Below are 141843 nucleotides of genomic sequence, written 5' to 3' on the forward strand. Positions count from 1 at the left end.
TCAGACAATTGATTAAATCTGACATTTACTCAGAAATGAAGTAAAATGTCAGCCTGATGGCCTGGGTATATGTGGGAGGGAGAGTAGCTCAATGGTTATACAAGTGAGTGGCGAGCCAGGACTCCTGGGTTTCATGTCGGGCTCTGCCCCAGTTGGACTGCGTGACCTTAGATGACCATTTACCCAGTCCATGTCACCTCCATTAACTCTCAGCATTGGCATGTCCTTGGCTGCTGGAGTATGAATCAGCGAATAAAGATGTGGGAGGAGGCATGCGAGGAGCATCTCATACATGCCATGGTATTGTTTTAGAAGAGTTAAGCTTGGGGTTGACGATGAAGACACTATTTGCCATAAAATAACTGGAGATAAGGATGGCCCTTCTGCCCTGGTAGCCAGGTGTGACCACTGCTCTTGGCTCTGGATGTTCCCACGACCTGGTTCCCCAATGTGTTGTGAATATTTAGTTAATATTTAGAAAGCTCTGCAAGACTCTTGAATTCAGTGGGCCCTATAAACACTCTCTGTTTAACAGACCCGTCGTTCTGGCACGTTCAGCTGCTAAGATGTAGTTTACGGAGGACGTACTATGGTGTAGTATATTGCCAGTGGCTTTGATAATGCCACAGAAGAGAGACGCTCGCTGATAGAAAAGCCACCTAAGGAAATAGCTCTGTCTTCAGTGGGGAACGCCAGTCTTAGGTCACAAAGTACTTGGGCACGTTTCACTGTGGCTCCGCTCCTGGGCCTCCAGCTCAGCACGTGCACCATGTTGAGTCCGAAGACGTGATCTTTGCATTTCCTTCCTTGCTGCATTGCAAAGCACTGTGCTCCCATTCAACTCCAGGGCACGATCCCTTCTCTCTTTTTAAAATGATGGCCTTCCAACAGCTCTCTTCGCTCATGGCAGCCCTCCTGGTCCCAAGAGTGCTCAGATCCAAATAGTTTGGGACCTTTAATTGTTGCGTTTCCAGTGCTTAATTTCCCTGCATGGCCCCGGGAGCAGTTTTATTTAGCAAAGACAAGCCTCTTCTCTTGCTACCCACTATCCAGGGTGCCAAGTTTTTTCGGACGCCCTGTACTGTAGAGAGGCTAGGACACAGTGCCTGGGTGTCTGCATACGAATGAGAGTGGGAGGGGAGGTGAATAGGCAGGTTTTACCGTATTTGTCATAAATCGCCAATCCAAAGCTGTGTTTCATGAGCAGGAGGTCTGGCTCATGGCTGTGGGTCCGTGCCCTTCTGTCCTCCGCCGTACTCGCAAGGAAGCTTTGACTGATGTTCCTCCTCCAGTGACTAGCTCTGAAGGTGTGGTGGGATTTTGACTCCACTGTCTCTTGGCTTTCTTGTTTTCTGTGTAGGTAGGAAGTGAGCTGGGGGTGGCAGAAGTTTGACAGTGGGCGCGTCTACAAGAGAGGCTATTAGTGCAGTCGCCTAATTCTACTGTGCGTTAGCGTCACATAAAAAACACTGTGCCAGCACGACAGTGCAGTAGCATCGATTATGGTGCATTAAGCTACTATCTGTTATAACAGGTGCTAAACTTAATGCACAATAATTATGGCACATTAATGCATGTGTAGACATGCCCAGTGAGCACCTGTACTTAGTGCAAGATATTTCTGCGAGATATTACTCGCTCAAATAAGGACTCCTCATGCACAGAAGGCCCTATGGGATCGAGCCTGTATAATGGAAACACATTTGGCTTCATTGTGAAGTGAAATTTAAAAAGGAAAGGGAATAAATTCTCAGCCTCAGAAAGGCTGGACTGATTTCAAAGGTAGATATTAGCTGAGCTGATGTCAGCTAGCAAGATTTTGAAGCTATTTTTCCCCCCCGTTAACCTAGATCATGGGCTTGTACCTAAAGAATAAAACATAAGATAGCGAATCTTCAGGCGTGCAAGGCACCCACATCTCCCACTGAACTTGGTGGGGGCTGAAGCTGGCCAGTCCTCCTGAGAAGCAGGTCAGAAGACCTTACGTATCGTATTAGGACACGCAAAAATCTGATTCTCATCTCTCATTCTTCTGGTGAATACTTTTCTCCCAAAACTTAATTCAACAGGCAGAAAGAAGTAGGATCTCTGCATTCATTAGTAAGGTATGAATTTGGGATGGCTGAATGTGAATAATTTCAATTTCTCCTGCATGTCAAATAATTACATTAGTATTAAACCACTTTGTTTTATTGCTGTAGAGAGCATGTGCTAAAGATCCCCTAGGGAGTTATCAGCAATGAATGATGGGGTGGGCAGCATGCATTTATCACTGTCATATACTGGAGACTTTCTTTTCCAGACCTCTTCTGTGATTTGTGGACAAGAAGGCTATAGGGCGAGTGTAAGAAATTTAATAGCTGTTTTTGGTTTAAGAAGCAATCAGCTAAAATTTTAGTGATGTTGCCAAAGCAAAAAAAAGCAAAAAGACCCCCCCCCCCCCCCCAAATCCAGCTTTCTCTTGTGACTGAGTTCACATCAGTCATTTTAATTTAACTTATATAACCATGTTTGTACTTGCAATCACATTGGTAGATGTCATGTAATCTCCATTTATTTTTCTTAGCTTTGGTGCTGGTGGCTTTTATTTTATTATTTGTTTTAATCTCTAGTCTTTCATATGTTTGAACCTCGAGCATCTATGGGTAGATTCTCTGAAATGCTTTAATCCTAATTAGAAGTGCTAAGAAATGTGTTTTTTAAAGAGCTAGTGCAGCTCTGCCTTTTTCCGTGGGGTTGTCTTTGACGACGTTTAGTTTCATCTTGCTGAACTAATCGTTCCTTGCGAGATATTAGAGCAGAACGGTTTTGGGACACGATGTTTAGCGCGCTGCAATTAAGCAGAAGGTTGTTTGTGGCGTAAGGAAATAATTCGTGTGACTTTAGAAAGAAGTCGAACTCCAGGGAATAATCTAGGACAAACTAGCGTCTCTGGGAGGCGGGATGTGGAGATGACAGTCTTCAAATTTGGGGCTTGACCATGCAAAGCCTGTTATCGAGTGGGTAAGCCTTAATGGGCCCATGGAAGAGCTGGCGAGTGGGCTGCTGGGACCCCGGGGCAGACTGCCCTGAGCCAACCCAGGTACGGTTCATTTTCATCAACGGCAGTGCCTGCGTCAGTCGCTGGGATGTCTGCCAGAGTAATTCCTCAGGACCCGGCTGTGCGAGCCTCGCGCAGTTTCAGCCTGAGCAAACTGGAGTCTTCTTAATCCACTCTCTGCTCCCCTGCACCCACTTCCACAATGCCCGGTCGAGTGGCTGGGTTGCCCTTGTTGTGATTTCCTTCCTCTTGGGGGCGGTGGTATTTTTTTTTCTGGCTTTCCTTTGACCATGAGCCACATCCCACAGGCTTCCCTCGCTGTCTCGCTGCAGCAAGGACTCTCGTGTTGGATGCTCCGTGAAGTCCTTGGCAGGGCAGTTCCTGGTCCTAATAGCTAAGTGATGCTATTTGCATAATTTAATATGAAATGGCTTTGGGTTGTTTGCTAGCAGGGCAGGGTTAGGGTTTTGTTTCAGGTCTGGGTTGCAGTCGCATCACGGGTAGAGAGACACCGAGCCAACTTCCGAGCGAAATCTCGTGCCGTAAAGTCCGTGGAGCGACAGGGGATTTATACTGCGGTGACTCGGGAGTCGCCCCGTCGACCTCCGTGGAGCAACCCTCCATTTATGCTGGTTCAGAACTTGGCCTTCTCCATCTAAGGCTTATTTCCTCCTCAACACTTTGATTATATTAATAAATGACTAATTGATCTATTAATGGGGGTTCTTTGCCAGTGCTAACTCCTTGAGTTCCCAAGAGAATATTAATGGCATTTCGAGGGGCAGAAATAGCTTTGAGTCAGGAGTATTGCACATGCTGCATTTCTGTTTTAATTTGCCAGGAGGGCCATACTCTTAACAGAAAACATTATGAGGCCTCACTCAGCATTATGCTATCGGGCTATGCTCAATTGCTCATATGGCTTAGGCTATGCCAAGGATGAAAGCATTTTATCATTACTGTTGACTGGTTTTATACTAGCTCTAACTACTCATATTCCAGGAACGAAGGCAACCCAGAGAAAGGAAATGTTTGACTCATAGAGCAACCTGTAGGATCACTTGTTCTTTGAGGTCTATGGTAGAAAATGGTAATTTCCTAAACATTTTGGGTCTAAACCGTTGGGTAGCTGAGTCCAGCTCTGAACTTTGCCCCTTCCCAAACCTGGAGCTCAGTCGCGCACCGGAATATAATTACTGCCTGAAAATGACAGCGTCGGCAAATGTAAAAATAAACGGGAGAGGAAATAAATAAATAACCCCCTGCTTTGATCTGCGGCGTGAAACGACAGGCTGCCAAAATGTATTTGCGATTCAACAGAAATCAAGCAGGCGGTTTTTTTTTCCCCTCTCATTTTTAGCCCGGCCTAAGCTTCCTGAGGCAATGCAAATGCTAGGTATTTAAAACACATAATTGTAGGTAGGCTTTCATTCTTTGAAAGGTGGCTTTGAAATCAGATTTCCAAATCTCTGTATGCAATTTTGATTTTATAAATCTCCCAGGGGGTTGTCAAGATATATCAACTATAAAATATATAAGCTATTGTACTAGCCCCTCCAATTTTCTTTAACTAAATAAAACATGGATTTTGAGCCAGGACAAAATAAAATATTGATTGAGCTTGTATTATGAAGCCGTCAAGATTAACCTTGAATTTCGGAATAATTTCCTTGTTAAAAATGTAAGGGAGCAGAGCAGTCCATTTTCTAGCTCTCCCTCCCTCTCCCTCGCTCATATTTCAAAGCTTATTTAAAGAAAGGGAGAGAACTAAAAGAAGAAAAGTAACCTTAATATAATTTTAACTGGGTGAAAAATCTCGCATATTCTTCTTGGAATGGAACTGTAGAAACAGACGCTTTCTTTTCTTCTCGCCTCCCAGAAATTATGCCAGCGTAGCTCCCTTATTATGTCTTAATGAAAATGTTAGTGAATAGGCACGATGGGTTTCTTCCCTGGGACCAGTAGTTCTCAACCTTTTTAGGCTTACGGCACTAGTCAGTGGATTGGAGGCACCCTTAGATAGACTAGAGCCACCCCTTGGAGAATACCTGCTCTTAGTTTGCCCCGTTTTTGGACTACAGAAAAATAAGAGTTTTTCTTCTGTTGCAAAGAGTTCAGAAAGAGCGCAACAGGGCAGCACGCTCCTACCGCTGTGCATTCCCATGTGAAAACTCTGGGTTTATCTTGTGACTCATGTTTGCACACCTAACCATGCTACCGTTGTGTGGCACCCTTGAAAGGCTTTCGAGGCACCCCCGGCTGTCACAGCACCTCGGTTGAGAATCGCTGCGTTAGAGGATGTTTATCCTCGAGCTCCCGGCGGGTACATGCTTGACTGGTGGGTACACGCCGTGACTATTTATTTTAATTTTTCTGTGAGTTTCTTTTGCCAGTTTGTGGCACTGTAGTGTTTGCCTTCTGCAGATCAACCGGGGAATTTTGGAGGATATTTGCAGAAGGGGAATTCAAAGGGCCAGACAACAGACAAGGCAAATGCATCAAGATAGCAGGGGTTTGAAGAAGACGTTATACTCATCCCACAGGGAGGTGTGGTTCCCCTAGTTGCACTTGTCGCACGCCCTTGCCTCTTGTCTGCAGCTTTGCACTTGCTCTGCCCGGGTGCTCAAACCCGCGTGCAGTACAAGCGGGCTTTGCAGCGCCTTGTGTGTTCCCAGCATCCAGTGCACTGCTGGCCTGCCAGCTCTTGCAAGCATCCCCATTTATCTTCTGCCCCTTTTTGTTAGCCAGGGTCCAAAAGCCAGAGCAAGTCCGTGCCTCTGTCTCCCGGCCAGGAAGCTGAAGAATGTGATCTGAAAGTGGAGGCATTTGGCTCCTTCTCATAAATCACCTTTGAGAAGAAATGAATGGGAAAGGTTTGGACGATCTGATAGGGGAGGATGGGGAGCAACCTGACAATCGGAAACCGCAGGCACTTTTCCTTGGCCTTTAAAACAACAGTTCTGATCACCTTCAAACCAGGGCTATGTAGAAGTCTCCCCGGGCGCGTGCAGTAGCGCTGTCTCGAGGCGTGCTGCTTAAATGCCCTGTGAAGGCATTCACCGCAGGAAAGCAAGCTTAAAATGTACAGTGCTTCATTGCTCTGCCTCTGCTATCTGGTGATGGGTTGTGCTCTTGAGAGCAGGCCATTTATTTCCCTGCAAGCACCTGCTGAGTAAGGGTCACGCTGTCCAAGTCTCCCTCAGGACTGCCCCCCTAGCTCCCTACAGACGTGGGCTTCCCCATCCCTCACTGTGCCTCAGAGACTGCAGTGCCGCTGGCCTGGCTGCCTTCATCTCGTTTTAAGAGAAAAACCAGGGCTAGGTCACATAGCATCTCTCACCTTCCTTTCCCCCTACCTTATTTTATTAACTTTCCCTTCTGCTGCTCATCAAAGCCCTGGATGGATACGTCCTTAACCACAGAGAAACTTTCTCTCAAAGTGCTTTCTTTGTTGAGGGAGGGAAGGTCTGAGAGCTTTCAGGCTTCTCCTGCCAATAGCTCGCGGTGCGTGCTAGCTCACCTGGTAAAAGATGATTCAGTAACAGTTGGTAGGAAATGCCTTAGAAACGTAGTGATCTGTGCATCTCTGCCTCTGCAGTACTGTGTTTGGCAGCATCCTGCCTGCTAATTAGGGGCCTGAGTGATTCAAGAAGGGAATTGAGAGTGTAATGCTCATCACTCTCCTACTCCAGGGGCTGATGAGGCTGCCTCCCCTTTTCTTCCTTCATCATCCCTAAACTTTCTTAGAGGCAAGCAGCATCCTCCCAGAGTCACAGAGCATGGGGGCATTCTCTATCTCAAGGAGGTTCATGAAGTTGCCCTCGAGCTCCCACCCTATTTATCGCTCTATGAATGACAGGAGTGGCAGGACCGGGAGCCAGCAATGCCCAATGTGTGCTAAGTTATGCTGCTGGAATTGAAAAGAGGCAGTTTACACTCCTTTAATGCTGTGTATAACTCAAAGCATCGGAGGCTTTGGGGTTGGGAAAGGCCTATTAAATCATCTGGTTCATCTGCCAGCCTGGTTGTGCTTCTACAAGTATTTTATTGAGTTTAGTATGAAACGCATCTAGAGCCAGGGCTTTGGCCCTTGGGAGACTATTTCATACCTTGAGAACTCTTGGCCAGATTTCTCCCTCACCATGTTCTCCTAATTGAACCCCCTCTCCGTCCATACATTTGCAAGCTGCTGCCCTGCCCTCCCTTAGTTCTGCTGGCCTAATGCTTTTAATCTCTCCTCTGGTCCTGCTGCCCTATAAACTTCTTTGCTGCTGCCCTATAAACTCACACTGGTTTGTCACCATCTTTCTGGCAGCACGGCCTGAGACATCTATGGGACAAGGGAATTAACTCACTAAGAGGGGCATAGATGTTCTTTTGCTGGAGGTTTTCAGGCTGAGACTAGGAAAGCATCTGCTGGAGATGGTTAAAGAATAATCTATCTTGCATCTAGTGCAGGATTGGGGAGATCCCTCCTGATGTCCTTCCAACCCTGCAATCCTATGTTTCCAGCTGTGGTTGGACCAGGCGAACCTTCATCGCGCTCTGCAGTTGTGCCACATCAGTGATCGTCATCGGAGGTTCTCTCTGGCATCTCCATTCGTGGAGAACGTCTTTGAACCCTTCCAGTTTTCATTTGGATCAAGCCACAGACATTTTAGTGGTGATGGTCCTGTTTCAACCATCCGGCTGTGCTGGTTTCAAAAGCAATCAGGCTCTGCATGTGGGTCTGTTCCCTGAAGGCCTGTACAGCACCAAAATCAACCTGTGTCCTACTTGCTTCTGTGTGAGCACATTCCTCAGCATCTTGCCCGGGACTGAAACAAAGCTCCCACCTGACAGGATCGCTGTGAGTGTTTCCAGGTGATGCTCATTGCCATCTCAAGAGGCAGAAGGTTTTTCTCAAACTGGGCAGCCACAACAGCGCCTTGGGGATGCTGCCTAACAGGACTCTGAAAGAAATACCAGGTCTGATACAGGAACAGCCCATAGCAAAACCTGAGGGCTTTGCTGACTTGTTTAAATTCACATTGCTTCTGTTTCCTTTGAGGTAGGTTAGAAAATGTGTTTGGAGGCTTGGGCTGTAGAGGTCTGGAGTCGCCAGTCTAGGGGTGATGGGTAGCTGCATACATTGGGTCCTGTGCAGCAATGCAGCCGTGTCTGGGGTAGCTTCCACGTCAAACTAAGAATCTGGCCAGAAATCTGTGTGTGGTTAAAGCGCTGTAACAAGGAAACCTATTGAGGTGAAACACCTGCTTTCCAAGGGTGGCTGGGGGCAGCGATACACAGCTGCAATGTTATGATCCTGATACAGTGAATTAGAAGCAGCTGTAGTAGTAGTAAAAAAAGCCGAGGGAGAGAGAGGAGATGAGACAACTCTGGGGTTTCTTCTGCACCTGGCTGCAGTTCGGTTGACATTTTCAGATCGGGGAGTCCGGCATCTCTAAGTACTTTTGAGGATCCTGGGGCCCGAGTGAGTTAAGAGCCAGGTTTCTAAGTCAGTGGGGGTTGGACTTCTGTGCGTCTAAGGTTGGCCGTATGCTCCTGAGTGTGTCTGTGCTCGGAGCTCCTCCGTGGTGGTTGCTGAACCCCTCTTTCTACCCACAGACCTGAACTGCCTCTCCCTGGAGACGGGTGGCTTGGGATGACTGCTGGCAGCTGACACAAGGGGTACTTAGGCACCCCAGCATCTTCTGCCAGCTGCACCCTTCCTCCAGCAGCTGGTGCCTTGCCAGGCAGTGCACTCTGTAGGGATCTGGGGGGGCAGGGGGTGCAGGGCAGCTGCCAGCAAGGACCACCAGGCCCTGGGCAAAATGCGATAGGAAGTCCTAACATTACACAGGTGCTTTTGGAGACGGCCACCTGGATCCCAGGGCACTACTCTAGCTGGGGTAGAGTAGAGCAAGCCCTCAGACCAGGCTCTCACTGGGGTCATAAGGACATGAGACTTGTCATTGACCGGGTAAGACAAGGTCCATCTTGCCCAGTCTCCTGTGTCACACGGTGGCAGACAGCGGATGCTGAAGGAGAGAGAACTGGGTATAACTAGGGGTTTTTCCACTATTCCTCTCTCACTTGCAGCCTCCAGGTCTAGGAAATCTGATTCAGAGGCCATGCCCCTCACTTCGTAGCTCAGTAGCAACGGAGGCCCCAAGAACGTGCCCCATCCCTTTGTGCATCTGGCCGAGCGCTCAGCTCCCGCCACATCTGGTGGCAACAAGCCCTACCCATTAATGACATATCGGGTGACAAAGAACGTCCTCGTGCTCTTTGTAAACTGGCTGTCTGCTCGTTTCCTGTTGGAACCCTTTATTCTTGTCCCATGAGAAAGTCAATAATACATCCCGATTGACTTTCTCAACCCCTCTGTCCCCCCTCAGGCGTCTCTTTCCTAAACTGAACAGGCCGGGCCTCTTTAGTCTCTTCTTGCATGGACACCCCTTCATGCTGCGGATCGCCACCTGGACCTTCTCTAGCTGGACCAGAGCTGTGGGCTTTCCGTCCCTGGAGGTGTTCAAGAGGTCGGGGCACAGCCGTGCCTATGCTTTGCTGTGAGATGCCCCAGGCTCTGGGCTTTGCTGCTTGCCCCTGCTACACGGGTCGGGGGGTTTCGCACCTGCTTCAGAGGCATCCAACGCAGCTGCGGGGACCAAAGCTGGAGGGTCCTGCCCCTCTGCTCAGGGTCAGAGCAACACCAGATTTGGGGTCAGGAAGGAACTTTTGCCCCTGGTCGGATGGGTGCGGACCGAGGAGGGGGGCTCGTCTTCCTCTGTAGCCTGGGCTGTCCCTGTGCCCGCCTGGGTGCCAGGCCTGGGGGGGGTTCCCCCAGCTGAGATGCCCCCGTGCCTGGGCGGGTTTGGGGAGGGCTGATCCTGCCCCAGGACTGGCTGGCACCTCTGCTCCAGGAGCCCACCCCAGAGCCAGCAGCCTCCCCAGCGCGGGGGTGTCCCCGCCTCCCCAGCGCGGGGCCGGGCGAGGCGGAGCCGGCTGCGGGCGCAGGGCGGGGAGCTCCGGCTCCGGCTCCGCTCCGGATCGCGGCTGCTGCTGCCGCTGCTGCACGAGCCGGCGCCGCTCCGCACGGACCATGCAGCCCTGAGCCCCCGGGCCCGGTAAGCCGCGGGTCCCCGCATTGCACCGGGCTCCAGCGCTGCAAGGCAGCGTCCCGGGACCCCCACGGGGGGCGGAGGTCCTTGCGTGCATTGCACCGCGTTGGGAAGGCAGGGACGCTGCGGGCGGGAGGGGCTGGGGTGGGCCCTTGGTCCCCCCCCAGGATGGCACTTGGGGCCCAGCAGCACCCCCTGCATGCCCGTTTTGCCCCCCTGCTTGCCAGGCTCTGGCTGTCCCCGGGAGCCGAGGGGGCATCGCGCTCCCTGCCATTTGCTGCCTGGCTGCTCTGGCTTTCGAGGGGCCAGAGTCTGTGCCACGGCGCGGCGGCTGCAGAGCCGGGGATGGAGAGCATGAAACCGTAGAAACCGCCGGCAGACAATAAAGTTGGGGATTGGTATATGGAGGGTGGCAGGCGGGAGCAGGGTTTCCTGGCACCTCCCGACAAGCGAGCGCCCCGGGGATGGGTTTCCCCCGCGGTTCGGGGAGCAGCCGGGGTCCGGGAGGGGAGCGCTGCGGAGGGAGCCACTAGCCCTCCTGTTAACGACCGGGTCCAAACGGACTGCGTTTCAGCCCGCTGATGGCACGGAGCATACGGATTTAACTTGCCTGTGAATTTTTCCTGCCGCTGTCATATTGCATCTAAGTTGCTTAACTACAGTCTGGGGGTTCATAGATTCATAGATGATAGGGTTGGAAGGGACCTCAATAGATGTGTTAGTCCCTGTCTTCTGAGTGCTGTGGCCTTGCAGGGCTCGGGGTGCCAAGTCACGGCAGCATAGCGAGGGGAACCTGATTAAATAGATGCCCCCCCCCCCCGGTATTCCTCAAAACCTGCCAGATTTCCTTTTCTTACCTTCCTCTCCCCATGCCAGCTGCAAATTCACAGAGCAGGCAGCATTTCCCCTATCAGGGCTGCTCGCTGCAAACCCAGCCTGCCTGCAAGCCCTTTGAAAACACTTGAAAGTTGGGGGCAATGCAGATCCCTGGGTGAGCGGAGAGCTCACCGGCCTGACGGCGTGTGCTGCAGCAGGGCTTCAGAGTCCCTGCTCCCTCATAGCCTCCTGGGCAGCAAAAGGATTTAACTTGGTTCGATTGTGTGATTGCTGTGGCCCCTTTGCCACTTTCCCTGCATGGACCACGTCCTGCTAAGGGGCATGTTTTTAAAAGAAGCCACTCAGGATCAGTCTGATAACTCCTGGGGGCAGCGCGCAGCCTTCTCGGTGGTAAAATGAGTGGGACATAGCAATGCTGCTCTTTGTCGTAGTGGAACCAGGTGATTTTAAAATAGGAGCCTCGCTGTCTTTCTGCTCAGTGCCCTTTTTACGGGTCTTCCCCTCCAGCAGGCACGCAGTCCTTCTGGCAGTATTGAAGTCCCTAAATTGTAGGCACCGGATAGCTGCGTTTCTGTTCTTTCTTCACTTGCCACTTCAAATGCTCTGAACCCAGTGACTGCACAGAAAGCTGCTCTGCCGTGAACTTTGCCAGTGCGGCATAGAAACGGAGGGCCGTGCCTCGGCCAGATGCGTTTTTCCCTTCTTGCGGGGCTGAGCGGAGCGGGCGGCGGGGGGAGAAGCGGTTCAGAACTAGGAGGAGCATTAGCCATAGCGGATACAAAGATGATAACAGATGAACAATTTGTTATAATGACTTGTGCCAAAGGCTGGTGCTGCAGCTTGTCTGAAAATAAATCTTGTTAGTGTTGGGCTTCTGGGGTGTAGTTGATGTTCATCTGCTGTTAGGGACAGGTCCAGCCATTCAGCTGTTGCTGTAAGGGCTGACTCATGAGGTCTCTAGTCTGTTCTTCCTCAGGGAACAGGATGGACTAAAAACAACCTACTGGCCTTAAGGCTGGGCCGTAAATGATGACTTAGGAATGGTTAAAACGGCCCCTGCACCCCAAATAGTGCTAGCTCAGTGTAGAAACACCTGGGGTGTCTGCACTGCTGCTCAGAGGCCACCTCAACTAGCTTCAGCCATGTGAGCTGCCCTTTCCCCATCTACCTTTTGCCTTGTAGCCTGTGTCCCCATCGTGCCCTGCTTGAGAAAGAAGAAGCACAAAGACGTAGCCCTGATTGCTCTGCGGGGGCCCTTCTAGGAAGGGGGGTCTCCTCGTCTGGGCTTGCCTCCACTTACAGGTGGTAGAGAGGGGAGCAGCTGGAAGTCAGGGGCAGGGTGTCGTGGGCTTGGTGCTGGTGGTCTTCTCGGGTCATGGCTTGCTTGGGCAAGCTGCAGAAAGAGGAGGGCAAGGGGACGAGCAGGGCAGGGGCATTGCTTTCAGACCCTGAAGAGCTCCTAGAGTTGGGCTGCGAGTGGAGCTTTGAGGCTTACGGCGTAGGCACGACCTCTAACCAACAGTGTAGACTGCCACGATAACCCTCCCCTGAACTGTCCTCATCATGGGTCTGCTCTCGGCTGCCATGCACCTGGCCCCTCTGCAAATAAGATGCTGTTCCAGTAGCAGCCCGTTGTCTTTCCAGCGTTGTCCGCATCTTCCACAGCGGCGATGCTTGAGGCTCTGGCGATGATGGGTGTCTGGACGCTGCCCCTTCCCTGTCGCCTGTCCCAATGAGTAATGCTTGCAGTTATTATCTTGGGAGTGCTTTGCTGTCCTGCGTCTGACATGGCCTTGCTAGACAGGGCGCTGACACCTCTGTGCTCGTCCCCCTTGTAAGAGCCTCCCGGGCTCTGAGGGGCAGGATGGGGGCAGCTTGCAGCAGCATAGCCTGCCCTGGGGCTGAACAGAAAGCTTTGAACCCCAGGCCAGGACCTGGCATTTTGCAGGTGCGTGACATTCACTCGAGAGTAAAGAAACCACCGTATCGGGCACTGGCACAAATCAATGGTCTGTCATGTGGCAGCAGGCTGGTTGTCAGACACCTGGCTTCCATTTTCCAGCCTCAAGCATCTCCTATTCCAGAGCATCTGGGCTCAGACAAAGAGGTTTTGGCTTGACTTCCTGCAAAAAACATGGTATGAGGCAATTAGCGCCTCGTGGGACCTCATTCCACGAGCCGTGACGCTCTGAGCATCCTCAACCCCTTGACTGCGGCGGGAGTTGAAAGTGCTCAACACGATGATGGCTTTGATTTGTCTCTCTCGTACCTGTGAAGCATCCTCCGTGTGCATGTGGGCACGCTGCACGGGCCGTGCCCATGGCAAAGCCTGTTCTGAATTAATTTTGCCTGCCTTATCAGGAGCAGACCAGTCTGGACGCCAATAATATCCCACACTTTGTACCTCGTTTATCCTGATTTTTTTTTTCTTTTGCTCTCTTTTGTGATGTCTTTTACAATTCACCAGCTGTACAAAAAGAGAGGCATGCTGAATTTAGGGGTGTGGAAAATGTCCATTCCCTTTTTTTTAATGGAGTATCATTCATTTTAATTTAGCCTGGGATTTGAGCGGCGCTCTGCTAGATCTGCTGTCAGATCTGAGCAAATATTTGGATCTGTGAGTGTCGCTGTGTGCGGGGCCCAGAGTAAATTTAGATTCTTTCTGATTATTAAAATAAGCAGGATGAAAGAAATTGCACATCTCGACAAGTTGGGTAGGAGAGGAAGGGGAGAATCGACTGGGAATATAATTAGGCTTGAACTGAAGTTTCTTTTGGAGCTTAATGGTCTGAGGAGCTGCCTTGGTCAGGGAACCGAGCACTTCTTCCCTCGCTTGTCCCATCTAAATGGGGCGGCTGTTGTGGGTCCTGGCTCCCCACCAGCTTCGGTCATAAAGGCACTGAGAATGAAATGCAAAATCTGTCACTTTGGGTCCTCAGTCTGAATGTGATGCAAATCGGTGAGCAATGTTTTGGCAGTTGATGAGTGACTTCACTCTCTTCCTTTTAGACCAGCATCCGTCTCATGAAAACAACCATCCTAATGGTTGCTAATTGGCAGTAGTAATTAAATAATCACTGTGGGCGATCTCAGCACAGTTCCAGATCTGAGCTGGAAGGGGGACTGAATGAGGTCTCATCCCTAGAGGCCGGACTTCCAGCTCCATCTCCATCTCTGCCTTGGTTTCATAGTCACAGTAATGAAGATGTTAGTGTCGGGATGTTGATGGAGGCTAGGATGAGGGGGGAGAGAAACCTATTTTACCCAACCCTCTTGTGCCCATGGACTGCACTATTAATGAATGATGATGACTGCGAAAAGCAGGGCAAACATGTTCAAAAACCTTTTTCCTTTTGGTTTTTAAGTGTTTTCTCAAAGGTTTTTGCACAGCTTTATGAGAGGACGAACAGAGATCCCATCCCAGCCAGCATCCTTTCACCCCGCTTCACTGCCGGCACAAACCCTCAGCTTCTTTCGGGGCCCACGCTCTAGTAAGTCCTTGCTTGATGGAGTTTCCCCCCCCCACCCTGAGTCTGATGGGCTTGGCATCAGTCCAGCCAAGGATATTCTCCAAACAAAGATTTTGCTATAACTTTTGTGGGCCTGCAAACCTCGATGAACTTTAAAGCAGATCTCAGCTTTACTGGTCGCTGGATAAGGTGATCAGCCTTGTCTTACTGCCTTTTTGGATGCCGGCCTCAATGGCCAGTCATTGCACCATCAGACTGACTGTTATGTTGGCCTTGATGATATTTCTGACTTGGTTTTAATACCTGGTGCACAACAGCCCCTGAGTCCCTCCAAGGCACTCCACGCTTTTCTCTCTCTCCCCTCCTTTTTTCTCTGTAGCCCACATAATTTTCCCGGTGAGTGGCCCTGGGCCCAAAGGTAGTTTCCACCTTTCTATCTAGCCCCAGACATAGCTCTTGTCATCATCATGTCTGAGAGCACTTTCCTCTGCAGCCGTGCATTTTGTGGGTCATGCCAAGGGATCCATTTTTAAATGAGTTCCTCTAATTGCACTTACGAGGGGGTAGAGCTACCAGCTTTGAATGTGCCTTTACCTGATCTGGGCTGGGGAACACAGACACGCCCAAACCTCGCGTCCCTTCACATTTTCACTCTGCGCAAATCCAGTGGAAACCCGATTATGGAGGTTTTATGTTGCTGGGTTTGTTTTTTTTTTTTTATTGTTGTTATATATAGTTTTATTTTTAATAAACAAAACCAGCAGTGCCAATTAATTTTCACAGCTCCAGTCTGGTGCGAGGTGCTCGCGGAGCGACTCTGCTCCCCCCCATGGTAATTCTTGCTTTAGCGCATCTGCAGGAGTTAGCATCCCGAGATGTGCATTGTAGCAGTGCAGCGAACTGTTGCTAAGCAGCACTTTAGAGCCGGCATTGTCACAACAGCTTTTATATAAGTAATTGTAATGCTGCCATCAGATTTAATAATATAATGTAGGCTTAAATTACACTCTGATGTTGGCTGGTTAGAGACTCCAAGATCTAGCAATCACAGCGAAGTCCTAGGAAGCCACGGCAGATTTTATTATTTTGTTTTGTTTCCACCCCCCGGCAATTAATCAATAGGAGCAAATCCACACGACGGCATTATAATGATGTTTGGTTTGTGAAGGAGTTCCTTGCAAAATGTCACCGCATCGCTGAAACGCAGTTGACTGGGCACCACCGCTCAGCTGCCTTTGTTACCTTTGTGTCTGGAGAATGACGGGAAACTTTGAATTAAAGGGGAAAAAAAGGGAAGAAAGACATGTAGCATGTTACGTGCGTTGAGTTCAGGGCTGACAGGATGACATCCAGGGTACAAAAGGGGGAGGCTTTCAAAGGGGAAGTTTCCAATTTGCTGTGGCTCTGACTTGGGTTTTGCTTGTGTCAACGTTATTCCCGTGGAGCTGCTCCGGGACAAATAAGTGCAAGGCGGTTTCCAATGGAGCTTGCTCCTGTTTTTTGCCAGTGCCACCGAGTCGGTCTCTTGCCTTTGCATAATTACCTGTGTCTGTTAGTGGTAGCAGGGTCCGTGAGTGCCCAGCAAGCAACACACAGCTACAACCTAAACCCCTGCAGCAAGCAAAGAGCACTTGAGCCGCTCTTTAAAGGCCTTTCTGCAGACCCCGGGATGCTGCATCGGGGTGAGAGCTGACACGCAGCGAGAGAGCATGCTGGGCAGGTATGTGCTGAGCTGCAAGGCAAAGCACACCCTTGGCTTGATGTGCTGGGTGTGTTCCCTGCGGATCTGGATAGGGAGAAGGAGATCACTTAAGGAGACAGGGAGCGAACTTGAGTAGCGGTTGCAGGAGATCGGCTTATTTAATCGAAAGCTGGGCTTTTATAAAAGTGCTTTGTGAGCAGCGCTGGATTCGCGGCCCTGTGGCTGGACTAGGGAAGGGCGCTGGGCAGCGTTTCAGAGATTTTCAGCAAGAGTAGCTATGAAATTAGTTGGCCTGTTATTTAACCAAAGTGCAATAACTTAGCCATCCTTCAGGCTTGGAGAATTGATCCAGGCTGGCCGGGCTGTGGGTTTTTAGCCAATGCTCTATCCAGGTGCTAGTCTTCAGCAGCCTGGAGAAGTAGCTGGCTTTGTATATCAATGGACAGAGCCCTCTGGCTTTCAGGGGTCCTGAGGATGGTGATTAGTAATGGTCGTTTGCATTTTTCTACTGCCTGGTACCCACGAATGAGAATTAACTGCAGAGCGTCCCATGAAATAGGTGAGGAAACCTGAGCCATGGTAGACAGACACCGTTTCCCAAAACAGCCACTGGTGTAGGATGCCTGGGTTTCTGGGTTCCAGTCTTGAGAGACTGCCACCCAGTTTGCAGACTGGGCAGCTGAAATCGAGGGCTGCTTCGGAGAGTTGTAGCCAAAGTAACATGCAAGAAGCCAGGGGCACTGGTGGGCCCAGAGCTGTGGTCCTGCGATGCCCAACCCTTCTCTTCTGCTACTGGATCATCCTTCATCCTTTGTGTGGGCATGGGTATGTGTGCATGTGCAAACAAATGGCTTGCAGAGATCCCGCGGGGCATCCCCACACCCCTGTTTCTGGTAAGGCCAGCCCTATCTTTGGGTTGTTAGCATCTGTCTTTGGGGAACAGGCCCAGTGCGATGAGGTCCCGATACACGCTGAAGGTTGCTTGGCACTCTGGTAATATAAATAATGATTTTTCGAAGGACTGAGGTTTCAGCCAAGAGTGCAGCCAAAAGAACAGCTCTCTGTAATGGCTTTGTGGGGCTGGGTCATTTGAAGCCAATGGTCTGTAACACAGCATCCCTGGATGGGTTGTTGGCAGAGCGGGTTGCACTCGAGACCTCTCCTGGATCTGAAAGTGTGAGCCTTTGCAGTCTGAGCGAGAAGATCCATCCCTCTTAGTTCAAAGGCTGGCAGCCACACAAATCTCTCTCTCCGTGACTACCCAGGAGGGAGGGCCAGCCTGAAGTAGCATGGGTTACAGGTGGCCAATCCTTTCTCATAATGTACCTTCTTGCTTGCGCAGGGCATGACTCAAAACCCCCTGGACATAGTCCAGGTGACTTCATGGGCATTGGATCCAGCCACGCTAATGCACCATGCGTTATGGATCATTTTAGATACCCAGAGTTTGAAGTAATGAGCCAGGCCAGGTGGGAAGGCATTGGAAACCCTTGTGAACACAACAGGGCTTCTGTTTCAGCATTGAAGGATCATTCAACCCCTCACCAAGCATATGGCCAAGATGGAGCTCATGTCCTGGAAGACGTAGCAAACAATGACGGGGCTGGTCGCAGTCTAGGGTTTTGATGGCAATGGCATGGGAACTCCCTGACCTCAGTAGCCCCAGTTTGCTTTTACGGTCTATTTTAGTATGTCATCTGCAGCATGCTGCCTACTGTCACGCAGGCAGGAAATGCTGCCGCTGCTTTGATTTACTTATGTGTTTTAGGAGAATGCAATTAGAAGCAGATTGCGACAGTGAAATGCAATAATGGGAAAGCTAGCAAAGAAGGAGGAATACTCAAGGAGCTTCTGAAATGCCTCCTGGAAGCACCTTGCCAGCAGCTCAAGCAAGGGGGCACTGGCCAGTAGTGCGTGACTCGCACTAATGAGCACGAACAGACCTTGCTCTTAATCCCGTTTTATTCTTTTCCATGACAGGGGTGGACTGGGCACCAACATTGAGTAAAAAGGACTCCAGTTCACCCAGATTTGCAAATCTCAGTCAAATGACTCTTGTGCGTATTTGAAGTAGGCGAGGCACAGGCAGGCAGCACACCCCGTCCATCAACCCCTGACCGGACCGGTCTTCTAGGCACTGCCCCTTATCCCCAGATGGGCAGTTTTCAGGGTCCCACTCACTGGTGCACCCTTGGTCTCTTTGCAGAGCCACCCAAACAGGCTGGCAGCGGGTGACTTTTTCTCGGTGGGCAGAGAAAGGTCCTTATCTGCTGGGAGCTGGGCTGAGCCCTCCACACTCATTTCACCTTCCCCGCTCTAGTCCTCCTTAACACCGCACTGGAGTTTCCCCTTTGTCAGCCTTAAAGGGATTTTTGCCATTTGCGAGATGCTTCACAGCGCCTGTTCTTTTGGATCAGTTTTCATTACTGGTGACGTGTCGGGCGCGTTCCAGGAAAAAGAGAAATTGCATTGTCCAAATGGTTTTATTTCTTACACAGCTGGCTGTCTGAGGCCACCTGTAGCTGCCCCTGAAAACACATCTTGCCTTTTAATTGAGAATTTCCCCACTGCTGCAAAGACGAAGCTTCTGCAACAGATGCTGCGGGTTGGCTCTGCCTGATGGCAGTCAGCGTGACTCAGTTGAGTTGCGTTTGGTCTCTGCCCTCTGAATTCAGGAGCTAAGCTGATTTGCACTGTTTGAGGGTCTGGATGTATGTAAATATATGTTTTAAGAGAAGCCTTGAATATAGCTATGATCCAAAAAGCCAGCCTATTCAATTATACAAAACTTTCTTTGAGCTGAGATAAAGCACAAGTGCTTTTGGCCAACTGTTTATTTGAGAAGGTGACCATGGGAAGGAAAATGGGAGTTAGAATAGGATGTTCTTACTGACAAAACTGGAAGGGCACCATGGGGACGCTGGATGTTTTGCCAGCCCGCAGAGTCTTCCTTGGGTCTGTTACTCAGTGGGCGCATCTACACATTCATTAATGCACAGTAGTTACTGCACATTTCCTTCAGTACTTGCTTAATGAAGTACTGACTAAATGCACAGTAACTACAGTGTTATTAGGCAACTGCTCACTAAGCGTCTTGTGTAGATGCGCCCCGTTTGTGGAATCAGGACTCACGCTAGAGGTGTTATCTACCACGAGTCCTGATTCCTTTTGCCTTTAGACCAATACAGCTATAACCTGGATACCTGCCCCAGTTTGTGGCTAATTCATACAACTCAGCTCCTGGAGGGCTGTCGGATAATTGGCTTTAGGGTTGAGTAGCAGGTGCTTACCCTTTTTAGGGTCTACATGAAACTTGTTCAAGTTCCTAAATCACCTCTTACGTAAGAGAAGCCTTTTGTGTCCCAGGAAAGCTCAAGGGTTTTCTTGTTACGTTTCTGTGTTTCTGCCCCATGGCTCCACTCAAAATCTAGGCTGATAGAGAGTGGTTCTTCTACATCAGATCTTGTAAGCATGAATGTAGCTCCTGTATCAGGTACCCTACCTATAGATTGGGGTCACAGACACAAAGAGAGTTGTATCATGTAACGTGCATGCCCCAGGGGAGCCATTTCTGCCCTGCAGACTTGTCAGGAGGGGAGCAGATCCTTCCCTGAAATGTATATTGATTTCGAAATGGCTGACTGTAATTGCAACTTTTACTTGCACATGAAGAAGAAGAAGTGGGCAGACTGTGTGCGGCATCCTTTGGCTCGCCGCCAGGTCAAATATGACGGATGGGTTGGGTCCAGCATCTGTGACCTAAACACCCGCTACCTGTGGTGGCTCAGATGTTGTGGAGCTTGGATCCAGGGCACTTCTGGACCTGCTCGTTTTTGGGTAATACTGCAGTGGAGGTGCTAGAAGGGTCTGCTCAGCCAGAGCCCCCCTTCCTGTCCTGTTACGGCTCACCTCCCCGATGGCTCGTCCTGCCTCCCTCTTGTAAGGAAGACAGTGCCATTATGCTATGCACTCTGCATTTCAGCATGTTTTTAATTGAGGGATCGGAGTTAGATAGAGAAATAACACAGCTTAATTAAAGCAGGATGCCGAACTGATAGGATTTAACCTGATCTCTTAAAGAGATTTGTAGATAGACTTGCAAGACTATGGTGTGTCTACTTGCTGATTGGGAGATATATCTTTGGAAACCAGTTCAGGAGCTCTCCGACCAGATAAGAACATGGTGGCGTGCACGTTTTGGAGCGTGACATGGAGATAGCTTTCCTGATCCTGCTGCAGTGTATTTGGGTAGAGACGTGCTCCGGCGTGTGGGGTATCATTGTGGCCTGCTCTGTTGCGAGTGGCTTCTGGGCTTTTTTAGAGTGCTTTTAATTTGTTTGGCAGCCACGTTGAGGGAAAAGCTGTTGGGTTAGGGTGGCAGCTTTGGATGTGTGGAGCCATCCAGTAATGTATTGGCTGTCACCCAAAAAGTAAGCAAAACTGGCGGCTGGCACGAATTTTCGGTATTGAGTCTGCAGAGAGCTCGGGGAGGGGATGGATGTATTAATCTTGAAGCCCCGTTCTTGCCCACTTCCGCCAGCATTATACGGCTGGGGGATGGAGATGAACCTAGGAACAGCAACCTTAGTTCAGCTTTTAAAATATTCTCAGCTTCCTACAAGCTGGTGTCCCGAGCTGCTCAAGTTTGCAAACTTTCTTTGCCAAGGGCAGGAGCATTTGGCTCAGAAGTCTTCCTTGCACTTCAGTTCATTTGCTTCTACGGTGGTCATTTAAAAATGAAATCTGCCACGGATGTAATGTTATCAAGTGTGTGCGGATGAATGAATGGAGAGACTTTGAAACCTGCTCTTTGAAACCAGGTTAATCACATCAGGCGTTGTCAGTCTAAAAAATTACCTCATCACTGGCACTGGCAGGTGGTGTAGGAGCAGCAGACTTATTCAATATTTAAGAAAGCTGCATTGCAGAGCTGGGAAGGCTAGGGAAATAGGTTGCCTGTGTCAGTATTTTAGCTGTTGGAGAAGATCTCTGCATACAGTGCGAAGTGCAAAATGTAGAGTTCTCTGCAAGAGCTCGGCTGTTGCATCGAGGCTCTTCCGAATACTGGGTCTTCTCCTTTTTTTCCTTCTGCCACGTTAGATTTCCAGGCAGCTTGTCACTGTTGCTGGTTTGCTAATCCCTTCACAAGCCTCTCCAGGAGGAAGCTTGCTTGATGCCGGTGCAAAAGGTGCATGGGATGCATTTGAGGTTGACACTGGCCTTCCCAAGATCAGCAACGGCTTGCGTCTTTTGGAGACAGCCGTCCAATTCTTCCATGTGCGACAGTTATTCCTAATTCTGGAAGGGCAAGGGTTACAATCGGTGCCTACCCAAATCCCAGGGGGTGATTAATATAATCCACCCACCTGTTAGCTCAGGAGGAAGCAGAGGGGTCTCAATGGGGGAAACGATTCACTTGATTTTTTCCCCCGGTGCCGGTACAGGCGGTCTGGGCTCCCATCCCACACAGCCAGAAAGTTTACTTTTGATGCGTTCCCGTTGTTGGGAGCAGGATGGCATGGCTGGAAGTGCTGTTGGCATGCCTGGAGCTGCCTCCAACCTGAAGCAAGGTCCTTCCTGCCCCGGGGGACTGACGGGGTCTGAGGTTGCGTGAGCGGCCTGGTAAAACTCCCGAAGGCAGGGTCCTTTCCTTTGCCGTCACAAACCAACTGAGGGCTGGATTTGCAGCTGGCCGAGCTCCAGGGATGTCAATAGAGAGGGCTTGTTTGCCTCTGCTGAGGTTGAGCTGGGACCGAAGGAAGCAGAAGGACAAACACTGTTTAGCTTTCCTACTCTTCCCTCTGAAATCCCCCCCCCCGTAAGCCTGAATTCAAGCCAGGGGAACGTGGCTTGGACGTGGACATCCTGGCTTGCGTTTGCCAGCAGCCAGCCCCCTGGTTTTTGGGAGAGGCTGGGTATGGGAGGTGACCCCAAGTGTGTCACCGAGAGCAGGTGTCTCGCTGCGAGCAGACCCCGCCACCCTTGCGGCTTCCCTCGTTAGCAGTCTCCTCGGGGAGAGGGGGGGTCTCAATTAGAGGAGCGGATGTGGAGCCTGGGAAGGCTTCCGGATCTGGCCCAGCGAGGAGCACGCATCGAGGTGTTTCGGATGAAGGGGTGTGGGGGGTCGGACTGGAGTTGCGCTCGCTGTCCCCGTGCTCAGCGCGTGTGCTAATGCTGTACGGGTCGGTCGGGATGGGACTAGCACTCCCCTTTGCCATGCTTGACTTCACGGGACGCAGCGCCGGACAGCTTCATGCTGCGCCGTTCCTTCCTTGGGCAGCCCCAGGCTCCCAGTCCCAAATGGAGCGGGGCAGGAGTGTAGAAGAGGGGGCTGCCAGAGCCCCTGTACCCTGGGCCAGGAGAGCAGGGCTCAAAAGACCATGACAGCCCCCCTCACTCCTACCCCACAGCCTCTTCCCAGCAAAGGAAGGCTTAGGTGGAAGGTGCGTTTCCCAGTTGGAGACATGACCCCGGCACAAGGTCCAGAAACCAGGAGCAGGGCAGGTTGGCAAGGAGCCTGGCAATGAGCTGAGAAGGTGGCAAGATGCAGAGGAAAAGACTCGTGGAGCAGAGGAGACATGAGGTGAGGCAGGGGCCACCAGTAGGCAGGAGTAGGCCATGGGAGGGGCGTCTCTGGTGAGCCCTAAAGCAGCATTTCGGGGTGCCCCAAGATAGTCCTGCCCCACTTCGGGCTATTTCTCTGCCTCCAACCACATCCACATGCTCTCCGAGGAGGGGAGGGCCCACGGGGGTTTGCTGCTCCCAGTTGCATCCTGTAACTGGTGTGGAGATGCTCCCTGATTTCTCAGTGGGTGCAACCCAGTGAAGGCCTGTTACAGGCCCATTGCCTGGCGTGGCATCGACCTTGGAAATAACCACCGGCCCATGCTGGGAGGGATTTCTGCTCCATTCGGCAGATGGGAGCCCGGTGAAGTCAGCGCTGAGCCTAGTGAAGGCTGAGGCAGGTTTTGTCCCTTGAGATAGGGCCTCCAGTAATACGGCGGTGCAAAAACACCTCTTTGCTTTAAACCAAGGGGCGAGAGCGGTGGTGTGGCGGGAGCAGGCCAGCTTCTGGCTCTGAGACGGCCCTTTGGGTTTTTCTCCATGGGAGCTTGAGTAGACAAAAATCAAAGGGATACACCTCTGTCCCCTGTCAGGAAACCTCTTCTTCTCAGGGAGGTTTAGGTTGGATGTTAGGAAGACCTTTCTCACTAAATGCTGGAACGGGCTACCCAGAGAGGTGGTCGAGTCTCCATCCTTGGAGGTTTTAAGACCCAAGCATACAAAGTCTTGGCCGGGATGATGGAGTTGGGGCTGGTCCTGCTTTGAGCAGGGGGGTTGGACTAGATGTGACCTCCCGAGGTCTCTTCCAACCTGAATTTTCTGTGATTTTATGACCTGCATTAGTGCTGCAGAAAACCAAGGTGAGCGGACCAGGCTACACCTTGCCAGGGGACTCACCTTTGGACTACAGCCCTTTCCAGAAGCAGATAAAGGTCCTTGGGTATGGAAGCAGCTGTGCTTTCTGAAACGCTTTGCAGCGTGCTGTGAGAGAGGCTCTGCTGCTTTTGCTTCAGCGCCAGCCTCTGCAAAGCAGAGCGGCGAGGCTCATCACGCAGGGCAGCAAAATGTCAGGAAAGACACCAAACGCCGGAGAAATAGCTGAGGTGTTTGGGTTGATATTCTCTGCCCTCCAGCTTTATAGCTTTCCTATGTGTATCATGGTAGCTCCTACTAACCGGTCCTCCTGGCTTGGACGTTAAGAGCTTGTCAGCAGCAGCATCCCCCAGGATTTGAAGCCAGGCAACAGGTATTATAGAGCTTGGTGAAAAGGCAGAATAGCTCATATAGGGCTTTTGTCGCCTTTCTTTGCCTTTGATGAATGCATTAGCAGGTTCCTGGGCTGTCACACAGCTGGAACAATGTGATAATTGTCTTGTGGCTCCGTCTCAGGCCAGGAGCTGAGACTTCAGTTCTATTTACGGCTCCGCTGCAGCCGGGCTAGGTAACTTCAGCCTTAGTTTTTCCATTTGTAAAATGGACATAATGATGGTTTTCACAGTCATGGTGGGAAAGTCGTCGCCTCCCCAGTTCCCAGGCAGCAGAGGCCCAGATATTTCCTGTCATGGCAGAGGGAAGATTGCACTTCCTGGGTGGCCCAAGCAGGCTTTTTCTGGTGCCCCTTATGTTCGGGGGCTGAAATGAGACTAAACGTCTTCACGTTTACAGGCAAGGTCCTTTGGGTAAATCCGATATCTTTTATTAGACCGACTCAAATAGCTGGAAAAACTCTTCGTAGCAAGCTTTCGGGCACAAGCACCCTTCGTCAGGTTGAGGAAGTGTCGGAGTGCTTTGAGATCCTTGGCCAAAAGGTGGTGTAAGAAGTGCAAAGCGCATGGAGGCCGGCGCAGCAAAGCAAGAGGCTCCAGTAAAGAACGGGAAGAATGAGGTTGTCACAATGGTGCCGGACACCTAATACAGAAAATTAAGCTTTTTAATGACTCCAGTTCTGGATGAACAGCTCCGTCCTCACGGCCTGTCATAAATCACCGGCCTCTGTTACAGAGGCCAGAAATAAAGGCGTCAGCAGGGTGGGGAGAGGCGAATCTTTAAAGTATCTGAGGTCCAAGTTTGAGCTGTTACTTGGCGCGACTGGAAGAGTTTGTGCCTGGTCGTTCCAGCGCCTTTTGTGACCTCCTTGGGTCCCAGACCTTGGCTAGAAATGAGGCTGAAACTTCCCATTAAAAAACACTCCAACCTGAAAGCTTGCTTAATTGAGCATCAAACAACTGCTCCTCCTTTTGGCTGGGATCAGAGGCTAGAGGAGCCGAGCTACGGGGCGATGCTGGTAGGCTAGCAGACAGCAGGCGGACCTGGAGACCTCTCCCACATGTGCTGTGGACCCGCTGGGTGACGTTGGGTTTCAGCATCACCGGCTGTCACAAGTTCACGAGGAAACAGGGCCAAGGGTGTGGACAGGTGTCACGGCTCTGTGGGTAATGAAGGCCACCGTTACGAGCTGTTAGGATGCTACTCTTCCTTCTGCACGCTCCTATAGCGGTATCGGTGGAGCAGAACGGTTGTAACTTCAGCCCTGTTTCATCCAGATTTAAAGCTAGAGTGATTTAGCTCCCTCGTGCTGCTACCGGAGCATGCGGCGGTCACCGTAACATCGCAGCAGCCGATGTCGAAAGTTGTCTGTCGCAGCCTAAGGGCTACGCTGCGTTCCCTAATCCAACCCGACTGCCTCTGCAACACGCCGGCGGGGAGCAGCCTTCGCTGCCGTCCAGGAAGGTCTGTATCCAGTTTAGATTCAACGGTTGGGAGGATGCAAACAAAACCCGTGCAGAAGACTTGCTCTGGCTTCAGTTTGGATGGCAGGGGGTCTCTGGATGGGTGTGTGAGGCCACATCACCATGCTGTGATGCGGTGAACGTGTTGGGTTGGACATCTGCAGCGTTGTGTGTCTGGTGGGTTGTGCGACAAGTCCTTTTTCCTCCACTACCTTCCCTCCAAGCAGCTTCAAGCACACGTCACAGTCTGGTAAATTCAGCCGCCCAGTTCCCTGAGACCCGATTATTCTCATTTCCCTTATGTCGAAGGGTAGGACTGGCCGAAGCGGGTGCCCAACAGGCCACGTGACTTTCTGTGGCCTTCGGGGAGATGTTTATAAATGCTAAGAGAGGAGGTGGCCTCTTTTCAGCTCCGTCTTGGATTAAAGCACTTCAACTTGTCATCTAAATATTTCATACGCCCCATTGATCGAGACCTGAAATCTGCTTGGCTGGGTTTTCTTGCTTAAGAGCAAAGGCTTTGAAAAAAAATCCTGTTCCCAAAAGCTGCCGTTCCTTTTCTTTGCCCTGTGCTAAAATTGCACAATTGGGCATTAGAGTAAGCAAGAGTGGATGCTGGAAGTAATGCAGCAGAGGTCTTTACAATCTATTATTTATAGGCACAGAGAAAGGCCTGTGTACTCCATCAGGAACGGTGGCGGGGTTGTTTCTGTGCTTGCAGCCCTGGGAAGAGTCATTGGCTGGAACAACTCTAGCGGAAAGTTTTAGTAGGAGAAGGGAATTTTCCTTTTTCTTGGCGGAAAGGTTCCCGGACGGAGCCGTGGAGTGGACTTGGCTTCAGCTCCCTGCCAAACGACAGGCTTCCTGCCTGATGCCGGACAAGACGCTTTGCTTTTCTGTGCCTCGGTTTCTGTTTGCAAAATGGCACCAATAGCACTTCCCTCCTTGTGGGGAGAGAACTACCGGCGTTGGCTTTTGTGGACAAATTGGAGAGAGTCCAGTGGTGGGCAGCAAAAATAGTTAGGGGGCTGGGACACATGACTGGTGGAGAGAGACCGAGGGAACTGGGCTTATTAAGTCTGGAGAAGAGAAGACCGAGCGGGGATTTGATAGCAGCCTTCACCTCCCTGCAGGGTGGATCCAAAGAGGATGGAGCTGGACTGTTGTCAGCCCGTCCTTGGCCACCCGTGTAGGATGCTGCCTCATCCTTTTGATCCGGTTGGTGATGGACAGAACAAGGAGCAACGGTCTCAAGCTGCAGCAAGGGAAGCTGAGGTTGGATATTAGGAAAAACTTTCTCACTAGGAGGGTGGTGAAGCACTGGAACAGGTTACCCAGAGCAGTGGTGACTTGTCCATCTTTGTAGGGTTTTAAGACCTGGGTAGACAAAGCCCTGGCTGAGATGATGTAGTTGGGGCTGGTCCTGCCTTGAGCAGGGGTTGGACTAGATGTCACCTCTTGAGGTCCCTTCCAGCCCTCATTTTCTGTGATCCTATGATCCTAAGAAGGTAAAGTGTTACAACCATCACAGATCCACTGCAGACTTGTATTTACTTTGATTGTTAATAGCCTGGAGCAAGGACTGCTTTGTTATAGATGTGTAGCACCAAGAGCCTCAGGGCTCGGCGATGGCTTCTAGCCCTACTGCAGTACAAATATCAATAAATAATAATAATACTTAATACTGGGGAGGAATTTGTCGCCACGCCGCAGATCGCAATGGCAGCGAAGGTGCCATTAAATACATTTGTTTCACGCAGCTGACCTAGTCAGTCGCGTGCTGCTGTTCGGGCGAAAAGGATCACTGTACGCAAATAGCGGGGCATTAATTATCTGGATGAGAGCTCTTTGTGTTGAATAGATGTATCTGTATGTTCACAACTGGCGGTTGCTTTAACGAAAGAAAATGCCCAGATCTCCGACCACGTCTACAGAGAGGGCTACTAGCTCCCGATGAAAGGGGACCTTTGTTGTGGATTAGGATAAAATGCCGTTTTGGTTTGGGTTGTTTTTTTTTCCTTTTAACTTCCTCAGTCTGAAAAGTTGCCGTTTCTCTCGGCTCAGACGTTCCAGGTGCAGAGGCGATGCTGACCGCTGTATTTCTAGCGCTCCCTGCCTGGGTCTTGCATAGCAGCTTCCTGGGCAGACAACTTCTAATTTTTCCAGTAGCAAAACTTTCCTTCCTGAAAAAAGCCAAGGGTAAAGGTCTCAAGCCTGGGAACCAGCTGGAGCACCCCTGTGGGATTCGTTTTCTACACAATCGGAGCACTGTAATACTCCTGTTTTAGTTCTGGGGCCTGCATTTTCCTCTCCTCTGCCAGAACTGGATCAGGCCATTAAAGGAGCACTGGGGTTTAAATGCTGTCCTCTTTTCCTTGAGACCCAGTGCAATACGACCATGCTTAGCCAAGCAGGGAGAAGGACCTCCAGACCCGGTCACTCACCTGTCTCCAACTCAGACACAATTAGCAGCTCCTCGCCCTCCGCACGCGGTGTCTGTTAGCTGGAGGGACGCGGACATTCAACACCTGAGTCTGCCCCCGTGGAGCCCGGCCCAGACTGCGAGCAGGTCTGCGTACGGGATCGGGGAGCGCAATTGCCGGGGAAGTTGTAGAAACTCGTTGTCTCCCCAAACCAGGCTATTGGGGGTCACGGGCATCTCAGCATTGAACATCTGCGCTCTCATTTAACACGGGAAAAGCTCCGTGTTCTCCTTAACGAGGCCCCTTAGTCACGCAGGATGGAGACCGCATCCGGTTTGTTTCTTAGGGGCCATCCGTTTGCAATGCCCGTCTCACACTGCAGTCGTTTTTGGGGGGTAGCGTTCAGCAGCTGGCTTCGCTCGCACACTGGTGGCTTCATCCGGAGCGGTCTCGGTCCCTCCCCGCAAAATCGGTGCGACTCCTCGCTGGATTCAGGCCGTGTCTGGACTGTTCTGACTCATGAAGCCCAGCATCCTTGTACCTACCCAGACTGAACTGGCTGGGAAGGGATGGCGTAATTGCTTGGTTCCCTTCTCTGATGGGAATCGGGGGCTCGTGCTGTCAGGAGGGCAGTCTGCAGCCGTTAATGCTGTCATAAACAATCCATGCTGAGGGCGAGAGATTGCTGGCTTGACTGACACCGCCGGCAAGCTGTCCCGCTTCGGCTGAAGTGGGTTTGATCGACTCAACTGGGGGGGAAAAGCAACCAAATAACAATAATAATAAAAAAAGAAATACCCAAGCCACTCCCCATAAGTGAACAACTCCTGGCTTTGGAAAGATTTGGTTTGAAAAGGCAGGATGCATGTGGGACACAAGCTGATTTAATTTTCCTAGCAGTAGAAGCATAAACACACCCAGGATAAATTGCCTTCTCTCTCACAAATACGTAGCAGGACTCAGAGAGGCCAAGACTTATAACATTACGCCTTTGGGGGTTAGCCAGGAGATACTCCGGGAGAGCATTTTAGCAGCAAAGGTTACAGTGGTCAGAGAAGAAGCTGTTTTCTAAACTTCTGCAAGCCCAATAAAAAGCACTTTGGCCTGGACTCTGGCCCCTTTCCTGTAACTTGCAGTAAAATCTGTGTTCCTGTTTGCGACACCTGTTACCTTGTCTTTTTTCATTTTGTTTTATCCTTGATTTGGTGCAGTAGAGCCTGGCCCAGGAAGTATCTGTATGAAATGAGGATGAGATGTTGCTGACCGTTAACTAGCTGGGATGTGGGCTTATAAACTCTTTGCCCAGTGGAATAGTTTTTCTTCATCATCACTGAGGTCTGGAGGCCTGAGTGAAACCCTTTTTGCATGTGAAGGATGAGGCCAGATCCTTTCACAGGTGGCAAGGCTTTGACAGCCTCATGCAGCGTCCCCATCGCAAAGCAAAGCCATTCAGCCTGAAGCCAGGGCATGTTAGCGGGGTTGGATGATGCTGTTTCCTATTATGGAGGGGGTTCCTTGCTGCCCCCTGTTTCCGTGAATCCCTCTGTCCTACCCAGCCAGCTTTTTGATGCTATCGTCAAAGGGGCCACCTGCCATCGCAGCCGCTCCTGCCTGAGTCTGCACCATAGCATGCGGGTTATAAAAATGCTTCTGCCCCACTGCAGTGCTGCACCGCCCGGGAAAAGGCCAGGCGCAGGGTCCCCGGGGTGGGAAGAGAGCTGACTCTCTTGGACAACCCACCCATCCTAAAGGAAGGCAACAAACCAACTCAGGGGTGATGGGATCTACCAGGACTCTGCCCTCCTGTTCATTTTAATCATATTTTCCCCTGTGCAGTCGCCAGCAGGTGAATATCGTAGTTCTTATCGAGATGAGGTGCGAGTCCGTCCATTACATCATCTTGGCACCAGTTGGGTGGCCAGAGCCAAGGCTTCATATTCCCAAATAACCGAGCGAGATTTCCATCACGCTTGGCAGCTCGGTTGAGAGTGAGGACCAAAAGGGCTTAGCAAAGAATCCAGCAGAGAGGCTTTCGTGCAGGCATTGTCAGTGGGTAGAAAGCAAAAGCTCTTTCCCCACCCACTACCCGCATCTCTATAAAACGCACATAGGCTTCTGCGCACAGAGACGGCATTTCCGGTTCCCGTCGGCTTAGTGAGTGCTTGGCTTTAATTTGGAAAATTAAATCGACAACCCCTGCTCTGTGCAGCACGCGGCTGCTAACCAGCCGCTCGCCGCTTGCCGTAGCACGAAGGGAAGGACACGGAGTCTCTCGTGCCGGAGGGCTGGCAGCTGCCGGGCTGGCGATGGCTCCTGCTGCGGGCAACGTCCAGCTGGGATGAGCTGAGCATCACGCCTGGGCCCGGCCCCGGCCCCGACCTGCATAGGGGCCACAGTGCAGGATGCACCAGAGCAGGCCCTCGTCCCTTCTCCCCTCCACTCCTCACGCCGTTGCTGTGCGTTGGCTCTTTCCTTTGGCACATGTGACAGAGGCACTGGCTAAGCCATACGAGAGGCACTCGCCAGTCCAGCTGCCCAGTTTTTAGGGTGACAGCTTAATTTTAGGGGGAGGGCTGGATGTTTCCTTCTACCCACGTGAGCATGGTCCATTCTTGGGATTTGGATCAAGGCACGTGATGACCAGGATTTGCCTTGAAGTCCCAGCTCCTGGAGTCCTGGGGTGAAGGAGGAATATCAGAAGAGCAAAAGTCTCTGCCTCTGAAACCGCCCCCCTTGAAAACCTGACCTGCCGGTGCAGAAGAACACGAGCTATTTATTCTTTTTAAAGTCCCATGAGTGTTGAAGCTAAATTTGGGGTGGATTTGGGGTTTTCGATCCTTTGGGACAGGAATGCCTGTCCCTGCTGCCATCTCTCCATGCCTGGCTGCTGTGTGACGAGCTGCAGGACCCTCAGCTGTTAGGGACCCTCTCCACACTGCACTGGATGGTTATGCTGGTGCCTTCCTCCCCGTGCGGCTGGAGTCACAGCTCTTGATCTCTCTCTCGATCCCAGCAGTAGCATGCTGCATACGTCATCCCGCGTGCCCCGGACTGTGGGGGTTAACCAGCCGCGGCAAGCATCGCCGCTCTGGGCGCTGCAGGAGACGAGGTCTTCCCGGGCCCTGCGGGGGCTCCAGAACAGGAAGCGGAGGTCTGATGAGGCTAATGCATTTGCAATGCTGATATTAGTTTATCCTGGCAATTCCTGCCAGGCTGGATTTGCCTCGTTTAGCTCCTTGTGGGGCTGCCGTGGTTGCCTGGGAACAACCGCGGGCACCAATAAAGAAGCAGAATCCCACGAGGGAGGAATTTGTAATGGGCTCCACGGCTGGATCCTCGCTGCCCTGCTCCCATTCAGGCTCCAGCCTCCCAGGTGCTGCTTGGTGAACGCTGCCAAGCGGGCAGCTCGGCATCCGGGTCGATGGGGCGGGCCGGGCTGTGGACAGGGTGAAGTCACTTCCCCCTTCACTGGAGCAGAGCAGAGCTGGTGGCAACTCTGCGAGCTCTTGCCGTGTCCCTATTGGGGTGTTTGCAAAGCTCCAGCTTCAGGAGTCATGTGAATACTCCTGAATCTCAGCTTGCCTGAAAGGGGACGGATAAAGGTCTCTTTCCCTCCTGGCTGCTGAGGGAAGCTTACAGACTAGACCCCAAGGGCCAGTATGGACATGCAAGCAGATGATTCCTCAATAATCTCTTTTCCTTTTCCTTTCGAAGCCAGTCTCAAGAGGTTTGGGGGCAGATTCTTGCATTCTGGATGCAGGGACTGGGTTGCGATTGCTCCTTGAGTGACAGCGTGCTCTCGGGTCTCTTCCTGAGGCAGCTGCATCTGGGGGACCCGGGAGAGGGCATGGATGGGAGTAGGGACAGCTTTTGCAAATGCAAAGGTACCTGCCGCATGTCTCGAGCAGCTCCCCACAAGGGCAGGCCCTTGAGTAGGCTGCCAGGGCTGTGTCTCTGCCGCAGTCACGTGTGATGGCAGCTTGGGCAGACGTGTCCGGGGCAGCTTGAGAACCAGGAGCAGTTCAGCTGCGACACCACCAGCTGCATCCTGGGCTGCCCAGACCCTGCGTCCACCCTCCGTGGCTGCAGCCTGTGTCCATCCTCCCTACTCTGCCATGAGCCAACCTATGGAGAACCGACATGGGTGTAGTCAGGCCACAGGACAGTTTTGTGGACCACCCCTGCATCCAGACCAGGTACATTCACCTTTCAGAGCTGCTATTCTTTGCAGCTATCCCCTGAACAGAGTAGGTGGAGGGCCCAGCACACGCTACAAACTGTAGTTATCTCCTTTTAGACCAGCGACAGCGGGAGGTCCAGTGACTTCCCCAAGTTACGCAGCAGGCCAGTGGGCATCGAACCCAGGTGTCCTGACTTCCCATCCAGTGTCTAGCCCGTATTACTGCACCGTTGCACTGGCTCTGATTTGGTGGGGCAAGACATTTGGCACCCCTTTCTCTGGGTGCTGATAAAGCACGGCGCGTACCAGTAATGCTAGATAAATAATGAATAAGAACTGGTCACTCCAATCATTTCCTACAGACATTGCACCGTGGAGAGTGAGCAGGGAGAGGGGAGGAATGCAGAGCATTTATTAGAGCTGTTCACTGCATAATTTACCGCTGTGAGAATTGTTTCCTTGGGCTACGATTAATGTCTGTAGCCTGCCTAGAGCGGCGTGTGTTCAGTGCGGCAGGTTCGCTCCCTGACGCTCATCTTGGAGCCTGAAGCGTTGCTTGGGCGCCGCGCCGGTGATGGCACATCAGATCCGTGCTGGGTAGCAGCCGCGGCAGGGGGCTCGTGCTGTTCGTTTAAGTGCCAGTTATGGTGACCTGGGTGATTGTGGATGGAGCTGCCTGGCTCGTTGAGGAAGTTAAATTACTTTTAATAGTTTAGCCATGATTTAGCCACGAGGGGTCAGAGGGACTTAGAGAGGCGGAGCAGGAGTGGGGTTTAGGTAGGCTGATTTGTGGTGATGGAGCTTTCTTTGTTCGTGGGCCGAAGCTGTCAGTCTCTTCCATGCTGTATCTGGTCCTTGAGCCTGGGTAGTGGTTTAATTGGGGGCTCATGGCCTGGGTCACCCCAGAAGGTATCAGAGAAACCCTTGATCCCATGGAGGCTAGCTCCATGGATGTCTTCCCAACCTTTGAACTTCCCCTGCCTCTTGGTATAAGAGCACATCAGGGGCCTTTTGGGGCATGGGTCAGATGGATAGGTGAAGGTGTAGTGGGGTCAGTGGGGTAATTGGGGGGCTGCCCCTCGACGGCCTGCATTGATGGCCCAGGCAGGAGGTCTTGACTCAAAGACTTGATGCCCGCTGTGATGTGTGTGGTGTTGAATGGCGTGGAGGATGGAGCCCAAAGGGACCAATTCTGCTCTCAGTGAGACCTGGGCCCCTCTGACGCTCAGAGATGTATGAGAGTTGGTGGGTAAAGCATTTGGCCCGCACAGCATGGACGAGCATGCAGCCACGGCGTGGCTCCACCGAGCCGGACCCGCAGGGGACATTCACACAACACGTCTGTTAAGAGACGGGACCCCGAGGCTGCTCACGGGTGGCTGATGAAGCACGTATGGCATCGACAGCATCTGCAAGGGGCAAATCCACCCCGGGGCATGGTCTCCCTGGAGCGACACCACAAGCTTCATCATGGGCTGCCCAGACCCTGTGTTGCGATGGGGACTGGGATCAAAGCCACCTGGCAGGCTGGGTCCCGGAGGAGACGAGGTGGCTGGGATTCCTCCCCAGCCCTGTAAGCATCTCTCCACATGGCTGGAGGGACGGGGTTGGAGAGATGGGGCTGGCTGGTGCCAGAAGCAATGGGCGATGCAGAGCCGAGAGGCACGTGGGGAATGCTGTTGGCACAGACGGTGTCTTCCTCGGTGAGTTGTGAGGTTTGAGATGAGATTTGCAGCCAGCGAGTGCACTGGCCCCATTCCCCCTCCCCACGCCGACGGGGGCTCTGCAGAGATTTCTATCTGCTGCAGCCGGGGGAAAGCAATTCAAATGCAGGGGCTGGGAGCTATGCAGGCATCAGCGACCGTACAGCGCGTGCAGCTGGGAAGCCGTGAGCCCAGCGCGGCGACAGCAACGGCCTTCTGAGATGTGCGGTGGGGGAGAGAGCGGTCTGACGTAACACGTCTGGAAGCAAGGCGCTATCTCGACTCCTGCTCCGAGGGTGAGTTTAGGGTCCTGAGTGCCCACAGAATATTTTCTTAAGGAAAGGAAGCGTTCGAATCCACTCTGGAGCCTTTTGGTCTCAGAATTGCAGCAAAGCAAACCCCATCAGAGAGGACTTGCTGGTTCGTTTGTTTTTTTAAATCTCCCTGAACCCCGATTCGGAGCGTCTTTCCTGCTCAGGCGCTGTGCAGACACAGCAGAGAGACTGTCCCAGCTCATAGATGCCCTTCTGGTTTTTGTTGTTGTTGTGCATCCATCACGCTCATTGTGCACCAGTCATTGCCAGGGGCAGCCTCCGCGTGTACTTTGTGGGGCAGATAGAGTTTCCTTTTAACTCGACAGGCTGCGATGAAGAAGCAGCGTTAAGAGTTGTGATTAACAGCCCAGCACTGGAGTTGACGCTTTTTCTGAAAAGCAGAAGGCAGGGTAGATTTGTACCTTATAGACTAATTAAATTGGAGATATGTATCAGAATTGCTTGATAAAAGGGGGTTTCTGTCACTGCCGACAGCTTCCCCGTGAACAGTGAAATGCAGGGCCCTCGTGTGCCCTCTCCTATGCCCACTGATCGCGGGGCACCTCCTTAATGTTATTTCCCTGCTCGCTTGCATCTACATTGTGCAAACCTGCTGAGTCAAATGCCCTCCTGTGCCAGAATCACCAGCTGGCCCGGGTTACCCGGTGGCTTTCGCTTGCCTATTGACAAAATGTCCATCAATTGGCACTTCCCCGGAGAAGGGCAATGAACCGGCAAACACTGGGATGATTTACTGGGTGTTGGTTAATCTCTACATCCTTGTATCATCTTCCTTCCTTATTTGCGAGGCTCTGTTTCACACATACACACATGTGCATGGATGCACACACGGGTGTATACACACGTGCACGTACACACGCATGCACGAGCTAGAACAATTCTGGATGTCTGATGCAGGATCTCTTGTAGGCTGATGTTGGACTGCTTTCCTTCGTTATTGCCCTGTGGCTTTCCATGGGTCGCGGGTCAGCATTTGAGCAGAATAGGTAGAGGATCTATCCTTTTATTTTCTCCCTTTATAGGCAAGCCTCTGTGAAGCTGAAATAATAAAGGATTTGCTTGCCCTAAGCTGTGTCTATTTGAGTGGTGGGGGTGCTTTGCAGCGACCTGCTTTTGTGTTACTCCAGCTCCCTAAATGGCTTGAAGAGGGGGAGCAAATCCTTGCGGAAATCAGGAATACAGATAAATTGCACAGGTACCCAGAGGTGTGTGTTGTTCCCGCTCTTGTGGAGCCCAAGTACATGTCAGGTCTGTCTGAGCCGCCTCTCTGTGTTCCCGGCCCTCTGCGCCTATCTGCACGGCGCCGGGCCATTTTCCAGGCCCGCGCTGTGGCCTTTGCACCCCACTTGAGCGGCCCTCTCGAGCGGGGTGATACCTGCAAGGCTGGTGGATGTAGCTGCAGGTGTGATTTCGACCTGCTGTGAATCAAAGTGCTCCAGAGCAGCCCAGACCTTGGGTGGCTAAATCCCAGTTGCCATTTCCAATTTGACTTTCTCAAGTTAACAGCTGTTTCCTCTGCGGTGAACCACTCACACCCTTGAGCCATCCGGCCGCCAGTCACGCCACTTCCAATAGTGCCTGTTTCCTATGAAAAGAGACGGGCTGTCCCTGACTCTAGTCTCTGAAAGGAGCTTGCAAAAAAAAAGGGGACCCAGGAACTGCTTGGGAACAAGCTCCTTAAGTGAGAATCGGAGGGCTGGGAGGGATATTGCAGGACACCTCGTCCAAGCCCTGGCACCAGTGCGGGATTGCACTCAACGAGCTGGTTTCTGGAGGATGCACACTTTTTGGTCTCGGGTGACCCAGTAGTCCAAAACAAAGGTCACGTTATTGCTGTTAGTGATAGATGTGGTTTTGTATACGGCTCGTCTCTGTGCTCATGTTATTCTGGTCCAGGCACCGGCTCTCTATTGGCACGGTAGGGTATAACCATCCCTTGGTCTCTCCCGTTGTTCCTTCTGCCAGAACAACACCATTTTTCACATGATGCCTGATTTGGCTTAATGGAGACCTGACAGTGGGCAGGTGAATATTGACCCACTGCCACTGTACGCAGGAGACTGCTGTTGATCCACATCAGCCTTGCTTTTAGCCCAGGAGGGGCACAGATTGGCACAGCAGGCCCTCCACACGGCGCTCTATTTGAGCTGGTGGGTGTCTGGAAAGAAAAGATGAATGGGAAGAGGTCATTTCAGTCGGTCTATGACTGCGTTTCCAGAGGAGCGAGTCTAGCGGTCCTGTGTCGTTACCTGAGCACGTGGCAGATTACATCGCATTATCTTCATAAGTGTTGCTTACAAGTGTTTGGCAGGGCTGTCCGCAGGGAAAGCTCAAGGAAAGAGGAAATGAATGTCGAACTTGTGAAAGCAGAAAAATTGTGAGTGTTTTTTTTAACGAGACATGCCTACTTCCTTGAAAAGGCCACGCTATTTTGGTGAACTGTTGTTTACCAGAATGCTTCGTTTCTTTTTTTTATTGTCCAAACATCGCGCTTCAACATTTTCCGAGCAGAAGACACCTATTCTGATTTTGGAGTGATCGTTTTCTTTTAAAAAAACAAAAGCCATGGTGTTTTCTAGCTAGAGAAACGACCCACCATTGAAAACAAGGATGACATATTTGGACTTGCATTGAAGTAAAACGCTTTGAACCAAAACACTTTTTGTTTCTCGGGGAAGATCGGTGTGTTTTGTTTTCATGCTTTTCTGAACAGAGAAAAAATAAGATCATGGGACCTTTTTTTTTAAACAAAATGGATAATACATTTCCTTGTGTGCTCTGGAATAGTGGGTTATATAGTGGGCACTTGGATTTGCTATTCCCCGAATACTCTTACCCACAGGTGTTTCTGTGCTGGCGTGTTTGCATGTTACCTCTGCTCTGGAGGAAATCAATATTCTGCCTCTTTCCCCTCCTTTGCTTTTTGGGGAAGAAACTTAGACCCCAATATTTTAACCCCTCTTTTTTCCTTGCCCTTTATTTAAATGAAAACGGTAACATTTTCCTTCTTGCAACCGGCTGTAGTGACAGGGCGGAAGCTACAATGCAGCGTCTTAGTTGTGCAAAACCCAGTGTCACGTACTTGTTAGAGAGGCCGTTTGAACCAAAATCTTTCTGTATGAACAGGATCTTGAGCCCCTTGTTTTTAGATCTATGGAAGAATTAGCATTGCAGGCTTCATTTCAGTACAGCTTTAAATTACATATTTGTGTGCCAAAGTGAGATTTATGGTAGATTAGAGTGACAGAAAGCACAGCAGTGCTATCTGTATGTTCAGTGGGACAATATCGTGGCTGGCATGGATTTCCTGGACTCTCTCTCAAAATATCGGTGCCTTCTTCTCGATCAGGTTATTTTGGTGGTGACTTAGTGACTCTTGTTTCTTTTTCCAGATTGCCTCGATTCAGCGATGACAGATACAGTGTTCGGCAACAGTACTGATCGGTGGATGTGTCCAAACGACAGAGCAATGTCTCTCCGAGCCAAGTAAGGGGATACTTGCCTTTTTGGGGGGTCAGTCTAGAAACGTTCATGGCTTAGAGAAACATATTGCTGAAGAAATGAATCAGAAGGATCCAATGACATGGGATTCCTGTGCTGCTTTATGGGGTATATTCTGTTTTTAGTCTGTCAAGGCAGAGCTTGTATTAAGCACATCACCCTGGCATCCTTGTGAGATTGATGGTGCCCTTCTGGATTTGCACTTTGTGAGATCAATGGTGCCCTTCTGGATTTGCACCTTGTGAGATCAATGGTGCCATTCTGGATTTGCACCTTGTGAGATCAATGGTGCCCTTCTGGATTTGCACCTTGTGAGATCGATGGTGCCCTTCTGGATTTGCACCTTGTGAGATTGATGGTGCCCTTCTGGATTTGCACCTTGTGAGATTGATGGTGCCCTTCTGGATTTGCACCTTGTGAGATTGATGGTGCCCTTCTGGATTTGCACCTTGTTAGATCAGTGGTGCCCTTCTGGATTTGCACCTTGTTAGATCAATGGTGCCCTTCTGGATTTGCACCCATACTACTAGGGTGAGAACGTGGCCCTCTCTGTGCTGAGGTGTCTGGGAAAATCTCCCTCCGTTGCTAGCAGCCTGGTTACTGGTGTTCTGGCTTTATTGAGCACCACGTTTCAATGCATCTAAACAGCTCTGAACAACATTCGTTAACTTTATTTATTAAGCTTTGGTAAATAATGCACTGATCCATTTGCTGTGGACTGAAATCCAAGTAATTTTAATTAATATGTATTTGCAATGTCTCCCGTAGAACTGTAGAAATGATTGGCTTCTCTAGTGTCTATATTTCATAGATGTTAGTGGGGCTGACTGTACTGTGTAGCAAATTCATTGATCAAAGAGTCATGCAAGAGACATCGTTGAACACACTTGATTTTTCATTTCCTCGGGGAAAAATGCTACTCTCGTTCTGTTGTCAAAAGAAAATGGTGAATGGGTTTAATCGCAGCTTTCCTCAGACTAGGATAGCCCTGATCAAAATTTCTTCCCAAAACCAACTTGGCCTGGCTAGCCAAGTTGTTTTGAAGCATTAAAAAAGTGAGTTGATAACTGAAATGCTGATTCATGCTACATTTTTCACGTTGAAAAAGTCCAGCTAGAAGAACAGCATGGATAACTTGGTAATAACTAGGGTAGATTTTGGGGGGAACTTTATCATGGAAAAGTCTTACTGCAGTCAAAAGACCAGCCTCTGCAAGGACAGAAAGGTTTGCTTAGAGACAATAATGAATAGGAAATGAAGATACTGGGAGGAACAGTCTATATCTTGCCTCTCCTTTTGGAGTTTTACTTTACTTCTCATACAGGAGGAGTCCTTTGATTGCTGTTGTTTTCTTCATGCCGTTCTAGTCCCTCCAGACCTCAGTGGGCAATCGGGACAGTGTGGCATGAGCACCTATACACCCACGTCACAAAGATTTGTCCTGACCCATAAGGATAGGCGATGAGTCCGGATCCTGCCAGCGGTTATGCACAGCTAGCATGCTGAGACCCTCTCAGACCACTTTAAAGGCAATAGGGCATAGCATGCTGCCCAAATGCAATGAATTGCAGGCCCGGGGCCTTGTCACATCACAAGAGACAAGCGGGTGATACAGTAAGCAAATAGGGAAGGCAGTGGAAAGCAAGGTAGCAGTGAACCTATTGGTCACATTAGCAGTAGGCAGTTATGTGATGTGTTTGGACCATTGAAAAGTGGGCTCTTGGGTCCCTCATTGCAATGCCCCTCCTTCCCACAGCCTTCACTCAGGCCAAAGCCTCCCACGTCTTCCTCGTGCACTTGAAATTTTGCCTGTTCCTGGAGCCGGGCGTGGCCGAGGGTTACAGTAGGGCTGGGGTGCATGGTAATGGCTGGAGATGGGGCTATGGCTCCTAATGGCCTTGACCTAAAGTCTTCCAAACCTGGGAGCTGTCTCTGGAGAGAGACAAGTTGTCCGTAACAAATCACCAACAAAACCAAAAGCCGCTGCAAGGAGCTGTTGCCATTGCTTGTCTCACCTAATCTTGACTCCTCCTTTCTCTCTCCCTCTCTCTTTGTGCCATCCTGCAGTGAAAAGGAGCAGTAAGTATCCTGCTTGCTTTTTTTAGCCTGTTGTATTTTGCTTGTTACCGGAGGCATTTTGGGGGGCTTTGGGAGGGAAGGCATTGAAAACCCACTGCAAATACTGCTCAGATGTTTTGAACAACTTGGGTATTTTCCCCACGACTTTGGCAGCCTTCCCAGATGCCTCTGCTTTGTCCTGCCATTCACCAGCTATTGAGCAGAATTGCAGACTATAATGTGCATGTCCTGCATCCCCAGATGCTTATATATTTAAGTGCTAATGACCCTATTAAAGAAGAGGTAGAGAAACGAACAGGCAGAGACGACGGAGAAAAGAGAGGCCTTCAGATGAGGCTTGCAAAGAGATGACAGGCTGGTCCTCGGGTGGGTGTCAGTTGACATAGCCTCGTGGATGCCAAGAAAGTCCTGTGTCAATGCACACCACCCGAGACAGCTGAGGAGAGAAAGATAAAGAACCTGCTCCCGATGGTGTGAGCTGCGGAGGAGCAATCGTGTGGCTGGATGGGGAACGGGCCAAGGCTGAATGAGTGGAGAGATTGATTTAAGCAGGTTTGGGGGGTTTGGTTTCCTATCCACCTCCTCCTCCTCACGAAAACTGATCTGAGCTGCTTTGACTCTGCTGCAAGAAACGCTGATTTGGAAAGGATCTCTGTCTTCTCGTGCGATTGTCTTGCCCCTTTCTGTCTGAACCCTGGGCAAGCCATTCTGACCTAGCTGAGCTCAGTCTTTTTACCTGTGCCCATGCAAGCGCACAATGCCCCTAAAGCCAGTGGGGAGATGCTGTTTTATACTGGTGAAACAGGTGAATTTGGAATGAGAAACATCATATTTATCCTTGACAAGGACTCTGATGCTTCAAGGACCAGCTGTCTCTGTTACATTGCTGATCCCTTCCAGTATAACCTCTGATTTACACACCTTTATGGGCCGATGCTGATGGTCCCCTTAGGATGGAGCTGACACCAAAAGTGGCCTGTGGCTTTTGAGGCACAATATTTCTTGCCCTTTAGTCACATAAAATGCCTCTTCTTGTACTGCACTGCCATCTTTATCGGGTGCCTGGGCTAGCATGGGGCTGGCCAGCTTGGGTCCTGGTAGGAGTCCAGTCCTGGCACTGCAGAGCTCCTTGCAGCCTGCAAAACCCTGTGCAGCAGAGCTGGTACCTGGTCACCGAGCCCAAGCGGAGATCCCTGCGGGCACAGCTAGACGGCGAGTCAGCTTAACGAGCCCGTGGGCGTGTGGACACAATTCGGCAGTCAGAGTCATGACTGCAGCCTGCGTGGTCCCTTTGCCCCTTCCTGGCTTCCCCCTCATCGCTGAGTGGGTAAGTGGAGGTGGTCAGTGTTTGCGCGTGTAACACTGCTGGTGTAAATGTAGGCCGGGGTACCAGCAGGACCCCTAGCATAGCTTTCCTTCCCAGTCAGTGTAGGAAGCATCTCCTGATGCAACAAAAGCAAAGCCACCGAAAGGACCCTTCCTTTGCTGGCAATGCATCCATACCACGCGTTTTGCTGGCACCACTCTACCCCGTAGAGATCTCAGGGGGTGGTTTCACACCCTTAGCTCTGCTGGGAAAACTTTGTAGAGAGATTTGGCCTCAGGCTCGGTGAAGGGGACCTGCGAGGCCTGTACGGAGGTAGATAACCGCCTTATCTGCGGGTAGGTGAATTTTGAGCAATGTATTAGGAGTGAGAATCAGCAGATGTCTGCCCTAGTGCGGAGGAGACAGGCAGGATTAATGGCTTTGTCTGGAGCGCTCCTGTCAGTCAGGGCCAAGACGCTGGAGGCGAGACAGGAGTTAACGAATATGAATTTTTCCTACCAAGCGCATGTTGTTTGGGAGGCTGGTAAGTTCACGCTCATTTTCCTCTAACAATGGCATTTGTAATTCTCCGTTTTTGCGGCTGCCTGGCCCTGTCGGCCCTACCGCGAGGTGGTTACATTGCTTTGATTTACCAGGTACTTGAGCAGAGAATATGCAGAGTTGGTGTAATTGAAGTCTCTCCCTGGTCCCCTCCTCACCGGCCTGATTAGTGCTCTGTTTCTCACAAGGATTTTAGCTGGTTCACCGCACATTGCTGGAAATGGGAGGGGGGTGGGGGAGATGTTTGGTGGATCACAGACTTGCACAGGCTTCGAATCTTAGAAACCAGGGTCAGATCACATCACGGTGCCCTCAGCAGGGGTCTGTTTCATTAGCAGAGAAGTTCGGTGCTATAATGATAGCGTCGCATAAGCTGAAGACTTAAAACAGAAGAGAGAGAGATGCCCGTTGGTCAGGAACGGCATGATTTCTTTCTGCCTAAGGACCGTGCCGCTGATACCGTACAGCACAAAGCTGCCGATCCCATAGGTATCGGAGGCAGAGACCGTGGTAACTCAGCAAGATCGTGGAGGGAGCGTTTGTAAAAGAAATAGCTGTTGCTCAGTTGCAAAATCCCCATGGGCCTCCACGGGCAGGGAGAGCGCATACGTGGTCTGTGCTGCTGCTAGCTCCCTGTCTGCCCTGGGCGGCTATCCCTGCAGACCGAAGGCAGCTCAGCAAGCCAAACCCATCTGCTGCGCTTTCTTGGAGCTGCACGGGGAAAGGGAGTCGTAGCAAGCGTTAAGGCTGGGGAAGGGTCTTGTCTGGGCCGCGGTGGCCAGTCAATTAGAAATGCTCGCACAGTTCAGTCCCTTTCACTTTCAAGAAGGTGGCGGCAGGTTGGCACGTGGTCCTGGTCCTCTGGGATCTAAACACCCCCGAAGCTTGGTATCCAGAGCCAGACCTGAGCCTTGTGATGCGACTCCGGTCTCTCCTGTTGTGCCGAAGCAACCCCCGCCCGGTCTGGATGCCTCCGGACTTTGATGATGTTCAGCTCAAGCTCCAGACTTGTGTGAGTCTGCTAGGACGTGGGTGAATCTCCTTTGCTGGAGGGCTTTAAAGAGCGACTTAGACAGCTATCGGTAGGAGCTGACCCTACCTTGGGGCAGGAGGATGGACGAGATGGCCTCTCAAGGTCCCTTCCATCCCTATGGTCCGTGATCCTACAAGAAGCCTATCATCCCCTAACATGGAGAAGAATAGGTAGCTTCCCCAGGCCCAGGTAGTCATTGCTGTGCTTCAGGATCCAGTCAGATCTGCTGGTGTCTGGATGGAGCTTAAGGGGTCAGCATCCGCAAATGTCTTGGGACCAACCCGGCCGAGAGACTGCCGTTTCCCCACGCCGCGTTGCCGTAGCCGCCGCGGGCCAAATAGAGTTCAGCAGAATGATTTTCTGTCCGAAAATTCAGTTTTGCTGAAACAGGAATGTTTCAAGGGAACGTAGCCAGAATGACCTGTTACAATATTTATATTTCCTTTTGACAATGCCGACCCGCTTTGATTTATTTTGCTTTGGCTCTTACAGTACAGTGCTGTAGGTTCAGGTGTAGCAGATTTAATATTTGATATCATTCTGCCATGATGAGAAATACAGGCTGTTTACCTTATCGACCCCCAATCCTTCCAGGGCTCCGAGCACTAATTCTTCTGCGGTTTTCATCCTGCTGGACATTTGGAAATGTTTGTCTTCTATTCCAGTTTGGAAGGAGTGAAAAGTCAAACCACTGGGATTTTTCCATGGCATACAAGAGCTGGCTCCTGCTTTATAGCTGTTGTCTGCAAAGGTCCCTGAACTCCCACCCGTGTTTTCCTTTCCACCGGCTGCCTGCGCTTCCCGACCCTTGGTGGGTTTAGCTTTGTCCATCACTCTGATGGCAGAAGCGCCCCGAGCCTTGCACAGACGCTGTCCCTCCTGTGTGCCTCCCTATATCCACATAGAGAGAGGGAAGCTGTAGCTCCGTGGTTTGGCAGCTAGAACCCATCGGGGAACTATTTTCCAGGCCTAATCAGCGCAGGTGCGCTCCGTACTGAACATTTGCTCCCACTTTGCTCAGTCTAGTTTTCATCCATCCCTGGGCAGACCCTGGCTGGGAGCTTCCTTTGGAGGGTTTGGGCTGCTAAGCGGTGCGTCTGGGCTTTGAGGCCAAGTAGCACATCTACTGCACCTTGCCCACCCTCCTCCACAGAGCCCCACGGGAGGATAACGGGCAGTGGATTTCCCCTCCAGCAAGGCGTTGACGAACGGGAGGCTTCTTAATGGAGTGGGGAAGATCTGCAGGCTCACATGGTGCTAGGAGCCTGCTTTGTAACCATTTTATGGATTATTCACTCTCTGTTAATCAGCGCTGTAATAGCACCATCCCTTGCAGTGACAACTTGGCAGGGGCTCCCAAAGCACGGCCTGTCGCTGCACTAATAGAACCAGGCTTTGCAATCGGGGGTTAAATCCAATGCCGGTGATAGGACACTTAGCGCAATGTTGACAGATGTTTTTCTCCTCGAGTCCCCCCTCCACTCGGTGGTTATTTATTCCGCAACGACGGGGAAGCAGATTGCATGGGAAATGGCTGGAAAGCAACTCCTGCCGGACGAGATGGCGTTGTAATGGCTTCTGATGCAATATCAGCCTGAGTGCTGGGAGCTGGAGCGCAAACCTCCTGCTTCCATCTTCCTCTCTCAAAATCCACTCGTTCCCCTAATTAGCATTTCTAGCAGGTTGTTGGCTTTTGCTCGGCTCTGCATGAATATACATGAATATGGGTAAGCTGATAGGAAGTCCAACTAAAATTACTTGGAAGCATGGGGATTTTTTTTTAAAGGGTATTTTTGAAAAGATGATACAAAAATAAGGAAAAACCCAAGTCCAGTGATATGTGCTCAAGTGAGCGGCTTTGCGTGCGGGGCTGCTGGTGGATGAGTGAAAGGACGCATTGTTCAGCTCTTCCATCTAGCAGGCAGATCCAGCGTTGGGGGCAAGAATAGCGTGGAAAATGGAGCTAGATCGTTTGTTTGCTCCACTTGGACTAATGGAAATCTGTTTGAAAAGGAAATTGCCTTCCTCCACGTGAAACAGGCCTCCTCAGTTTTTACTTAAGTCTTTTTTTTTTTTCCCCTCCGCAAGTGTTAATCTTTGCTGGTGATAAATTATATGCATGTCACCCACTCACCCTGTTATATTTACTTTTTGTGATATGCAAGCAGCACTTGAAGGACCTGCTAATGTAAAACTGTGACCTTCCGGAAACACCTTCCGGCAGCGCGTGGAAGGCAAAGGTCTATTAGCACGATGTCAGCGCAGCCTTGAAATAACTTATCGCAAAGTTTCAGTTAAGCAAATGAGGATCCCAGGTTAACGTGGCCAAGCCATTGACGTCCACCCATATCCTCTTCACATGTTTTTAAAGGAACAGCTCAGATGCAGTAGACCTCATTTCCACGAAGTCGCATGCAGGATAGTTTGGGTTTTGCCAGACCTGATGAGTCCCTTCCAAGTGGTGCCTGCCGTACCCTGCAGCTGCTGTTCGATATGGCTGTACCCTTCACCATCCTGACTCAGAATCTCAAATTGTAGGCTCAGGGCCTTTGTACATGCCACGTTTTTTGCCCTTTCTTGTGCTGCAATGGCGTGACCGTTTGCACGAGCGGGTTTTCCGGACGCTTTAAAAGTCTTTCTGGCGCATTAAAGGGGAACTTCCACAGCCATTTCGCAGATCACTGAGAGGTTGCACAATGGGACCAAAGTGAAGTTAACCCAGAATAAGTGAACCCACCATGTGCCTGGAAGGGTTTGCCATCTAGATAAAGGCTTGGTCTAACTCCAAGGGCATTTTCTTCATCTGGAAGCTATGAGGTTGCAGGGGAATGTAACCAAAATGTTTTAATTTCCCCAAATCAAGAGGAGAACGTAGCTTTCTCCTATACTTCCCATGCGCTTGCTTGAGTCATTTTCTGCCCGTACCCCTCCCTGGTCTCAGAGGCTAGACCCCCAGCCTCCCCATGCGCCGAGTGCTGTGTGACGGTAAGGAGGTACGCGTGGCTCTCTCATTCGCCCGCTGCTTTCCCGTACGCGCTCGGTGCAAACAGCAGTGTCAACAGGATTAATTTCACACATAAGGGGAAAGCAAATTGCATTCGGGCAGCAAATTGCATTCTGCAGTCTCATTCCACAGGTTCTGCAAGAATCCAGCGTCAGTCACTCAAAGAGGCTTTTATCTTCCTTGTAAAAGCCTGTATGCTAGGGGATGGGGGAGAGGATCTCATTTGTGTGGGGCAAAACTTTCTGCAGTGCCTCAGTCCTGGAAAAAGGCTCAAGATGTGAATTCTGTTCCATTCTGCGTGATTTAGACACCTGGACTATGCTGAGTCCTAGCATCTCACTTCACTCCTGTGCTGAGCGACGTGGGTACGTTGCTTTGCACCCCATTGTCATCCCATCATGCTTCGTTCAGGTAAATCCACTGCAAAATAAAAATAAAACAAACCCCGTTTTATCTCTGAAATGCCCAGGATAGCGATGGACGGGGGCTGAGAGAAAAATGTAATGTGTTTATGCAGTAGTATGGCAGGGAGGAGATGATGTAGCGACATCCCCTTCTTGTGAAGTTACTGAGCGTTTAAAGCCGAGGCGGACCACGCTTCCAGGATCTGGGTTTGGTTGGGAGAATAGTCAAGTTGCATTTATCATTTCTGAAATATTTCTCTGATCACAAGAGTAGAGGATTAGTAGGATTTGGGGATTGAATACCCCAAAGCAAAGGAGCTGACAGCTGTTACAGGTGTCTGACACCTGAAGAGGGGCTGTTGTCTGTGGTTTTCAAGCCCAGCTGCAGTCTCCTTTTCAAGGTACAGTTCCCCCTCCCCTCCCCACTAAGGCAACTCTGGTCCCCAGGACAGGAGCAATGATCTGCACAGGAGGTAAACTTTCAAAGCAGTGCTCGTGCATTTAACAGAGACTCTCCCAAGCAGTGCACCATGGTGTCTTGTGTAGGAGCTGGCTGTGCACAGAGCAAGCTTCCTTCCACCTCCTGCGAACCTGCTGGGATTTAGGGGAGGTATTTTTCGGAGGCAGCCTTTGCAGTCTTTACTCACACGACCCCCCGGTGCCCCCATTTCCAGAAGCCGCGTTTGCAGAAACCCCTGAGATTGCCTGGGGAGATGCTACCCCTGGGCATGGCCGAACCATGAGTGCATTGGGACATTTTGCAGGGGTGTTGGTTGTAGGGCACAGGCAGACAAGGGTCTTTGGGTAAATCCGATATCTTTTATTAGAGCAACTAAAATAGTTGGAAAAATACTTCTTTGCAAGCTTTTGGGTGTTTGTACCTGAAAGCTTGCAAAAAAGGTTTTTTCCGACTGTTTAAGTTGGTCTAATAAAAGGTATTGGATTTACCCAAAGACCCTTGTCTGCCGTGGGACATTTTGCGAACCTATCCCTTGCGGCACATCCATGGGATATGGAAATCCTTAGCACACTGCAGGATTGGGCTCTCTACCTGTTTAGATACTCCGGTGAACTGTCTGCATCTTTTTTCAATTCATGATGCAGATGAGTCCAAGGGGTGGGCACCAAGACTTATCTCAGCGGGGATGTATATTCGACTCAAAAGGGCACGTCCTGTGCTGTCTGCCTGACTGGATTTCAGGAGAACGGCATTATGCAGAGCTTACGGCTTGCTGTCTAATCAAGATGTGAGAGGTGTCGGAGGGGCATCGCTCTGCAATCTCGCAACGGGAAGTTTTCATTTATTTTTGGTAAAGCCGGTCACTGAACACGATTCTTCACCACCCCTCACCTCCCCCTCTTAGCTATTTCCACTAAGACTGGGGCAAAAGGAGGGGGTGCTGGAAAGCGACCCCTACACAGTAGATTTTCAGATCCCAGCAGGTTCAGTTTGCAAAGCTGATTTCATTTCCCACAGATTTCCTTGCCCTTTATGGTATGAAAGGAGAGCTGAAGGGGACATCTTGCATGGAGACCTATGGGATACCTCCTCCAAATGACACCCTGCTGTTTGTCAGCTGGGCTGCCATGACCGGGAAACTGAGCTTGGAGAAACAAAAGAGGTTTCTGGATTTTGTTTGATAGCCATTCAGTTAAAAAACGTCATAAGGAAGATGGGGGAGAGTAGGAGAAAATAATTTTGACCCTGCACCCAGTGGCATGGATTGAGCTATGAGAACAGGATGAAATTTTACCTGGCTGAGCGTTACTCCAGCTAAAGGTTTCCCCCCAAAGAAACGTGCTATAGATACTTTTAATATGCATCCATCTCCTGCTGTAATAAGGCCTCAGGCAATTAGCCATTTCAAATGAGGCATATTGCTCTGCTGGTGATGCAGGCAGATGAAAGGATGAAGCTTTTGTCTGGGCTAGGGAATGGGTTAATGGCTAGTCCTTCATTAAACGTGAATTGTGTGAAGGATCTCAGGGAGGCTGACACTGCTGGATCAGGATGGCCTCAGGTTCGTTAAAACTAATGAAATCAACTGCTTTAACCTGCCACGGTGTCTTTAGTTAGCTTCCTCTTGTGCAAACCAGCAAGAGAGTTGCGCAGAGGAGCTTTGTCTTAATAAGGGTCTATCTGTCTTTTCCTTCCCGAAGCAGAAATAGGAAATGTCAGAGGCAGGTCATTCCTTGGAGCTCTTTGGGGGGAAAAAAGAGCATGAACACTTTCCAAACTTTGACAGCTGTATAGAGCTCCTCATATTTTAGGTGCTCATAATGTGAGCAGCTAGGGTAGAAACGGGGGAGCAGAGACGGACGTGACTGGGAACATATTTGTGTGCACCAGTTTTTTTGTGCCGGCTCCATCCCGGGCCGTCTGGGCAGACAGCGCCCTTTGCAAAAGGAGACTTCTCTTTTTCCTGCAGAGTCTCCATGTGATGGTGGTCCAGACATGATTGAGGTGTCGAAAAGTAGTAGATTGCAGCGGGGAGGGAACGGGGAGAGTCTAAATGGAGGAGACGCGCTTCCCATCTTCCTCCTCGAGTGTCAACAGGCAATTTCACACCTGTTGATGCAATTTCCAGGATGGAAATAACAGCTGCTGATGGCTGATGCTGCTACTGATGATCGCTTAGATGGGGTTTAATTTGAAGCAGAAAAAATGGTGAGATGCTGCTGAAAGGTCTGTCAAAGCAGGGGTGTGAAGCGTTGCGTGTCTGAGGATGAAATAGAAACGTTAGGTGTGCAGAAACCTCAGCTGGAAGAATCTGGAAGTCCAGTTGTCATTACTCTGGCTGATTACTCAGTCCTGAAGGTGGCTTTATCACACGAACTGCAGGGTCTTTCATTGCAGCGTTCCCATAAATGGCCTCTGTATGGTTCAATAAGCGACCTGCTGAATTTAATACATGAGCGCTATGAACAAAATGATGGCAGGCCATCTTCCAATGAACTGTGTTGCCCCAACTGTCAGCGGTGTGAATTATCCGCAGCTTCCATTGACTACCCCGGAAATTCCCGGTGCTCAAGCATTGAACCTCCTTATAGAGAACAAATGTTATGCCCCCAAATGGCACGAGTATCTGAAACCCTTGAACGAGTCAACTTCCAAAGAGTCAGTGCAGCTGTGCTCCTCGTACGACGTCGAACCACAGAGAAGTCAGGCTGGAAGGGATCTCCAAAGGTCACTTAGTCTCCTAGGATCTCCCCTATTCAAGCCAAGTAGGGACTCCTTCGAAGTGCAGTTCCTTTTTATCCTCATTGATGCCCTGGCCTCTCGCATGGAAATCCACCTTTCTGGGAGCCCCAATCCAGCCCAGCGACCGCGATGTCCACAAAACGTTTTGGGTAAACCATGCTGGGCTGTGTTATTACTATGAATGATGCTACCATCTCACCTAGTAGACTTAACTGAGGAGCTGTTGTGTCAGATACACAGACGCCTTTATGTGAACAGAGCCCAGCCCTGCCTTGAAGGATATAGGGTCTGTGCATTGCATATTAGTGGTTTTTTATGTTACGGGAGGTGTTGGGATACTGGTCGAGACCCAGGACCCCAGTGCTCTAAGGAGCGCGGGGACAAACGACAAAGCCACCAGGCTCCCCGCTCCCAAGAGATCACGCTCCGAATGTCAGACAGGGCTCGACAGGTGCCCCAGACAGACAGATGAGGTGGGAGAGAGTGGGAGGACGAGGTAATGAATACAGCCGGGCAGGAGAACGGAAGTCTTTGCTTCCTCCCTGCCTACCCCATGCAGGCAGGAGTGACTTATCGGCGTCATGGCAGGGGGTGGCGCTTGACTGATTGCGATAGAAAGCTCTTGCCAGGCATGGCAACTCAGCACGTGGGTAAAGCCTATAAAAGGAGGGGGAAGAGGTAAGCAGGGATACGATGACACCAGTCTCTGCTTGCCCACTGTCTGAGCACTCTTTCGGTTGCTTCAAGGGATATCTTTCGGGTTTTTTTCTTGTGGGCCCAGCATCAGTATAACCCAACCAGCTCCGGGACCCTTCCCCCTGACTGCCCCCATCTCACCACCTTCCCATGCATTGCAGAGTCCCTGCTGGGTGGTCTGTACGCGGGAACCAGCCGGAGCGACCGCGGACGCAGGAGGAGCTGACGGATGAAGAGAAGGAGATCATCAACCGAGTGATAGCTCGAGCAGAGAAGATGGAGGAAATGGAGCAGGAGCGCATCGGGTAAGGAACCGACCTCGGGAATTGTGCTGCGAAGCATCCATCCCAGATGCTGTCACAAGCCAGTGTCTGGGTTTTGTTGGGTTTCCCTGCTGACCGGGTAAAGCAGAGCTGAGAATTAGGGAGAGGGTTTGGGAAGCTCAGCTCAGCTCTGGCTGGGAACAGGAGTTGGCTGAGGCAGAGCTGAACCAGGAAAACAGGAGTGTTATTATGCAAAAACGTTTTTCCAGCTCAGTGGCCGTCAGCACAGGAGGACGGTTGCTTTGCTGCCATAGGCAGCTTTATTAGGTGAGTCTCAAGTGGGCATGGAAAACTTCATCACAAGACGGTTGATTTCCTCCAGGGCGGCCCACGTCCTAGAATCCAATTACACAAACTAGGGCGCCTTAATCACCTAGGCTCCGGCAGACCTTGGACCTCTCATGCCGAAACAAAAAAGCCCAAATCATTTGGGCTGCAAAGTCCATTTTCACCCTTATTTGCTGGCTGGTGCTGCAGCCTGCATGAGGGTCTCCCTTGAGAGGGGAGCCCAGCTGTGCAAGCTGCTTTATTAACACATCACAAGAGACCGGACAGTGCAAATAAGGCAAGCAAAAGGGAGAAGGGGTGAGTGCAGGGAGTCGGGCCCTTTGGAAACGTGAGAAGGGAAGGAAACCTTTGCTGTAAGGCCGTTTTTGCTGAGTGGCTGCATGTGCCGTGCTTTTTTTTGTGTGTGCTGTAATAGCCTGCTGGCGCACGGCTTGTATTTTTAGCTGCCGGGAGGGACGCCTAGGTGCTGGGCTGGGAATTCTCCTTATTAAATAAGGAAACAAAATAAGGAGTGCCTTGAGTTGTGGGAAGCCAGAGCCTGCGCTTGCCTGCAGAACAGGAAGGGATGCGGGGATTCTTCCAGGAGAGGCCGGGTCAGTCTCTGAAGGATCCCCACATCCCATCCTGTGCTGTGCACATAGAGGCACTGCACGGAGATGACAGGCCACGAAGAGAGCAGCGATCACGGGCTGGACGCAGAAGGATCTGGGGTTCGGCTCCTCTGCAGCTGGGTGGCTGCGACTGCTGCAGGAGTCAAGCTCGGGTGGGGACATCCCTGCATGTGCAGAGTGTCTCTTTCACACTCAGATCCACACTTACATGACCTATGGGCCAACCTGAATCTGAACCCCCCGGGTATTGAAAACCTGGATCTGGGTAGCTGTACACATCCTCCAGCCCTGGTCCGTCAGAGATGCAGCGGGGATGGGTCTGAGGTCTGCTTGAGCTGAAGTGCTGGCTTCCTGACACGCCCAGCAGGCTGGGTTCAATTGCTGGAGCAGTGGCTGATGTGGGGTGACAGTCGTGCTTGTTCCAGAGGACACCGTCTCACTGGGGTACGTTGGCTTGTAGTGGGTGCATTGGGAAGTACAACGGTGCTCAGTCCCAACCTCCTGCTCGAGCCCCAAGCGCCGGCAAACCTTGCTGGGCTGTTCCTGACCCACGTGCGCCGGGCGGGCTCCCACAGCATCATGGTCAGACAGCGTCGCCATCAGTCTGCAATGAGACTTCCCCCGTCAGGTGCCCATGGGGCTCCTCCAGCCAGTGGCCGAGCCCTTTGGTTCTTCCCTGCCTCCAGTCCATTTAAATGGAGGTCTCGGCCTCCATTTGTGGTAGCAGCGTAACGTGACATCCCAGGCTGGGTTGTTAGCCTCCGGGTTGCAACCTCGGACCTCTGGGTTGAGAAGCTCCCTTTGCTCCCTGAGTGAAAAGCCCCAGCCCAGTTAGCTCAGCACCAGCAGCCGAATTGCAATCCTCTCTCTGGTTCGGAGGCTGGCTACCAGCTAACGTCCCACGCCGCCAAGCGGGCTGAGGGAGCCAGGTCCTGCGTGCCCCAAATCGCTCCTCTGCCGATGCTGGAGGGACCGCCTTTACCCCACCGCTGCCGAATGCTGAGTGTAGCCCCCTGGGTCTGGTCTGTGGGGTTCGGTCTTCTCTGCGGTTGGTGTCAGGGGGCTCTGAAGGAGTTGGCAGTCCTACTCCCCACCTCTGCCCCCTTTCCCTGGGCAACGGGGGGCCGGCAGCAATGCCAACAGCAGGCCCCTTGGCCCCTCTTGTGTGGTGATGCAGATGGACCCCGGCACGCAGGAGGCTGGGAGGAGTGGACATACCTGCAGGGAGTCTCTCACCCTGCTCCATGTCCAGGACCACTGTCTGTCCTGGGCCATGTCCTCCCCGTGGGGAAAGGGCAGGATATCTCCTCCATGGGCAGGTCTTTAGATCCATCCCACCCATCTTTAGACCCATCCCACTGACTAAAAAGATTTTAGAGCTCGGGTGCATAGCGAAACCAAACCGAACCTGGTCGCGCGGGCTCTGGCACCTTTGCCGGCCCACGGAAGCCACTGGTGGTGACGTCCCCCGTGCTCACGTCTGGGCATTGTGGGGGAAGAAGGGGCTCGTAGTGCTTCATCCGCTGCATTGCAAACGGCCCCCCGAGATTCATTCATCCTCACGTCTGCTCGCTAGCCCAGTCTGAGGGGAGGGAGGGAGGGAGATGGAGAACATTCGCTTGACTAATTTTCCAGCCAGCAGCTACTGCACTGCAGTCTTTCTGCGAGGAGAGAGAATGAAATAAGGCTGCAGGGGATCTTTTAAAACTGGTGCTGTTGGCCAGGAGAAACCCGCTAAATTAGGAAACAGTCTCTTCCTCACCCTGGCATTAACCCCAGTTTCAGCCTCTTGCACTCTGCACCTCGTTCCTCACCGGCCTTTGGCGCTCCGGGACGGCTCCAGCACTTTCGGACCGCAGTCTTCTGCCGGGGTGTTATCCTCGGTGCGCGAAGACCTAAATAGGCTCTGACATTGGCTGCCGTGCTCCCCAGCATGCCTTCATTAATGCCAACGAGCGCTCTGCTGCTACCGCTATTTATTCATTTCTGTTAAAAAAAGGCCATCTTTTCCATGAGCCAGTGGGCAGTATTGCTGTGTGTTGCCTTAACCTGGTGTCAAAAAAGCACAGTCTGTTTTGGTGGAAAACTTAGAAGATGCATAGATTCGTAGCTTTTCAGGCCCCAAAAAAGGGAACGTTGTGCCACCCGGGTTAACTCTCTGTGTAACACGGAGGAGACCGTGTCAACCTGTTACCCTTGTATTGAGCCCAATGACTTGCGTTTGGCTGAGCCGCAGTTTGTCCTGTCTCGTTCTGAAGACTTTAAGGGATGGCGAATCTGCAAATTTGTGCCTAATTTTAATTTTGATTTGTCTGGTTTGGACTTCCAGCTGTAGGGTGCCACCCAAAGAGCAGCCCATGAAACCGTGGGAAGTGGTCCACACTCAAACAGCCCCTTCTCCCCCTTTTGGTGGATAAAGGAGCGTGGGGGTCCGGGAGACAATTCGAGTGGTTTGTTGTTCACAAAAGTTTGGGAGCTGCTGGGGTGGAGCCTGTGCGTGCATCGCATTGCGAGGAGGGAGACGGTAGACTCAGCCCGAGCGCTGGGGCTGTATCTAGCGCGTGCGTGCGCGTGCACCATTGCCCTTTACTGGGTGGAAAGACAACTGTCCATGTACCTGGGGCAGGTGTGTCCAGCAGAGGGTTGTAATTATGGAGCAGGAAAGGGTTCCCAGCGGAGACAAGAAATCGCGGTGGAAGCGGGAATCGAATCATCTCTCCGACTGCCCGATCCTAGCACTAGAGAGCGAGACCGTCTCGTCTCGTCTCCGAGCCTGCACAGGGAGCAGGTCACTCTCATTTGTAGCCGAGCAGCGCAAAGAGCAACCTCATTTGCTTTCAGTCTCGGTGTTTGTTGCTTGCCTCGGAGAAGGTGCCCGGGAACAGCAAAATCATAATTATTTGGTATCATCCTGCTCCATCAGCAACAGCTTTCCAGAGGGGATTGCTCGCAGCCTATTTGTCTAGCAGCCTGTCTTGCTGCTTCCAGTGCAGCAGGTCATTTTATTTCAGGCAGCTACTGGGTTTTTCCCCCTCCTCTGCGGTGGGAGTCAGGCATAGCTGGACTCAGCATGATCACCTGTTTTGGAGGATGTTAAAACTCCCCCCGGGCTGTGCTCTAGGCAAGTTGCTTAGTAAACAGGTACGTTCCCCGAAAGGGCAGCTGTTTCGTAAAATACAAAAGGAGGCAAAGCAGTTCTGTCTCCCTAAAATGGAAAAGCAGATCATGGAAACCGAAAAGAAATGAATGCTGGAGCAATCGTGTCCACGGACACCGTAGCCAGGGCTGCGCGTGGCTCAGCTCCTGTTCAACTCGGGGCTGCTAATCTGAATTGCAGGGAAGTTGTAAAGATGTCAGTCGATCTCCCAACCCTACTGAAGACAGAGAGGCATCCGCGTGGGCGCGGGCGCGGGTGTACGTGTGTATGTGGGGAGGGGGAAGAAAGGATGGGAGGAAACCTGAAGTGCCGAACTCGAGAGAGCATGAAAAATGCCAAGTTTCTCATGCGGAAGAAGAAAATACACTCAAAGACCTGGCGGAGCGGGGTAGGGGCAGCCATCTGTCAGACCGGCTTGCTCTGAAGTGTGCAAAGCTGTGGATACGAGAGCCCCTTGTAGGTGGTTAGGTTTTTTTCTCTTGGCCTTGTCTAACTGGAGGATAAAAGGCTGGCTCACCCGAGAAGCCCTGCACCGTTCGCTCGTTAGCTCGCTGCAGCGTGGGGGGTTCAAAGCAGTTCAGAAACGAAACGCAGATCTGTTCGCTGGGACTGCTGGGTTTTCCTGTCCCTTCCCTGGAAATTTCTGCAGAACGCCTGGGCACGTGGGGGGCGGCAACGGGGAGACAGCTAGATCAAAGGAAAACTACACAGCAAAAGCGTACGGTCCGGTATCTAGGAGCGACGGTGTTTTCCACCTGGCTCAGCCCACGTCAGACCTTCCAGAAATTTATCTCCAAGCAATGAAATGTCTCCTCCTTTCTCTCTCACCTTACTGCATGACATTTTGCATGTGCAAGAGAGACCCTGATTTCCCCGGGTCCCTGATCTCCAAGCTCCTGGTGACCCCACAGCCCCACAAAAGAAGAACTGCTCTCTTTAATACTTAGCCCTCCATCCCCCTGCCCACCTTGTTTGCCAGCTGGATTTGCAGGTATCGAGCTAGAAGATCTCCGCCACCACAATGGTGTTGGTGGAAAGGCTGGTTTTGGGAAGCATGGCAGTGCTTATGGCTGGCCTTGGGTGCAAAGGGTGGTCTTCATAAGCTGAGCTGCACTTTTCACCTTCGCTGTCCACGTTGCTGATGTTCAGGTGTCGCGAGCTCTGCGCGGAAGTTATCGGATCATTTTTTCCCCCGTCTGTGTTGTGTCTCCCCTCTCTCTAATCGTGGCAAACTCCCTTTGGTTTCAGTAGGTCTCCAACTAGCCGGTATCCTAGAGGCTTTGAATCAACGTTTGCTCAGCGACATGTGTGCACTGTTACCTGCCCAGCAGGAAGCCTGGGAAGCGGGTCTTTCGTATACAGGAACAGGCCTCTCTGCACATGAAATAGTCGTTGCAGGCACATAAAAGTGCCGAAGCTCTAATGAAGGCATCATTGCATTGAATTGATGGACTATTGTGCCGACTTGCTGGCAAGTACACACGCTTAAATATTGAATGTGCCTTCTAGGTTCATGATCATTCAGTACTCAAGCCAAGGAAACTCTGTCGTTAACGGCTATATTTGATGAATTCGGCCTCTCCATGCATATTCTGTGAAGCGACTGTATTTTTTGGCCAACTCATTTGTATCGTATTATTCGGTAAATGGCTTCTGCAGCCATGTTGTGGCTCAGAGGTTGCTCGCCAGTTATTCAGTGGGACTTTGCTCAGAGTACTTGCTATTCAGGCTGCTTAACTGATCAACACTGATGGTGTTTTTTGCCCCGGACTGGATGATTTTCCGAGCTACAGAGTCCTTCCAAGATGGCTGCCCGAAAACTTCCAGTGGAAATGTCTTATTCATGCTGAATTTTGCAGCACTCTCCCTGCCCGCAAGTACTCTAACAGCTGAGCCCAGAGCAAATCCCAGTGATCATGCATAGCCAAGCAAATCTGAGGTGCTTGTTTCTAAAGAAAGCTGACAAACTTTTAAATTTTTTGGCAGCGTTCACCTAGCTCTGTCCATTACCGATGCAATGAATTTGTCTTCAGCATGCCGGATTTTAGGTTCAGCTTCAGTGACAACGATCCTGCTGTTGATGTCCCATATTCCTTTTACTTTGGCAAACTCAGCTGGTGTAGAAATCCTTAATTTTGTTTAGTCAGCCAAGGTAAGGCGAGTTGCTGATCCTCATTCATAAAAGAAAGCCAGAGGACGGCGTTGTCACAAAGGAAGAATAGCGCAGGCTGCTAAAATTTTAGTCACAGCTGACTGGCCTTGTATGTGCAGAGGGGATTTTGCCCATCTTTTTCTTTTATTGGCTTGCAAAGCAAGATTGGTGCGAGCTGTGCCTTCCTCCGTAGCGGGGCGCGCGGCCCTCAACCTGGGATCTTTTGAGGGTGTATTAACAAGCTTTTATAGAAGCAGGACGTGGGCTGCCGTGATCCCCCTGCTTTACCCACGGCAGGGTTGGGTGTGATGTCTTGTGTCAGGGTTGGCGGTAGACCTACAAAGAGTTTAGACGATGGATTTGTGTGGGATGGTTTGGAGAGGGATGATCCTGTCGTAGGCAGGGGTTGGACTCGATGGGACCTCTGGAGGTGCCTTCCAGCCCGACTTCTCTATGATTATGTGGTCTGTAGATGTGAGGCAGTAGAAATGTGGTTAGTGGGGACTTCCATCTCCCTGAGGATCAGCTTGCGTGCCGGGCAGCCCCTGTCCTTCGCAATGACTTTTAATACCGGAGTGATGCTTGTTTGCTATGGGCCAGCATCATCTCCGGCAAGAACAATGGCCAAAGCTTGTTAGCGTGTACCAAAATGTCAGGCCTTGGAAAGCTGTTGGAATACATTTTTGGAACGGCCCCTGAATCCCTCCTCGGAGGTCTCCGACTTGTTCAGCGGTCTCTGTCTTATTCTCCAGGTCTTTAACCATCATTAACCTATATTCCTTGTGGCTTGCAGGAAGGAGGATGCATGGCGTGATTTTTAGGTTCAGATTTAAGCTTGCATCCTCAAGGCAGACCTCTGCTGCATGTGGCTCCTTTTGCAGGACTGGGGACTTGGTGTTGTCTGCTCTCCACCGTCATCCCCATGGCTCAGCCTTATCTGAGCCTGTATTTTTTGTCCCATCTGTACTGGCCCAGCTAGGTCAGTCTGCTCAGGCTTGTGCTCTATGGGAATCCAAGATGGATAATCTTCATAGTGGCCCCTTCTAGCCTTAAAATTGTACAGTACTGTACTGTATTGTTATAGAGTAGCTCCAATAATAACCTCATTTTATAGGGGGGCTACCAAAAAAAGGATAGTAAGTTGTAATTCCTTTCACAATCCACCCTGATTTTGGGAGAAGTCTCTTGGGACACCCTTGCATTCTCTAAGCTGGAGCAAGGAGCTCCTCTTAAGCCAGTAGTTTAGAAGTTGATTTTTCTGGCCATCAAAGGAAATACCTGTCTCATTAACCAGTTCATTAAATATAGCTGAGAGTTTAAATAAAGCAAAAAAAAAAAAGGTTTCTGATGACCAGTGCCCTTCAATATGTTACAAAGGGACAGCCCCTACTACGGATCAAAGGGGAAATCATTCAAGTCAATGCATTGTAGAGCAATAATGGAGATTGTTGCTGGGCTGTAATTTAATAAACATGGAGGGTCCTAAATCTTTTCAGGGTTAGAAACCATCTCTCTCTCTCACTTCCCTGCCACGTCCCATTCTTCCTTCATTTCCCCTCCTCGCGTTCACACCTAACTTCTTGTGGATCGTTTATTTGTGAGGCTGCTTGGAGCGCGGACCCAAATCACCCTTGTGAATCAAGAGAATGGTTGTTGGCGAAAACCTCACATTGAATCCAGCTCAAACTCATCTCAGCCACAGATTATTTTTAGCACCAGATTGGATGAAGGAATCGGGAATGTGTGATCTGGATGCTTATTAGACTTGTAGGAGAGGGAATTTCTTTTGTCAGTGTCTGAGGACGCAAAGAAATTGGAAGGATAATAGGAGATGAAACATGATCTTAACAGTGGTATCCCTGGAGCTCTATCCAAGGACTTGAATTTATGAAAGGTTTTACAACTGTTGCAGATTAGGCTAAATATCAGACCCAGCTCTTAGGAAAGGGATGGGAGTTTTGCAAACCAAAAGGTCCATTGTGAGGTGGTGCAGTGGGTCAGACAAGCACGGAGCAGCAGGAAAGAGCCAGTCTTATTCATTCCTTTGCTTAGGATTTGTTATTTGTGTAGAGCTGGCCTCGTGCATGGTGGTGCACACGCCTTACGATGCATGGCACCTGCACCAGCTATCAGTCTAGGCAGACAAGCAATGTAGAGTATACTGAGTACTGTGCAAGAAAATCGAACCTTGCCTACAATAGCTGTAATGCCGTTTTTACTCCTGAGGTGGGTCACGGCCTTTCCCCCTCAGTGGGCAGTATATATTTGCCTTGGCCTAGAGATGCACAATGATTTTCATTGCCTTGCTCGTGGTCCTGAACCAGAGGAGCTCCAGGGTTGAGCCCTTGTTTTGCAAGCTCATCAGCTCTAAAATGTTGTCTTTTAGCAGCAAGCCTGGGTGCTACTCTGGCATGTGGGCGCACCCATTTCCCCTTAGGAAGGAGGTTGGGCTAGATGACCTGTGGAGGTCCCTCCCAACCCCACGTCACTTTGATTTCTATGATGATTTCCATCCCTTCCTTCCCAGTGCTCCAGGACATTGTCAGATTGGGACCGCAGCTCTAGAGTTTGAGGGGGCTACCAAGACAATAGGCCTACTAAGGCAGCGTTAGGGGTGTCCCCTCCACGCGCTGTTCTGCCTTTCCCCCATTGAGCCGTCTTGTTCAGTACTGACAAGATGCTTCCTCGGTCAGCAGACTATAAAGCCAAGAAGAGAGGTCTAGTCTGAACTCCAGGCCATGAGACCTCTTCCTCTCCTCTTCAACTGGAGCATCTTTTTGGTTTTTGTAGGAAAAAAAATTAAATGGATTAAAAAATTGGTTTTGATGGTTAATCCCCTACAGCCATTGATAAGGTGTGCCCATAGTTAATAACCTGCATATAAAAGCTTATTTCCGGTCTGAGTTTGCCTTTGTCGTTGTTCTTGCTATTCCTCTTCTTCCAGCTCCCTCTCAAGACTAAAGCAATGATCTGACTCTGTCACCAGAGTCTCCATAAGAGCGACTCCGTCACCAGCCATCTTCCTCCGGGAGGGAGGAGCTGCTTCGTCTGGCTCCTTTTTTAATTCGGATGCTTGTTGCCCGCAGTCACATGTACAAATTGCTGAAACAGATGGTGGAAACCAATGGGGATTAAGTCATTAACCTTGGTGACCAGAACCGAAGAGGCTCTTTGGGGACTGCAGTGTTGTTTCTTTCCTCTTCACTGTTTTGGCAATGTTCAAAAAAAATGGTGTGATGGAAAGAGGCAGATAGAGAGCTCGCCGTTTATGAAAGAGAGCTGGCAACTCATGTTTGGAAGGCAGCTTGCACGTACTTCATATTTTGGCAAAATCGGCACTGTTATTTAGCAGACCCGGGTGTGAGATAGGCGAGCCAACACCCCTTCAAGAGCACAAGAGCCGAGCCCTTCTCGGCAGCTCTGCGGTAACCCCCTGGCATGAGCTCCCGCTCATTTATGAACCAGGTTAGTGTCGTCTTCGCAGCGAAGAAACTTAATGGAGAAATCGGTTTGAGACGATAGTAATTAAATAAGATCGAGAGCTGCAGCTTTCCTTTAGAGTTGTAGATGTGTACCTACATGATAAAAATCACTGCTAAATTTGTATCCTGATTCTAATTACATTTTTATCTTCAGATCACATTTTAATCTTTTTTTTTTTTTTACCTTAACATTACATTACGTTTAATCTTCAAGCCTTTAATTCACATGGGCTCGTACTGGTTGTAGCAGTAACTTAATTCTGCCCCTTTTTGTGTATTACTTTAATTCCCCCCCACCTTCCCCCTAATTTAAAAAAAAAAAAATCTCTGCATAATCCCCGCACAACCACATTCCCATAAAATCTGCTGTGGTGGAAATGTAATTGCGTTTTTAAGACAGATCATACAATTCCAGCATTTTAACCCATGCAATCATGATCTTTATCTCGTGATTCAGGTCTGTTCCCCCCCCGGCCCCACCATTAATGTGGCAGGCTGCAGCAGACATACTTCTTGATGCTGTTTAAAACCCATTAGGCTTGTCTTAGTAAATTCATTTTTTTGTGGCACTACAATAAATATTTAACCGCTGAAAACTTTTGCATGCATCTTTGAATGTCAGTCCTTGTTTTGCAGGGGAGTTGGCACTTAATGAGGGTTACGCTCTATTCTCCTTGTTGAATACAGCTTGTCCTGAATAAAAAAAGCCAGAGAAAAAGCCTCTGCAGGTTTGATGCTATGGCGCTGCTCTCGTGTACCGCAGTTGGAGGCAGGAAGTATGCAGAAGGTGCGAGCACACGTGTGTAACTTCTGCTTCTGCATGCGAGTTCAGTCTGAGCATGAAGCTCCCATTGCAATGCAAGCGGGCCGTCTACCTAGGCATTTATTTCCTGGTCATCACTGCGGTATTGGGGAACAACCGAATCTATCTGGCATCTCTTTGTAACTGGGCTGTGAGCTGTTAGGCTTGATGTCAGCTCAAGAGAGTGTCAAAGGTTGGTCTGCGCGAGGTGTGGGTGCCTAAGGATGGGTGTGGGTGCCTCTTGGTAGGCTCATAACTTAGAAGACGTTAACCCAAGCTTTTACCGTAACCTTTTCAGAACGGCAGTGCTGACGGCGTAGAGGCGATAAAAGAAAAACGGTGTCAAATGCCCCCTCCTCGGCAGCGTTGGTTGTAGCCGTGCTGGTTTAAGGACATAGGCAGACATGGTTCTTTGTGATATCTTTTATTAGACCAGCTGTGAAAATATCCAGTGTGCCAAAAGAAGACACAAGCACCAGGTACTGCTGTAGTGTTTCCTACAGGCCTAACGTTCACCCCATATAAACTGAGGTTATTATTGGACTGACTCCATATTATTTAGTTGGTCTAATAAAAGATATCACGTTAACCCAAGGCACCTTGTGTTCCTCCGTGGCAGGTCATTGCTGTGCTGAGAATGGGGTCCTTAAGTTATCTCATAAATTGGAGTTACGGAGGGCGCTTGTACTGGGTCTAGATGGTCTGGAAGTGAAGACGCGTGCAGAGTCCGAGCCAGCCATCTACACAGCCCATCACAGCCTCCGAAGGGGTGTCGGTGGGGTATAGCTGAGTACAGTGCATTGTTATAGAGTCTCTCCAATAATAATCTCGCTTTATGTGGGGTGAATGTTAGGACTGTAGGGAACACTATAGCTGCCCCTGGTGCTCGTGTCTTCCTTCCACCAGTGACTAGTGCCTGACTCGTTCGTTAGGGTCTAGTTAATGCTCTTCCTATAATCATTCACCTGCAGACCTGTCCATAATGCTTCCTACCCCTTACCTACAATGACCTACATGCCGTGTAGCAGTGGTTTGATTACCGATATGCCGGCGTGTTTAACTACAGACGTTGATAGTCATAAAGTTTATTTGTTGCTTTATAAAACGAGCCCTTTAGATGCCACAGCGATGGGCTGTTTGGAAATGCGCATCATGGTAATTAAAACCCAGCCACAGCATTAGAGGTACTTAATAGGAAGAGATTAATTGAATGGCTCATTTATATAGGCAGCAAAAATCAGAAAGAGAAACAAAAGACATCTCCAGGAGAAGGGAGTGAAAGCCTTCAGGAAGTCTGAATGCTGATTCATAGCAGTGAATGTGAAGCAAAATGCCATTATCAGAGGAAGAGTGATATAGTAGCAGAGATCCCTTGCAAAGTGAAATATTTTGAAATTAAATAGCATTAGCTGAATGATATTGGCCTCAAATGTAATAGCAGATGGAAAGTGTGGAAAAAGGAAGCTAGTTTTTGACAATATAAAGCTCTTTGGCTGTTAGCAGTGAAACCAGTCAATTTGCATCAAATCTGTCTTCTTTGAAATGTATCATATATTCAGTTTCTATGGCAGAAATCTGGGCTTATTCCTGTTGGGAGACACCTGGACAATTTGATTCAGCTTCAATCAATGGCTTAGCATTGCACGAGGCTCATATTCAGCTTGTTCTCATCCCATTTATACCTGTGGTCTCTCTCTTTTCTTCTTACAGGAGTATAAGAGTGGCGTTATAGCTGCAACAGTCCAGAAATTATGCCAGGATTTCTTCTTGTCATCTGGTATCAGGTTTTGGTGTAGAAAATGGGGTGCAGCCACATCTTGGCAGAGGAGATGCTTAAGTAGAGCGCTTTCTTTTGCTTTCACGGACTGGTGTGGATGGGAGTGTCTCTGGACTGATTTGGGTGATCCTTCAGTAGAGAGGATAGCCCCATCTTTCTCATGGGGATCATATGTCCTTTTTTTATCTGTCTGTGGTACTTGCAGGGCCCTCAACAGTAGAGTATTCACGGGCCTCACGGTCCATATTGTATGTGTTCACTCAGCATCCCTCTGAAGCAGGGCAGTGCCATTACCTCCATCTTACAGGTGAAGAATGGAGCCACGCAGAAGCTATATGATTTGCCCACAGTCATGCAGAAAGTCTATGGTGGAGCCAGTTCCCTAATCACCGCGCCATCCTTTCTCTCAGGAGTGTATCAGTGCCAGGCAGATAGCTGAAAACCCAGAGCACAGATAACCCAAGCTAAAAAGAGGTCACCCCAGGCTTAAACCAATGCAAGAGAATCTGCACGCAAAATCCCACCACTCCAGTGGAATTAGTGGAGCTCGTTAAGCTGGTTTGCACTCTTATGTAGCTCTGGCCTAAAGTTGGTAGACATAATGGAGCGGGGCATGACTTGCCAGTCAACAAAGCCTTTTCCCCAGGTGTCAAAAGCAATCAAAAGCAATCTATCGCAGTTTAATTATAGCATGTCTTCCTTACAACAGCCTCACAAAGCGGAGCAATGAAAATGAGGTGTGTAAGTAAACGGAGGCAGAAGATAAGGGAAAAGCAGCACAAGGACCGGTAAGTGCCGGCATGGAGGATTTGTTGTGACAGGTCCCTCGGGCAGGCGGTGGTGCATGGGGGGGAGGCGGGCAGCCTGCGAGGCAGGGACAGCTAAGGCAAGAGCAACAGGAGGAAGGCAACGCAAAAGGGACCAAGATGGTTTAATCAAAGGGCTTCACAGGGGGTCCGCGAGGAGTGATTGTGGAGCAGATGCGAGAGTGGATTTTCTGTGTTTCCTGGAAATGCAGGTGTTAGGGACTCTCGCATGCCTCTGCAAATCATTTTTCCGCAGTGAAGGGGCAATAAAGCAGAACAGGATCTGGTTTTCTAGTGCGATGTCTTTCTTCGAGCATCTCCAAAGGGATTGAGGACTGAGATAAGGTGCGGAGCCCCCGCTGCATTAATCAAATCCGCCTGTGTTCTGGATCTGGCTGTGATTAGTTCATATTCACGCACCGTTTTGGACTTGGGATCTGTAAGTGCTGTTAGCCTGGCTGAGGATTCGGGCTGGGCCCCGGGCCTGAGTATAATTGCCTCCTTTGGAAAGCAGGGGAATAACCGTGCGCGCACAGGTGCAGGGAGAGCGTGTGGAGTTACAAACCCTGCTGCAACCTTACAGTCTATGGATAAGGAATGAGCCAAGTTTATTATACAATCAATATTGCAATAAGATGGATGCTTCTCTTCTTAAAGTCATCTCATTTGTGTCTCTCCACACGCATTATAGTTTTTACACTATAGTCTATATTCTTTGTTAAGAAGTCACCCGTGAGAAATGAAGGTTCGCAGCCAAAAAAGACATTACTTGGAATGAAAGGATTTTTGCTTTCTTTTGCAGTTTCTTTGAAGCTGCCACAATAAGGTTTGCTTGGGCATGCAGATTTTCTCCATGGAAGTGGGCCCATTTCTGAGCCTAGCTATCTTGGCATCAACAGATGCAAAAATATGTCCTTGCGCTCAGCTTTGCTATGAAAATACTGGTTTGGCCAAAGAGTTTGCTCCGAGCAAAGGCTTCTCCATTCAACCCCACAAAACAGCAGATGTGTGTTTCAGGAGGCATGGCATGGTTGTTAACTGCAGCATGCTTTCCCGGTGGGAAGTACTAGATTTAATAGAGTAGCCATGAATAAACCACACAGTTGAATGATGAAACTTAACCGCTTAAACAAAGATATATGGTCCTTATCATAATCGGCAAAATAATGCTAGGACCACACATGTTAAACACTGAGACTCCTGGATTATCTGTTGTTTTCATTCACTTGCCACAATTTCATTATGCGCTCCAGTGCCCCGCGAAGTGAGTTTACAGGGATGCTGCTGCCTGATAGGATAGAAATTGCCGTGGATAATTTCATTTAATTGAGGTAGGTTTTAGGCAGAGCCAACTTGCCGTTTCCAGAAACACAGGCAGAATAGTCTTTGATCTGAGTTGAGTAGTTAGGGCTTGATCCGGTGCCCATGGAAATTAATGACAACCTTAGCATCTTCTTCTTCCTCTGAGTTTTAAGTGTACCTGTGTGAGTTGTGCATACTGAGATGTCTGACCTGCATCCAAAGGTCAAATAGCCTCCTTATTACTTAGGAAGGAGTCCTGCATGGGTCATCTACAATATACTCACATGCTAGGTCCAGAAGGAGCACAGCTGCATTCAGTTGGTACGACAGTAATATTGGAAAACTGAACGTAGCTATGCTAATTAGCTGTGCTAAGAGGCAGAGCTAATTAGCCTGCCCGTAGTACCACGTGAAGGTGGCTACACAAACCAGAACGAGAAGCAGGGTAGACCGTTGATGTCTCTGGAGGTCTGTAGAGCATTAAGGATTGTCCTCTGGATTTTGCTCCTGAAAGGCAGGTGGTTTAATAACAGCCTCTTTAGAAATAAAGGCATGGCAGAGAAAATAGTTTGTGTGGGAAGGGCAGAGCAGGGAGTGTCAGGACCCCAGCTCCAACCAGAAAATTGTAAGCATAGAAAAAACCCGGGTGCTCAATCCAGACTCCCCGAGGTTGAGCGGGGATTCTGCCTTTGACTTCAGCGCCGCTGGGATGTTGCTCCCAGCTGTGTCTAGCACCTGAATGCGGGCCGTATTCGACTCGGTCCCAGCCCTGCATTTTGTGCCTGACTGAAGGGAAGGGAGAGGTTCCCCGCTGACCTCAGCGGGTTTCCAATCAGGCACTCGGGATCTGTAATAAAACGCGGCATATTGTCTATCTCTGGCTGCACAGTCAAGGGCTATTCCTTTTCTCAGCGTCTGTGTAAAAGAGAGACCTAGCATTTCTCTCTGCAGCACACAGAAAATGCCTGCGAGGGGTTCTTGGCTTCATGAGGTGAACAACCCATGGTGTAGGCATAACATCCAGAAGCATAGTATGCAAAGCTCTCCCCAGAGTTTGCCTAATAGCAGGGCTCTCCTGCCAGTGGCCCGTGGGCAGCATGCAGGGGGTAAAGTGCAGCCCCTGGGCTCTCCCCTGGCTGCTTCTCCCCCTACAGCTCCAGGCTGCTGCTCCCTCCAGCTTCCCCTTCCCCTTCCCAGTTGCAAGTGGTGCAACGGGGGGACATGCGGTGCGCTGCATCAGACATATCCGTGGTCCCTGCTGTTGTGGCCCTGGCCACTGAGAAGCGGGACAGGCCTGCCTGGGATGCATACTGCTTCTAAAGGATCCTCAGGTGCCGACCGTACAACTGGCTTGGATTTGAATCTGTCATAAGACGTGAAGGAAAATATCTTTTAAATGTCTTTTTTTTTTTAAATGTTTGCTCTTTTAGCTGCCTTGTCAGATTTAGGTCACGCTCCAGCCGGGCCCCGTGGGCTTGGTTGTCTCACGTCCTCTCCCCGTTTCCCCTCCTCCTTTTGAATGGGAGAAATAATGTTTTTTTGCTCCCGCTATTTGAAAGCACCGGGTTTGAAGCGGTTCCTGGCGCAGCACCCGTTCCCTTTGCAGACAGGTTGCTTCACCCTTACCGAGCGTGCAAGCTGTTTTCACGGCTGTGGTTGTTTTGGCAGTCACTAGTCGTGGCTTTTAACCCGCGCAGTTGGCAGATGTGTTTGCACAGTTGTGTTCTCCGGTGGGTCTTTTTTATTTTGCATCTCACTTGAAAAGCATCACCATTGCACTAGAGTTAAATAGCTGTGTTTTGGCTGAGGAAACGAGAGAAGAGATTGATGTATGAAATCTTGTCCCCAAAGGACACTGAGGTTTTCATCTTGCAACACTTTTAGACGCTCTTGACAGAACAACTTGCCATTAGAAAGTGGAGTTTCACTGAAATGAATCCGTTATGCGGAAATGTGCTGATGGTAGTGAATTTTTGCATCTCTCTCTTTTTTTTTTTTTGTTTGATGGGAAGAAATTGAAACATTTTGCTCTGTTGTTGGCGACAGGTTTCATTTCATGTTGATAGTATCATTCAGATTCATTGAGTTTGAGCTTTAAAATATTAAATTCAATCTATAGCTAATACGGTAGTTAATATATGTATAGTTAATAATATATTTCATTTCGATGCCAAGTTGAAATTCATTCTCCCATACGGTATTTGAATCAACTAGATTTGATTTTTATCTGGCATAATTGCATGCTGCATGATGGAAAAAGTTGGGTGCATCTGGGAACGCGGTAGCCCTGTACGCAGGGGCTTATCCAGGTTTATCGATGCTGATTAGCCGGGCTAATCGCTCTGAGCAGCGTTATTGGGTGAGTGGGCCACAAACACCCATGCGCTCTCCAGATGTTCACAATGCCACAGCTGTATTTTTCTCCAGACAGTCAGATGAAAAGATAGTGAGAGGTGACGCATTTTCTTCAGGTGTTAATTAGAAAGTAAAGAAGTAATTATCTTTTGGAGCAATTATCCTGTTGGATGGTTTTCTGTTAACCATGGACCAGCTTTGGTCTCGCTCCATGGAGGCCAGTGGAGCCTCACCAGGTTACACTGCCGTTCTCGCCACATTTGACGCTTCCCATCACGTTGTGCTAAAACTAATCGTGCTTTTCTGTTAGATTCCCTTTTCCGCAGCCCCGAGTGTCAGGGGGTGTCCTACGCCAGCAGGAGCACTGGTCGGTGCTATTCACGCCCCGTGCCGCCGCCTTTTGGGTAAGGTTGGATGCAAGTGCTCAGTCAAGCGTTTGCCAGGCAAAGGTCTTGGGGCATAAGGATGCATGCAGATATAAGCATGTTATGTCCAAGACCGTTTCTGTAAAACCCCTGCTGTCCTGGTATTTTGGGGCTGGTGAAACAGAGAACATCACCCTCACAAGGCTCATCCTTGCAGAAGCTGTGAATGCATCCGTGTTCTGGGTTTACTCTGTCCATTCCCGTCTCCTGGTGTTTCTTCTTTCTCTCGTGTCTGTTGCTTCACCCTCCTAACAGATTCCTTGTTGGATGGAGGTACGGCCTCTGGGGAGGACCCGATCTAGGAGAAGGGGCTGTGTGCCTGGCCCCTGAGCAGAGGAAAGGGGGTTTGTTGTGTTTCTGACTGATATGGCATCCCCAAAGACACAGAATAGCTTCACTCGAGGGCAGCAGTGTCTATCTGTGCTCGTTGTCCCAGGGAGCTGGGCTGGCTAATGCCGCTGTCCCAAGAGCTGGCATGCCGCGACAATGCTCTTGTGACCCTGTGTCGTGTCGATCTATGTGCAGGCGCCTGATGAACCGCTTGGAAGACATGCGCAGGAGCGTGGCGGGGGACGGGGTGAGTCGCTGCATCCTGTGCGGGGAACAGCTGGGTCTCCTGGGGTCCGCTTGCGTGGTGTGCGAAGACTGCAAGAAGGTAAGACACGTTCTAGGCAGAATTGGGGGATGTTGGGTTATACCGATGGGACAGCCTTTGGTCACCCCATGGGACCAACTCACTTAGGCTCTATTGCCCGGTATTGCCTTGCGCTAACTCTTGAGGTGGAGACTCTTAAGGGCAGTTAGGGGATTTAGACACAACCTCCTGCTAGTTTTGGCAGAGGAAGTGCATCTATCACCCTCTGCCAGCTTTGAAAATCTCAGCCTTGTCTTTAGGGCCTCAGCATTTCCATCTGCATTGGGAGGCTAATAAAATGCACCCGCCTCCACAAAGCTTTGTGAGGATTCACTAGAGCTCAGCAAGCCACTTGGAACATGATGGGTTCGGTGCAATTATTGAATCCCTAGTTAAATTGAAAGCGATGTCTCTCTTCAGTCCGACTCGTTGCGTTTCGACATAGCAGAACAAATGCTCAGCAAGCCGTCCTTCTGCTTTGCAGTCATGGTCTTGCCTTATTTCAGTCAAATAAAAATGGTAGCAACAGTCCAGGCTTAAATCTGACTTCCCCTGGATCATTTATGTTGGCACTTGGGAGGGTCCTTTTAGATCCGATTTAGGTGCAGTTTTGGGGGCGAGTGTGGGTGAGGTTTGCAGAGCTACAGCAAGAGGTAGCTATTCTGAACGACACATCCCTGGTGGTGCCTGGCTCGCTGCAGCGAGTCACCATCCTCCTATGCTGTGGGCATGTGCTCTGTTTCCTTCCCAGAACGTCTGCACCAAGTGTGGGATTGAGACGACCAACAGTCGCCCTCATTCGATTTGGCTGTGCAAGATCTGCAGCGAGCAGAGGGAGGTTAGTGATTTTTCTCCGGCTGGCGTAGCTCCTGGGTTGCTGCTGCGGCGCTTCATGCGTTATCCCCCATGGCTGGGATTCCCTGGTGCTGGGCTGCTCCACAAGTCCCAAATCAGCAGGGGCTTGAAGTCAGCGTCACTACTCTAAGCATATTTTGCCATTAGCCTGCAAGAAAGTAAGACAGGGTACTGCCGTGCTGGAGGTGGGCTCTTAAAACATTCAACCTGAGTAGATTTCCCCAGGCATCCCAGCAGGCTGCGGATAGAGGCCCTTGCCACACATTACATATATTACGCCATTCACTGGTTAATTGCGTAATACATTTAGCCCAGCCACACGTGCAAAGTAAGACTGGCCACACGTGCAAAGTAATTATCATGCAATTAAATGGTTAATCGTGCTATCATTTTTGGCCAGCCACAGGTGCAAAGTAATTATCGCTCCATAAAAATATCCATCCAGCTATAAAAAGAGCCAAACAGGCACCAAGTTAGTGCTTGAAAACGTGCAACAACTTTATAGCTGGTTTTGGTCCAGCTTCAATTTGAATATGTGGCTGGGCCCTTAGAGGTAGGGCCAACTTCTTCCCCCCAGCCATTTAATGCAGAGGGTGCACTAGGTTTTCTCGCTATCTCTCTATCCCGTATCCTGCCTTAATTCTGTGGGCAAACTCCAGTCGGAAGGGAAATTGCTGCCAGCAGACAGGACCTTCCCTGTATGAATAGGGCCAGCCTTTTTTTTTTAATGGGAAACAATTACTAGTCGCCCCCCCCCCCCTCCCCCCAAAAAAACGTAGCCTCTTTTCTTGTTATAACTGTGGAAAAAAATATCCTCCTGTCCTGGAGAAAAGTTCATAGCTGCCAGCCCCACAAATGCTCGTTTTGCCTTGGTATCATGGGTCACAATTAAATTGGTCGTTCAGAGATTTGTCCTTTCATATCAGGCTGTAGTCAAGAGCAGGGGATTATATGTGCTGTGTAGCAAGATGCTTGTTTAAAGGAAGAGCTAAGAAGGAGTCTGGCTGGACTTATGGGGAGAGTTTGGTGACATCTGGAGTAAAAGGAGCCAGTTATTTCTTGGGCAACACGTGGTGGAGGCGATGTTTCCTAGCTCACAGTGGGGTGAGGTCCTTGTGGGTGGGTTGGGTTTGGGGGCTGGAAAGGCCTGGGGGAAAGGTGCTGGCTGTGCTGAATAGTTGGAGAATGAGTTCAGAGCAAGAAGCCACGACGTGAACAGGTCGGAGAGTTACCTCCACACCAAGGCTGATTATGCACAAGCTCCACTCATTGCCGGTGGGAGCAGAAACCGGGCCCCAAGCCCGGGCGGAGAGCTGATGAATTTTTTCATAGGGATGACTGTTTGCACCCTCATTTTAGGGAGAGAAAGAAGAAAGTGCTGTCTGTGCCTCATTGCCATCTGCCCCTTCTTCCCCAGGTGTGGAAGCGCTCTGGGGCTTGGTTCTTCAAGGGCTTGCCAAAGCAGGTGCTGCCGCAGCCGATGCCCGTCAGCAAGAGCAAGCCGCCGCAAGGTCCTAGCGAGCCGGCCTCGTCTGAGCCGTCCGCTCAGGACCCGAAGCTGTACTCTCGCATGCAGAGCCGAGGTAGGGGCTGGGTTCATATCCTCCCATCTCAACTCCGGTCTCTCTAAGTTGGGAGAGTCCTGGGCTGGCACTGACAGGACACCGTGATGTTTTGTAGCATCAAGCCCTCCGTGAACAGGGCTGGCACTAAGAGCACGGGCCCGTTGCCATTGTAGGTTAAGTCTCCTTATCTGCCTGCAGCTTTTCCTTCTTTGGGGGGTGTCACAGCAGTAACCCTCTCCCCCTCGACAGCCAGCCCTTCTAGTGGGAACATCTGGGAGGCACCCAGGGAAGGTGAATTATCGTGAACAGTTTGGCCTGGCAGCAGTTACAGAAAAAGAAACCCCAGCGAAACCATCTAGACTGAGGGGATCAATGGGCTGTTGTCCCCTTCGGAGCATGCCTGCAGCAAGCCAGCTGTCTGGTGTGTGGTTTCAGGAGGCCACGCTAGGTTTTGTTCCCATTTTGGTGATGGGCTTTTCAGGAAGGATACGGGAAAGCAATTCCCTCTGCCCCCCATCGTGCATTCAAAAGCGCCGAAATCTCCCCGGGGCTGAAGATTTCTGCTGGAGTCCAGCGTGTGAAAATGAAGACCTGGGAGCGGAGACTTGTTCTGGAGCTGCAACCCCCATCGCGGGGAGGCGCAGCTAAGGGGTGACCCCTGGGGATAGGATCTCCCAGGACCTCCGCAGCACGTTTTCACTTGCTTCTTGTAGCCTGAACCCGTGGGATATTTCTTCACATAGTGGAGACAAGGTTTCACTAGTTTCCACACCTACTCTGGTCCTGGGCTAGGGGCAGAAAGCCTTGCAGACTCCCAGAACAGTAGGGTCAGCTTCTCCAACCTCAGCTCCTCTGCCCATCAAGCCCATAATGCTGCAGGATCTGTGGCATGTTGACTCCCTGCAAGCGGCAGACCATGCTGCCATACACCTGGTCCCAGAGAGTGGGACGATGGACCCTTACTCGTGTCCCAAACTGACTGAAGGAGGGGCTCCCGCAGCGCTGGGCTGGGAGGGGTGCAGTAGGGTGCCTGTCACTGATCCTGGCTGTCTCGGTAGAAATTTCCCCTCCGCTCACTGCTACTTGTTTGTGCTTCGCAGGTCCTGCAGATGCCGGGCTCCCCCCTGAGCAGGACTCCTACGGTAAGAGGGTTAACGTCATGCATTACTCCCTTTCATGCTGTTCGCAAGGCTGCGGGGACAATACCTGCCTGGGAACCTGCTCCCAGCAGGAATCGGCAAATTGGAAATGTGCAGGGTGCTGTTTTGGGCCCAGCAGCCCCTCGAGGAGCCCGTGGGGCTGGGCCTTGCCGTTGACTAAAGGGGCTGTTGACTCACGGCATTATCGAGTGCCGGGGAGATGTTGGGATTGCACCCACAGCGGCGGCTCAGATGGGGTCAGGGCTTCAAAATTCAGGTCTGGATCTCGAGTCCTAAAGTCTGGGAGCAGTTCGATTGGGGGTTTTGGACTGATGCCACAAGGGTGCTAGATTTCTGGAGGATCCCTATAATCTTTTAGTCGTCTTCTTGCATAACACAGGCCATTAGACGTCATCATCATAAAGCAATTACCAACATAAAGAGGCAGAGTGCTTTCTCTTGCCGTTTTTCTTATCCAGTGCCACCGGCTAGGCCTGTAATTTACTTGTGGGAAGCCTGTCACATCGCAGGATTTCTTTGCGCTCACCCACCTTGCAGGAGTTCAGCTATTCTGGTGTGCTCCCACCTCCCGTACGTTCCTCGGTTGAAATGCTGTAATTTAACGAGTCGAGCTGAATTGGTTCTGGAGGTGTTATTTCCTCATGTGGATTCACATGCTCTTCACTGTGTTTTCAGGTTATTTAATTTGTGTCATTAAAGAGGGTGAGTTTGCAGTGGGTGAATGTCAATCCCTAGGGAAGAAGAGGTCAGGCCACAGGCTTGGAGGGCTGCTTCCCTCCATGGCTTTGGGAAGATACTTAAGATAATACCTGCAAGCACTGGCATGTAATTATCCCCCAGTGTTGGCTGGTCCACAGAGAAGACACGAGCTTAATACAGATACCAGCTGAAGGTATGAAAGGCTTATCTCCCTAATGTGGGAGTTTTGGGATCAAACCCCTCCGATTACTGGGTATGGACAGTTACCCTTCATTTTCCCCAGCTGCTGAAAGAGGGTTTAACTAAGCCTATGGCTTAGGTAGATGAAGGGCTATAATACTTTGATGGCGAAACATGCTTCGCTGGTGCTAGCTGGAGTTGCTTGAAAAGCCGTGGTGGTATTCACACGACTCCTGTGTACTGGTTTGCGGTGATTTTTAACCTCTCACGGGCCATACATTAAATAGCCCCAGCCTCCTGGACTAGGGGGCAGGTAGGGGGTGAAACCGTTCCTTGAGCCTGCTGCATCCCGGCTCCTTCTGGCCTGGCTCCACATCACATGGCGCTCCCCTCCTTGCTGGGGGACCGTGAGAAATGTCCTCAGCTCCACGTCCCGGCTGGATGCTGTCATAGCCATTTCAAGAAGACTTGCAGTTGGAATAACAGCCCCCTTTTGCATATCTGAATCACTGCTTGCACCTTGTAGGATTACCTGACACCCACATCATCGCCAGATCCATCCCTCATGATTGAGGCTGTCAGGATGATGATTAGCTGGCTAGTGGCTGCGGCTGCAGAGCGGCAGATGGTAACTCATCAGCACGGCTCCAGCCGGCTGAGAGCTGCTCCCTGCCTTTGGCCACCCGCGCGAGAGCAGAGCCCGTACCACCCTGTTGCTGCAAACATTCACCTTTTCCCTTCCCCACAGGCGGCTCGGAGGAGAAGAGAGCAACAGGCAGGAAGCCAGGTTTGTCGCCAACCTACCAGTCTGTTATTGCCCCCTCCTTCTTCCCTCCCTTGTGTCACCGAGCCAGAATTTGCGGTGCCAAATATAACGGAGCTGTCAAATAGCTTTCAATAGCTGGGGAGGCTTGATTCATTGGTTACTGAAGCCGGGCTTCATTTCCAAATGCACGTATCACCCTGCAACAAATCCACCGCTCCCCGGGACTTTGCAGTTGTTCCTGCGTGGCGCACAGCGATAGCTTGGCATCCCATGGTGGTAGCAGGGCAGAACTCAGATGCTCCTGCCACGAATTCACAGGCTCCCGAATACATAAGCTAAAGCAATTGGCTGTGCAGGGTTTCGGACCTGCAGCTGAGCCGTTCAGATCCCACCCAGTATTGTGCAGCAGTATGCATGCACTCTAGCCTTTTAATTGCATGGGGATTGCCTGTTGCTTGGGGTACCGTGACTGTCTTTGCACCAAGACCAGGCTGAGTCTTTTTAATTTGAGTTTCCTTGTGTTGGTCTGTAGTGAGACCCCGGGAGCCCAGCCACGATGCTGAGCGTGGCTACAGTTCAGAAGAGGAGAGCCCGGCTGCCTACAGAGGAAGGAAGGGGATGAGACAAAGACCAGAAGCAGGTAAACCTGGGAGCAAGGACTACCCCAGGGAGTGCGGCGCAGTGATGCACCAGAGCACATCCTCTGGGGCTTGAGAGGTCCTGTGAGCAGTGAATATTTGGCTGTCTCGGCCTGGGGGTTTTATTGGTGCTGGACAATAAGCATTGTTATGTTAATAAGCATTCAGAGAAGCTTATTAAAGCTTCTCTGAATGGAAGGGCAGAGAAGTGTGACCCCAGGAGCACCGTGGAGGGGACTAGTTCATTAGCTTCCACTCGCTGACCCCCAGCTGGGCTTTGCTGATGTGGCTGGCCAAGGGCTTGATGGTTCAGGACGCATCCGAAGACAGCAGGGCCTGGTGTCGTCCCATTTCTTGGAGGCAGACACGAGCCAGGTCACCATTGTCTCCCTTTTGGAAGAGCAAGGAAGACAAGACCTTGGGGGTTGTAGGTGAGCATTTAAGAGAGGCCCCGACTTACACTTTGGCTCACTTAGAAAGGCAACAAGCACCTCTGCTCCCACAGGAATGACATGGCGTTGGGGCTGGTTGGCTTAAATCGAAACCAAGCCCGCCGCTGATGAAGCACCGTTAAACACTGTAATGGTTTCCTTCAACATGCACAGTAGTCGGGGAGACCATCTGTGTAGTCCCCTAGTCCAGGGGCTCCCCATCCATGGCCTGTGAGACCACGGGAAGTGGTTTGCACATTGCATGAAGCTCCCCCTTTCAAAAGTTTGATGGTAAAGGTGCACAGTGATGCACGAGAAACTTTGAGGGTTGATGGTGGCCTGTTGGACCAAAAAAGACTTGGGAACGGTTGGCTCAGGTGTTGACCCTGTTCAAATATGGCTGCAACTTGTTCCTTTTTCCTTCCAGTGGAGACAGCGTCTTAAACACCCTTATTTTATTAAACCATCAGCTGCACAGTGACTATGTGGCCATTTATCACCTTTCTACCAGGCCATTTCTGGCTATCAACATGCTCTTAGTATGCCAATGATTTTCCCAAGGCTGGCCTCTGCATATCATTTATCAGGCTGCTATTCTTGAGTGACAAGGCGCCTGCTGTGCGAGGCACATTTTTCCCCACAATAAGTACCTCTGCATTTACAAAGCAGCCCCCATCTGTTGCTAAACCGTCTCCTTGTGCGAGGTGACCCTGACAATTCATCCAAGGGTAAACACACCATTTATGTCCTATGAAAGATTTATACCTGGCATCTCCGGCAGGAGCCAGGTAAGAGCTCAGCCCTTTTGCATCACAGCTGCGCGTTGCAATTTATCAACAAGCAGATACCGGGATGCCAACTAGTGGGGCCGTAATTTATCTACTCAAACCACCGGCGCCAGATGAATGGCAGCGAAAAGCAGAGACAGCGATTGTGGTCCCCTCCTTAAATGGAAGGTGATAGGAAAAACATGTTACGCCTCCTTATTGCAGATACTCGGGTTGTAATTCTGTTCAGGGTCTGATGCACATTGTAGACCCTAAGACTTATGGTTTCCTTTCTTTGCTTCCCCATTTCCTTGCTGACCTGGTGTATTTCTCTCTACTTCCTATTGGTTCTTTCATTCCCTTTTTCCATGAGTTTGTTCCCTCTGGATCCTAGGTAAAATCAATTGTGCAGAGTGATTCCTGCATCCAGCTGGACTGGCACGTGCAGCTGGCCATGGACCAAGTGGTTTGAATTTGGGTGGCTCTGCTAAGGGCTGACTCTTGCTCTGCTCCCTCCCCTGTACCTTTGGAGGTGTTCTTATAATCCCTGTTTTAATCCCCTGGGTGCTGACCTAGAGGTGCCTGAAAGCCAGGCCGGTATCGGCAGCAGGCCTGAGTTTGCTAACCCACGCGCTGGTGTTATAGCCAGTCTCGTGTGTTATATGGGTGCAGCCTCCCATTCTTTGAGCACCGGGCTCGTTGCTGCGGTAGGTTTCTTGTGGCGATGTTGCTGTGCGTTGTCACCAGCATCTTTGGAAAAAACCTCCAAGTGCCCCAAATATTGGTGAGTCAGTCGGGCCCCCTTTCTTTAGGGGCACCGCTTAGAAAGCGAGCAAGAGAGGAGCCCAGAAACAGAGAACTCAGTGTGGGCACCAGCCCGCTGCCTTCAAAGACTTGCTCTTTCGATCATCTCTGATGAGATTAACCCATAGCTCATTGGGTGCCCACTGGGCCCTTTCTGATGCCACCTGCCCTGGCCATTTCAAAATACCGAATCCTATTTAAGACCTCTGGCACAGTGTGAAGCTAACGGCAGGCAAAGACGAGGGAAGGCAGCGCTTCGCCTGGGAAGACGGGCTTCTCTGGGGACAGCGACAAGCGGAGCTAGGGTCTATTGAGAAGTTGCTTCTTTCCGGATCTGTCTAATGACATGGTCAGGCTTGAGAAGCATAGCAAGGCCATCTGCTTGGATCTCATCACTGAAGCCAGCTGGGTTGCGTGGATCTCCTGCCGTTGGGTTTCACCCTCCTGTGAGAGGGGATGAGTCATATGTCATCCTGTGCCTCAGAAGTGCCACCTCCACCGGCCGCCTGCGCCGTGCCAGCTGCTAACAGCTGCCTGCTTTCTTAGCTGGCTGTGTGGGCTTCATGGCTCCAGGAAACAAATAAGCAGATGTTGCTGTAGAGCTGGGTGACGTCGGACCAGGGGCTACCTGCAGTGGGCTTGACTCTTCATTTCTGTGGTCTTTTCTGTGATAGCCCATTGCTGCCCCATTCCCTTGGCTGGTTTCCATCACTTCTGCGCTTGTCAGGACATCTTGTGCTTGTGGACGAGGCTGGAAGCTGCCATTCCCCAACACCGTGATGGCTTCCTAACCATTATCAGAATGGGGAATAAAAATATAAGACCCCCCAAGCTGGATGACTTCCCATGGGCTCCTTTCACTGCCGATGGCAATAACGGAACAAGGGGTGGGTTAGAAACAGGGCAGAGACGAGTGCCTCTCACCGTCATGGTTCGTTGCTATTCTTCCAGGTGGTGAAGTGGTGGCAGCCGCTCCCGGGAGAGGAAGCTACCCCCCTCTGAGCCGTAAGCCATCCGAGGCCAGAATGGGCCCCAGTGGTGGCGAGTATGCTGGTGGAGAGCCTGACCACTGGGAGTACTCTGCAGACAGCGAGGTCAGCCGGAGCCCCGGAGGTGAGAGGAAGCAATGGAAAATCGAGGTTGTGTGTGTGTGTGTGTGGGTGTGCCGGTAGGTGTGCACACGCGTGTCTATGTTCCAGTCCACTCTAGTGCCTGGGTTGCTGGACCAGCTAATGCGGCGTGCTAATTTGGCTCAAGTATTGGAGCTCTGCCGTGGGATTACTGAGGGGCCTGGTTTTGCACCCCGATGACAGCCCGTGACACACCGGACATGTGGCTTCAGAAGGCTCCTCGTTTGCAGCCAGGCGAGAGAGGACGGTGGGCAGGCACCAAACAAATACAACCATAACGAGCTGAGGCAGCTCCAGACCTCTGCACAGGGTGATTGCAGAGCTCCCTTTATCGAGGCTGTGGCACTGATTCTGCCGGTTGATGCTCCACGAAATCTGAATGTGCCCCATGCCATCGTCAGCGGGTCCACTAAAACCCGATGACGGACAGCTTATGCCTGAGCTTGTCGAGGACAGAGTTCTCTGTAGGTGGCTTTGTAGGCTGGAAAGCAGCTTCAGAGGCTGCCTTTCAGCTGAGAGCTGAGCTTTGCAGATTTATTTTGCTAAGCCACACATCACTGTTGAATATTCAAGTCCTTGGTAATTCCTTTAATAGGAAAGGAATATTTAATAGCCCATGGCTGGAGGTGCCAGTCATGTCCTCCCCGTGGCCGGTGCCAATGCAGCCGAAGCTCTCAGTCGCATCTGGAGTAGCCAAAGTTGCAGCAGTTGGATTTGAAGGGTGTGGAGTGGTCTGCAGGCCAGGCAGGAGCCAGCAAGCCCCCGAGCTGTGCTTTCCCTGTTCATCCCTCCAGCAGCACGGTCTGGTGGTAGTCTGCTCACCCCAGTCCCTGCCCACGTGAAAAACCATCCTGCACCAAGGCATCTTCAGTGTGCTGTACAAGGCGCCCACTTATCACACCCAGACTTCCCACAGGTACTCCAGCCCTTACTGACCATAAAGTACTGCAGTCTATTGGCAGTTCATTGTCTTACTGAGCCACAGGTTACAGGGACTGCATCAGGAGACCTGGGCAAGATTGTCCAGATCACACCTGCATGCACGTACCCCTTGCCCCCAGGGACCGGGCGAACACGGCATAAAATGTCTTGCATCGAGCGTGACCATGCATGTGCTTAAACACTTCCCCAAACAGGGAGGCTTTCCTGTTATATTCGCCCAGTCAGGGTGAAGACACAGTGCCCCATGTGATTCACATCATGCCCCCACGCTGCCTTGATCATGACCTGAAGAGTGCTTTTGGCTGGGGATCATGCATCTCTTACCTAGAGGTTAAAAGAAACAGGGAACAATGGATTCTTGTCTAAAATGGAAAGCACGGGTATTAATCAGGACCCGCTCATGGTTATAATGGGAGCAGAGGGAGCTGGTGGGGGAACCTATTTGTTGCTGAGAAAGCGCTCCGTTCTACACGCTGCCCCTCCATTTGCAGCGAAGATCATAACCAGGCTGGAAAACAGAAGAGCGCGGGCGCGGGGGTGATCAGATGGGAGCAGCCCCAGGGTTTGCTTTGCTCGGTATTCTGCATCTCTGACTTCCCATGGGTACACCAGTGCTAGCAGCGTTTGCTTGTGCTAGCTTGCTTGCTCTGTTGAGGCGGTTTGTGGTACGTTGTACAAATTAACACGGAGGCTGTAAGTGCCTGGAAAGGGACTGATTGCGGGCTTGGGCTGGCGAGCAGCTGAATGCTTATCGTTCCCGGCAGCCTGCTTTTCCACCAGACGGCAGGTCCAAATGAGCTGCAGCCTCCTGCCACGGCAGCCCGTTTTATGTAGCACAGCTCATCTCCACCGGCGACAAAGGAGAGCGCCTGCTTTTCACATCCCATAAAAGCCGACTCCAGCTGTGCACCAGACACGGGAGCTTGTTTTCTCACCTTTAAATACAACAGCACAGAAGCCTGGCTGAGCTGGCTTTTGCCTCGGGTGCTAGGGGTCTTTGAAAACCTTTTGCGTTTCATGTCGACGGTGCTCCCATTTTCCCGAACCCGTGGGGGTGGCTTCAAGCTCTCAGCACTTCCTGACCTCCCTATTCTCGGAGGCGAGAAGGAAGCAGGCGCTGACCCATGTGTCGCGTGGCCGGGGCTGGTTTTGTGCTCAGAGGTGACCCAGAAATGTGGAGGTGTCGGCGAGAGAAAGCAGCTCTGCCTCCTGCCAGGCTGCGGGATAAATGGAAACCTTCCTGGCAGTGGGCGTTGGAGGAGGGGAGAGAGAGAGACTTAATAATTTTTAACAAGGCTCCTAATCAGTTTATGTTTCCTTGTCAGTTCATCCCACGCACACCGATGCCCCATATATCTGTTTCCGTCTTTATTCTCTTTCTTCTAATTATAACTTACCCAGTTTCCCTCCTCTCCAAGCGAAGGCTGTTATTCTTCTATCTTCTGCGCAGCCCTGAGCTGAAGCCTCTCTTCTCCCCGGCGCGCCGCCGTCCGGCAGCGAGCGGTTTGTTTTTCCTGCAGTGCCTAGGCATAACGAGGCTTTAATTACTTCACCCTCCCTCTTAAGGCACATCTCAAGTTAGGCTCAAAGCCGGGCTCCCGTTTCTGTGGCTGCGTGAGGCTGGGAGGCTACTGGAATAGGTGTCATTTTGCTGCAGGGGGGAGGCTGGGGCTGGACGAGTATTTTCAGTAGCACACGGGATGGATTGAGATTATGAATCCCTTGGCCAATGGATCTGTATGAATCCATTGGCTTCCTGCTTCCCAGAAGGACTGAGCCATGGTGGAGGCTGGCTCCTCCACCAGCATCGTGACCGGAGACTATATAACTTTGCTCCTTGGCTTTGAGGTGGTGACTGCCGGTACACCGAAGGCTCAGCTTGTTCACGCAGTTTTCCTCTTGCCTAGTTATGTCCCGTGTTGGGTTAGGTCTGCTCCGAACCGTGCTGCCCGAGGTAGTGATGCAGTCCTGGCTCTTTCCTCTGATCACTCCACCACTGACGCGGCAGCAGATGGAAATTTGGGGCAATCTGCTGTAAGTGTGGGGCAGTAGTTAACTGCTTCGTGCCTCCTTTTGCTGCCAGCGGCAGCGGACCACCTTCACGATGCACTCGGAGATGCTCTGGTGACGGCAGTAATCCTGTACGTGGGTGTCCCAGGGATCTAGCATGGGATTTTTAAGCTCTGCTACTAGACATTGCCTGCAGCGAGTCTCCACCTGTATTACTGGCACCCTTGGAGGGGGTGGAGGGGAAATCTTCTTTTAGGAAATGTTTTTTTTAGGTGTGAATTTGCTTTCCGCATCTCTGGGCCAGGTGCGGTGCAGTTGGGGCGATCCTCGCTTCTCGTGGCGGTGGCACCGGAGGAGAGAGGCTGATGCATTTCCTCTGCAAAAATGAATGGGTGGGCTCCAGCCCTTGGCTGGCACACATCTAGCAGCCTCCACTGGTAATTCATGGAGCCACGCTGATTTACACCCGCTGAGCGGTTGGCCAGTTGTTTCCAGCCACTGCAACCATGGCTTTTTCCCCCCCGAGTGACTTGCATCTTTATCTCTTACCGAACAGCTGTCGTGGCTCTGCCGCTGCCAGCGTTTACATGTTCTCAATGGCCCTTTGCTCCACGGCGATCCTGTTACGCCGTTGGAAATGAGATGCCCCTGCTCCCCTTCATCATTTCTTCTCCTTTTAGGTGTGAAACGTGCCAATTCAGTTCAAGGCTCCAGGCCTCCTCCTCTGGCCGCCAGCCCCAGCCCTGCCGCCCAGCCAGGTACGCTTTGGGGCATGCGCTGGGGGAGTGAAAATGGACGTGTTCCGGTGGCGGGGGGTTCCCATTTGGCTTCCCTGCTTGCTGAGGGATAACACGATAACTCTTTATCCCCCAGCTCCTCCGGCAGGCAGCAGACAAGGCCCTGGTCCCGGGGGTAGATTTCCCGAAAGACAAGGTAAGGAACCGTAATGGGTCTGTGCAATGCGATGCCCGGGCTCGGAGTCACTCTCGGGTAACCCTGAGAGGTGCTTGCTCTTCCCAGAGGTTTCAAAGGCAGGCGACGGGGAGATGATGGGGAAAGCCATCCTAGCCCTGCCCAGGAAGGGTGGCACCTCCAGCGGCACAGCATGTCTCTCGGGCATTTAGCAAATGCTGTGTCCAGTGCAACCATACTGGGAGCTGCCTTTTGCCTCCACCAAGGCAGGACCCGTTCGGATGGTAACGGACCTCCCCGCCAAGATAACCGGCTGGGAAAAGGGAGCCGAAGCCTAGCCCTGGGAGCAGCTCTCCCTCTCTCTCTATTTAGCCAGCATGCCACATACTGCCCTGATTTATCTCCCCACGCAGCTCCCGTTCCTTTCTCTCTGCCCGGCCGGGCTGATGGATGGCACGGCCGCGTTGCAGTTAAGTGACAGGCTGGGCCAGCCCGGCTCACTTCCTGAGCCATTTAGTACTGGCGTATGATTTATTTAAAGCTTTGTTCTTCCTCTTTGAGGACCACCTTCTGCTTTCATTGGCTCTGCTGCAAATCAGCGGCGACACGAGTCTGCCTATGGGGCAGCTGCCGATTTGCACCCGTGCAGAATTTGCCTCTCAGAGTATTAAGGGGAGGAGGAAAACCAAGCTCAAATCAAAGCGAACGTCTCTGCTGTGTCGCTCCTCCCAGTGCAGGCAGGCGTGCTGCGCTGGGATGCCTGAGTGGTGCCCACCAGTATTTCAGGCCCGTTTCCTCCAGTAATTCACATTGCCAAGGTGCTGCTGTCTTCCCCCAGGACCTCCCTGCCAAGATTGGAGAGGAGAAGTGGGTCAGCTCTCTCCTTTCTGAGCTTCCCTGCTTTCTTCTTGCTCAAATTCCCAGCCGTTGGGGAATCCTGATTGAAATATAGCCTCCCTGCAACCTTAGGCTTAAATGCAGGGCAGAGGAAGCTGTGAGCCGCGTGCTACCCAGGACGTGCCTGATGAAAGGCAGTGCACCTTTCTGCATCGGGCAGAACAGAATAGCCCTGGGGAGACGAGAGGGCCCTTGGCTTCCCCTAATGCACAGAAACGATCCAGGCTTTTTCTCAGAAACGATCCAGGCTTTTTGCTCCCGTTGGATGTTTTCTCCGCTGACTTCCAGCTGCCAACGGTGCTATGATGCTGGGGCGTGTGCGTGCTCAGCCGTGCGCCATGGGTCAGAGCCCGGCATTTATTGCTGCTGGGAGGCTGTGTGTGTGGAGGGTGCCTACGCTGGCATTTCGCTGGTGGCTTTGTGATTGGTTTGAGGGGCTGGTTTTATTCAGAGATGCCAGTCGTGTGCGAATTATGATGACGAGAGGTGGCTTCTGTCACCCCGAGCTTTGCAGGCCCAGTCAAATGCTGCTTTCCTCCCATGCAGCGAGCCAGTCGATGGGTCCGCCCCAGGCCGAGCCCGTCTACTCGGCAGCTGCTCCCAGGGATGAGAGAGGAGGTGGAGGCGGTTACCCGGGGGCCGTGGCGAGGGAGGAGAGGACCGCGCGCCAGCCGGCACCGTATCAGCAAGCGGCCGCCGTGCCCATGCCGTCCACCCCTGCCCGTCAGCAGCAGCCACCTCAGGATGAAGAAGAGGATGAAGCCAATAGCTACGATTCGGACGAAGCAAGTATGTAGCCTCACGCATGCCTCATGCATGCAACCCCGGCTCTTTTATGTCGGGCAAGCTTTGGGGTTGATTCCTAATTCCCGTTCTCCTTGCTCTCCTGCTGTCTTCCTCCGAACCCCTTATTCAGGGGGCAGCAGGAATAGCTCGTGAGGGGCACGGTGGGAGCCTGGCGGTCCGTGGCTGGCCATGGACGTCCCTCACGGGGAATGATTTTAGGCCTTTCAGCTGCCGTATGCTTTTGACCATTTCTTATTTGCCGAGAAGCCCGGAAACGCTGTCCTTTGGACGGCAGCTCCATGGCTCCTGTCAGGGTCCAGCTGTCCACGAAGTGCTTTTAATGTCTGGTAAATAAGTAATCGGTGGGTGGGAATTGGGTTATTGGGCGACTCCATTTCCTCCCCCTCCCCTTCAAGTAACAAACCATCCACCAAAACTCCAGCCTTTTCTGCCCTGAATAAGTCACCGGTGAGGAAAGAGCCCGAAGGCTTAACTTGATGCAACTTGACTTGAACCCTTGGAGCAAAGGTGGACGGTGGGACTGGGACCTCTATGGCGGGGTCAGGATGGAGGCACAGAAGTGCCGCCGACCTCAGCATTTGCAAGGTTGGGGAGCAGGGCTGTGGCTGGAGCCGGGAAATTTCCCGAGTGCTGAGCTCCCATTGATTTCTGTCTGGCTTAAATCAAGTCTGAAAACCAGATTGCTGGAGACCATCCTTAGCTGCCTTAGTCCCTTGTGCCAGTCCTTGCTTTTGGGTTTAAATCAGAAGCTTGTTTAAGGCACCTGTTTTAACATTTGGTCTTGTTCATCTAACCCCTCCTGCGTGCTGTAGCATGATGCCTCGATGTGTTTTTTTAACATGATGCAACGTGGCACAGAGGCCTCCGGGAGGGCCAGGCTGCCTAAAAGAGTGGAGCTGCCTGTTGGGAGAGGGGTCGTAGCCGGCATTATGCAAAGAAGTTGTGGCAGGGACATGCTGGGGAGGTTTGAACACATTTGGCCGAGCACATGGGTGGGAATCTTTTTGACAAGGGTAAAACAGGATTGATATAGGCTGGGATTTTGGAGAGTCGGGATCTGTCCCTTTGCTCTGCCTGAATCAGAGAAATCCAGGATGGCCAAGATCGCTTCAAGGCAGGGGCTCGAGTTTGGGTCTCCCCAGTCATAGACCATCACTTCATTGTCTTCTTCCAACCCGTATGCCTGAGGCTGAGCCCAGTACAGGCATTTCAACAGGGTTATGACTTGAGAAAGCTCTGGACGGAGGTGTCACTTTTATTCCAGCACAGATTGCAACTTCAAACCCTCTGGCACGGAGGGCAATCCTTTGAGCTGGAATTGTCACTTTGCCCCCAGCTCTGGTGGCACAAACTGCTGTCTGCTGCCTCTCCCCCGGGTTTCCCCGCAGCCCGACGCCCCTGTGAAGTCAGCCCCATCTTCAGAGGATGGTGCGTGGTGAGACCGTGCCTGTGAATGCAGGTGAATTATCCACGCGCCTCTGCTGAAAGGTGCTCTGCCCGTGGTGCAAGGGTTGCAGAGAGTGTCCTGCTGCGATTGCTAGCCAGGGTAGATGAAACAGATGCGTTGGCTTGGCTGGTAATAAAGCACAATCTCTTTTCCCCTCTCTTTGCTTAGCCACATTGGGAACGCTGGAGTTCAGCTTGCTGTATGACCAGGATAACAGCTCTCTGCAGTGCACTCTCATCAAAGCCAAAGTAAGTGCCTCCTCGAAGGGGACGACTGCCCATTGCTTTGATCTTCCGGCAGCATCTGATGCAGGATCATATGCACCAGCTTGCTCTACATGCATGAGGCAGCCTCCTCCCTTGGGAGAGCATGTTTCAGAGGCTCTCACCTTTATTTTCACACTCTTCCTGGCGACCAGCCTGGTTTTCAGCGAAGCAGGCACAATGAAGCAGAAGCCAGCTCCACCTTCTGCTCCTGAGTCTCCTGGGCTGGAGACCCAGACGCAGACAGGTACATTTGACCTGCATTTCTGCAGGGACTGGGGAACGGAAAGGACGTGTCTTTTCCTTAAGGATGACTTGCAAGATTGTCCGCCCTCCCGGCTCACAGCAGATGTGGGAGGAATTTGGCCTGAGCTGGGACACACTTTAAAGGTAGCTCACGGCTCAAACAAAACAACTGGTTCCAGAGACACGCAGCAACAGCCCCTGCCTTTGGCATCAGTAGCAGGGCACGTCCCTGTGGGGCTGCTGCTCTAGGAAGTACGTGTGATCCCCCCTTCTGCCATGCAGCAAGAGGCTTTCAGGAGCAAGTGGGGCAAGCAGCAGGGCTTGGCCTCGGTCTGCCTGCTGATAGTGGCAAGTGGTCCAGCTGGGACCTTCCCCTGGGATGTCAGTCCCTGGCATCGTTATAACTTGCCGTTTGTCATGAGCTTGAGCATCTCTTTTGCATGTAACTGCTACAGAAAAGAGGGCTGCAAAGAATAGCTAAGTTAGTCGATGTAGGGCTGATAGGTCCCTGAAATGCCCCCAGGGAGGTAGGCAGTTGACAGTGTGATGTGCCTCTGTGGTCAGAGATGTCTTTAGGGGGCACCTGAGAGAAAGCGGGCGAGTATTACCTGCCGCGTTTCAGCCGATAATGGAAACTTCAGCCCGTTTCCGAGGTCCCACGTGCCAGGAACTAGTGTCATGCATTTGCCCTCAGCCATGCTGCAGTCTCTTGATGTCGGCTCCAGATAGGTGTGCCTCTGAGACCCACGGTCCGCTGTAGTTACCTGCCTGTTTGCTCAGCATAATTGATTTCCCACAGCCACCTCGGGGGTTTATCAAGGTTTCCTCTGCCTGGGGGCCGTGGGTTGATTATAGCAACTGCAACTATAACAGTCGCTTGACTCCCACGGCAAATAACGGTGGGGCTTCGGTCCATCTCCTTTATCCACTGGCAGTGGGCCCTGGGATGGAGACTTTGCCAACCAAGTGGGCACCTCCCGTAGCAGATAAGCAAAGACTTCAGCCCTTTCCTCCCATCATTCATGCTAGCAGGGTCCCAGTCGCCTGCCACCATGGCTCATAACCCCAAGCGAGAGCTGCAATATTTAGCTGCCACTGGGTGCTTAGGCAATGCAACCTCAGGCTCAAAGCAATGTCTGACCATGCCTTAAAACTCGGCCTTCACTGCAGAGCGGACACGGCTGGAAAAGCTCTGAGTTTAACAGGACAGGCTCCCGTCAGAAGGCAGATCTCGGTGCGGTGCCTACCGCTAGTCATCACGGATAACATACTGTGCTTGTAGTGCTAGGGCAGGTCTCATCGGGCTACACACGGTACACCACACTGACTCTCCGTATCATCTTATGGGCTATGTCGTGGGAGAGGGAATCCCTTAAGCATGAGCTCTGACACTCACCCTTTTCCCGTGTCCTGCAGCAGTGAAGCGGGTCACATAGGCATGCTGCACAAAGGAAACAGCACCACAAACTCAGAAGCAGTAAGTGCCACAGCTCAAGCCCTGATTTCTCGAGATCAGCTGGCACTCGGGCATTTACTTACAGGGGATGGCATCTTGGAGGGCAGGTGCCCAGCACTTCCACAAGACCCGGTGCCGTTCAGGGCACAGGCAACCATTCTTATATGCTCAAAAGCACAGACATGGTGTTACAGCCTGGCTGTGCCCCGTAGGACCCCAGTGGCTCTCACTGCGGGTAATAGGGATTATTCCAGTCCTGCAGCGGGGGCGTATTGACAGTCGCATTTCCCACCTGCTGTCAGGAGAATTGCATCAATTCCCCCACCCCCAGAGGCCACATATTCCCATTCTCACACGAGTAAGTGGCAGCGAAGGGTGCAGATTCATCCAATTTTGAAAAGGTCACCAGGCATTTCCGGGCCATGCATCATTTCATGCAGTGCCCCCGCTCCCCGTGGCTTCCCATGCTTTGGAAGAGCTCTGCCTTCATAAGTTTGCAGGAACTACTGTCTGGGTGAGCTGGGAGGTGCGGAGAGAGGTCTTTCCTCTTGCCAGCTGCAAGGCGCATGCCTTGGGCCAGCTCTTCAGCACCCCGGACTCTCTTGTGTGGAGGCAAACCCTCTGTCCATATGGGACGTGGCTTTGTTGTTTTGCTGGACAAGATTCGGGGAGAACGTGAGCATATCTGTTGAGTCCTTTGTGGGTTTCAAGATGCATTCGTACGAGCTGACTCCGATTTGCACTTGGATCTTGTGCATTGTTATTCAGAACAAACAGTGCTGTTCCTTCCCACCCATTATCTGCTGCCTCTGTTAATCTATACTGCATAAAGCATTGCCGCTAAATGCTCCCCCATGCTGCATTTAATAGTGACTCAAACCCTGTGTTATCTTTGTTGTCTTTTAGGGCTTAAAACCAATGGACTCCAATGGCTTGGCTGATCCCTATGTCAAACTGCACCTCTTGCCGGGAGCCAGTAAGGTAACACCGTGCTTGATTGCATTATGGTTGAAACTAGGGATGAAAACATAGCTGCTTTAGGTCAGAGATTTTTTTTCACAAGCCCTCTCAGGCACTGCAATGCCCAGTCCGCATGAAAACAAGTGGGAACTGGCTCTCCAGATCCTGGTGGTAGGTTTGGAAATCCCAGCATCCAGGCCTTAGCGATATTTCACAGGGTGAGAGAAGCCTATCAAGCAGCGTCTGCTCTGGTCCCGTAATTGTGCAGAAGAACTGAACCCAAGCAACCCCCTCTGTCTTCACTCAGCAGCTTGCACTAGTTTTTCTGCACTGATCTCTGCATGCAGCTGGGAACCTGCATCAGAGATGGTCCAAAACATGCGGCGGCAAGCAGCACTCACGACTCCAGTATCTCTTGTGGTGGACACTGCTTATAGACCCTGTGCAGCCCACAATGCAATACGAGACGCGTGAGCTGCAGGAGCTCGCTCGAGATGAGCCACACTTAACATGCTGCTATTCTCTGGCCTTCTCAAGAGTTCACGAGGACTTTCTAGGGGCGCTTCCCACCCAGACATGACCTAGTGCCTTCTCCTATCCGTTGAAATCACTGGGTCTATTTCTGCAGCAAATGCTGTGGCTGTAAAGAGATCAGAATTTGTGTAACCTGGAAGGGAAGCAGGCAGGGCGCTCAAAAACAAGGCGGCCTGCGTTAATGCACCGGCGTGGCCCGACGTTGAGAGAGGGCGTCGTTTCTGGTTCTGCTGGTTTCCAGCAGCTCCAAAGAACTGAGCGTTGCACGGGCCATACTGAGAGATTAAAATCTAGTTCATGAGCACGGAGGGACTTCAGAGAAGGTGACATTGTTAGCGCAATGCAAAACATCTGACACACAATCTAATTATTACCGGAGTCCGAAAGATCAATTTACTTTGAAGTTACTGTGCGTTCTAATTAGAGCTGTGAAAAATATCCATCGAGTGAGTAAACTCCGGGTTTTTTTCCCCTCATCAAAGAAAGCTCTGTAAACTCTCGCTCCCAGGACCAGCAAAATTAAATTCAGCGGAGAAAACTTGTAGGAAGAAACGAATGCTGTTGGCCTACTGCCGAAAAAAATAGATCTCCTCTGTTTGCTCTGGGGATTCAAGGCTTTTCTCTTTCCCTGCCTGAGTTTTGCTTAGAGCCAACGTGAAGCCCCAAAGCCTCTAACAATAATGGTGATAAAGAAAGTTTCGTTTACTTTTCCTCCTGTACTTTGGGCTCAACGTCCTTCTGGCCACCTTGACTCCCAGATCACGAACGCACAGGAAATCCAGCAGACAGGCTCCGTCCCTTGTGTAAATGCAGGGTTGGCTATGGCTGGGTCTACGCTGCAGTCACAGAGGAGACTGCAGTGGAGTGCAAAGAAGCAGGATAAATCAGCCTGATCTGTGCTGCTGCAGATCGACTGCTCCCAGTGCCCCGGCTGGCTAGTTTAACGCTACCTCGGGCTCCTCTACGCTATGCTGCAGTTCCTTTGGCCACTGCTTTGTAGACATGCCCTGTGACCCCAGTGTTTCCTCTTCTTCTTTGTTTCTCATCATCTTTCCCTGGTTTTGCAAAGAAGACCTCCCTTCGACAGGGAATTGTTGGCTTTAGGTGGCTCTGTTAATCCAGGGAGTCATTTTTTACACAGCAGGGGCTCTGCTTTTGCTCAGCCCGGTGTGCTCCCTTAGCATCTAGGAGTGCCACTTCTCCCATGGGTCAGGTATCCAGGTTGCAGCTGTACTGGTCGTATATAGAGACATACATATATAAAGGCCGTGCATAAGGGAAAAGGAATCAGACCTCGTGGTAGAGGTGGTATCTTGTATTAGACCAACTAGATTTTTGCAAAAAAAAAAAAAAATTGCAATTAAAGAATTTTTTTTTTTGCAAAAATCTAGTAGGTCTAATACAAGATACCACCTCTCCCACTTCTCCCATGGAGCATGAGAGGACTCCCACTTTGCTAGCTGGAGACCAATTTTATTTTCTGCTTTTGCCAAGGGACAGAAGCACAAGAAAGTTCCCACCATGAAGGCATGCACTTCTCTGAACCTACTGCAATCATTCCCCAAAGGACTGTATACTCCTACCATGGGGTAAAACCCTTCTCCAGCCCTCTGAGGAAGGGGAATGTGTTTAGGTTGAATTTTGATCTTAAGTGAGACCACAAGTTGAATGGAGATTTTGGGCTACAGACTTTGTTGGAAACAAAAGGAAGTAAAGGTATTAGGTGTGGTCAGCAGACTCAGCGAACATGGTGGGTCTGAGTAGAGAGGGCTCATGCCAGGGAAGGTCACCGCACGGTTGGGTCAAGCTCTTCCTTGTCGGCGGGGTGGGTGACTGCCCTGTGTTTTTATTCTTTACGTGCAACAGTCGAACAAATTGAGGACCAAGACTCTGCGTAACACGCGGAACCCGGTGTGGAATGAGACGCTGGTGTATCACGGCATCACGGATGAGGACATGCAAAGGAAGACGCTCAGGCAAGTGGAGGACAAAACCCCGGTGTCTTATAATGCACAGTGTGTAAGGGAGGAAGCCTTTTAAAGGAGGGAGAATTTCACCTCAGAGCTCCCAAACCCAATTACCTTTGCAAACACTCACGTGACGGGTCAGGGATAGATCTGGCCAAAATTGTTCTGCTGGCAGAAAAAAAAGATGGTTTGTCAACATCAAAGCTTTTCACATCAATATGTTGATTTTTGATGAATCATTTTGATGGAGGAAAACTGTCATATATTTCATCCAGCATTTCAACTTGCTCATTTAATTTGGATTTTTGCCTTATCACGTTAAGGTGACTGTTTTATTTGCCCCAACGCTGTAATATAATGCGTCAGCCTTATTGTAGCAAATGACTGCATGTCCTCATATACAATGCACAATTCCCCCCCCTCCAAATCCAGCTGCTGGAAATTGGCTTGTGCACTGTAAGTGAGGACATGCAGCCGCAGGAGTTTCTGCCTCTGCTACAGTGCCGCAGGTCTCGAGCTGCTGGCTACGGACACTCACTCTTTTCTCGAGCACTTTAGATGGTTGGGAACTGTGATCTTTTGAAATTGCTGTTCTGCGGGGAATGCCCAAATGTGGCCTTGCTCTTCTGATTCAGAAGACGGTTCAGGAGGTCAGAACTTCTCATCCGAGGGAACTTCCAGGTTTCTTGGACCCCGGCACTGAGGTGGAAGCCGCTAGATACGGCAGGGACCTTAGGTGTGACTTTGCTTTCTACTTCCCCGCAGGCTTTGCTTTCTAAAGTGTAACGTGGAAACAGGAGAGGTGTCCCGTGGACAAGCCCTCCGCGCTCCCACAAGTGTCGGGCGGCAATGGTGTTTTTGCAAGGGAGGTTGTCCTAGTCTGAGCGGGGTCACTCGCTGAGCCATTCAGTATTAAAGTCTCTCTTTCCTGTCCTGTTCAGGATCTCTGTGTGTGATGAAGACAAGTTTGGCCACAATGAATTTATTGGTGAAACAAGATTTTCTCTGAAGAAACTCAAACCCAACCAGAAGAAGAACTTCAACATCTGCTTGGAGAGAGTAATACCGGTAAGATTCATGAAGCCCTGTTATGCCGGGTGGTGATCTAGCATGCATTAGGCTTCGGGGTGAAGGTGTATTTGCGACTCAAGCGGCTACATCTGATCCTCACAGATATTTGGGTGCCTAATTCCCTCTGAAATAAATGGGAGTGAGGCTCCTAAACACCTTTGAGCACCTGGGCCCTATGAATGTCAAGGTCTCTGAGGAGTTGTTCACAATCACAGAAGCCGGTCCCTGATCTCAGTCCCAGCCATGTCAGTTCAAAATGACTTCACCGGTGACCATCCCTGGCATAAGAACTTGGCCCAATGCGTGTCGTGGGCACAGACGTGATGTGGCAGCTCCTCAGTGCGTTTTGTCCCGCAGACTAATGCATCTCTATTTTAGAAGCTGTTAAAAAGACAAAGCTTCGTAGTGATGCAGATGGAGGAAACGTTTGGTTTCCGGCCCGCGTGCTGGCCCCAAGAGGCCGTGCTGATTCTGCGGGAGGCGGCTGAGCTCCATTGTGACAGCTGCATCTTCCTTGTGCCGTGTCCGTGCTGTGCTTTGATGGGCATTACTTCTCTTGCTGCTCCTGAGGCGTGAACACAGCATCAACCTGTTGTTCCTTTGACCCACAGCAGCAGAGCAATTGTTGCAAACCCAGAGCCGTGGGGGCACGTACACGCTGCACAAACACCCCGAGTGAGGCTATAGTCGAGCTGGCTGGGATTTTGGGGGGCCAAGAACAGAAACTTTCTATGGAAATGGATTGATTCTGGGGGAAGGGTTTGCTGAGATGGGTTCGGAGGTCCCTGATTAGGAGAGAGCGGCAGCATAACGGCACAGACTAGCCTGCAGCCCGGCAGATGGATGTCCCGCTAGGATCGTTGGACACCTGGATTCAAGTCCCCTGTTTGTCTGATTTGAAGGTGGGATTTGAAACCACATCTCAACATCCTGGCTGAGTGCCCTGACTGCCGGGTTATTGTCTTGTCTGGGGGAGCTTGTTCTCACTTTCACGTGAATGATTTCAAAGATCATTTTATACTCCAAGACACAATGACCAAAACTCCTCCAAAACCGTAAAAAATAATTCACGGATTGCAATTCTCTTTTTTCCAACCAGCCCTCAGTGTGTGGCTGCCTGTCTCCTTCACAAATATGAATGTTAATACTTTGCTGGTGTCTTCAGCATTGGTTCTTGCAATAAATTAATTTACAGGAAGGCCTAGAGAGGCACCATGTGCCCTTGGAGACCTCTGAAAGCTTATGGGAATGAATTCCCGTCGGGATGTTCCTCATTTCCACCTCTGGAGATCAGTGCCACATGTGGGCTTGACACATGGGCCGCCAGCAGCTGCCTCCTCCAGCCTGGGCAGTCATTAAAGGAAACCTTTGTCTTTGTTCCTTCCTACCCCCAGATGAAACGTGCTGGGACAACCGGCTCGGCGCGTGGGATGGCGCTATATGAAGAAGAGGTAAGAGGCTGCACTGTCCTCACCCGTGCTGGCTCTGGGTTGCCAGGGGGCTGCATTTGCCCTCCTGATGGTGCTCGTGAGCCAGCAGTGATGCTTTCCAGCTCTGATCCTGAGGCTTCATGACTGCTGGTTACATGGAGAGGGCAGCGATGGGGTGAAGCTCACCTCAGGACCGCTCTGCTTTTCTGTGCTGAGCCATGGGAGCGAGGAACACCTCTGCGCTCAGACCCAGCCACCCTGGGGTGGGACCCAAGGTCATTCCTGGGACCCAGGTCTCGCCCTTGGGAACTACCCAAGTCAGTGGGGGTAGGGGGTATGTCTGTCTGCATAGATCCAGTCGAACCATGGAGATGTTGCTGAATCAGAAATGAGTTTCTTTGAATACTTGGCAGAGCTGGAAGACTCCAGCTGCCCCCCACCCCACCTGTATCCTCCCTGCCATGAAAGCCACTGCTTTTGCATTTCAAATGTCAAGTGATAAGTGGGAAGGGTTAGCAAATGGCTATCGATTGATCAGTTCGCTCCAGGCGACTCTGTGACTTCGGAACGAGGGAATGTTTCTTGCGAGATCTCTCTCCCCTTTCTGCCTCTAGCATATCTGCTTGCAAAATGAGCGTTGTGATTTTAGCCTTGTTCCAACCTGAAATGGAGAACGAAGCTTGCAATGTATGAAGATCGGTGGAGCAAAGCTAGCTACAATAGTCCTGAATGGGGCCTGCTGAGCTAACACCTGTCTCTGCTGAGCTCAAGCTTTTAAAGCTTTATCAAATAGAGAAAAGATGACAATACCAACAAGTACCAGAATAACTGCAGCAGGTTTTCCTGCATGTTACGGTCCTAGGTTTTTAAGCACTGCCTTCCTCTGCAGTCTCTTATTGCAGCCATTAAAAGCTTTTTCTGGGTTTGTTTCCTCTTTCCTATGCATTGCACAGTGCTGTCCCAGCCTGCTGGATTCCCAGCTGGGGGCCTGTCTCGTAGCCAGGGCCCAGATCCCCAGTCCTTGCTCAGGCCTCTGGCTTCCTCTTGCAGGTAGAGCGTGGCAGCGAAGTGGATGAGCGAGGCAAGATCCTGGTGTCTCTCATGTACAGCACCCAGCAGGGTCGCTTGATCGTCGGCATCGTACGCTGTGTGCACCTGGCCGCGATGGATGCTAACGGGTACTCGGACCCCTTCGTCAAACTGTGAGTGGAAGCAGAAGGGTGCCAGCATTCAGGAGGACAGATGTAAGGAGGGCAAGAGGCTAGGTCTGGCTTATAGCACAGACACTGTCACGTAGTGCTGGAAGATGCCGCCTCTGTTTGGAGCTAGGAATATCACTGCCCAAGCCAGAGCAAAGCACAGCAGTGGGTGGGTGAGATGTGTTATGTTCAGTTTTGTCCTCAACCAGCAGCCTCGCCAGCTTAATTGCAACCATGGGATCTTTGGGTTGGCGGGGACGTGGTGTGTCAGCCTGTCTAACGCGGTGCTGCCCTCCATACACTACATGTATGTCTGGTGGCCATAGAGATAGATCTACGCTGCAGTCATCCCAGTGGCCCCAGCATACGTGAGCTAGCTTGGCCTTACCCAGGTCTGGCACCAAGAGCTGTGGCATTGTGGGTTCAATGTGAGCTTGAGGATCTACTTGAGATGCAGGGCAATATAGCCCACACTGAGCCCCGTGCAGCCCCAGCTAGAGTGCTGCCTGCACCCGGCTCGCTCAGGTCTGCCCACACGACAGGGCCGTGGCTGCGGTGTCAGAGACATGCTCCAGGAGAGAAATAGATGCGCACACCCTTTCGGTGCATATCACCCCAAGGGGGTTCCAAGATTTCCTTCTGATTTTTGACTCCATGAGGCACCCCAGTATAAAACAGCTGTAGCAGAGAGGAGGAGGAGACACGAAATAGCAGGGCCCATCTCTTCTGACAAAGGTGTGAGCTGTAGCCATCGAGCCATCTTGCCATTAGCTGTGGGGGGGGGCACGGCAGGTGCCTGTGGGACTTGCACTGCAGCCCCGCTGCCTGGGTTCAGACTCGCACGCTGGATTAGCACAGAGCCACCAGTGCATCTGGTGAATGAATGCAGACGCGGGGGGTTGCTGCACTTCACGTCAGCAATGCCTCAGTGCCTCTTGAAGCGCCTGAGCTGTTTAATGGTCGCTCAGCCTCTGCAGCGGCGATGGTTACACCGTGCTGCAAGAGGCAGGGAGAAGAGTGCTAGCGGTTCACAACCCGGCTAAGGCGCAAGGGCAGGTGACGTGGGAGTGCAGTGCAAACCAAGAAGAGGTTAAGCTCTTGCCTTTTCCAACCAGACCTGGCCTATAAACCTGCTCTAGATATTCCCCACATAGTTGTGTCCTGTATCACTGCAGTAATGATGCTTCCCCCCCTCAAAATGAAAATGAAAACCAGCAGTAACTCCTATCTGCAGTGATAGTCACCTTTTTTTGTGTGTCTGAGTTGATATTTTTTCCTCCAGTGTTTTGCTACTTGTTCTCCTCCCTTGCTTCGACCGGTAGAAGATGGAGTTTTCTTTGTTATGGTATCCAAATTAACTTTCAGTGAGGATTTAATTATGACCAACCGTTCGATTTAGTTGTGGGTTTGGGACTGGACTGCTAACGTAGAGCTTCTAATCCTTTCCACACTTTATAAATAAAATTACCTTGTTCAGCTTGCTTATCCGTGCTTCGTTAAATGCCAATGGATTATCTTTACTATTTTTGCGTAAATCTCTCCAGACCAGTTGCTGGTTGCACTCTGAGTGTTGAAATGCTCAGCAGGAGAGGCACAATGGAGTAGCTTGCCATTAAGATGGGAGTCTGGGTGGGCGCTGTATAGTAATAAGGAATCTGTCTACTCATTTTCAGTGCCTTGAGTCTTGTAGCTCATAGAGCTCAACAGCACGAGTCAAACTCTTTTTGATTAAACACGTAGTTCAGATTGGGCCCGTTTTGCATTTTAATATGCCTGTAGCCATTTCTGTTATAATTGCCTTTTCCGTTAAAGTGCCTGGTGAGAAATGCGCAGTGCAAATAAAACGAATGACTGCAAGCGCTCACATGAGCTCGCTGTGCAGCAGAAGCCGGGGCTAAGATCCAAGCGGTGGGTCTGCTCACTGTGCGAGGTAGGGTGGAAAGACAAGCTTGAAAAGCGTATGCTAAGTGCACCACTTGTAGGGAGATTTCTGCTGAGTCCAGTGCTCAGTGCTAAATGAACCTCTGTAGTGTTAGACTGGAGTCTGGCAATTTTATAATCGAGTGTATTCACTCATTTTGTGATTGCGGTATAGATGTAGCTTCCTTGGCTATTGTACTTCCAGCCCAGGAACCCCTTTTTGTAGCTTGTGAGCTGGTTCCTTTCATTCATTTAAATTTCTAAGATGCTTTATGTTGCTCCTAGTTGGCTGAAGCCCGACATGGGGAAAAAGGCCAAGCATAAGACGCAGATTAAAAAGAAAACCTTGAATCCTGAATTTAATGAGGTAAGCACAGACATACGGGCGTATTTTTAATGGGCCACACTATTATATCTCACTGTGTATGAGGATCTGAAGGTGAACTCGACAAGCTGCAGTTGCTCTTTCACACGCTTTGCTTTCTTCAAACTGTTCGGGGATCTTTTGGAAATGAATGAGGACAAAGTTAATTAAAGCCTGAGAGTCAGGATCTGGGCTAGTTCAGCTTCTAATTTCAGCTTCATCTTCTTGATAAGAAAGACATATGCATGCTCAGTTGATCACAAGAATTTAGTATCCTCTGTGAACAAGAAAGAGCGATTTCAATAATTCAGCCCCAGACACTGTAGATATGTGGTGGGACAACATTGGCGAGGAACAGACCGAGAAGCTGCTGCCACCCTTTAATTGCTTCTCACTGTAGCCTCCTACTACTGGATGGAGTCATGTTCAAAGCTTCTTGGGCACACTACAGGTAGGCTGGATGATGGTGATGATGATGTAGTAAAAGGTCCAGTGAGAACACCTGAACTCAGACCCAAGATGTTTGCCCTCCCATGGGACTTGGTCCAGCTAAGGGCACTGCAGCCTTGTCTCCTGTTGGCTTTGATGAGAGCTGGGGGTACCCAGCTCCTTTCCAATCTGGGTCTCATGTGGCTTTTGTCCAGTCTGCGTGATTGCTTTTGAAAGGCAGCGCTATCTGCTTGGCCGTTCTGGAGCTGTGGGTGACCGCTCGGTGAGCAGAGCGGGGAGAGCTGGGTGCCAGGCCTCGGGGGTTGACTCCCTGGCTCTGCTGCGTCCGTGCCAGTCCGTGTGTCTGCATCACTCCTGGCCCAGTTCTCAACTTCCCATTGACTTCAGTGCTAGTGATGCCATGCTCAGCACCACGATACGGCATGCTTTTGGCCCTTCTTGGGTCAGTGTGTCTGTAAATAGCCTAAATATCCCCGTGAGAGGTGAGGAGTGAGCAGAGTCCTGATCCTCCACACCCTCTAGACTGTACTAGCGGGACAGTCATAAAAGGTACACCGTCCCCAGAGAGGGGAGATTGCCACCCACACTCTGGCTGCTTGTGTTTCTGTCTCCCTCACACGACAGGAGGGGCCTGGCCAGCATTTTAAGGGTAAGATGGATGCAAACATTGCTTGTGTATTTGTGAAGTGCATTTGGACCTGAGGTCTTTGCCGCTGCAGCCGTGTGGAGCGCAGTTCCTGCTGGCATGCAGTTCAGTGTCCATGATGCCGGGACATTTCTTGACATCCATTAACAGTGTGTCCTTGTGTTTCCTCTGCAAGCTGCGTTCTGGGCATGAATCTTAGCACTTTGTCCTTTTTCCAGGAGTTCTTCTATGACATAAAACACAGCGACCTGGCCAAGAAGTCGCTGGACATATCGGTCTGGGATTACGATATCGGCAAGTCTAATGATTACATTGGTGAGTGGAAGGTTTCCCGCCTTCGGGATGATTCGTGGGAAGCTCGTGCTCTCTCGGCAAACCCTTTGAGGTCACCCACAGCATCTCGTCATGGGCCTGGGGGGCTAAATCTCAGGACTGACCGCAATCGGCTTGCTCTGCTTGTAAGCTTGGCAATGGTCAGGCTTCTGGGCCTGACTCCAAACTGCAGGCACTTCTGCTTGGAAGGGTGCGAGATTTGGCGTATGGGTGCATCCCTCCCTTATAGCAGCTCTCTTTAAACATTTGATGCCTTCAGTGCTTTTAAATGACTCTGCAATGCCGTGCCCTGAGCTCATCTTCGGTGCTTGCAAATGTAAGGAATTCCCTTGCTCAGCTGCAAGGCAGGACGGGCTGGGCAGAGGCTGTGATGCATGACCGCACCATGCCATCACACGGCAGACCTGGGGGCAGGAGCGAGCCCTGTGGACTCTACCCGGTGTTAACTGTGGGATCCCACAAGGATGTCCGCCTGGTACAGCCTTGCTAGTGTCACAGTGTCCACAGAGGCAGGCGTGTCACACGTGGGCTGCTGGGGGAGCAGTGTTAGCACAAACGTGGCAATGCAGGGATCAGCAGGTGCCTGGGAGAGTTTGTGCCTGTGCTGCCCTGTCCGCACTGCTGTTACCCATGCTGGCACGAGCAACCTAGCCCAGGTGTGCCAGGGGCTCACCAGCAACTGGCAACACGGGCAGAGCCCATGCGGGGCCAAGACCGCCGCCTCCTGCATCACATCCTGGGGCACGCGTGTTGCCCCTCCCGAGTAGATGTACCCCTGGCATCCCAGCAGGCCATGTCTGTAGGCTGAACATCTCCAGCTGCTCCCCAGGCCCCAGGGCACCCTGATGCTCCCTTCCTGCTGGCATAGGCCAACAATAACAGGGGGCAGGGGCTGGATCATTGTGGCGTGAGCAAGTTACACCATTTGCTGATGGTGACCCGGACTCCAAAGACCAGGTCATGCCCTCCCTGATCAACAGACCTTCCCCTGTCTAGACCAGTGGTTTTCAACCTTTTCCCATTTGCGGACCCCTAAAAACATTTCAAAGAGAGGTGCGGACCCCTTTGTATTGTAACGTGTGGGTATTCATATACTTTTGATTGATCACAGCTATCTTTCATGGACCCCTTAGACATAGGCTCCGGACCCCCAGGGCTCCATGGACCACAGGCTGAAAATCACTGGCCTAGACGGTCTGAGAGGGAGGGGTGGGTGGAGGTCCTATCAGGGGGTTTGGGCATCCGTGCCTGTTGATCGGTGCTGTGTTATTTTTGCATGAAGCTTTAAATTGTGGGGGCAGGAATACAGGGAAGCCCAGCATGATCTTGAAATATCCTGTCTGCTTCCTTCCTTCCAGGTGGGTGCCAGTTGGGCATCACTGCCAAGGGAGAGCGCTTGAAACACTGGTACGAGTGTTTGAAGAACAAGGATCAGAAAATCGAGCGCTGGCACACTCTACAGAACGAGAACCACGTTGCAAGCGATTAGGAGTCTCTCGCCTTCCCCCCCCCCGCACGAGTCTCTCATGAATCCCCCCGCTCTCCTGCCAGCCCCCCGTCTGTCCTCCAACACATCCGCGCCTTGCGTGCGCATCTTTGGATCTCCTTGACGCCAGCGTTCGCTCTGTTCATCATCCCCCTTCCAAAAAAACACCCCGATCTTCTTTTACAGGCAAATCCAGCTTGCTTTTTTTTTTTCCCCCCTGACCACTGATGCATACTTCTGTCAAGCAATAGCCCCGTGCTGAGCATTTCCATTTGTCTCTTGTTTCTCACTAGTCTCACACGCGTCGTACAATGATTGCCTTTTCTCCTTGTTGAAAATACTTGCTTCTCGAGGCGTTGATCCACCTGGGCACGCATTGCTCCGTCCTCACTTTTACCCAAGTCTTTCATTTGTATTTCTGCATGTGTCCACCTCCTTCCCCTCCTCCATATGTTCTCTGTGTTAACTGAAGTCCTTTTGGCATCCGTTCTGGTCTGGAGGGCTTGCAGTCACGGAGCCTACTGTATTATGCGGCTTTCAGCGCTGAGCGTGGTTGAAAGCCGGTGCCACAACACTTGACGGTCCTGTTCACCTGATCTCGATACCTCAGTTGCAATAAGGAACAAGGTGGTTCTGCTTTGGTTTTGTTAGAAACATCACTAAGGAACTGCATTTTCACCGTCAGGCCCGCAGAGGTAACCCTGAGAGTACTAGCAATTTGGGCGATGGGTACATTTTAGCAGTGTTGTAGCGCTAGCAAATTGTGTGGCACATGCTTTTGAGTTTCCACAGGAAGGATCCTGCAGTATTATGTCACTGAAACAAAACCCCCAAACCTGCAAATACAGATGCACACTCATCTGGGAAACAAGAGAGATCTGGCTTTACTGGACTTTGCTTTTTTTTTTTCCAGATGCAATTAATGTTAGAGCTAGAAATGTTCCCACTCGCTTCTCACCCCCTTCTTTTCGACTCGCGACTCCCTCCCATCCCACTCCATGATATAGCAACTAAATGTACGCCGAGGGCAGAACTGGTGATGCCCGCGTGGGGTCGTATTTTCTGTTCCATCGTGATTTCGGATGGGCTCGTCTCACTGTGCCGCACGGAGGAGGGAAGCAGGAGGGGAACCATTTCCCAAAGAGCTGATGCTTTCAAACATTATCTCTCTTTCTTTTCAAATATCACAATTAATGAAAATACCCTGGACAGGTAGAGGTCTTCCAGCTTCATTTTTTGTTTTTTTCCATCCTGATGGGCTTCTTTGTATTATGCACAAAAGAAGCATTTTTTTTTCTTTAACCTGTGCTTAATTTATTGTCTGCAGCTGTTTTATTTCATATCAACAAAGGGAGAGTCAACAAGCTCTTGAATTGATATTGATGTTTTTTATACCCTTCCGAGGCCCCTCTGTTTTGTACGACCTTCAAGTGCAGCACCGGCGACGTTAGCACAAGACGTACAAGTGGAAAACACGGTCAGTCCGCGACAGATTCAGCATGTCAAACAGAACCGAAAACCTCCGTCCTCGCTGTCGTCCCGCTCCGGCGCCTCCGGCGCCCCGTCGCTCTAGTCTCTGCCGTGCTGGTTTCTGTGCGGTGTGTCCTGAAGTTGCGCCGCTCCTGGGAATTCATTAGGTTTGGGTGTATTTATTTTTTTTTACTTTGATGGATTATTCTCCTCTCCTAGACTTTTTTTTTTTCAGTGGGGTTTAATAGTCCTAGGAATTTGCAATGAACATCTTTCTATAGCTGTAACTTCCACGGCTAGAGGGAAAGCCGGTCCTCTATCCCGCATGGGCTGTCACCATCCTGTTTCGCCCGCGACATGCTCTTCTCAGCAGACTCGAGGCTCCTTCTCCGGGACTGGATCGGTTCCCTGGCTTCCCCGTGTCGCAGGCTGCGGGCGCAAGTCCCCGGGTGTTTGGGAAGAGCATCGCTCAATGGGATAACCTCCGTCGTTACCCGTCACGACGCTGTGGGCTCTGTGCATGATGTCTTTAAGCTGCTGTTATGGTTTACGGATTGTTTCTTGTCCTCTTGTGTAGTGTGATTCTTTTCCGCTTTTAAGCACATCGGTGTGTATCGTTACTGGGAGCGTTGGCTCCTGTCTTAATTTAAATGTCTCTGGGACAAAATCTAGATGAGTACTCTCTCTCTCTCTCTCTCGTGCAAGCTCTCTCGCTGTCTTTCCTCAAGGTTAAGAACGATCAATATTGTTTGCCTTGTTCTGCGAATGCCAACGAAGGCCCGCTGCTCCCGTCTCTCAAATACTGCAGTCTGCTCTTGCTCTGCCCTGGTCCCCAACCAGCCCTGCAACCATGCCGAGCGCTGTGGGCACCATCGCCCTCAGCAGTCCCTGTCTGCCGGAGGAGCCGTGCCTCTGCGGGAAGCTGAATTTCCCCTGCCTGTGACCAACCCCAAGCCACGGGTCGGGGTATCGCTGCTCTCAATCAAACCCCTGCAGCGCACAACAGTCGATGACAGTCGCATTAGGAGGCGCCGGGTGTCCCGTGGTCTTCAAACCTGTGGCTCCTTCTGTGATGGCCTGGACAAACCCTCCAGTTGTGTGCCTCTTCCCGTGGACTTTGTAGCCAAGCAAGCTGCTCGTTTCGCTTGCTTGCTGGCGGGTGGTGTATTAGCCAGGCCTTCAATGATGCAGGTGAGCATGAGGGGCAGCTTTCTGCTCAAGGATATCTCCACCAGGTTATTTTCCCTTTTTTTTGCATTGGCAACTGTTCCTTTTGGCCCTGCTCTTCCATGTTACTGCCTCCTTTTCCTCCTCTAAGAGATTTTCGTAGGCCACAGCTAGGAAAAATGAATGCAACCTGGCATGAACTCCATTTATAATGATAATAATCAGAGTAACCTCCAGCAGTAGGGCACCTCTTCCTCCCTCCCCATCTCCCTTCCTCTCCAGAGCATCTTCTGTATCCGGGGCACTTATTTATTCACTCAAGACACCTAGAGGGACATTCGCAAAGGGCATGATGGACCGTGTGCTCTCTGAAACCTTAAAGGATCCTGGGTGTTGTCCTCTTTCATCCCTAATAGCTCTCCTGGAGTCTGGCACTGATCAAAATTGAATCCAAAAGCCCCAAGTTATGTCCATCACCATTGACCTGGGCTGAGGATGGAAACTAGAATTGTTCTTTTTTTCTCTATTTTCTGGTCCTGGTCAGATTTTGCCTTCTCCCTAGCATCGTGCCATCATTGTGAGCGGTTCGTTCAACCGCTCACTTCTGAAGTTCCCTAAGTCTTCTGAAATAGGTACGTCCTCCTCCTCCAGCCCATCCTTCCTTCCCCAGCTTCCAGATCTGATGCAGGTTTTGCCATTTTACCTGAGAGAGACGAAAAAACCGACTGCAACCGGGGCTGACTTGTCAAACTTGGAAATAATGCAGCATTCATTTGAGAACGGAAACGGCCAGAGGTGTTCACACGACCTCCCTTGGCCCTGCCAATCCAAGCACTCTTCACGCAGGGTGAAAATCAGGTTCACAGTTTATAGCGGCATAGCATGAGGTTTTACATGTTTTCTTCTAGCATTTACAGCATGCTTAGAAATGGCGCAGTACTTCTAAGGTGCGATGGTGCGAACTCGGAATGGGCACGCTCCTTCCAAATAGAACAATAGTGAAAAATATTGGCAGAAAAAGCCAATCAAGCAATGCTTTCCCTTTTTAAAGTTCCCCAGCGGCTGCGGCGCCTGCTTTATATAAAGGCACAGAACAAGCAAACAAAGGTTGACTTGACCGTGGCAACTTCTCACCATCTCCTCTCTTGACAGGCTCGACTCGCCTGCTTTACTTTTGAAGGAATTCTATTCGAGCCCTGTCCTTGCTCAAAAACAAAACCAAATCACCATTTCCAACACCACTTTCTGAGTAGTGTGTACCTCTCCATCCGCCCCGTAGTTTCCTCTGACTTTCTGTTGGCAATCTGTGACCTGAACTATTTTCTTTCCCTTGTAAATAAAGCATGCACTTAGAGATCAGGAATGGTGCATACGCCTCTTCTACCAGTGTTTGCAGTCTAACTCGCATGCAGTGATTTTACAGGCAAAAATACCAGTTTACAACTATTAAAAGGAAAAAAAAATGTAACACAGGAACTAGAACTACAACAGTCTTCCGCTGCATGTAATACCGACATCTTCTCTCGTCATGTGATAGCCAATAAAGTAAAACTATTGAAAGACAAGCACGTTTCTGGGTTTTTTTCTTAAGATAACACGAGTTCACAGAAGGAGAGTGCACCAGGAGGGACAAAACGGTGAAACCTGCGGCCGGCACGAATCGGTGTTGCCACCATGATTTCACAGGAGCTGTGCTGGTTTAGATCAGGAGAACTATCTCGAAGGATGGGAACCTGTGGGCTTGTTCACTGTACGCTCAGTAAAATGCCCCGGGTTTGTGGAACGGGTGTGGGCCAGAAAACAGTTGCATGTACTTTCTTGTATACCACGGGCAGCTTTATTTCGAAGAATCTGCTACTAGGAATTTGAGTGCACGTGGCATGAGAGAATATGGCAAGAAATTGCTGACCCTTTCCAGGCAAAGCCGAAAGCAAAATCTGCTGCAGGCTTGTAGGGAGCAGAGCAAGGAGGATTTGGTTTCCTGGAGGGTGCTACTCAGTGGGCGCGTCTACATGTGTGCATTTACTGCGCAGTACAGGCACGCGTCTACATGTGCATGCCTGTACTGTGCAGTAAATATGGCAACTTACACCGACTTGAGCAGTCAACATCATGCAGGTATCAGATTTACGGCTGATTAGTTACTGCGCAGTAGCACGTGTAGATGTCTTACTGCGCAGTAACACTGCGTGTGGACTGACTTGGGACTAACTTTAGTGCCAAATCACTCCACACACAGCATTAATGTGCTTTAATAAAGCCTGCACATGTAGACAGCAGCCTGGTCCCGCTTACTGCATGGTAACTTACTGCACAGTAAATTTAAGCTGGCGTAAATGCACGTATAGACGCACCCAGTTACTACAAGGAAAGATCTTTTCTCCTTTATTCATTTCTCCTTCATTCATTTCCACTGGGGAAAATCAGGAGTAATGGCCACAAACTCCTGGACAATCGTTTCAGGCTTAATGCTAGGAAAAACGTCTTCATAGTCAGAGTGTCCAGACTGTGGAATAAGCTCCCCCCAGAGATGGTGCAATCGCCGACCCTGGAAATCTTCAAGAGGAGACCAGACGGTCACCTCGCCGGGTCACCTGACCCCAGCAGTCTTTCCTGCCTGGTGCAGGGGACTGGACCCGATGCTGTACAAGGGCCCTTCCAGCCCCTAGCAATCTATGAATCGATTCTGCCTCTCAAAAACAAGGCGCCTGTTGTAATCTGAGGCCCGTTGTATGTAGGAAAATATGGTAATCTGCTCCGAGGATGGGTTAATAAGCCTAGGACCATTGCAGATGCAGCTTTGCATGTCCCGGGAACAAAGAGAGAGGCCTTCCTCTCCTCGGATAGCTCGCCCTGAAAGAATTAGATCACAAACCTCTGCGCCAAGACCGTGGGAGGTCACGGTACTTGCGACAGCAGTGAAGGGGAAATGCTGTGCGGGGCATTTTTGCTCCCTTTGGGAGAGGCAGCGAAGGAGGGGTTTGACCCATGGTCGTCCGTGCTAAGGGCTGCTGCAGAGTGGGTCTCTCTTGCCCGGACAGGATTCAAGATACAGGGAAAGGGAACGCAGGCCTCTTCTTTCCCCAGGGCACTGTCCCTGCTGTGGGATGAGTGCTTGGGCACGACAAAGATGTCGGTCCCAGAGCCTTTTGTTACTCCTTGGCACCCCTGCTCCTCAACCTCCTGGAGCAGAGGTGGCTGCAGGGCCGTGCCCCAGCCCACCAGGTAGCACGGTTGCTGATGCAGATGGTAGGACAACGCGATGCTCCAGCATGCCGTGTTGCGCGGAGCCTTTCCCAAAGAAGCAGCCGTGAAGAAGTGATTGGAGCCAGGTGTTCACCCAGTCCAGACGGGTCACGAAGCTGCGGGCTCTCCCAGGCTGGGGATACCTAGGGCAGTTCAACACATAGGAGCCCAGCTTCTGGCCCTGTTTCCCTCCTAGACCAGACGACTGCACACACCTTACCCCCCTCAGCACCTTCAAGCATGCCCACCTCTGATTTGCTTTGCTGCTTGGCCAATTTTGGAGCCTATTGGGGAACCCAAGTCTCTGCTCTGGTTAGGGGAAATGCCCCAGCACCCAGGCTAGGGCACTGCTCTTGCTGGCGTGGCCCTTGGCGTACACTGACTCCATTGCGTGAGCTTTGCAACAGGGTGGCCAGCGTCCCGACCCCAAAAGGGGAGGAAGGCAGGCGCGGGAAGGCAACTCTGCGCAGAGCCACCTTGGCGTTCACCTCCAGTGATTCATGGGACGGGGAGCGGAGGCCGGTTCTCTATGCTCAGCCTTGTCAATCCTCAGCTCGTGCCCATCCGGGGGGCCGCTCGAGGACACAGGTGGCTCCCATTGCTAGTTTGCTCCGGACAGACAGACACGCATGCACAAAAATAAAAGACACGCACAACCACCAGCGGGTTGCTATGTTGCCAAGGCCTTGAGATGAAAAGCTCATTTGATTTACAGCGATTAAACACAGCATCATTTCTCCTCTCGCCTCCAGCCCACAGCCGATAGCCGGCAGGTCGCTGTGCACACGAACGGGCGGTGCTAGGCGAGGTGGGCATGCTGCGGGACTGCAGTGAAATGGCATGAACCCTTACCCGGAGGGTTTGCCGGACACAAAGGTATTCATGCCTCTGGTTTGCTTGGCTCCTTTCAGCCATTCGTCTCTTCTGTGGCTGGTGAATAGCAAGTCACAGGTTTCAAAAGAGTCTGAATGAGCGCTTTGAAAACAGACCATTCCCCAGCTGGCAGCGGGGAGAGTGAATAAAAATAGTTTCATAGTTTAATAAAAGGACCAAGATGCCATTCAGACTCTGATTTCAGGAAGGGGAAGGAAGCCTTTATTAGGGGAACAGGTGGCAATACCTGCTGCGTCTTGCATGAAAAGCTCTCCTATTGAGGTGAGGCATGAAGGCGTCTTGCTGGAAGAATAATTTAGACGCAGCTTGACTGCACATGACAATATGCGAGTGCTTGCAATACAGGCAGCGGTTCCACGTTTGGTTTAAGGGGTGCAGGAAACCAAGGCTGCCCTCAAAAAGCTGGAATGATATTTTAAAGACTAACGTTTCACGGGTATTAAAAGGGTTCTTCATGTGGCTCCACTGCCAGCAGTCACTGTCAGTAGCCGGTCGAGCACGCGCCCTTGTTCCCAGCCGACCACGTCCTACATTATGCACCCTCTCCCTGCGCTGAACCGCTGCAGATGGGCCGTAACACCTAGTGCTTAGCAGGAAAGAAGTGGTGAGAAATGGGACTGGCTGGGCATTTCAGAGGTGTCCAACATCTTCTCCCTGGGGTCTGCACAATGTGGGGGGGCATTACCCTCACAGAGGTCGAGGTGCACTCCAGTACAGGAGCTGGCCTCTGCTGGTAATGTGCTCCACCAGCTCCACCAAGGCTGTGGTGGCGGCACGCTGCCCTCTGGCGCTAGACCAGGTCCACACACATGGAGATTTAGGACGTGGGGTTGAGCTACCCGCTTTTCTCAGCTCCAAGAAGCCCCGAGCAAAGAAACCCGCAACATTTATGAACTAGGAATGTGGGCTTGGCCGGGGCCTGCCAGTCCACGCCGTGTTTGCAGACCAAAGAGAGCATCCATGCCAGCCATACAGCCACAATCCCCTCCATATACACGTGTGTGTGAGTGTATGCAAGTAGATGCACATCTATATAGGTGTGTATATATACATATACGCACATGTATGTGGATCTTCGTGTGTGTGTGTGTGTATGTGTGTGTGTGTATACACCTCCAAAATATATATATATATGTGTATGTTTGTGTGTGTGTGTACGTGCATGTATGTATATGTGTGTATAAGCATATGCACATGTATAAGTATATATGTGTGTACATACGCATGTCTGTGTGTATATGTGTGTGTGTGTGTGTGTGTGTGTGTGTATGCATGTGTGTATGCACGTGTGTGTATATGTGTATAAGTACATGCACATGTATATGTGTATACATACATACAGATGTATACACACACATACATATGCACGCACGCACATATACAGGTGTATACCTATATACGTGTGTGTGTGTGTGTGTGTGTGTGTGTATAAATCTACATGTATGTATGCAATGCATGTAGGGTGTGTGTGTGAGAGAGACCCCCTACAGCAAGCCAAGACAAAGACTTGCTCATCGTGCCGGGGGCGGTGGTGCTCAGCCCAGGTCTCTGCCCGTGCCCTCACTTAGAAAGCTCCAGGAAAGGCGCCAGCGCGGGTACAGCTGCCCCACGTCCCAGCCTTGCGGCAGCCTCTCTCCTCCCGGCGGACTCCCAGTGCCATCTGCTGGGCTCAGCCCGCAGCGAGCAGCTCTCGCCTGCAAAGCTGGCTGTGGGCCGCAGCGTGGCAGGCCGCACGCTGCAGGCAGAGCTCGCCAGGGCACCTGGCTGCCCAGAGCCAATGCAGCGACGCAAAATGAAGGGCTGATTAAAACCAAGGCAGCCGTGGGAGACTTGCAGGTCTAGCAGCTGCTGTCTCTCAGCCCGAGCTGGGCAGCCAGGGCGCTGGCCGCTTTTGCTCAGGGAAAGCGCCCTCCTAAACCCCGCTGCTTTGAATGCTGCTGCCCTGCCCAGCGCCCAGAGCGGGGCATAACGGGCTGCCTATGCAAGGCCCTTACTCTCAGTGGGGTAGACGACTCGCTTTTGCTCGTGGACCAGGCCAGTGAACCGCAGCAGCCTGGGAACTGGAGAAAGCCCTGCCATGGTGGCAGGCTCCCCCCTCCATGAAGCAGAGCCCCAAAGGCCCTGAGCTTCCTTGGAGAGCTCAAAGGGAGGGAAGAGGCATCCAGAGCTGCCTGTTAAGTAAGGATTTCACTGCCACGCTGCTGCCTGGGGCAGGGCCAAGCATTGCACGGTGGATCCCCAGCTGATGGACGAGAGCTTGGGTGTACGACTAGCCGGCGCTGACGCCCGTCCTCCCACCGTGGTGCAATAGGCAACATTTGGCAGCTTCCACTTGGTCCATGGAGTTCCTGGGAAGTGCGTTGGCCGCGTCCCACTGGGGATTGGGATGGCATAGGGGCACAGGCTGGCGTCTGCCTGTTCCTGGAGCCTGTGGCGGATGCTATCTCTGGGGTGCAGCAAGGTGGGGATACCCCCATTCGTGCACCAGGCCCCTGCTCTGGAGCGGGAGAGGGGAAGTCCTTTGACTTCCAGAGGCTTAACTGGGTGCCCCGGGCTGGCTAGCAGCGTAGCACCTGCCCACTGCATAGGCTGAAGGGCCAGCCAGGCAAGGAGGCGGCATCCCAGGGTTTTCCTTTGCCAGTGTCCATCCCCTCCCACTTTCTCCCTCTAGCTGCATTCAGGCCGTGCTAGAGGCCTGGGTCCAGCCAACCTGCCGGCAGTCCAACCTCAGTCACAAGACGGGCTGCTCGGCTTCCAGGAGTGAATTGGAGACTACCACAAGCCCGGTCCCCATCAGAGACTCGGGGCGGGCAGAGCTGCGATTGGGCTCGCAGGGGATGTCGCAGCAAGGAGAATGCTTGCACATCAGAGACAAAGCTGGACAATGCAGGGGGGAAAAGAGCCGCGCTCTTCCCCACGGGGACGGCACCCGTGCAGCCGTGGTGGGAGACAGGGAAGCGCGCGGCCCCGCGGGCCTGCCTGTTCGGGCTGTGCAAAGCTGCAGCTCGTGATTCAGATTTGGAGATGATTCAGAAGATTCGGAGGCTGAATCTACATATTCGAATCAAATCGCTGGAAGCTTCAGGCTTTCTGAATCGATTCGGAAAAGATTCGGAGATTTGGCCATATGGTATAATGGGGAATCAATGAAATATCTATAACTTTGTTGCCTTCTGGCTGATTCAGATGAAACATGCAGGGGTGGTAGCCTCTGCTGGGAGCATGATGCATGCCAGGTTTTAAGGAGGTAGGCGCAGGGGTTTCTGGGAAACCACCTCACAGTTCTGAACGCAAAACTCGTGTCACGTGTGTGTGTTAAGCCACAGCAGGGTGCAAACTGCAGGGCTGGTGGCTCTTGCGGAGGCCACAAAGCCTGCCACGTTTCAAGGAGGTAAGTGCAGGGGTTCGGGGGAACTGCACCCCAAGCTGCGGACAAGCAAAACTGGTGCCGTGGGTGACACTGGGTGTGCTAAGGCGCAGCGGGGTGACAGCTGCAGGGTTGGTGGCCCCTGCTGAGGCCACGATGCCTGCCAGCTGTCAAGGAGATGGGTGCAAGGGGGTTGTGGGGCCCTGCACCTCTAGCTGCTGACAGACAACACTCGTGCCATGGGTGCTTGTGCAACTGTCTGTCTTGGGGCAGGGTAGGGGGGAACTACTGCAGGCCTGGCTGCTAGGCTCCTGTGTTACCAGTCAGTCACGAGTCACTCAGGGACCCGCTCAATACACAGCAGCTAGCTACTGGTAGCTACTAGACAATGTGTTAACAAGCAAGGATTAACACCTACAAAACCACAGACTAAGGAGAGGAAAGAATCAATACAGAACGGGGAATTGCTTCTGCCCAAAGACTGAGACAGTCAGCTGCACAAGCACCCATGGCACGAGTGTTGCCTGTCAGCAGTGAGGGGTGCCGGGCCCCACAACCCCCCTGCACCCATCTCCTCCACAGCTGGCAGGCGTCGTGGCCTCAGCAGGGGCCACCATCCCTGCAGCTGTCACCCTGCTGCGCCTTAGCACACAGTGTCGCCCATGGCACGAGTTTTGCTTGTCCGCTGCTTGAGATGCAGTTCCCCCAAACCCCTGCACCTATCACTTGAAACTTGGCAGACTTCATGCTCTCAGCAGAAGCTACCAACTCTGCAAGCTTCATTCAAGTCGGACAAAAGACAGCAACATTATAGATATTTAATTGATTCCCCATTATACTCTATGGCCGAATCTCCAAATTGGCTCCGAGTCTTCCGAAGTGATTCAGCCGAATCGAATCGGAAAAACAATTTGGATCTCCAAATCAAATCTCTGGCTTCCGAATCGGCTGAATCCAAATCCAAACTGAATAGTTCCCTATTTACAGAGGCCTACCACCTATTTGCTGTGCAATTCACCCACGGCCTCACCGTCAGGGTGTGTGGAAGCAGGGGCGAATGCTTGAGGGTTCGTACACAGAGGAGGAATAAATTGGATACCGGGGAGGAGTATTTTCCTCCCGGGGGGCAGAGGAGAGGACAGAAGAGGCCTCCTTCACCAAAACCTTCCTCCATCTGCAGAGAGGTTTTGACGCAATCGGACCTGGACAGGTTACAGGGGCGGGCAGATGAGAACAGGATGGGTTTCAACACTGACAAGTGCAAGGTGCTGCACCTGGGGGGAAGAACCAGCAGCATACCTACAGGCTGGGGAACTCCCTTCTCGTCAGTGCAGAGGCAGAAAAGGATCTTGGAGTCATTACTGATGCCAAAATGAACATGGGCCGACAGTGTGGGGACGCGGTCAGGAAGGCCAACCGCACCTTGTCGTGCATCCACAGATGCATCTCAAGCAGGTCCAAGGAGGTGATCCTCCCCATCTGTGCAGCACTGGTCAGGCCGCAGCTGGAGTACTGTGTCCAGTTCTGGGCACCGCACTTCAGGAGGGATGTGGACAGCAATGAGAGGGTCTAGAGGAGGGCCACCCACATGGTCAGGGGACAGCAGGGCAGGCCCTACGAGGAGAGGCGACGGGACCTGAACCTGTTCAGCCTCCACAAGAGAAGGCTGAGGGGGGACCTGGTGACCATTTACAAACTAGTCAGGGGGGACCAGCAGGCAATGGGGGAGTCCCTGTTCCTCCGAGCACTACCGGGGGTAACAAGGAATACCAGTCACAAGCTGGCAGAGGGTAGGTTCAGGCTAGACATCAGGAGGTGCGACTTCACGGTCAGGGCGGCTAGGATCTGGAAACAACTTCCAGGAGAAGTGGTGCTGGCTCCTGCCCTGGGGGTCTTTAAGAGGAGGCTGGATGAACACCTTGCCGGGGTCGTTTGACCCCAGTACTCTTTCCTGCCACGGCAGGGGGTCGGACTTGATGATCTGCTCAGGTCCCTGCTGACCCGACCAGCTATGAAACTACTAAGTCCCTGCTTTGCCAGCAGTCAGAGCCCCTGCAGGGCCGATGGCCAGAGGGGGAGCTGCCAGGGTCTCAGGCTGCATCTCCCCTTCATGCTGCGTTTCCAAATCAGCCCAGCTCCAGGAGCACAGCGCGCCGCACGGCTTGGACGGCACAAAGACAAGGGGGGCTCAGCCTCACGGCAAAGAGCCTGAAGCCCCTGGGGAGAGAAGGACGGCTTCTCCACCCAGCTCATAGATTCATAGATGCTAGGGTCAGAAGGGACCTCAATAGATCATCGAGTCCGACCCCCTGCATAAGCAGGAAAGAGTGCTGGGTTCAGATGACCCCAGCTAGATGCACATCTAACCTCCTCTTGAAGACCCCCAGGGTAGGGGAGAGCACCACCTCCCTTGGGAGCCCGTTCCAGACCTTGGCCACTCGAACTGTGAAGAAGTTCTTCCTGATGTCCAATCTAAATCTGCTCTCTGCTAGCTTGTGGCCATTATTTCTTGTAACCCCCGGGGGCGCCTTGGTGAATAAATCCTCACCAATTCCCTTCTGTGCCCCCGTGATGAACTTAAAGGCAGCCACAAGGTCGCCTCTCAACCTTCTCTTGCAGAGGCTGAAAAGGTCCAGGTTCTCTAGTCTCTCCTCGTAGGGCTTGGTCTGCAGGCCCTTGACCATACGAGTGGCCCTTCTCTGGACCCTCTCCAGGTTATCCACATCCCTCTTGAAGTGCGGCGCCCAGAATTGCACGCAGTACTCCAACTGCAGTCTGACCAGCGCCCGATAGAGGGGAAGTATCACCTCCCTGGACCTATTCGTCATGCATCTGCTGATGCACAATAAAGTGCCATTGGCTTTTCTGATGGCTTCATCACACTGCCGGCTCATGTTCATCTTGGAGTCCACTAGGACTCCAAGATCCCTTTCCACCTCTGTGCCACCCAGCAGGTCATTCTCTAGGCTGTAGGTGTGCTGGACATTTTTCCTCCCTAGGTGCAGCACTTTGCATTTCTCCTTGTTGAACTGCATCCTGTTGTTTTCTGCCCACTTGTCCAACCTATCCAGGTCTGCTTGCAGCTGTTCCCTGCCCTCCGGCGTGTCCACTTCTCCCCATAGCTTTGTGTCATCTGCAGACTTGGACAGAGTACACTTCACTCCCTCGTCCAAGTCACTGATGAAGACATTAAAGAGTATCGGTCCAAGGACCGAACCCTGCGGGACCCCACTGCCCACACCCTTCCAGGTCGATACTGACCCATCCACCACAACTCTCTGGGTGCGACCCTCCAGCCACTTCGCCACCCACCGGACTGTGCAGTCATCCAAGTCACAGCCTCTTAACTTGTTCACCAGTACGGGGTGGGACACCGTATCGAAGGCCTTCCTGAAGTCTAAGTATATGACATCCACCCCTCCTCCTGTGTCCAGGCGTTTCGTAACCTGGTCATAAAAAGAGACTAGATTGGTCAGGCACGATCTGCCTGCCACGAACCCGTGCTGGTTTCCCCTCAGCATAATTTGCCCTGCCGGGCTCTCACAAATGTGAGCCTTGATAATTTTTTCAAAGACTTTGCCAAGGATGGAGGTGAGACTGACCGGCCTATAGTTGCCCGGGTCCTCCTTCCTCCCCTTCTTGAAAATGGGGACCACATTAGCCCTTTTCCAGTCCTCCGGGACTTGGCCCGTGCGCCACGAGTGTTCAAATATTCCCGCCAGTGGCTCTGCAATGATGTCAGCCAGTGCCTTCAGCACCCTCGGATGGAGCTCATCCGGGCCTGCCGATTTAAAGGCATCCAGTTCCTCCAAGTGACTCTGCACCATCTCAGGATCTACGCATGGCAGTCTGGCGCCTTGCTGCTGCCTCTCTACAACCCCAGTGAGAGACTTGTCGTGCCCCTCACTTAGGAACACTGAGGCAAAGAACTCGTTGAGGAGTTCAGCCTTGTCCCCCCTGTCCGTCACCAATTGCTTCTGCCCATTTAGCAGGGGTCCTATTCCTCCCCAGGCCTTCCTTTTACTCCCTATATATCTAAAGAACAATTTCTTGTTATCCTTTACTTGGGTTGCCATCCTCAGCTCCATGGTAGCTTTGGCCCGTCTAACTGCCTCCCTACAAGCACGAGCAAAGGAGGAATATTTGTTTTTGGTGATCTCTCCCCGGATCAGCCCAGATGCTGCGAGTCCCTGGCCTTGTGGTCCGCAGTGCGCAGCACCGGGCTGTGGGACGCGAGACGCTTGCCCATTTTGTGCTGTCTCCACACCAGTGGGGACCTGCCTCTTGCTCTATGCCCCCAAGGGGCAGCGCCCGGGTTACAAAGCAGGCTGCCACCGGAGCTAGGGCTGGAGACTCGCCTGCAGAGAAGCAGGGCACTGTCTGGGTGCTCAGGAAAAGACCACAGCTGCCAACATCTGGGAGCTGGGGAGGTGAGCTGCCAAGCCAGCTGTGCAGCCGCTTGTGGAACAAGAGTCCAGTTCGGGCATCCAAGGAGCTGGCCGGCGTCCGGAGAGGAGCCACGGGACGGATCAGACCTTTGGAAACCTTGCCTTGCAGTAACAGACTGAATGTTCCTGGTACATTTTGCTCCATGAGGCTAAAGAGGGACTGCCTCGTGGTCTAAGCACTCGTTTGGTGGCACAGAAAGGCACTGCAGCATCCAACAGCTGGACGCTGGTGGCCAATGGTGTCGAGGCAGAAATACGGGGCAGGTTTTCTACAGTGACAGCAATGACCCACCAGCGCAGGTCCCCAAGGGAAGGGGTGGATTTGGGATGTCTGTCTAGAAGAGCTGTGCGGGTTCAGGCAGGGCCACAGATGGTCCCAGTGGCTCTCCTGGGCCGAAGCTAGGTGGGTACAAGAGCCCGGAGAACGGGGCCAGCTGCTTGCAGAGCACACATGGCAAACTCTGCCTGGGACGTTTTCCACCAGTGCGAACTAGCTGAGCATTCAAGGGGAAACCTGCACCCGGTTGTAACACCGGGAGATGGCAGCAGGTGTCATGAGCACTCCAGGAATAACAGCTCAGACCAAGCCAGAACGGGCCACCGGCTCCTCCCGGTTGTTAGGTGGTTTTTCCTGTGCTCATGGAAGTTTTTCCCAAGAGCCAAAAACTTGGCCGGAGAGAGCCAGGAGCTCACTGGGCAGCCGGTCACCCGTCCACCAGCTGCCGGACTGACACGGCTGCAACCCTGGCCGAGGCGCGATGGGAGGGGGTCACACTCCGGCCCCATGTAGGAAAGCCTCGTTAAATCATTTTTTAAAGAGCCTGCCCCATATTCTGCAATGCGTCAGAGGGAAAACCAAGCACGGGACCTTGGATAGCCAGCCTGCAGCTCTCCAGGAGGCACAGGGCTGGGGCAAGGACAGGGGCAGCTGCTGGTCATGCGGGCACGTACCTGACCACTGAGGGCCACTGGTTTCTCAGACCAACACGGCTACCAATACATCCCCGAAACATGGAGGATGCTGAATTTTAGCCGGTTTTGGAATGATAAACTTCATTGCTACGTACCCAAGAAAGCTTTCTACCCCCCCTGTCTTTCTGCCGTCTGACACCAGCAGGGAAGAAATCCTGCCATATCTGCACGTCGGAGAGCAAGTCACAGAGACGCTCGCACGGACCCAGAGCAACAGACATCCACCTTCAGCTTCCTCTGTGCAAAACCAAGTTTATTTTCTACCTATGGGGACTTTTATCATCTTTAATGTCCCCTCAGACTGAAGAATGGCACGTGTGCCCAAAAGCTTGCAAAGAAAGATAATGTTTTTTGCTTTTTCTTAGTCGGCCTAATCAAAGGTATCATCTCTGAACCAAGAGTTTGCCGAGTTTTGCACTGGTCTCTCTGTGCACTGGGGGGGCCCGTGGGGGTGGGCACGCGGTGCTGTCTTCAGGTGAGTGTACAGCTCCCTTTCATCGTGGGGGCAGCGGGCAGGGGCTGCCGAATCCGGACGCCTGGCTTCCACCCCTTCACGGGGCGGCTCTGGCCCTGGGGACGTCTCCGCGACTCAGTTTCCACCCACCTGTCAAGCCCTGCCATAGCTCTGGGGGGATCAGGCTGAGCTGCTGGCCGTGCGACACCGGTGAGCTCGGTGCCTATGCCTTCGAAGCGATGCGTCTCCAGACTTGGGCCTGCGCTGTCCGTGGAAAGTCCTGAGCTGTGAAGCGAAGCCCTTTGCATCCTGGCCGGCTGGGAAAGAAGAAGGACGCTGCTTTGGCACAGACCAGCGCAGCCTCGGGCTCCGAGGCGATGCCACGGCAGGCCGAAAACCAGCTCTTTTAGGCTGAGCCGTGCAGCCCAGGAGCAGCTGTGGCTCCGAGTCCAAGGCACTCAGCCATTCCTCTGTAATCTCCCTTTCTTGATCCCTTTTGCTTCTTGGAGCTGTTTCTCTTTGTAGATAGTCACCGGGGCAGAGGGCATGTCAGGCCGATTATAGGGCTATGTTGTGAGCTGCTTTCAAGCATGCTATAAACCCAGCCCCAGCCCTCAAGCATCCTCTTGGCTTCGTTTCCAGAATGGCAGGGCCTATTTCTGCAAGCGTGCTGGCTGCCACCCCAGTGCAGATATCCCCGATAAGCAACACCCCCACCCGCCAACACCCGTCAACCCGCAGCCAGCTCTGCAACCAGGCGACGGCGTTGCAGCCACCTTTTACTGCGGCGCTCGCTCACCGGCCCTCGGGTACTGCGGACATGCTCTTTTATGCCCGTTCAGTCCCGGGACTCTCTGCAGACACTGCCAGCACTGGGGGTCCAAGCCGCTTATTGGCTTTGGAGAGGCGATGCGTGCCCACGAGAAACAGGACACGGTCCCGCCAAGCTCCGTGCACGTCCACAGCTGAGCGGACAACAGATGGCAACAGCTTTCCATCCCCGCCAGGCCTAGATGGATTTGAATGCAGCCTGGATGCATCTCATGAGCCATCTCCACCCTGTTTCTTGGGTATCATCCCCCTACCTGGCTACCTCCTGGTCCTCCAGGGAGCCTGGTGGGCCGCTACAGCATCCGCACATGGTTTGCTCGTGCTGTGATGCTGCAATTTAGGAGCCCCCCTGCAGAGCTGTGTTAAATAAGTTTATTGCCAAGTTCATGAGCAATAAATTGCCTGGTTTCACAAACCCAAGAACTACGCTATGTGGTCGTGAGTGCCATGCATCCGTGAATCACCCAGCGGGTGATACATTTCTCCTATTTATGGAACAATCCTGGGACAAGCCCCTTGGGCTGGTGTGATACAAAACCCCTGCCCAAACGGCTAGTACGACCCACCGTGTCTCTTGTGCTGTAGGCAGCCTGGCCCTGGAAACCTGCAGAGCCCTTCCCGAGGGCTTTTGGAGTCTGAATAATTAGCAAACAGCCAGTGCTTACACACATCGCAGCGCTGAGCCCCGCAGCGACCCAGAGCGCACGGAAAGGGTTTAAACCAGTAGCAGCTCTTCTGTTTTAAATGGCCTTGCAAGGCAATAGAGACAGCACTGGGTTTCTGCTCGTGGAGGGGGCGGAAAGAAAAACCACCACTCTAAAACCAGTCAAATATAAAGAATCTTCCATAAAAGAACAAGCCGGTTAATCAAGGCCTCTCCAGAAAGGTAATTATGGTGCTCCGCATGCTCCCATTGCACTCGCATAAATAAAGAGGGTGCGAGGAGCCGCTAGTCGGCAGAAAGCCACGCGCTAGGTGACAAATGCACGCGGCAGGAAGAGGGAAGGCGTGCATGCATATTTATGGAGGTGTCCAAGCTGTCTGAGCGCTGCCGTGCTCGTCTCCCTCCCGGGGTGCGGGCTCGGGGAGGCTGGTGACGGGAGGGATGGGCCCGGCGGTCGGTTTTCTGGACAAAGAGGACCGTGGTGAGCGATGCCAAGAGGAGTCACGACCCGTCTCAGGGGCATTCCTGCTGCCCGGCAATGGTGAGGGCAAACGGGGCGACCGCCTGGGGCCCCACACTTTAGGAGGCCCCAAAATTTTGCAACAAGTGTCCAACTTGCTTATAAGCCATCAAAACAAAGCCTCTAAGGGACCCCAAATGACTCTCTTGCCCAGGGCCCCAACAACCCCAAGGCCACCGCCGTGCCCGGTGCAGGCTGGCAGGTGCAGAGGCCGGATGGGGCCGTTTCTTCCAGGCACTCGTGTGCATTTGCTTTCCACGTCATCCTGGCATGCTCCTGAGTGCGGGGCAGCGAGAGCAAGAGAGACCCCCGAATCGATCATGCCTGCGCACAGCGAGGAAAAGCAGGGACACACTGAGTCCTCCGGCTTCTGCCGCTAAGACTCACTTTTGCTCTGGAAAGCTTTGGTGGTGGGAAATAGTTAGGTGGAAAATAACATTTCCTGGCAATGTCCATCACCCCCGAGCTCAGGCTTCGACCGACTTTCTTTCTTCCAGCCAGAGAGATTGTCATTGATTTTTTTATTTTTTCCCTTTTCCTGCCTGTTGCCTCGCGCTTGCACTGCCAATGACCGGAAGAAAGCTGCACGCCCCGGGGCCACCCAGCAGCTTTTGCAAACCGAACTTTTTTTCCCTTGCAGTGCCCAAGTGCGAGTTCGGCGCGTCCCACGCAATTAAGAAGCCTGCTTTGTTTAATTGACGGCCGGGCGGCACCGGTTGCTGATGGCCCGCTGAGCCCTGAACAGAAACAGCTCTTCAAAGGAAGAATGGAGCGCTTCCAGAGAGCGCTCGCACAAAACGGAGGTGCTTTGTTCCCATTAGATGTAACCATTTAGCGAGGTCCGAATTCTCGTCTCTCTCTGAGAAAAGATCCTGATTTACCCGCGGCCGCGGCCGGCATTTGCACGCTCTGCTTTTGCAGGTAGCGCTCCTGTTTTAATTACACCTCCGAGCATGTGAATCGTGCTGCTGTTCCAACGAGTCTCCTTGCGTGCTAATTAGATTTAGACCTTCGGCACAATCGATGGATTCTCATCTCGGTACCGGCCGAGCCAGTCACGACCAGTAATTTACAGCTCTAGTTGTTCCGAAATCAATACAGATTTGCTCTTCATTGAGAAGGCTGTAAAACAAGGGTGACAGCAGGCTCGCTAAGCAGTTCACATGGAAGCGGATCCCTTGCTGGTTTTGGAGGGGGGCCAGCACAATTAGACGGGAGTTGCTACCGCAGCGGCAAGTGGAGTGAAACGAGCCTCTCCAGCTGACTGAGCACCGAGTTTAAGAGCTGACAAGGTGCTGGCTAGGCGCTCGCCTTCTCCTGGAGCGGGAGATATGGAAGAGCCGGCCTACAGCTTGCACCGCACGAGGCCACAATCGTGCACGGTGAGACGTGAGCATCCTTCTCCGGACTACTGAGCTGCCTTGCAAAGTCCTGCAGCAATGGTTGTACTTGCGGCACATTGTTCTGCTACTATGAGTCCGCTCGAGCTGCAATTAATTCCAGGACAGGGTAAACACCGGAGACAAAGCTGGGACCCGAGCTGTGCGCAAGGCTGTTTGTGCTTCTTTTATTCAACACTCCCGGTTCAAGATGGGCCACGTTTCCAAATGCCGTGGCAAAGCCGCGCGTGCTCCGTCTGCTTTCCGCTGCCCTCTTCCGATCGCATCTATGGGAAGACAGCGTTTCAGGCGCACTGTTATATGGGCGGAGGCCACGGTGCCAGCGAAAGTGCCCTGATCGCTTCCCTGGAGACTGGGAGTCTTTTCCCGTCTCAGGTTTTGTCACCGCAGAGCTGTTACGGAAACAACAGGGAGCCACAGCACCGTAAAAAAATCGGGTGTTTTCATGAAAAACCCCATCTCTCAACCGTCACCTGTTTTTCTTTTAAAGGAGAAATTGTCTCAACATTTAAAGCAGGTTTCAACAAAATGACAGGAAGTGGAAGGTGTGCGCGCTGCTCCTGCTGCCCTTAGGAAGCTGAATGGGTTCATTGAATTAAATTGTTGGACACCTGGGAAGGGAGATCTCCTTGCTCGGAGCCTGCTGGCTGCTTTGTCCCTTCTATAAACCCGCTAGCAGGTCCTTGCTGGTCCCATGAAACGTCCTAGAGAGGTAAGGCTGGAAGGGACCTCAAGAGGGCATGTAGTCCAGTCAAGAGGTCATCTAGCCCAAGGTCCAAGGTCATGCCACTCCCAAGACAGGTCCCTCAAAGAGAAGAGGGGAAAGCCTACGCCTATGGGCTTCTTCCTCTTTTCATAGTCTTGGGCCACGATCCTGTCACCTGCCCAGCACGGATGAAGGCTGAACGGGGACCGCAGCTTGGCCCAGACCTCACCAGCCCGTTACTGTAAGTGCTCACGTGACTTGATGAAAGGACACAGCGGAGGTTTGTCTAAAACCATCTCGGAGGTTTTAATCCTCTTCATCTTTGGAAAAGTAAAAAGGTAAAAAAAACCCCAACCAAACCCACTTTTGCTATTTAACATTTCATTTAAAAATAGAAGAGCTCAAATAAATAAATCCCTCTTCTATCCTCTTTAAAGCTCTGCTTTTCCAAAAGCCTGCAGCTAGAAATCTCTTTATCTCACAGGGCACAGCTAACGATATAATGATGAGCTGGGATCAATGGCTTTCCTTCCGTAGGTGCCCGGCCTAAAAATAGCCGTTCTCCCTTGGTTTCCGAGTGCTGCTCCGCTCCACATCTCCCCGGGGTTGCTGACCCCGCGCAGAGAGGCCGCAATGGCCGGGCGGGTTGCGCACGGCTCGTACAAGGAGCTCGGGCAGTTGCCGATGACCGGGCACGCTCCCGCAGCTCGTATTAGCAGCTTTCTTGGAAGGTATTCAACGCCCGTCGTGGCTGCAGGGTGACCTGTTGGTACCCTTGCTGCCCTTTGCATGGGAAGCTGATGGGCCGCTTTTAATGAGCGATGCTCACCTAGAAGATTGGATTCTCGCCACCCTTCCTACGTGTAGTCCTGGCTGAATCAAGGGTCCCTTTCCCTTCCCAGCCTTTGGCCTCATCCTACAGAGAGGCCAGCGTCCTTGCCGTATGACACAAAACCCCAAAAAGTAGATGTGAGGCTGAGCGGTGACATTTGGAAGGACCCCGGATATTCTGGGGGTCAAACCAGGGACTGGAGTGAGCTAAAACTTTGAACTCCCCTCCCCACTGCTCTGTGAATCCTGATAGCCCTGGGGGGCCGTTAGGTTGGAGGGTCGAACACACTCACATGATAATGCCACCATAGGAAAGACCAACACTGAGTCCTTTGACCCAGGGATGTGGCATCAGTGTTGCATAAGGTGGTGATTCTCAACCGGGGTGCTGCAGCACCCTGGGGTGCCTGGAGATCCTTTCAAGGGTGCTATGGGGTGGCACGCAAGGTCATCACCGTATGCAAACCCAATTCACAAGAGAAACCCAGAGATTTCGAATAGGAAACCACCGTGTTAAAAACCATTCGGACCTGTTGTAGCCCGCCGGAGTCCTTTGCAACAGAAAAACCCTGCTCCCTTCTCTTTCTGAAGTCGAAAAATGAGGGGAAACGACGAGGTGGTGTTTCCGGAGTCTAACAAGGAGGGCCCTGTGTCTAAAAGGGTCGAGAGCCGCTGGTGCAAACGTCAACCGGTGCAAACTTCAACCGGTGCAAACCATCGCGTGGGCTCCCTGTTTCAGTGCTGTGCACGTGGCCCGGATCATTTCGGCCGCAGTCCCTTGGGAAGCCATCGAGATCCGCTGAAAGAAGCCCCGCAAAGGGACCTGGGCCCTTGCTCCGCTATCTCCGCGCCAGACAGCTGGAAGCGACCGCAGCGCCAGTTTCCCCGTTAGAGAAGCCGGGGATGGTTTTTCAGAGATCCCGAGTGCGCAGAGCTCCCTCTGGCTTCCCGAGGGCTCAGCGTTTGCAGCCGTGAAAAAGAAAAACCAGGCTGTGTATTTTAGTGCCTAAACTTGCATTTAGGGTGCCTATTTGTACATCTCGGTAAAGAAATTCTGGAGTTGGGGGGCGGGAAATCCCTCCAAGTCCACGTACTTTCCAGGGCGAGATCCTTTCCAAAGTGAAATCCGTGGGAATCGTCACCAAGAAACACAAATGAACGGCACTCCTCTACGCTTCAGGAAGCCTTACAATGTTTTTTGCCCTCCCCGGAAAAGGAACGGCGCCGCGCAGTTTTAGTCGCCACGCCGTTCACACGTGCCTCATTCGGAGGCATAGATCATCCACCCGTGTTTTTATGTCCTGTCTTCAAGATGGAAAACACTGACTTCCGTAAATAAAGCATCCCGAAGTCAAAGAGCCAGAAGACGTGCTGCACACTGAAGGAACGGGCTCCGCAGCATTTAAAATGGTCTGAACGAGCATTTGTCAGGCCCCGCTCTCTCCAGCCCTGTGGCCCACGTTGGGTCCTGGCGGGTGGGAGACGGGGAGCGAAGCGGCCTCTCCTGGTTGCTGCGTTTGCTTCTTTTCTTCCCTTGATCTTTTCATCAGCGAGAGCTCTCCTGGCTGGGTACACTGCCCGAGGCACACGACTCCGCTCGCGAGCAAGCTCCTCTTGATGCGGCTGCTGCCCGGTTAGGCTGGTTGGATTTCATTTCTGATGCTAATGGTCCATATTGATCTAACCGAACGGCACTGAGACGCTGACCCGCGGTCAACTTTGCGAGCGCGCTACAGAATAAAGCAGCGTTCAGCAGAGGCCACGGGGGGACGATTAGGGAGGAATCTGGTCAGCAGTAAAGATGCCACTCTAGCAAAAAAAAAAAAGAGGCCTGCGAGTCCTCGAGACCGGAGATGCAATCCCTCCTCGGTGCCCTTCGGAAGCACAGCACGCCCTACCCGAGGGTGCTCGTTCAGTACTGGCACCCGAAGTCTCTTCCAGGACGATCCACGTCGCTTCTGTGGCTCCCCCGACCAAAGACTATGTGGGTCTCACCCCCCTTCGCTCAGAGAAGCAGACGCACGTCACGACTGTGATGTAGCCCCAGAACAAAAAGGTGGCTGTAAGCATCCATCAGCCTGGAAGGTATGGTTGCAACAGGGGCCGTGCTATGTGTTTAGCCTCCACAACGGGCACGTCTACACGTTCATTAATGCACCTTAGTTACTGCGCAGTTAGTTTAGTATTTGCGTAACTAAGTACGAAGTACTGCCAGCGCACGGTCATGTTGTGGCACTTATTGCACAGTCGCCTAATAACACTGCACAGTAGTGCATTAGCACGGGTTTTGCCCGGCACGTGACTGCGCAGTAAATGTCTTGTGTAGACGTGCCCAGTTTGACTTCATTATGGGCCTCATGAGCACAGGGGTATTCTGTAAAGCTTCGAATGGCACACAGTTCCTGGCCCCAATGGCACACCAGAGCTGTGCATCTCATATTGTCAGGCACAAGGACGCAACCTTGGGTGAGACTTTTGACTCGCTGGCGGGCATTGAAGTGCCAGTCAGCAGTTCATTCCAAGATTGGCCCTGAGCACGGAGATTTATGCTGATGTTTTCAGCTTCCCCGGTGCTCGTTTCTGCCCGGGTCCACTTGGCTCCCATGTCAGAGGGGGCAGCTGGACCCCCGTGCTGCTGCGCTGGCTTTCAGCTGCTACCTCGGAGGTGATGGCTACGGTGACACTGCGTATGAAATATGGAAGCACACTTTTAGCGGCTGTGTGGGTTTCCAAGACTTTCTCAAAATCCACAATATAAATATCAGGCTTTTTTATTGCAAGTGGCATAATAGGACTATAACGTATTGCCGTCAGAGAGCATAGCATTCAGCCTCGACCATAAATCCCAAATTCCAATTGACTCCATATGCATTTAAGCAAAAGCCAAAGGCATGCTCACTGTTCACCCGCATAATTGGAATAGGGAATGGGGTATTTTGATTAATCACATTTTGAATATTAACTGTGTATTATGCTGATTTTATTGTAAATATATTCCGGATGCTCAGCATGTGTACCTGTCTCCGGCTTATAGGATCTGAATAAGAAATGGTCTAGACACTGCAGTATTTGTAATATTCCCAGATTAAATTTACAGTGCCTGGCTTTCTTCCCCCTCCACAGAGGAAAGAACCTTTCAGATCTCCACAGAACGGTACGAAACACAGCTCGCCATCTCGGAGAAGCCACGCAGAGACATTATTATTCTTTGCAGGATGGTAAATTGTGCCCAGCATGCAATGCAGCAGCAAAGGGTGCTGTCGCCTCGCTGTTGGCTGGCCCTTTCAAGGATAACAGCTTACCACCGCCAACCTCTCATGGAGCTACTTTGGCTCAAAAGTGGTGGAGGTCTGGGCTTTGCTCTGGCAGGTCGTGGCTGCAACCCTGTGGTCGACCCACGAACAGCCTCCGTCAAGGGCATGCCCTCCATTGAAGAACTTACTCTCTGGCTAGGTTCAAGACTGAAAAGGTGGCTGTAGCCACAGGAACAACACTATGGACCTTGCTAATTTTGCACTAGTTGATCTATGCAGGCTTGGATTTGTGACATTAATACATCGTTAGCAGGCAAATAGCATTGCATCACGAACACACCATCAGGCCTGATTTTCCACCGAGCTACTCCTTGATCCGGTAAAAGCTTCACTATGTCACCTCTCTAAGATACCAGGCAGGCCATAGCTTCAGTGTTACTGCAGAGCAAAGGCTCTGTCCTGTCCCTGGCTGGTTAAGGGAGACATGGGAGATTTGGAGCAGAGACATCACATGTGAATCACAGCAAACCTAATGGGAGAGCTGCACCAAGACCAGGCACGATCCGTGCTTGTCAGACGCCAGAATCGTGGGGCCGGCGCAACCCCATGACCCCACGTGTGGATCACACCCCCATGACACAACCCCATGACCCCACGCGTGGATCACAACCCTATGACACAACCCTATGACCCCACGCATGGATCACAACCCCATGACACAACCCCATGACCCCACATGTGAATCACAACCCCATGACCCCACAAGTAAATCACAACAAACCTAATGGGAGAGCTGCACCAAGATCAGGCACAATCCATGCATGTGTGATGCCAGAGTTGTGGGGTCAGCACAACCCCATGACCCCATGTGTGGATCACAACCCCATGACACAACCCCATGACCCCACGTGTGGATCACAACAAACCTAATGGGAGAGCTGCACCAAGACCAGGCACGATCCGTGCCTGTGAGATGCCAGTTGTGGGGCCAGCACAGCCCCACGACACCAGGCAACATCTACTCAAGCTTGAAGGCAAGTCAGATGAGAAGCCAGCATTTCCTCCCACGCGCATATTCCCCTCAATAATTAAAACGTGCATCCGGCTGACAGTGACAACGAGGGCAGAGTCAAATCTAGCTATTTGTTTTTTAAGAACCAAAAGTTTGGCAGGGAAGCAGTGTGGGGTGCCAGGCTGGGAGAGGAGAGGCGTGCTGAGTGGAGCGGGGTAGGGAAGAGCCTCCCCATCCTGTGAAAATCAAATTTCAGCACCTGCTCCCCACAAAACAGAGCCGGCACAAAGGCGCAGCATTACCCAGTGATTGTGGCATCACCTGGAGTCGCAGGGTCTGGTCCAGGCTCTGCCGTTCTCGAGTGTCCAGGCGAGCCGGTCTCAATATCTCCAATAATGATCCCGATGAGAATCTCATGCAAGCTGACACATTCCTCATAGAAAGGTTTTGATTCAACAAAGCAACATTTTTTACCGAATAAAAAAATCCTTCTGTTTTGCTGAATAATTTCTGCTGGGCTGTGAACATAGCTGAGGAAAGCCTGGCAGGGCGACAGGTTTCTTCCCCAGGATGTGAAGTCTGACAAATGGCATTTTCCATCGGTTTAAATGCAGCTGAGCTGGATGGAGATGAAGCACGGGGAGGGTTTTGGAGGGAAGGGAGCGCGGTGGAAGCAAGACAAACACACCTGCATCGGACGGCGTTTGAGGCATAGTCCCAGGTCTCTGCGCTCCCAGGTTGGAGCTCATCTTTCTTTCTCAGGACCGTATGTTTTAAATGATTGAAGTGAAGCATCCTTACTGAGTCCTTATAAAGACAAAAGCTGCTTTAAGGCCCACCGAGTTTACCTGGGAAAAAAAAAAGAGAATGTAAGTAAAAACTTGAGTCAGGACAGCAGGGCTGGATTAACTCTTTAGGGGGTCCTAGGCAAACCAACTCGTGGGCCCCTACTTAATACTGTATATTTATATTAGGTTTTTTCACTTGATCATTATAATATGTAAAATAAGCACAAATGGACCCCTTCTTCACTTCGGGCCCTAGGCACATGCCTAATTTACTTATGAGGTTATCTGGCCCTGGGCCCAAATGCACGTTTGTGCAGATCAGTGGAGGAGACCACGCTGGAGGTTTTCCTGAAGGCCACGTGCCAGGAGTGCAGAAAGGGAAGCGGTCCCAACTCGGGAACACGCCTGGAGTTGCAGAATAAAACCGCGGCTCCGCGGGTGTTCAGGAAATCGCACGCGCTCCCGGTTTGGTGCGTTTGCACGGCAAGATGCAGCCGAGTGGCAATCACCCCCGCGCTAGGGAGACGTTTGGACTGAATACGTTGCAAGCAGCCCGTGCCCTTCTCTTGTTTAATGCAACCCCCAGCTGCATGCCAGGGCGTCACAAGCTTAGTGTTCACTTCCAATTGCTCCCGTTTCTAACAGGAGCGATTTTCTCCCTTCTTCTCTCCAGCACACACGCGCGTGCACGCACATCTGTGCCCACCGTGGGGTGAATGTGAATGGCTCGATGTGGAGAAAACCCCAGGACCAGACAGAAAAGCCTTTTCATTTGACACTCTCAGATCTCTCCTATTGTCGTCCTGCCGTTGCAACGTGGCCCCCAGACCCGTGTAGGTTTGGTCTAGAGAAGAGACCGACCTGCCATGTCGGCAGCGGAGCGAAGCGAGGAAGCTGGACCGCTGCTCGTGGGTGCACACGTACACCATGCGTGTACCTAGGAGCTTTGGGACCAAGGGACTGCACACAGGCCTCAAAACCCCTGGGGCAATGCCAGCCCCTGCATCTGCACGCAACGCAACTTGGCTTCCTCCGGCACCAGGCAGCCAGGCCTTGCCTGGAGATCGTTTCTCTACCTTCCACCGAGCCCTCCCGGCCACGCAGCCGGCTCTGCTGGACGCTCCAAAAGGCAGGAGGGACCACGAAACGTGGTGCTCAGGGTCCAACGGCACAGCGGCTTATCCCCCAAGCCCGGCTCTTCCCCCGGATTGCGAATCATCCCGGATCCGCAGACCTCTCCCGCCCTGCGAGCTGAGCCTGCCACCGCTCGAGCAAATGCTGCATTTCGGGCCCGTGAAGAGTCCTGTTAAAGTCAGCAGCCAACCTTCTTGGAGTGCGTTTGATGGGCTGCACTCGAACATTTGCTACCCTTGCACTATTGATTTCCCAACACACCCGGCAGAGGGACGCGTCGGTCAGGCACATTATACACGCCCGATCGCCACGCGGCAAATCCAGCCCGTTCAGCGTGACGCCGCGTGAGCTCACATGGCAAACTGGTTAAATTGCCTTTGTAATCCATCGGCGGCTGCGTTTCCTCCAGATGAAGTCGAAGAGGAGGGGGTGGGAAAAAAGCTACCCACAACGATGGCACAGACGCTCCCAATACAAGAACTCAGGGTCAGACAATCACAGAATCGTAGACGATGAAACTAGTAGTTTGTTTAAAAACTAACCAAAGTTTTTTTCCTTCATCCGGCACGTCGTTAAAGGGGGCAGCTTGTTGCCATAAGAGGCTGTGGAAGCTGTTCATTTAGCCACCTTCCAAAAAGGACTGGACAAATTCTTGGAGGAAAGATGCATCGGTAGCTATTGAGAATGGGAGTTAGGGACACAGCCTCTGAACAGACCTTTCCAGACCGTAAATGCTGGAGGCTGCGAGTGAGAGAGGAATCGTGGAAAAAAGCCCTGGTCATACCCGGTTCACTCTCCCTTCCAGCGTCCGCGCCCCGCCGCTGTGCGACAGGAGGCTGGGCAAGACGGCCCTAGGGTCTGGCCCAGTCCAGGGCAGTCTCTTGTTTTTATGCAGCAGGTTGAGTTTGAGCTAGTTTTACAAACGAGCTGCAAAGAACCAGGGAGCCAGCTCCCGGCCTGAGCCTTGAAAAGCTCCAGCCGCGCTCACGGCCGTTCGCCCGAAGCCGTGTATACTTGAACGCATGTTTTATTTCGAAACCAAGACTGCACCAGCCGAGCTGCTAGTGCGGACGGAGTCCCTCAGTGCTGAGACTTAGTTTTCCATTGACGTCCAAAGCCCGCGAGGGACACCTAGCACCGTGCAGGAGCCGGCCATGAGTTTACTACAGTGAAGTGTCTAATCCACTAGACAGCAGACCTTACGGGCTGCAAAGACCCTCCTCGGTCTTGAGCGGCGGGCAATCCCAGCGGAGAGCGTCCAAACACAGCGTACAACGAGCAGAGAGCAAAGAGGAGGCTCCAAAGCCAAGGTCGCAGGGTTTCTCTGGGACGGAGGCAGAACCGGATGCAGCCTCCACGCTCGCTCAGATTAGGGCTGCTATTTTTCGTGGATATTGAAGAGCAGAAGAAAAAGTAATGTTTTTGCTGCCGGGGGCTGAGGGCCCAGGGAGGGCTGGGGATCTAGGGCTTGGGCTGGTCGGTGTATGGGGTGTGGATTAAGGCCAGATGTCAGGCCCCACCGTAAAGGCAGGGTTAGGGTCTGCTAATGTACAGCTGGTGCAATAGTGGCTCTGGGTTGGGACTGGGATGCTGGTGTTTTCACAAGCCTGGGTGTGAGGAGGTACTTGGGCTGGGTAGCAGCCTCTTTCCCCTTCAGCCGTGTTGCGACGTGTCCATAGTAGGGCAGACGCTGGCTCAGATGAGGTCCGGATAAAAGACATGGCCACAGAGGTCATCAGCCAAGGGGACTGAGGAACGGGGAGACAAAGTCACCAGGGGCCGGTCACTCAGAGGATCTCCGGAAGAGCCAGGGACCAGGCTGAGGTACAGCTCACAAAACCATCCAACTTCTCCAAGGCGGCTAGGCCCCGGGTGGACAGCATCCCGGCAGCACTGGGAAGACCTCAAGAGCTGGCTGGTACGAGCGGGGTGGAGAGAGCATGGGGAGTGGGGAGGAAAGAGCATGGCCTGCATTCAAGACCAAAGCGCAGGCTTGACCCGGTTCCTATCATGCGCTCGGGGGGGATGTTGGCGAGTCCCTGCTGCTTGAACGGCCGCGACGGAGGAGGAGTGCCAGCTCACGGTCTGCGCGCCACGTCAGAGAGGGCCCGAGCAGCACAATGCCTGCATGGATAGGAGGTTTTAGCAGAAAGCCCTCAGCACAAATGAATGGCCATGCATCCACAATTGACCCTTTCTAGCTTAGGCATGCCTTGCCAGAGCATCGTTGCGGTACCCATCTCAGGCTCCATACATGCTGTCTTAGCTGAACAGTTTTGAGAAGCTAAAAATTAGATGGCCGTCTCCGCCCGTACCAGAGCAGCAGCTGTTCATGCATTTCAGAGCTGAACAAAATTGATTTCTATAGCAGCGTGGAAAGAAGGATAAAAAAAAAAAAAAAAAAGGCGTTTTATTGCATTTATGCAGCTTATACCCAAGGCCCACCACAGCCAGTTTTCTCCATGCAACACTTCCTCGTAAGACTCTTTTGCACCAGTTTTAATGGGGGTTTCCATTTAATAGATGAGACCTTGCATCATAGTTTGGAGGTTCGGCATTACCCACATTCATCCTTTCCTAGAGGGCCGATAGGAAACGCTGTCACAGAGCTGCAGATCTGCTTCTCTCGAAATAAATCAGTTCAGAGTGGAGCTATGTGCTGAATGATACAGGAAAGACTGGGGGATACTTGAGTAGGAGCTGCCCTCTCTTGCTCGGTACTTACAGATACAGTGGTTCCCTGTGGATGTAATACATTTTTATATCTACCCCACATAAAAAGGGGAAAAAAGGCTTTGAGGTGGAATCTTCCTGCCTTTAATTCATGTGAATTAGGGGCCAGTCTAGTGAAGTCATTGTACATAGTAAATGAACGGCCATGCATCCACAATTGACCCTTTCTAGCTCAGGCATGCCTTGCCGGAGCATCATTGTGGTACCCGTCTCAGGCTCCATACGTGCTGTCTTAGCTGAATCCCAAACAGTTCTGAGAAGCTAAAAATTAGACTGATGGAACGACATGACTATTCGTGGTGAACTATTTCATCAGATTTGTCTGGAAAAAAAGAGCTTGTTCCTGATAGAGCAGCTCCTTCATTTTCCTTAGCAGTAGAGACCAGTGTACATAATTACTTGGAAACCCCGCCAGAGATAGAAATATTAGCTTGCGTCTCTTATGCAGTTGGGGTATGAACAGCTTGATATATGCATCTATTCCAAATTTGCTAAATAGCTATAATGTCTGGCCTCCATACTGTCCCTAAACAATTCAAGGCAAAATGTTCTGTATCTGAAACACAGGCTTTGACTGGATCGGTCACATAGGCAATTTTCTGTTCCCGTGTGGGAGTGGGCAACTCTTGTGCTTGTGGTGCTAGAACAAGGACGAACTTGAAAGCATTCACAATTCTTCTCCCAGCGTTATCGTCAAATAATCCGTGTTCCAGCCCAAAGTCCCACCTGTCAACCCACTGGCTATGATATTCGCTGAAAGAAAAGCACCAAGAAACGGCCAAATAGAGACAGAGAAAAGGAAACAATCCAACCAAGTATTCACAGGAAAACATGTACCTTTTCACTCCCAAATGCCAATTTAAAATTTCTAATCCATATTAAAAAAAAGACTCTTCACTGGAAATAATTGCAAGATCCTGTAGGTGCATAAATGACGTGTGTCCTCACTTTTGTTGTGCAGCCAGTATCTACACATTGGTGTTCGGCAGCATCCTCCTCCTTGAAATAGGAGCTGGGCTTGTCCTTTTTTGTTTTTAATAATATGGAAGGCGACTTGAAGAAGACATTTGCATCGTAGCAGCCTGAAGAGCTGTCAGGTCGTGCTGGAGGGGAAACAGGACGGTGCAGGGCGATTAACCGGGGTTGGAAATTCAAGTGCAAAGTGCCTGCCCTGCTGTGCCGCTCCCGAGTCTTCCCGGTGCAGAGGAGACAGGCGTGCAGAGGGCGTGCGGCAGGATATACGGGGTCATCTCAGCGGGCTCTTTACTCGATTCATTCATCTCACCTCGGGGTGCAGTGCGAACCCCCGACCCCCCTGACCCATCACCTGCTGCCTCCCTCTCGCAGACCTGCGGCAGGATGTGCTGGCATACACGCTGATGCTTCAGCGCTTCTCACGCCAAGGGAAAACCATCAGCGTCTGAAAGCTGTGACAGATGGAGACGGTGCCTGCCAATAATTTATAGTTAACAGAGTGGAGAACGTAAAACTGGAGCAAGAGCGAGTCCCCAGCGCGCACATCGCATGGGCCAGCCAGCTTTGCATGCAATGAGTTGGGTCTCCATAAGAGTCTCTCTGTTCTTAATATAATGGGATTTTTAGAGGAGACTATATATTGATGAAGCTCCCCCATCTCAAGAGGCCTTCAAGAGGAAAATAAGCCTCCTTGGACTTTTTTTAGAGATTGCAAGGCCGGAAGGGACCTCAGAAGATCATCGGGTCCGGCCCCCTGCACCAAGCAGGAAAGATGGGCGAAGCAGAAGAGCCCCCAGGTGAGACAGCAAAGGATGGAGCCGAGACCTGGACAGAGATGGCCAGAAAAGGGCCATGTTTTGCAGAAACATATAAAAGAAGGGCTGGAGGGGGCCTCTAGTCCAGCCCCGGCTCCAAGCAGACAACCCTTGGCCCTGTTTGAATAAAGGAGGCGTTTCAGGATGAGTGACGGGTTTGGAACTGTGCTTGTCCTATCACTGCAGTTGAGAAGTCCACGGGTGGTGCTTGCTTTCACCAAATGATCAGCATTTGCTGTGACAGCAGATGGGGGTGCCAGGCCTCTGGCCAGAAGTAGCTTCAAAAGCAATACGTCTTGTCTGGATAGGACCTTTGGGACCAGATCTACTCCAGTTTCCACCAGCTGAAGGTGGGGCCCTTCATCTGAGCATCTCAAAGCCTAGTCGCACAGAGTAATTATACCGCTTTATTACAGGGTTATGCCGACTCTGTCATTTTAAACTCCGGCACAGCAGCGACAAGCAAACTCTTTCATTAAGGCTTAGAAGATGACAACGGCTCAGCTCCTTTTGCCTTGGAATAGAAGCAGACGGACAAAGCAGTTACACTGCTTTACTTAACATGCGATCTCCTTCTTCCATCTCATCTTTTAACCGTGTGCCTTGCTACGTCTGTCTACGGCCAGTAAAGCCCTTCCAAATGCAGACAGATTCATAGCATGAGGATTGGAAGGGACCTCAGGAGGTCACATCTAGTCCAAAGCAGGTTGCTCAAGCCGGGATGTTTTCTTCATCTGCTCCTGCTCTTTCACGCAGGAGCGCTCGCTCTTTTAAAGCAGATTTTTTTTTTGCAGTTTTGGAAGTCTGCTAAAACCTCCTAACGAATCTGAATGAGTGTGCTGCACGGGGTGGAGATTAGACATTATCAGGAGCCTTGGGAGTACTTATGACAATGCTTGGGCAGGCCCTTGGAGACACCCACGTGCCAATGCCTGGATGGAGAAGAGCAGCAAGGACTTTCAAGTGGCGGCCGGCGTTCCTGCGGACATGCCAAGAACAGGGGTTCCCTTCCAGTGCCACGTTGGTCGAGCTCCCTATCGCTGGCAGCAAAGATGTGCTTGCCTAATCAAAGGCTCTTGGCGAGGCACCAAAAAGGAGTGGGCAGCGCTATAATCTTTCCGTCAGCCTTGTTTTGGGCCATGCACAGGTCTGTGAAGAGAGGTAGGATCACTGCCGTTCCTCTGGTCCTGATCCTCGTGGATGTTTCCTGACCTCGATTCTCCTTGGGGTTTCACTCTGGCTGGTGCTGCTCAGTTGCTTCCTCCAAGGAAAGATATTTGTTGCTTCCTTTTGCTTTTCAAAAAAAAGAAAAAAAAAAAAAAGGAAAAAAGTGTATTATAGTCTGGTGTGTATTATATGTGAGGCACTATGGCGATTCCTCCCTCTCCTTTCAACCTCCTTCTGATCCTTGTCATTTCCCTGGGAACCGGGTTTCCCCTCCCAGCTCTTCTACCAGGAAGGCTTGAACCTGTCACCTAGCTGCATTTCGAAGCACGGGGAGGAAAGAGAGCCGATAGGATGCATGGGACGGTTTTACAAGTTTCTTTTTAGATCCACGTAGACAGTGCGTGCACCACGCTTAAAAAGAGACTCTGCGCTTTTGCGCCCCATGAGATTCAGCTGAGCACAGAATGAGTTCGATCCAGTCGGCAGACACACGGGCCAGCAGAGCCCTAGCAGAGGAGGATTTTTCTTGTCTTCTTTTCCGTGGTCTCTGCTGTCTTCCTCCGATACTCCTCCTTAGCGGAGGTGGTTAATTTTAGTGGCCGCAGCAGGATTTGTATTGCGTAGGCGAGGAGGTCACTTGGAGCCAGACGACCGGAGTGGAAACATTAGGCTTTACTGAACACTCGCTTTGAGTTAAGAGAATTGGATTTCCTTTGTGCTGAAAGGCTTGTTTTAATGTGATCGACTGTTAGAGAGAGGTCCAAAGAGCTGAAGCAGCAATCTGAACCCTTCCCCAAAGAGCTTGAATAGGAAAAAGCCCTGCTTGGATGGGAGTGAACTCCGCTTCTGTACCAAGGAGCAGCGTGAGACTCCTGCAGTGCTAGAGGGAGCCTGTACACGGCATGAGGTTTAAACCTAACTAACTTAAACAGGTTTATAAAAGTAGTTATGATCCTCTGTACTGGCTTTGGTATGAGGGCAAATTTCAAGTCTAGGCCATTGTATCCCAGCAGTATCTGGAGTGTTAAGGACTGGAAAGCAATGGTGTCAGCTGCAAGGCATCATCCCAGTTCTCACGACGGTCCCTTAGGGTCCAAGAAGGGATTTGCTTCTGCAAGTGCAGGTGGATCTAGTGCAGAGGCTGAAGGGAAGGGGGAGCAAAGCATATATTGATCAGGTGAAGGGACTGCAGTTGGGGTGAAAACCTGGCAGTGTCCCCCTGGATTTGGGTCGTAAGAGTGTTTTCAGCATCTGGGTCTCAGTTGGCTTTGTCCATCGGCTGGGATCACGGGCACGTCAACACGGCGTATGCATGTTGTGGTTTCATCTCTAAAGCCAGCCTCTTCTTTTTTACAGCTCCCCTTGGAATAAAGCTTGCTACGTTGCTGCTGGGAAAAGACTGCTTGTAGCATTGCTGGGATGCGAGCGTACGTGCCGAGGTAGTGCTTCCAGCCGGGGCAGACCTCACCCTGCAGCACTGCCCTTCAGGACAGGAGCCTGAAGCCAGCAGAGTTCAGGGCCGGGGGCATTTCCCGGATCAGCAAAGCAACCCAGAATGGTGCGTTAGTGCAGGAGTGATAGATATGATTATCTAGGAGTTGGTCTCACGTGCTGGAGTTAGGTCCCAGCTTTACAGGTCCAAGAGCACCGAGGTCACTGCTCTCCATCAGCATTTTCAGCTGCGCTTCCCTGGCCGTAGAGAGGGCATCTTTGCACAGCCTCTTAGCCGAATGTCCTTGCAGCGTGCCACCGTGCTGCAGTGCGGGTCTGAAGTCAGCGATGTATACGTGGAGCTCCGCGCAACACAAAGTCTGGCCCGCAGGGAGATGAACAGCACAAGGCACCATATTTAGCAAATTATAAAGTGGTATAAAAAGAAACGCCTGCTCCTCCTGAGCTGGGCTTTTATTTAAGGCTCAAAGCACAGCCTGGCTTTTAAAGAGGGGGCGGGTGTGGAGAGTTTCACTTGTGGTTTGTAATGAACTGCTGAAAGCAGCCAACATTGCCCCTGCCAGCCCAGGGGAACAGAACCAGAGTCTCTGGCTAATTTTTAGCAGGAGCATTACGGCCACGACCGGGAAGAGAGCATGCTGCTTACACAGACGCAGGCTATCGCTGCATTGAATGACCAGCACGACCCAGTGTTGCACGTGCCTCTATCGGCGGAAAAGTCTAGCCCAGCCTATTCCTCTACCCCGGTCCCTATTCAGTCAGCAGGCACGAGCGCTTTCATTGCAACGCTCCTTTACTAGCAATAAGCTCTGAGCAAACTTGCTCCGGCAAAAGTGTGCTACTGAGCTCTAGACAATCCTGCAGGCGTATCAGAGATATTAAGTGTCGCAAAAATCAGGCCGTTTGTTGGGTCGAACTGACTGCTGGATTCAGAGCGAGGAAGGAGACTGCTTTTGGGGAAGAAATCTCCGAGCTGCCACAGTGGCAGGAGCACCGCTAGAAAAGCAGCGCAGATCCCCACTCCTCGAGCTGAAGCAGAGGGGGTTTTGTTCCTGCTGGACGTGTCCAAAATTTGCTCTTTGTCCATGAAATGCTGCTGCTTCACTAACACAAATGGTGGCCTTGTGGGATGCGGGACCCTCGAGTGCTCCTTTCACTCATGGGTAGTCTGCGGGGAAATAGCTGAGCCTTGTGCAGAGGATTTCCACCTCTTCTGGCACTAGGGAGCGGGGCTGGGACTATCCAGGGACCGTGCCCTTTGGCTTTTCGTTGTGCCGCCGCAATCATCTTCAGGCTCGGATGCTGCTGCAGGTCTCCCTCTGCTCACTGGAGAGCAGCCCGTGACTCAGATGCTGCATAAAATCAAATGTCAGTGAGCAGAACTTCTCTCTTCCTCCTCCCCAAATATTTTTCAGCCTGGTACTTTCAGCCGTGCTTTGCTAGGCTATTAATAAACCTTATTTCTGCACCTTACCCCAGGGGAACCATGCCGGACACAAAGCTTCTCCGTCCCCCACTCAGTCGCAGATACAGAGGGAACAGAAGTTCTCCCGATGCAGGTAAGAGCCCCTAGACGTTCGCTGTGCAGAGGGGAAGCCTGCAATCCCGTTTTCACTTCCAAAAAGGTCAAATCTCTTCTTTTTTCCAGTGTCTGAAGAGAAGGAAGCGACCTCAAAAGTGCTTTCCAAATGCCAATGAACTTGAGAAAGGAGGGGGAGGAGAGGAACGGAGGCCTCCACGGTGAGATGATGTAAGTGCCGGCATAGCAACGCTTTCAACCAACGCAGTTTTATTATTTTTAAGTAAAAATATTTATTTTAAATAGATACTTGTAACTGCTTCATCAGAGGTATATCAAGACTCGCTGCTCTGAATCAGCTCTGCCTGATTCAGCAGCATGAGCGTCGTCCACCGTAAGAAATCTGGCCTCCAGATGTTAGAGGGGTTTTCAAGAGAGACCGAGCCTCATGAAAAACGGTAGCCCGGCAGCCCTAGCCAGTCTGCCATTTATGTACAGAACAGATGCAGCAGAAACTTGTTCCCCTATGGCTAGGAAGAGATGCTGCATTTATCCCTGGATAAGTGTTGCCCATGTTTGTCCTGGAACAAAAATATCCTGGGATTGGCGTCTGCACACACGGCCCCTCTAATCAGGGTTAATGAGCAGCTGACTGCAGCGCTGCTTTCCTGCCACTGAAGCAGCCCCGGGATAACTGTACGGCCATATTTTGCAACATCCCGGGGTAAACTTTGCTACCTCTTAGCCAGGACACTTTTTAAAGATTTGTCCCAGGACAACAGACACGGATGCTTGCATGATTGCGCTTTGTTCCTGGATAAAATGGCTTATCCCAGGGTGAATGGGATGCCTGTTTGCAGCTCCTCAATACCAACACGGAGGGAGGGAGAGGAGGGACAATCTTCAGAGCCCATTCAATTTGAACGGTGAGGATCGCTCTTTGTCGGGGGCGGTTAGTGCCAGCTGGGATGGAAAGGGAGAGTCCGGCGAAGCAGATGTCACCACCTGCTAGTCGCAGGAAGACCAGTCCTTATCCAAAGTGGACGCAAATACTAGCAGCCACCTCCTACTGAAGCTTAACTTTTCAGCTCAGCCCCTAGTTGCTCAAGCATTTCTGCCCAGGGGATCAAGGTCAGCATGCTGGCCATGAAGCTGGCATCACACAAGCAAGCGGCATCTTGCAGGACGGGGCCCACGAGCGACTTTCGGGCTTCTCTCCCCACTTATCCCAGTGCAACTCCTATCGAAAGCAACAGTAGAAAAGGGGGAAAAGAAAATCAGACATGGTTGACCGAGCGTGGTCTACCATCCAGAAAGCTTAAGTGGAGAATCAAATTGGTACCATGCCGCAGGACGGTGTTTTATGGCATTAAAGTGTCCTGATTTGCTATTGTGGATGACTTGAAAGCTCAATGTGCGGCTTGATGTGGGTTTAGCCTTTTGTCTAATTCTGAACAGCTGGGCTGGAGGTTTGGAATAAGGCTCTCTGCTGGCATAGCAACTCTGCTGGATGCTGCTCCGGAGCCGTTCCTTATTAGTCCAAGAGTTGCTCGTTATGCGCACACACCTGCAGCGGCACGGGGCTCTGCCGAAGGGTGCTGCTAGATTTGCATAACGCAGTTGTGAATTGCTCTGGGTGATGGAAGAGCGCGCGGGGATTGAGATGAGATTTCTCCTGGATCCCAAATGGGAACAAACTGCTGAAGACTTCAGCCAATAACCTAACGCATTTTAAAGCAGCTTCAATAGTTGATATCCAGGGTCCATTCTGTTGCGTGCCTTTGCATCTCGGGACTACGATATGGTGAGGGTTTCATTTACATTTAGCAGCATACTGTTGGCTGAGGCCTGGGATTCACAGGCCAAAAAATCTCACGCGGCATGAGCTGGCATGGGCTCATTTCTGCTTTCACCAGGGCCCTGAGATAATTTATGATCATTCACAGAATTGCTTTTCCTACAGCTTGGTGGAAACAGAGGGGCAGCCACCCCAATATTACTCCTGCCATTTGCGGCAGCACAAGGCTGATCCCAGACTCAGGGAGGGAAACTAGTTAGGACAGAGAGGACCTAATGCTACTCCAGTTTTCCATCAGGGCAACCCCAATGACAGAGAATTGGGATGCAGGAAGGGAAACAGCTTCAGCTTCAGACAAACTGGACTGCCAGGCTTGTAAAAATGTTGAGTTTAAAGGTGCAAATGGTCACTCTGCCGGGATCCTAGGAAAGCAGGGCAGGAAGGGACCTCACCCAGTCCAGCCCCCTGCTCAAGGCAGGGTGACCCCTGATTAAACCATCGAGTCCATTGCCTGTGTGCAGCTCTGTGGCATGAGGGACACTCGTAACACAGCCTTACGGAGGGGCAGGTTGCAACCCCTTCATCCGGAGAGCTGTTCGGTGCTCCCCTGTCACTGCCCGGGGCCTAGAGCCCACCGTCTGCCAGCTCCCCTGTTACCTTTGCTGCGCTCAGGGTTTCTCTTGTGCACCAGCTAGCTCTTGGCCCAGCTTGGCCCGGGGAAGTATAGTCATCACAAGTCCTTTCCACAGGAACAGCACTGCAGAGTTTACAAGCAAAGTAGGGTTCAATGCACGTTTCTTCCTTGATGCAGGGTCATCCCTTGGGTTGGAGCGCCACCAGCACTGAGGGCATTTCTGGCGTCTCTCGGGAGGCATCTATATCTCATTTAGTAAAGGTTTAAGGCTGATTCCTTAAAGAGGCTGCAAAGAAGAAGGCACCATCGAGCTCTCTGTGCTCCAATCCCTTTGGATCACCCCGTGGTAGTCCTCTCCTTGGTCCTCTCACCTGTCGCTAGAGGCTGCACCCTCCAGCAACGGCCCTTGTTTCTAGCGGCTGCAAGTCGAGCTCTGAAAACGTTTCAATTTTCCCCATCTCAACCAGGCCCCATTTCATTTGCACTCCCGCGTGGGCGATCCGTCTCAGGAGGCTTTCCGCACGCCCCAGGGAAAGGCCCAGGAGACTGCTACGGGTGCAATCGCTTGCGAGGACCTAGCACCAGCCAGCAAACAGGAAGGGTGGGATGCCAACAAGCCATGCACTAATGGTGCCTGGGACATTCCCGGCTACGTCACAGGCGGTTTCTGCTCTGGTGACCCTATAGTTGTTTGTCGCAGAGCCTCTCCGGTTGGAGAAGCCTTCCCGCTATGTGGGATTTGATGCCGGTCTCAGTGGAGAAGTCTCTGCTAGGCACGGTGGTAGTGCTCTGAACACACCTGGGGAGGAGGGTGGGGAAACTTCTGCTGCTTGGGAGCCTACGTGCACGCTCACGTGCAACCCTTTCACTGCTGGGCACTGATTGTTTGCCTCTAGCGTCTCCACCCTTCACGTACCACCTGCCACCTTTGTGATTTGGGGAATGAATACAATGGAACCAAATTAGCTTCCTAGGGAGTAAAGCAAATGCGATCTTGAGTGATGAAAAAAAATAAAAATGAATCTTAAAATCTGTTCGAGTGGAGATCAGACCAGCTGCTACCTGCCTTCCTCCACGGATTTCGGAGTCAGTGCAGCGCAAACCCAGGGCGCTTGAGAGCATGCCAGAGAAAGAGCGAGAGAGAGAGGTAAATAAGGTACAACCCCCCGCGCTTGCTGCCTGCTTTGCCAAAGCACTCAGTCTAATGAGTCCTGTTTGACACGCACGCAAGCCCTTGCTTGCTTTATCAGCGAATGTGACCTGTTTGATCTGAATAATTCAGTGTTATGCAGCGGTTCCTATTTCTACTGAGAATGCAGTACTGTCAGGGAATGTTAACTAATCAGATGGCGCAGACGGAAGAGGACTATTTCGAGTCCAGCGCGTAGAGCCCAAAAGACATAAATCAAAAGCACACCCAGGCCCCCCCCCCCCCCCCCCCAAGACCTCTCCCCCTTCCACACGGGAGCAAAACTGCGTGCTGCAAACCTTTGGCCATCAGAAATCGAGTTACAAAATCCAGGGCTGCGAGCCAGTACAGTACGTCTGAGCCTCACTGTCTTCAGAAGAGGAGATGCAATTCATAACGACCTACTTCGATGCCTGCGAGGCGAGGCACGTCATTTTAAGCCAATAAACATCATTCAGAAGCCTGGCAGGGACAGCAGGACTACTTACCGACTCCTCCCAGGTGCCAAAGATCCTGACAGTGAGCGATGGAGACCTTCAAACAGGCCTTCTCCAAGCCAGCATGGACCATTAGGAGCTGCTATTGTTTTTTCATAGCCAAATTGCAGCTTGGCTGCTGGATGACATTACAGGCTTCCTAGAAACACGGCCTTCACCAGGGTGTTTCTTCCAGGAATCCAGCCCGGCAAGGACACGGCAGAGCCGGGTGGCAGGGGAGAAGTGCCTGGCCATTGCAGAACTGGACCTGCGGGCAGGTATGCCAGCCAGCTCGGCTGGGGTCTAGGCTTTTAGACATGCCAAGGGCACATCTGTTGGCCCAACCATCCGATGCCCAACCAGCCAGGGTCTAGCCCTCCTGCATGGTCGTCTTCAGCGTCCTCTGTGAAGAGAGTCACTCAGCTAGGGTGGAAATGGCCCTCCAGCCCAGGAGGACATTTATTTATGATGTCCATGGGACAAATGCAATCACAGCAAGCACCGGTGCTGGAAGGACATGGGGTGCAAAGCAAGGCAGTTTCAGGTGAATCCCTTCTGTCGGCATCATCGCACCTGCTGCGTTTTCCCACAGCTTCTAGGGCAAGTTTGCCCACAACCAGATGAGCCCTGGGTGCAAATCTACTTCTCTCACCTGCACAGCTTTTGCTTTGCAGCACGGTGTTTCCATTGTTGAAAGGCAGGGCATCATCTCCTCAAAGAGGGACGGGAGGAGTTTTTGCTAACTCAAAACTAAGAAGTCCAGATTTATGCCTGGCAAAAAAGAGAGTCAGCCTCCCCAGGCATAACAAGTGGAGAAAGGAGAGAGGGGAAAGCAGTCCCTGGCCTTGCTATTGAGTGCTGCTAACAACTAGAAATACTCCTGTTCCTCTCCTGTGAGGCCAGCGCCCCCACAACAGCAGGCCTGGCATCACCCTGAGCGGCATCGTCCCCCACGTGCCTCACGCCCTCCATCACATAGTTTCTTCTGCTTCAAGATCTCAGGGGCAGGGGGTTGTGCATTTGCCCAGCACGGGTGCAAGGGGGGTGCTGGTAGCGAGATGCCACCACAACGCGAACGCAGCCGACAATTCTCCCGGCAGCAGCGACTGGGAGATGTGCGACTCACGGGGGACCGAGGTGAGCCGTAGCACAGGGGCTTTATTTTGCAGGAGCTGATGCTCAGCACTTCACATGCGCCCTCAAGCACAAACAAGCCAACCGCCGACAACTCACTTAGGGACACGAACCCCCCCAGCCTACGCGCCGCGTTTCTCCTTCCCGCACGCCAAGTCCTTTTCCGCTCTCTGCTTACACGGCCCGCAGGGGAGGTAACGTGAGGCTCCTGTAATGGTTTTTCCATGCTCCCAGCATACCCTATGTCTCGGGCACAGGATCTGCTCGGCACCCGTTGTATTTTCTTGTGCACGGGGGGAAAACCGAGAGGGCAAAACAAGCACCGCGGGCACGCTGAGCACGCCAGCAGCAAGGTTGCACTTTAAAGGTGGGATCCAGTTGTAGCCACAGGACCTTGCTTTGCCTCCCCGTGACTTTACACCCGTGGGTTAATGTAAAGACGTCAGGGATTTTTACAGAGGGTGGACAAGGCCTGCGTGCCACTTCAATCGAGCCCTCTCTGCAGGGGAGGGTGTCTAGTTGCTCACCTCCGGCTGGAGACCTTGGACCTCTGTCCCTTTACTTCCAGGGACCTCCCCGTCAGCAGGACCCCTCTGGGGTCCAGCACATGGCCCCCGTGTTACGCACTGTCCCCTCCTTGCTCTCCCCACCTTCCCAGGCTCCTTCCTACCTTCTCAGCCCGGCAGGATCCCTCTCTTTGCCTTGCTTCTTCCAGGAAGGCTCCCCACAGCAGCCAGCCACCGCTCCCTTTGCTGCCTCTCCCGCAGGTGTTCCTAATTGCCTGCTTCACCACAGCTGGGGGAGTTAATTAGGCCTCTCACCAACCCTTCCCAGGCTGCTGCCAAGTGAAGTCCACGTCCCCACTACAAGGGACCCTTCTGTTTTCCACGAGTAACATGGAACTGAACCAAGTGACTTTAAAAGCGGCACGACAACCTTAAGCATAATAGGGCTTTTTCAGAGGTAGCCACTTCCAGCTCCTGCTATGCGGCTGATTCAGTGTACTGGTCCCATCCAGCCAGAAGCTTCCCTATTAAGCCTTTGGAAAGACCCCAGTGAAAATTTGTCCTCTGCAATACTTTGAGCACGGATGCATTGCAATCCTTCTGCATTGGTGGGGGCCTGAATCGACTTGCAATGAGCAGCTGAGAAGTGGGAATGCCATTAGATAGGTGGGTATCCCCTGTTAGATAGCGAGTGCCATTAGACAGGGAATGCCATTAGATCGGGATCCCCTATTAGACAGGGAATGCCGTTAGATTGGTATCCCCTGTTAGATAGGGAATGCCATTAGATAGGTTTCACAGCTCGGAAAACACAAGAACAAAGGCTGGAGAGTCTGTAGGGAGGAGAGCGGCTTTGCACTACAGCTGTCTCCTTGCAAATTAATTTTATTTTGCAGTGACAGTATTGAGTTCAACATGGTGGGGGGCACAATTTACAGGCTTCCTTCATCAGCTCTGAATGCACTGGTTGCTTCGGAGCCAGATAAATAAGTCATGTCAAAATTAAATGAAAAGCAACAGGCTGGAATGAAATGAGACAGAAGCCATCCATATCCTTTAGTACGTCAATTTTTCCACGACTTTAAAAAAACAGTGTCAGGTCCGGTAGCTTAGGCCTATGCACTGAGCCAGAAATGTTTCACATCAAAGATCATCAAATGAGAATTTAACACTGATAAACATTCTCCTATTAGAGGAGCCCTACCTTGTGCATTTAGCGTTATCTCAGGTTACTTCATAATGCCGGCTGATTGATCCATCAACATTAATGTTCCATTTTCTGGATTAACTGGGCTGTGTATGAAATAATTTACCGAGAATCATTAACCTAATGATATAGGCTTTCTATAAACTGCTTAGCCTGGCGGTGGGGGAAATAGGCTTAATGACTCCAGATCAAAAAATCTTGGATGACTCACGAAAAACCCAGTAATTAGAGCTGCAGGTGGGTCACTAGAGATTGGCACGAAGGTGAAGAAGCCTCCAGGGGCTCACCTGAGAAGGCCGAGAGCTGCCTCCCGCCTGTAAAGCAATCCGACATGGATGAGGATTTCAATCTCATCCTGTGGCTTTCGCCCAGAGTCTGGAGGAGAGAGATGCTCTGAGCACAAATTTGGAGCAGGGGTGAAATCCAAACCGTGGCGGTCAGGCTCTGTGGGCAGAAATCCTGCACGACGCCTCGGTCGGTCCCACGCACAGCCCGTCTCTGGGGAATTATCTGACTCTTCCAGGCTGGTGCCACACAGATGTGGTCAGGACTCATTCAACACCTCTGTGTATGCCCGTTCTCCGTCCTTATGTCAAAGAAGGGTCTGCCTCTGGGCTCTGCCAGTGTCCATCGCTCTGACACCTCTTAACAAGCAACAAATCACACTGAGGACCACGCTACTTTTTTCTGAAGATAGCGCCAAACCTCAGCTGGAAATCTAATTACGGAGCCTTCTCCCAGAGTCCGAGTTGGATTAAT

The 141843-nt window shown here is 51.5% G+C and overlaps 1 protein-coding gene across 2 annotated transcripts; it reads left to right on the plus strand.

Annotated features, from left to right (window-relative positions):
• Window positions 1-8405: 8405 nt before the first annotated feature.
• On the plus strand, window positions 8406-102523 carry RPH3A (rabphilin 3A). Of its 2 annotated transcripts, none has more exons than XM_059713388.1 (22): window positions 8406-8513; window positions 37479-37572; window positions 50034-50177; window positions 67878-68007; window positions 68738-68824; window positions 70259-70424; window positions 71507-71548; window positions 73194-73232; window positions 73744-73851; window positions 76803-76964; window positions 80614-80691; window positions 80807-80866; window positions 82289-82531; window positions 84165-84244; window positions 86868-86942; window positions 89322-89431; window positions 90364-90490; window positions 91888-91944; window positions 92974-93125; window positions 95328-95409; window positions 96721-96817; window positions 98194-102523. In XM_059713388.1, exons 2-22 carry the CDS (start codon window positions 37496-37498, stop codon window positions 98322-98324), a joined length of 2247 nt encoding a protein of 748 aa, XP_059569371.1. In that variant the 5' UTR covers window positions 8406-8513; window positions 37479-37495; the 3' UTR covers window positions 98325-102523. The 2 variants fall into 2 exon arrangements, with proteins under 2 accessions (XP_059569371.1, XP_019342331.1); XM_019486786.2 differs by lacking the exon at window positions 8406-8513 and adding an exon at window positions 10042-10149.
• Window positions 102524-141843: the final 39320 nt, after the last annotated feature.

This window comes from Alligator mississippiensis, chromosome 10 (genome assembly GCF_030867095.1).
Source record: "Alligator mississippiensis isolate rAllMis1 chromosome 10, rAllMis1, whole genome shotgun sequence".
NCBI lineage: Eukaryota > Metazoa > Chordata > Crocodylia > Alligatoridae > Alligator > Alligator mississippiensis.

Bases quoted from the DNA above. Each gene is read 5' to 3' on its own strand.
- RPH3A (XM_059713388.1), top strand. From the start codon at position 37,496: ATGACAGATACAGTGTTCGGCAACAGTACTGATCGGTGGATGTGTCCA. The intron at 90,491-91,887 runs GTAAGATTCATG...TCCTACCCCCAG, and splicing joins GCTTGGAGAGAGTAATACCG to ATGAAACGTGCTGGGACAAC. The intron at 95,410-96,720 runs GTAAGCACAGAC...TCCTTTTTCCAG, and splicing joins TGAATCCTGAATTTAATGAG to GAGTTCTTCTATGACATAAA.